This window comes from Boleophthalmus pectinirostris, unplaced genomic scaffold (genome assembly GCF_026225935.1).
Source record: "Boleophthalmus pectinirostris isolate CB_2022bp ecotype Guang Dong unplaced genomic scaffold, ASM2622593v1 HiC_scaffold_20, whole genome shotgun sequence".
In the NCBI taxonomy this organism is placed as follows: Eukaryota; Metazoa; Chordata; class Actinopteri; order Gobiiformes; family Gobiidae; genus Boleophthalmus; species Boleophthalmus pectinirostris.
The window spans coordinates 20038458-20182636 of record NW_026571153.1 but is presented as its reverse complement, the minus strand read 5'-3'; the positions used below and the strand labels follow the sequence as shown (position 1 = coordinate 20182636).

The window sequence follows — 144179 nt, the reverse complement described above, 5'->3', positions numbered from 1 at the left end:
CCACTATGTGTTGGAAATACATGAAGTGCCCCACTGTGTTTTTAAACTCCATATTAGTTTAGTTATCCAAATGATTGTAGTGAAGGTCACTACAATCATTTGCATAATTTCAGCCAATCTCTACTGAATTAAAGATAGCTGTTAATTTGAAAACTACTACCACATGAGGTCACAAAGAAGGGAACAGGGCATTTTGAGCTTTAGAGATGTAGACAGGCTAATAATACATAAAGTCAATAATACTCAAACTTAGACGTGTGAATGAAACAAAACACAATACAAGGTACGTTTCTGAGGAGATAACATTATAACGTTCATTTTGTGAAGGCCTAATGAGTGATTTGATTGCAGAGAAGAGGCGCAATGAATTAAACTACGACCACATCTACAGACATCTACTCTAGAAAGAGGTTATTCTAATCAGTGGAGGTATTCTTGTGATTCACGTTTCAAAACAAAGAATGAATTTTTTGATGCTCAAAATAAATGTAGCTGTGGAGGGATCACTGATTTAATACGCACCACTAAGCTGATTTGTAAGTTAGTGTTGTTTTTATGAGGGCATGGTGCTTTAAAAATTCAACAAAGTTTAAAGTTGTGAAAGAAATCAGCTATTTATTTTACGTGGTTTGGCTCCATCTAGTGGTTGATAAACAGATTACGTGCGTTTCTTTCTATCAACACTGATTTCTTGGAATTGTCTGATTAATTACATGAAAATAACCAACAAATGTGTCTATGATTAGGAGTCAACATAATGACACATAACACAGATCATACTGCATGAATTTTTAATTTGCATCAGTAGTATGTGGCACAGGTGTGCTAACAGTAAAATTACACAATGCAAAACACATTATCCCCTTTTTATTCTCCTAATACAAATAATGTGTTTAATTGTTGTTTAATTTTACAATGTGCAGCTCAAAACACTATTATTTTGTTAAATTATGACAGTAAATACTGTTTCAGTGGAGTAAGACAGACTTCATTTTTAATTTACTGACTGTTTGTTGTTTGTATAAAGCATGAATGATTGAGAATTTAAGAGAACAGGAATGCAAGAGAGCTCAAAAAATTAAACAATAACTAAATTGCTTTTTAAAGTAGTACTATGCAACTTTCCTGGTGGGTGGTCCATCACCTGCTTGTCTATATGGAAATGTTACTGCTCTACCTGGAATCTTCCAGTGCATTGCATAAAACATATCTACCACCATGGACACAAGCATGGTGATGCCACCAGGCCAAATTTAGGTTAGATCTGTGGAGAGGCAATTCTGCTTACGGTAAGAATGCATGGTTTCCAAGGTAATGAAGGTATGATTGAGCACCTGAAATACATAAATAAATGTTTAATGCCATACTGCAGAACATTTCAGGGAACACAACATATCAGTGGGGACAAGCAGGTTGTGGACCCTCAACCAAAAAGTATAGTGCATCTTAAAAAATGATGGCAGTAAATACTGTTTCAGCTGTAAGACAATTAGAATTTTTAACTGGCCCTTTTTTGAGTTTGTATAAAGCATGAATTATTGAAAAGTGAGAAACACCAGGAATGCAAGAGCAGCCAAAACATTGACTGATGCTAGTCTTTGCCCCTGAATTCTCCAAGTCTAAAGGCAACTTACCTTTAAATATTACAACAAGGAGTGAAAATTAAAGGGAATGTGTGCCTGTGTCAATGAACCTCAACAGTTACGTCCACGTCAAAGTCTGCTTTGGTTCCAGAAGTAAATTTTAGACAAAAAAGTCTAAGAGAGTTCAAGAGTTTAACTAATATCCATAACACAGTTGTTTCCAAAAAGAAAGTTTAAAACACAAGGTTATGCAAAATGTTTTAATAACTTTATAAAGTTTCAGAAACAGATTTTAAATGAAATTACAGGTCTTGTGGTCAGTAGTTACCACATAGGTGAAGAACCCTGAGCAAGCCTTGAAACTTCAAGCTTTATTTTATTAAATTTTTTTGGAATGTCAATGGGAAAAATGGGAATATTACTTTTGGAACCAGGGGATGGGCAGTCACTGTTGAGCTCCACAAGACGTGTTTCAAGCCATTCAGCTGCTGCCAAAAACAGTGTTAAGCTGCTGCGTGACTCTGATAAAGGTGGTCCTCCGACTCAGCTCTTTCAGTTTCCCCGCTCCCACATATGTGCAGGTGGAACGGACACCTCCCAGGATGTCCTTAATCGTCTCATCCACAGGCCCCTTGAATGGAACCTCCACTGTTTTCCCCTCTGAAGCTCTGTAGGCAATAGGGACGTCAAGATTACTTAGGTAACACGATAATCATAAGGACTGAACAATAATAATCACGAGAATGCAAAAATAAGTCATTTCAGTTCAGTATAGTACACTCCAAAACAGTAAACCTTCGTGTAAAGTACTTTTGTTTCACTTTTACTTGATTTTATAATTCAGAAAATTTTATTTCAAAAGTCAGATCACATATGAGAAGAATGCTGATCTGTTTAGACAATGTGAATGAAAGTGAATGAATGATGATGATTTCACTTATTATTTGGTCATGGGGTCAATAATGGTCAATAAATCATGAAGTGTGAATAATCATTAAAGCCCCATATTGCCCTGTTCTCTCATATCAGTTATAATTATGTTTCCTCATCAAAAACATACCTGGAGTTATGTTTTGTTTCATGCTTAACACACAAACCCTCAATACTTAGTTCTTCTCTCAAATGGAAACACTCTGTTTCACCTTGTAATATCATGAGGTAACACAGGACATGCTTCAATCTGTTTTTAAACTCCATACACCTTCACTAGAATCATTTGGATGATCCCTGGAACTGCCAGTCTTGATTCAACAAAATGTAAAAGGTCGCTGTTAAAAACTACCACTTCATGACATCACAAGGCAGAACAGAGCATTTTGATCTTTGGAAATGTACATGGACTAATAATCCAGGATTACTCAAATATGTGAGAATGAACAATATAACATGGTTTAAAGCTCACAAAGTCAAGTTTGTGTAAGACAAGACCTTTTAATCTCAATAGTTCTTCTCACAATAATGACAATAAAAACACTGAAATTGTATATTGTGACATTCCTAGTAGGCAAAGAAGAATACACTAGTTCAAAAACAGCTATTTTAGTACATGACAAATCTGACCTGTAGTCGGCCACACCTCCTGCATGTTTCTTCATAGCAGTATCAGAGCTCATCCCATAAAACAGTTTGTATTTCTTCCCATTCTTTTCAATAGTCTCCCCACCACTCTCTGTATGACCAGCAAGCATACCACCAAGCATCACAAAGTCTGCGCCAGCACCTTGATAAAAAAGAAAATGTTATGACCCCTTTACAACAGACAACAAAGTTATAAGTTAAATAATCATACCAAAAGCTTTTGAAACATCTCCGGGACAAGTGCATCCTCCATCCTGTGTGTAAGAAGAAAATCATTATTATTAACTATTGTTTAGTGTTTCGACAAAAATGATTGAAGTATGCATGTCTATTACATACAGAAATAATATGTCCACCCAGACCATGGGCTGCGTCTGCACACTCAATTACAGCACTTAGTTGAGGATATCCAACTCCTGTCTTTTTGCGGGTTGTACAAACAGATCCTATAAAAACATATATTATTTATTATACGACAGCACAATGTAGATTAGGGTTAAAAAAGTATCGAACATCAGATACCAATCAATACTAAAACTAGTATCAAATAAGAAATGTAGATAGAAATGAATTTGAATAGCTTTAGAATAATCTTAAAGTGTATCCAAACTATTACCGGTATAAGAGCATATAGACTAGTATACGGCCATGGACCACTACTACCACGACTGAGGGATTACACAGACATTGTAATATTATATATATAAAGAAAGTATGATTTAATGTTGAAAATTACATTCTATTGTCTAACTAGTGTTTTTATTATTATTGTGCTATTGGAATTGGCACTGAGTATCGAGTCTATTCCTTAGTGTCAAAATGAAGTTTGATTTTGAATTTTAGAATCATGACAAGACTAATATAGTTATGATGGTAGTTACCTGGTCCAATGCCCACTTTGATTATGTCAGCACCAGCCAGGATCAGCTCCTCCACCATCTCTCCTGTTACCACATTTCCTGCCTACAAATGAAAACACATATTTTAGTACCTGGCATTCACTTTTTAAATTGATGTTTCCTGAAAGACATACATACCATAATCGTGTGTGAAGGGAATTTTTCTCTTACATCTTTAACAAAGTGGACAAAATGCTCAGAGTATCCATTGGCCACATCTACACATATATACTTCAGCTGGGGTACTGCCTCTACAATGGCTGAAATCTTCTCAAAATCTCCTTCACCAGTGCCTGTGCTGACAGCTACACTCTGCCACACATAAAAAAGAAACAATTAAAGTACATTTTATCATATTTAAACACCACTAGGCTTGTCATGATTAAAAATTTTGAGGCACAATATATTGCTACAGAGATAATGCAATAAAAGTACAATATTGAAACAGTGGTGGAAGGTAACAAAGTAAAAGTAATAAAAGTAAAAAGAGTACAGTACTTTACTTAAGCACATTTTAAAGTGGATACCTTTTACTTTTACTTACATTTGAGAGCAGGTATCTGTATTTCTCCTCCACTACATTTTTGAACTGGACTGAAAAGTAAAAGTATTTTTTATAATAGTTTGAGACTATAACCTATCTTTAACAGGTTCATAATTTGAGCAAAAAAAATGTACAAATGAAAACAGCTAGGAAAAAACTACTGATTTAATTGTTTCTACTGAACAAAGTTCAGCACAAATCTGTTTCAAAATCACTACATTTGAAGCTTTATTAGATGTGAAAATATGCGCAAATTACTTTACTCTGGTTTCTGTAACAACATTGAATACTTCTTCCACCACTGTATTGAAACTACTTTATGCCACCAACATAACACAAAGCAGGATAATCTCAGTGAAACCATTTTTAAATATACAGTATCATTAAAAGCATGAGCTGCACCAATAATTAGCCATAGAGGTTATTTAGTCTACCCTCTACAGCTCAAACCTAATCAGAGTACAGAAAAGCTGATAAAAGCACCCCACTATTGCAAAGAAATTGTATCCATGACAAATATTGAGGCCCAAAAATTACAGTTGCAGTCTTCATATATTGAACACTAAGTCGATATTGTAATGTAATTGTGACAGGATTAACCACTGCAGAGCTAATTTGACACTAGCTGTTACCTCAAGACATTCTGGGTGGGTCTTTGCAAACTCCTTCCAGTCATCAACAGAGTAGTGTTTGTGGATTGCAGTGAAAAGGCTGAACTGATAGAAAACAAACAATGAACAATGTTAATAAAGACAACACCAGGAATAATATAAAAGTACGAATAAGTATAAATACAAAATCTGTGCTTAATGTCATAATTAAAGGTCCTATATTATGAGAAATAGATTCATGTGAGAAATACAGCAACTAACCCTTTGTAAAGCAGTGGCCATCTCAAACGTGCCGACTGTGTCCATGTTGGCAGCGATGATGGGGATCCCTGTGTAGCTGCCCTTTGAATTTCGGAAGGTAAAGCTTCTCATTAAGTCCACCTGTCAATAATTAGTGTAAACAGATGAATCATAGTAATAAACATTTTATTTGAGGCACCTTTCAATACACTCAAGATCACAGTACAGCAATTTACAAATACACTATAATAAAACCATTATAAATATAAATTTACACTAGAAGTTTACATTTTTGAATGTTTATTTTGCTCACGACAATGCGTGCTGCTGCATGCTGTAATCACGCAGGATTGTAGTCGTGGTTAATTTTCAGTCATTGTCACCCATTGACTGATTTTATGATTAATTATCTGTATCAACAAATCCACTACAGTTCTTTCTAGAGCCTACAGCTACAAACTGGAGTATATGTTCTACTTTTCAAGTTTTACAAGTCTTAGAGAAAAGAAGCAGATTAAGCAAGTACTGTATCGTAATGTTGTTGGAACCATCCATTTAAATGTCAAAAGAACAATGATTCACTTTAGATATTTTACATATAAGAAATAATATAATCACAAATCCTGCAAGTATGTACTTTCTCTTTCTCCACATTCTCGTTCCTCAACTAAATTATTGTAAAATTGGACCTTGACAAATCGAAATACATTTAAATTGGCAAAAAAAAAAATCATAATAGCACTTGATGTAAAACCCCACAAATTATCATTATTGCAATAATTTATATATATTTTTTGTTGGCATTGCTGATTTATCTTCAAGGGAAATCTTATGTAGGCCTGTGTTATGCATGCTGGTGTGTAACTTGCTGACTACAATTTCACGCAGGCTACTTACAACCTAAATGTCAGTTAATAAATGCAATGAATTAACACTGGCGTTTGTTTTAATCAACCTATAGTCTGTATCGTCTTAACTGTACTGACCTCACTCCTGGACTTGAGTGTGCTCCTCTTTGGGCGAAGCAGAACATCTTTGAAGTCGAGCTTGATGTCATTTTCAATACGAGGCATTTTGAGAGGGAGCGGTCTTGCAGCTCTGTTCTGTTAAAAGAAGCGTCAGTCAGATGTCTGAATGTAACAACATTTGTAATAACATGTTAATAACCCATGTCAGCAATAGCAAGTGATAAATGAAAAAAAAAGGCAGAACCACGCACTCTGCACGAGTCAAAAAAAGTGTAGGTAAAAAATTCAAGGTTGGTCGGTTTAAAGCAGTAGTGGGCTTCCATGATGAATTTTAAAGACATCATTTAAAAAAGCAGAAAAATAACCTTAAACACTTCAGCCATCGTAAATAATATACATATAAGTATGACTATATTACCTTGACGTTATTACCGATGCTTGCAAAGAGGATACCGTTTTGACTATGTGTCCGCTCCGCTTCCTTTCCACATTTGAGGAGGAGTACGCTGCTGTCACCCGCGTTGTAGTTCTTCAGCGCGTCATAACATAGGCAGAAACCTAACAAAAAACTACAAGCGGAAACGCTGATCCGGTCCACTTCATATACTGTCGCAAAGACTTTTTCAATAATATATTCCCCGTAAAATGTTGTTTTGGTTCTTTCACGCCTACGCCTATGAGTTATGAATGTATTGTGTGCTTTTCGGGATTATAGTAAATAAACAACCCTGAAATTCAAGTAAAATTATAGCGGAACTGTACCACCAATCTATTATGGACCATCGGCTGCTTTACTGAGAAACACAGGAAGTACTCATTCATAAAAAAATAAAATAAAATAAATGAATACAATTTTCACTGCCCTGATTTAACAGATTAGGCTATACGATACACTTGTATTTATATTGTTTGAAGAAGACAAAACAACAAGATGCTAATTAAAGTAAAGGTAAGGTTTAGAATGAAGTTTAGCGTACAATACTACCATAGACTATATTGTTATTGCTCTGTTCTTTCCTAAGTTAAATTGGCCCACTTATTGACTATATTGAACGTTTTTTTTTTTTTTTTTATTCACAGACGCTTACTGGAAAGGAGATAGAAATTGATATTGAGCCTACAGATAAGGTAAGATAGGTAAGAAGATAACAATTCATGTGATGAAGCCTCCAGATCCATAAAGATAATTAAGTAATATCGTGTGCTTTGTGATCTAAAGGTGGAGAGAATTAAAGAAAGAGTGGAGGAGAAGGAAGGGATCCCTCCTCAACAGCAACGGTTAATCTACAGTGGCAAACAAATGTAGGATTGTATGGTTTTCTTATATTTTTTTCCTGTAAATTGGGTATTTATGCCTGTAAATTACTGACATTACTGGTTATTTTTTAGGAATGATGAGAAAACTGCAGCAGATTATAAAATCCAGGGTGGCTCTGTTCTTCACCTTGTGCTTGCATTGCGAGGAGGACACCAGTGCTACTCTACCACACGCCTATATGCTAAGCCTTTATAAACATCAACTGAACTGAATGCAACATGTTCTGGAAATGATCCTCTTTTAATATCAGAGTCAAACCTATATGGCAAAACAAAGCCAATGAAAAGACATGATGCAAGCACTTTACTTTCTGTAATTAAGCAGGATTCTGCTCTTATTAAAGGTGTGCTGGCAATGCCGCTTTACTGACTCAAAATTAGTTTCTATTGATTTTAGGCATCTTTTCTTACAATGAAAACTTTTAGAATTTCAGTGTTTGATCTAAAGTTCTGTGCATGTAGGTCCACAAAAGAAGTAACATAAACAGACATCAGAATAAAACTTGATCATTCATTTGAGGATTTCAGCCATTTATGACTGTAAACTATTTTTGGCCTTTTTTACTTTTTGTGCCAAGTAAACAAAACAAAGCTCCTCTCACTTTGTTGCGTACAGAAGTTTTAAATGAATTATGCAAATAAAAGACCAAATAAAAAACAGCTTCAGCCCATTTCATGTAGTTTAATTGTTTTTGTAAATGTATTCCATGTGGCCATACCGGCTTGTCAAAGCCTGATCCTGTCAGATCTCAGGAGCTACGCAAGGCTGGGCCTGGTTAGTACTTGGATGGAAGACCACTGGGAATTTCAGGTGCCACAGTGGGGCGCCAGTGGCATAAACTCGTGTAGTTAGGCAAGACACTTCACCCACATTGCAAGTATGAAAGTGGTGTGTGCGTGAGTGTTGGTGGTGGTCAGAGGGGCCAATGGCGCAGATTCGTGTCTGTCAGTCTGCCCCAGGGCAGTTGTGGCTACAGTAGTAGCTTACCACCACTGGGTGTTGAGTGAATGAATAATGAACTGTAAAGCACTTTGGATATTTCGAAAGGTGCTATATAAATACAATTATTATTTATAGTATTATTTATATTCTCACCGTTCACTATGCATTTTGCAGACTACTTTTGCAAAGCAGCAACTGATGGCAGCTTGTTGGCAATCTATACCTTACTAGTATAGTTTAAAATAGCCATTACTTTCTTCACACTGCTTATTATTATTTGTTATACTGTATCTTAATGAAGAAATGCTTGAAACATTTATACAGTAGCTTTATTATATTCCACACAGTGAAAAAATATGGTTTACAATGCTTTAAAAACAAGACCTGGTGACTCAAATTAAAATACATTTTTCAGTGGTTTTTGTCTTAAGCCAACATACAACGTGTGTTTTCTGTTAAACGCTTCACACCAAAACACACATTGGACTCCAGACCCAGACACTCTGTTCCCCAATACATTCTGACCTTCATTCATTCATGCGGGAATGGGGACAGCTTAAACTGAGGAGTTCCTGAGGAATACAAATCTAAAAGCACCTATAAGGATATTAAGTTAAAGAAGATCACAGCATGGCCAATGAGCCACATCTACATTCTGTATATGGGTAGAACAGGGGTGCCCAAACTTTTCACTCAGCAGGCCACAATACAACAACATGTATTAAAAGGCCAGGGGTTAAATCTACTAATATTTTTCATGTAAAACATGTGGGTAAATGTCTATTGTGCATTTTAGTGAATAAACTGGTATCGCCTCTTTTATCTAAATTTTATCCAAATTCAAAACTCAACACCTCCTCACTGGATAAAAATTAGACCCTGTAGAGGGCCACTTTGGGCACCCCTGGGGCAGAATAAAGCTAGTCTGGCTGCTCAGGCTTTTTAAAACTTACACTGTGTAGTTTATGGCAGTGTGATCCGGGAAATAGTGGTAATGCCCTGAGACACCAACATTATACTGGGACATACTACATACTGGAGTAAAGTTTTCATCTACACAGACATAAGTACTGGCAGACAATTCAAATCATTTCATTTCTTGCTTGTGTCTTTACCCATATTGCACTAAAATATAACATGACACACAAGAAAATTACAAAATCATTCAAGGAGAGCAAGATGTTAAGCTAAAAATATGAAAGATAAAGAATGCAGTTGCCCATTAGTTGTACATATGTTAATGTTGGAGTTCAAAAGAGGCACAGAAATTAAATTAAAAGCTAAGTGTAGTGTCCTTAGATAATCTAATTAAGGCAAAACATGCACACTTTGCAAAAGTTTGCAGCAGACCCAGAGATATTTGCTACTGTATAGAAAAAATATAGTAACAAAACTACAATTAACTTATCAAAACTAACTAACACAACAAAAGGTATACAAAATTATTACAATTTTAAAAAAAAAAAAAGTGGAATCACAGTAGCCTTTACAACACTGTACTCGGATTACAATATGAAATTATTTGATTTGAGAAATGATTGCTGAAAAAATAAACGGTTTTTGTGTGAGACAAAAAGTATCAAAATTACAGTTTAAAAACTAAAAAAAAATGCTGTTGGAGTGTACAGAGAGTGTGTGGCTTTAGAAGGGACAAAGCGACTGATATTTAGCAAATGTAAGACACATGTATCAAGGTATTTATTGCACCTCTGAAGTATCCCTGAAAAACGGGATTGTTTATTTCTTTGTCATATTCAGCATAGAAATGATTGCTGTAAAATCCACACCAAATCTTCCTTACAGAAACCTGTGCTGTGTTCTCTGTGTGTGCCCAGAATTTGAGCAGTTTGACTTGATAAAATAATGACACTTTTTAGGAGTCTGCTTTAAGATTGTCTCCATCCTCTTTTGACAGAGGAGATTTGGCCTCTGTCATCTCCTGTCCTTCATCTGCACCACTGTCACTGCTTTCCGCTGGGTAGACCACCACACACAGCTTTTGGCCCAGGTATGTCATTTTGTCTGGATAAAAGTGATGAGACAGCATGTTAATGACATGGATTTATGTAACAGTAATTAATTTATGCTCCACTTTTACATAAACACATTCATGCATTTAAAGTGCAGTAATCTTCAGTGCCACCAGGGTAGCAATTATTTGTTTTGCAGCTGGTTTTAGTCACTTTTTTTTTTAAAGTTTGGTCTCTACTACAGAGCTGTGTTCACTACTGTCCCCAATGGTTAGCTTATGTACTTCGTTGCAAAGATTCCATATGTTCCGAGGAGACAGGCCAAATAACTGACAGAACCATAGACTGTATGGACAGAACAACGGAGAATGGACAAAAGTCTCTTTGCATATCCATATGCATCTAGAAAGTAGAGCATAAATGAGCCTTAAAACTAAATGCATTCTCTAATATGACATACCAACTAAGGTGTCAAAACACTGAGGCTTGTTTTTCCAGTAGACTCCCAGGAAGTAGACGGGGACTCCGGTGAGCATGATGGCCAGTCCGATGCCACACACCACAGGCTCAGAGTACAAGGAGAAGATGAGCAGGAACGCCCAGAAGATGAGGTAAATGACAGGCCAAATAAGGCTGATCTGAAAGTCAAATAAAAATTCTATTTAGAGACATTTGCTTAAAGGCCTGTGTTACACTTTTTTTTTTATCCTTTATAATGTTTCTACATCAAAAACATACCTTGAGTTGCATTTTGTTTCATTCGCACATATTGAACACACACAAACACACAAACATGCATGTTTAATCCACAAACCCTGAGTTGGGGCTGAGTTCCCCTCTCAAACAGAAAACACTCTGTTCCACCTTGAGCTATCATGTGGTAATTGTTAGGTTTCAGATGACACCACAACATTCTATAGGCCAATACTGATTAATATAGATGGGGGTCAGCTAAAATTATTACTGCTAAAATACAGATTTGTTTTGTAATGAGTGAGTGAGTTTTTGGTCTAGTCAGTCGTAGAAATTATCACATTCAACATTTGTGCATTTATTTTTTAGCTATTTGATGGAAAAGTACTATATAAACAACAGAAGTGACCCTTGCCCCATCTGAGAGTTTGACATCATTATATTCTAGAATCTGAAAATTACCAATACAGGAAGTGCTCCACTGTGTTTTTAAACTTCATTCACTTCACTAGAATAATTTCAATAATTCCAGCCCTGGAAAGTCCAATCTCTACTAAACAAATGGAAAAAGGTCGCTGTAACTACCATTTTATGACATCACAAGGTAGAACTGAGCATTTTGAGCTTTGGAAATGTAGGCAGACTAACAAACCAGGTTTACTCAAACATGTGTGAATGAAACAAAACACAGTTCTGGGTATGTGTTAAAGCTCACTATTCTAGCATGGTTTAAAGCTCACAAGAGACAATTTTGTGTTAATATAGGATCAGAAGCTCAAATTTTCACGTTAGTTTACCTTGATTGGTCGGTGCATATCTGGTTGTTTAAATCGCAACACAATCTGCCCGGCAACAGTGACACCATAAAAGAGGTAGTTGATGAAGCCCACATAGTTGATAAGAGTGTACATGTCACTGGTGCACAGCATCAACAGAGTAGAAAGACACTAATAAAAAAGAAAAAAAGGGTCAGAACAGTCTCAAAAATTGGAACCAACTTTTAGGATTTCTATAATGTACTTGTTTTTTACTCACAGTAAAAAGCAGAGCAGGGATGGGAGTGCAGCGTTTTACATGAATCATGGCTAAAAGGCTGGGGAGGTGGCCTTCTCTGGCTCCAGCAAAGAACAAACTGTAAATGAGAAGGTGATATTTTAAAATGCCAGAAAACTCTTGTTCTTGTTCTGAAGCTCAAAGCTCAAACCAATTATCAGGTACTGGGGGATAAGTGGATCTCTCCACAATATTGTATCAATAATACTGTAAAATAAATAATAAAATAACAAATAAGCAAACTGACCGTGAAGAGGTAAAGAGGGATCCATTGACTCCTCCAAAGGTAGACAAAGCCACAGAAATGGGCATAATCCAAGCCATGACACCAAGGAGTTTCTCTCCAAATGTCTGTGTAAACATATAGGCATATTAATACTATAACTGAGTGAAGTCTGGTATGCCTGTATGTACTCCTCAGTCATTTGTGTCAAATATCGGTACAATCCATTGCAAGGTAATGCAACATTGATACCAATAGAGGGCGACAGAACCCTTTTCCTCAAAAGGAGTCTCCAAAGAAGCCACAAATTAAAGCACTCACCACTGCCACAGCGTTTGAGGCGAGGAGCTCTTGTGGACTCATGGCTGTGACATAGGCGATGTTCGCAAAAACGTAAACGAAGGTCACCAGGGGGATGGAGATGAAGATGGCACGAGGAAGATTCCTACAGACCATAAAAGGGTATTAGGAGATGTTTATAGACTGGATTGTGGATACAAAATCTGAGGCATTGTTAGGGATGTCGTCTCAGATAATCATGTCACAAAATTATTAAATTATTAAAATGCCATTATCTATTATCTATTTTCTGATCTATGTTATAATGTTGTTTCCTCATCACAACCATATCTGGAGTTCTGTTTTTTTTTTTTCATTCACATGTTTATCACACAAATCCTGTATATTCAGTCCTTCTCTCGAACAGAAAACACTCTGTTCCACCTTGTGATGTCATGTGGTAATACAAGGAGTGCTTCCCTGTGTTTTTAAGCTCCATACACCTTCACTGAAATCATTTGGATAATTTCAGCCTTGGAATTGCTTTGAACTAAAGGTAAAAGTTTGCTGTTAACTTGAAAACTTGAAATCGCTTCATGACATCGCAAAGTGCATTTTGAGCTTTGATGTAAACAGACCAGTAATAAAGAATTACTCAAGCATGTGTGAATGAAATAAAACACAACTCAGATATGGTTTTGAGGAGCTAACAACATTATGACATGGCTTTAAGCTCAGAAGAGTCCATTTTGTGTAATAAAGGGCCTATTAATAAAAACTCCAGATTTTCTTTTGCCAATTTCTTTTCTTGAGTCATTTATAACATTGGACTTTTTACTGACAAATTATAAGGTAATGTGTGTAATTAATGTGTTCCAATGTAAGATTTGGTTAGGTAAGGTTCAGTGCTTACACATATGGATCCACCAGCTCCTCTGTTACATAGTTGAGGAAGTTCCACCCTCCATAGGCGAACGAGCCTTGTAAAAACGATAACGCTATCAAACCAACATCATAGTCCTGGAAGGGCTCAAAAGCATTGACAGGCTCCAGCCAATAGTATTCCCCTGTAAATAAAGAAGAGGCGACATAAGATTAGATACAAGCTTGAATCAATCTACTGTATCAGTAATCAATAAGCTTTTGGTATCTTTTATTTAGAGGCCTTTGTGGCTTTTCTCAGAAACACGCTCACAGAATCCTTTCATAATGTTGTTTGTTTAGGGACGACTGTGCTTTGGCCCTAATAGTAACTGGCCCTCTGCTCTGTTGTGATTGCAGATCCACAGAGGCCAGCTGCTGATTTTAGCTTTGTGAGTTTTAACCATGAGGCCCCCAAACTTACTGAACCCAATGGCGTCCCCAGAGAGGTTAAAGGGCCCGTATTACGCTATTTTTCTGATTTATGTTATGATGTTGTTTCATCATCAAAAATAGTTCTCTGAAATGGATAACACCCTGTTCCACCTTGTAATATCATGTGGAAATACAGGAAGTGCTCCCCTGTATTTTTAAACTCCACACACCTTCACTGGGATCGTTTGGTTGATTGCAGCCCTGGAAATGCCAATCTCTATTGAACATGATTAGCGTACCATTACTATTCACTGACAAAACCTTTACAGTGGTGTTTTTGTCATTATTCCACCTGTTAATTACACATTTGTGGTTCTGTAGCTTTTTACTGGACAAAAATACAGAAGACTCACCTTTGCAGATCTGCACAATGCCCATGATGATGATGAGGATCAGGGCTAAAAGTTTCCCTGCAGTGAAGATATCCTGGACCCTGGTCGCCCATCGCACACTGGCGCAGTTCACCCATGTCAAAAGCACTGAAAAGAGGAGGAAATACTGTTATTTAACTCACATATAATTATTTGTAAAACTAAAGTTAAGACTTTCTAACTGAATGTCATTCCAGTTACTGCAAATGTGTTGAAAGTGAATACACAGGCTTCTTCAATAACACATAACTCTGTATGAGAAGTGTAATATGTTGCACTAATAGCAAACGATGATACTTTTGTACCATAAAGAGATCAAATGAGTTTGTGTCAGTGATAAAACTAGAGAGAAATTGGGTCAATGGCCTTGGTAACAGAAGATCATACTAGGTGCAAAGACTAAAAACATATCTTAAAAAATCTGCAGCAACCTTTGGCCATGCCAGTGTCACAGCTTATCTCTGAAAGCCTTCCTTACAATGGCAAATTGTAGTGTAGAGTTAAGTATAGTTCATGGGTTGCAGCTCATTTAATTTTCAATGGTTAAATCAAATGACAACAATCAAATTTTTTCTTAATTCTGAAACCATGGACATTAGACCATTATTTTTCTATAGGAACAATTTAAACATATCAATTTGAAACTTCGAGACCAAACTGACCAAAAAAACAAACAAACTAAATGTTTTGCCTTTATTGTCTCCCTTTAACAATGAAATGACACAATATCAGTTCCATTAATACTACATTGAAAAACATAGTGGCTTTTACCCCTGAACAGTACGGGCAGAGAATACAGATGTGCTCAAGCCAATGGGTTCAGAACAATGGGGTTCTATTAAGTAATAGCCCACCACAGGTTTGGGTTTATAAGCAATGGCCACACTGTGAGGAACAACATATGGACAAGAATGTTCCTTTTGTTTTATTAAATCTACTTCATGTACTGATAATTTGCATATGCACTGTAGAGGAGTATAGTAGTGTTATAGATATTAAAATTTCAAACTCGATTTCGATACTAAAATACAACAGACTCAGTAACTATTGTGATACCCAAATTATACTTTTAAAGGCTGTTGAGACAATATTGTCATTTTCAACACAGTATAGTAGTAGGTGTATTTATTATACAATGTTATCTTACATTTGTTCTGAAGAACACTCAAGAAGAAATTGTTCAGGGAAGGTCCTGCTGTATTCAGTTATATAATTTTTTATTTCATTTTTTCTCAATATCGACACTTGCTTAAATGATTATCCAGTTTCAATACTAGTTTTTGTATCGATTAGTATCTGATTTTCGATACTTTTGCCAACCCCATTGTATAGTAGTTAATTATACACAAACATACTATACTATTTCACGCTTTCTCTGACGTTTTGGGGCCCCAAAGCTGAGTACACACATCTGCACACTCTGCACCCATGTGAGCTCCAAACTTGCTGAGTTAACCACAACCTCGCAGAGAAAACATGACAGAATTATGACCTATTGCTGTGCCATCTGTAGGAAGAGACAGGACTCCAGGGACAGACCCCCTCCCTGCCACTGTTTTTGAAATGGTATACCTTGGGGAAAAAAAAACAAAAAACTCCCAGTGCTACTATAGAGCAACCACGATGTCTGGTTCAGTTGCCATTCAAATCCAGTCAAAACCAGATCAGTAGGTAAGGCAATCCACAAAAACAGTTATAGTAAATGTCAGAAGGTTCAAATATATCTACAGCCCAGGACAACAAGGATTACATCATGGTCAGTAGGGAGCAGGCAACCTATCACCTATTTCCTCTTTCAGTAACAACATCAAAACAAGCCTAAAATATATTGCGCCTTGCCTTTCCCAATAGTCATGAAGTCATTTATAATAATTTTGCTTTAGGGCTTGTAACTGAAGACAGATAAGTGGGCCAGCGAGGCAACGCAAAACATGATTAAACTTGCAACTGAGGTGTTAATCTTTTCAGTAATTTCAAAGTCAAGACATCTGGTAAACTGATGCTAAACGATGTTCTTCCTAGTGATTTGTGTCTCAACTTTAAGCAAACTGCAAAAACTAGTTTGCAAAGAATCTGTCCAGGTTTATAACTTTTCCACGAGTACTTGTACAACTGAGAGTTTAATGGATGGAACAAGGCAAGAGAACAGTTGTGTTTCCCACAGTGCGTCTGTCTGTAGAACGTGTGTGGTATTTAGCATTTGAGTGTGATTTACTCAGGCAGTAAAATGTCTCACTGTTACATGTATCTGTCCATGTTAACACACATCACCGGTCACTGTGACTTTGGCCCTTTCAGCACGAGTCTCCTGCCTGACTGACCTTTGACCTCATGGTTAACAGTCAGAAAAGTCTGAGATAGCATCCAGCTCTATAGGTTAAAGAGGGCCACAAAGGACCTCCTCTCACTTGTTTCCATGGAAATGTTGTTCCTTTGGATAAAATATTCCGTGGTGTGACTTATAATGTACTATTATCTCCATGGAGAAAAATAGAGAAGTGAGCATGGGCGCTCTTTCATCTCCTTCAGCTCTGACTCCAATTCACTTCACTGTGTTGAGAAATACTGTATTGCCCCTCTTTCTGTTGCTGTCAGGCTCCTCATTTTGGTCTTAAATGTTCCTACTATCCCACTCTACATGGTTCTGGTGTTTTTATTTCACTATTTTATCCACAACTCAATTTCAAACTGGAACTGGCTCCAAATTTGCCCCTATAATTGCTAGCCTCCTGAGCTTCATTTGACTGGAGCCGAACGTTACAGGTGACGACACACTCTCTTAGTCCACTTTATACAGTTTATGGGAATCGTGTAGTTGAGTTTCCACCACCAGAAAGTTACATACTGGAGCTTTAATCAAGCCCAATTTGGGAACAGGAAAACAAAAAGTATGCTAGCCACAGACCAAAAGTAATTTGTCTAAGGTCTTTAAAGACCAACGTCAAGACCTTAATATTGTGGTTTCAAACAGATGAGTGCACACAGCAGTTTTTTATCACTCCTATAAATAGCGCTTAACAACGAAAATGCTTACACTACAAACGATGCGCACGTTTTGAAGTATGAGTGACGCTTACAGAGACAAACCGCAGCCAGGAGACGAAGGCCGTTCTCTGGGGGGAAGCACGTGGGAAACAGGGGCTGAAGAACATAATTGGAGAACGTCAACGCGATCACGGCCTGGTTGGTTGGGTAAATGACCAGCACAGCAATCCACAAACGTAAAAATCTGAAATAAAAAAGAAACAATAATGATTAACTCAAATAATGTTACACTTCAGTGTGACCCTTGTTCAGTGTTGTCATAATACTGAAATTTAAAATTCAAATTCAACACTAAGGAATAGACACAATTCTCTATACAGATTCGAATATACATATACACATAATTACACACAACAGAATGTAATTTTCAACATTAAATACTCTCTTTTATATTACCATGTGGTCATATATCTCTGTAATCCTACAGTCATCCAGGTAGGCTCTACAGTGGTCCATGGACGTATATTAGTCTGTGTGCTCTTATTCTTGTTCTGATACAACTCAGGATCATTCTAAACCTATTCAGAAAAGGTTTATTTCTGTCCTGTGAATGCAACGTTTTTAGTATTGATACCTACTCTAGTATCTAGTTTCAATACTAGTTTTCGTATCAGTTAGTATTTGAATTTTGATACTTGACCAATTTTAGTGGCGTAGTCTCTAAGGTGACCCCAGCATGTGCCCTTAAGTCATAACTACTACAAGAATGCTATGCTCCATATCCATAAGCCAGAATGAGGTTTTTAGGTTAGCCTGACTTTTACTTTGACTTTACTGAACCCTGGTACATTGTATTGCAGTGGAATAAGCCTGGTCACAAGTGGCACACAAACCCACTGGAGCTCCACTAATAGAAAAAAGCATGAGGCTTTTCCATAAAATTCTCCGAAAGCTTTCGTTGGGATCATTACACCTGACTGAGTTGAATGGATTATATCTGGCTGGTATGCATTTGTGAGTTTAATCTAAATGTTGTTTTAGAGGAGAGCATTGGGATCCCTCTGTCCTCACTAACCCCCTTTTCACAAATGTTAAAGGTCCCTTATTACACTTTTTTCTGATCTATGTTATAATGTTGTTTCCTCTTCAAAAACATACCTGGAGTTGTCTTTTGATTTACTCATACATGTTTAACACACAAACCCTGCATATTTAGGCCAGGTTTTTCTCTCACACGGAGAATCCTCCACCTTTGTGATGTCATGTGGAGTTTTTTGAACCCCATACACCTTCACTAGAATAATTTTTATCATTTCAACCATGGAATTACTTAACTCTACTGAACAAAAGGACAAAGGTAGCTGTTAACTTGAAAACTACTGATTCACGACATCACAAGGTGGAGCAGAGCATTTTGAACTATGTTGATGCAGACGGTCCAGCATTAATCAAACATGTGTGAATAAAACAAAATACAACTCTAGGTATACTTTCGATGATGTAACAACATTCTAACATGGCTTAAAGCTCACAAGTCAATTTTGCATAATATAGAACCTTTAAATAGAGCATTAGCAATTTGTTTAATATATATTTACGGTTAGTTTCAGTGCCACTTAGTTTAAATTTCGAAATGGATGTAAATGGGTGTAACGTGTCCACCAGCATTGGCCTGACTCAACAAAGAGCCTTTGTACTGTAACCATTGTGGAGCAGTTTACGATCGCTTCCCCTTTTCTGAGACCTTGCCCAGCTGCAATGAGAGCATTTCGAGTAATATAGTAGCACAAAAGCCCCCGGACCCACAAAAACAAATGATCTATGAATTACGTTTATTTATCTAAAAACGGCACCTGGATGTTCATTGAAGTTTAAAATAGGTAACTACTGTGCAAAAACAACTTCTGGCTGTTTTGTCTATCTCAGATCCGCTGCCGAGAATATCTTCATACAATGTATCTGAGCTTTTGACCGGAACAATGGTCTAAGATGTTCAGTCTGGCACAGTATGTGAAGCTAACAAACTATATTGTTTTGCACAGTGTATTTTATGTTCCCATGCATTTACTGAAAGCACCGTGAGATGGAAGTCAAACTCATACTGTCTCGAAGAATGAGGCCTGGATTTAAATATATTGGTTTCTTTTGATCCTATAGCCTTAACATATAGTATTGCAGGTTTATTATGGTGCACCAGAATCCTCCTTGTATTGTTTGTGAAGCCCCCCACAGATATGGGAACTGGGTCAGAGTTTTATTAAAAAGCTTTTGTTAGCTTCATTCATAAACTGCTATCACCAATTGCAATGATATTACACTGGGGGTGTTCTATAAGTATCTCTATGGTGGAATGTTCAGCAGGTGCCATAGAGACACAATACACACATCAGCAAAAAAGATTTAAGACCGTAAGGACCATGAACACTCCTATTAATCACAAGCTCCTGAAAATGTGCTGTTTAAATCAACTATTTCAACTGCTTTTTACTGAGTTTTCAAACTTTTGTCAGATCTTAAAACTTTTTTGGCTGTGTTTGCTAATGTGAGCATTGTCTACATGGTAAATATTAATAATTCCACCAGAGAGATACATATATTACATCCCCAGCATGTCACTGCAAATTATCAATAGGTGCATGCTTGTGGAAATGAGCTCGCCTTAGGTGTATTGTAATGTAATAATATAATACATAATATAATGTAATATATATTTACCCAGCCAGACCACCAAAGATGTCCTTTACATAAGAGTAGTCTCCTCCAGATTTGGGGATGGTGACACCCAGTTCAGCGTAGCACAGCGCTCCAATGGCCGTGATGACTCCAGTGATGATCCATACGATAAGAGCCACACCTACAGAACTGGCATTCTCCAAGACGCCTTTTGGACTGACGAAAATACCTGAGCCAATGATGTTACCTGAAAGACAAGAAAGTGCATATGGCAGGTTAGACTCCACATTTCACTAAAATATTGTTAACACCATTATATTTATATTTTTCTGATTGGATCTGTGCAGCAGTTATGATAGACATAGAGGTAATTCCATAACGGCTACTCATAGACTGTATAAATGGACATAGTTAACCGACTAACTGATGCTTTTCTTTTAAACTTTTACCACAAAAACTGCCACGTAACTGATGTAAAAAATAGTTACCACAGGTATGATCCCACCAAATCAAGTAATAATTAGAAAAACATGAAAATCTGTCATCTGCACTTTAACCTCAGTCTTTGATTCAAACAGGCTGTACTAACTACAAGGCAGAGTTGGGCTGTATAATGAACTCAATGCACTAACAGTTTGTTATCTGTGTGACATAGACCTAATTAATGTAATATTTGGAACAGACTAGCTGAGCCTTGATAAGACCAGAGTGGGAACTTAAAAAGTGCTGAATCTGACTTTGTTGAGACTTCTGGGGCAGGACAACTGAACAGGGTGAGAGGGTTCAAACCAGGGGTAGGGAGAGGTGAAAGCAGACAGAAAGAACGCAACCATGACTGAATCAACTAGGTTTAATGAACTACAGTTACACAATTAACCAAATAAAAATAAAAATAAAAATCGTAATGTGAATGGACACAATTAACAAATCATAAAGTCTGCAATTTATAAGTACCGTCATTTCCTTCATAAACCACTAAATATCCTGTCTTATTCTGCATAAAACTGCTAACCCTGTAGTTTAGGTCTATAGAAAAGTATTTCTTGTATTAGTTTGTCCGTTCATATATCATTTTTTTTCTCACTTCTTCTCAAGGTGTTTACAATATGAACTTTGAAAATAATTTATTAAAGCATCTACTCACAACCACAGAGCTTGTCATAAATGTGACCCAATCCATGGTCACATACAATTTTTTTGTAATAAATCATAACTTCGTCCCAACTTTTTTTAAGTTTTAAGTTTAGTTTAAGTATGTTTTACTTACTTAATTAATATCATGTCTAAGTCTCATGAGTCTTGGTGGTACAGCAAGACAACCAAGTAAAAAGAAAAAGTCAGAAGGGTTACCAACATTTTTGACAACAATCAAGAACAACCCCAACTGTAGGGTAAAAATATATTCATTGTTTTATCCAATAGATGTTCAGTGAACTGAGGACAATGGTTCTATATTTTTTCCTCGAATCCAGAGGTCATTAAATTAGCATGGTGGGGCAAAGGTTAGTTTTTGAATCATTACAGTTTGCACATGTTGCTGAGAGGCCTTTTACAGTTCAAAAGTCAAATGTGAATTGTTAATACATTTACGGCTATAGTTGAAGAGATGTTCTGGGGAGTTCATGCAAAAACAACTATTTATGCAGAAAAAAATACCAGGAAACAATGTATTTATATGTAAAAGGCTGATTGAACTCATATTTTTCAGATCTTCAGCTTACTCCTTCAATATCTAATGTCATATTGTGGAACATTCCAGGTGCAAAAATGAAAAAAATGTTTGACTATGACACCATCAATCAATTAATCAATAAATATAGACCTAAACACAGACCTACAGCCCTAAACTTGCATCCATCCTGCAAACCCATACTGCATTTTAGCCTATTTTTCGACCCACTATGTGAAATATCAGAGAAATTTATTTAATACGATGTCAGTTTTGTCTTAAATGTAAACATATGGCAGATCACATGCAAGACTCTGAACTGTGCACGTGCATGGTCCCCCTATACAACCCCTCATTCACTCATCCTATAGGAATTTTGTGTTCTTATGTAACCAGCAGGTAAAAAGTCAAACATGTGATTGCATCGTCCCCCACCTGCTGTTAAGATGACATGTTTATTACATTGGTGGTCTTTGTAACCTGACCTCTTGGTGTATGGGAAAATGAACAGTGACACAGCATTTTTCTAGCATGCACACAGTTACATCCTAGTTCTCCCTTAACCACTGACTCAATCTTTAAAGGGTCTATAATATGCAATTTTCTGAGCTATGTTATAATGTTTCCTCATCAAAAATATACCTAGAGTTGTGTTGTGCTTCACTATTTTTTTAAACTCCATACACCTTCACTATAATCATTTGGATCATTTCAGAGCTGGAATAGCTGAAGAAAAGGTAAAAGGTAGCTAACTTGAAAACTACCACTACATGACATCACAAGGTGGAAAAAAGCATTTTGAGTTTTTGAGATGTAGGCAGACTAATGATAAAAGATTATTCAAACATGTGTGAATGAAACAAAACACAACTCTGGGTATGTTTTGGAGGACATAACAACATTATAACAAAGGTGATAAGAGTCAGTTTTGTCTAATTTAGGACCTTTAACTTTCACATTATATGCCGGGAGTCTCACTCACTTAGACCTGCTGACTAATGTGGAATCTGTAAGTTTCCTGTTTCTTTCTGCAGCTTGGACATCCTTTTGTCTTAAGTCAGGGAAGCTCTTTGACGCACTGTTGCCAGACTTCATTATCTCAGCAATTTGTTGTTATTGATCTTTTTATGCTCAATTTAAAGTTAACCTTTACTCACCCTTAATCACCTTGGTATGCAAAAAACAAACAGACAAACAAAAAAAAAACAAAAAAACATGTATTATATTATATATTATTAACATATTTGAAAGATCTAAATTGAAACATGGGCTTATTTGTATTGCCATATAACTGACGTTCCCAGAAAGAAAGTACACAACACACAAATCTTCTAAAATGAATAATCATGTAGTATTTTCAATCTTTTTTTTTAATCCTGCTATTTATTTATTTCTTCATTTATTTAAGAGATTTTTTTTTTCTTTCCACAGAAACTTGTGTTATAGAGTGTTCTATTCAGGAAATCGTTTACAGTGACTTGGGCGCAGGCATTTCTTCACTAAGCAACAGACAATGAATACTAATAGGCCTGCAGATGCATTGTAAAAAATCAAATAGGCCTGATAATCAGCCTATATAAACCCAGTACAAAGAGTCCCATTTGCTCTCAGTGTGAAATCCTTGTTCAAACAGCTACCAACCTGCAGCAACCCTCAACCTGGGCCTGAGCCACTATCACACATCAGTTACTACGCTAAACCTCCATAAGTAATGCAAAGACTCCATTCAAACCTTGCTGATTATTTACTGTACAACGGAGAAGTTTTTCCATTCTGTGAGGGGGAAACGGCAAGCAGATGGACACCTTATTTAATATTTTGACAAGATTAGATTTGAGTGGCAATTGATGTTTGTTTTCCCAGTGTTTTGGGAGGGTTTTGATTTTTTTGTTACGTAAAATGTTTTTTTTTTTTTTTTTTAAAAACAACAACTGTTGACTGTTTTCTTTTTCTTTTCTTTTTTTCAGTGTGATTTGCTTGATCCAATCCGGCAAATCACTATCAGGGCGTGGCTGTCTTTACAGTGACCAAAAGTTCAATTTGATAATCCTGATTCTTCGCACGTTTCTGGACTTTTGTCTGAGTGGGCGATTGATAGAGCCTTTGTTCAGCGGTCATAAAAGCATTTGATGTTGATGCGCTCTGTTTCATGGAAATCTCAAAGCTCACGTTCACACACTACACACATGACCACAAGCTGTCCCACCCGTGACTGGACCAAGTATGAGCGGACTCTGAACTGCCATAAAGCCTCAGCGTGCGCACAAACCGCTGCTATGTAAATCTTCAGATAATTAAAGATATCTTGAATTGGAACACTGCTGTAACCCGATTTAGCATTTCTCAGTATTGATTTTAGCTTAGCGTGGCCTATCTTTCTATTCTCATCCACCTCTTGTAGGCCTTCTCCTGAGACCCCCCACCCCAGTCCTCACCCCTCCCATGTTCACTCTCCCTCTCCTCCTCTCCCTCTCTTCTATCTTGTCTCCTGTTACCGTGGAAACGTGTGAATGAATAAGTCCGAGCGTCATTCCTCCTGAATCACCCCAAGGTCACTACACAGACTGACCACACGCCGTGCAGACAAACTAGGGTCATATTTCACACAAACATCAGTATCGATTGGGTTTTACAAGTCTATTTTAGGACATGGAGTAGTTCCTGTCTATACTGTGTCCTATGGGTAAAAAATAATGCAGGTGATACAGGCCTATAAAGTCAAGTTTTTAGATTGGCCGATTGCTATCAAGTGTTCAGTATCAAGGTCCAAGTCTTCTTTGAAACAACTCAACATGAATGAACCCTTTGCACCTTTATCCAATCAGGGGTTACTCTAGAATTCCTTATGTGTGCCTAGTTGCAAGTTACTAGGCTAAAAACTGTTGACTCTACAAATCTGTGACCTCTAAATTATGAAAAAACTAGAGGGTTACAAAATAGCAATAACTGGTACTAATTGGTCCAATTAAAGGGCCCATATTATGCTATTTTCTGATCTATATTATAAAGTTGTTTCCCCATCAAAAACTGGAGTTATATTTTGTTTCATTCTCTCATGTTTTAACACACAAATTCTGCATATTTAGTTCTTCTCACAAACTACAAACTCTCTGTTGCACCTTGTGATGTCATGTGGTAATAGTACAATGTGTTTTTTAACTCCATACATCTTCACTGGAATCATTTGGATAATTTTGCGATCAATAAAGCAAATAACCCACCTCAAAATGGGAGTTTTTTTTTTTTTTTCATGAGAATCAAGTGAGCCAGTGAATTATTCTTATTGAGTTTTTGAGATTCAGTGCAAATGTGGAAAGGATTAACAGATTATAGCATCTGTGATTATCTTTTGATTAACCTGTCTCTCCTCCTCAAGTGAAAGCTATACCTAAAGTCTGACTCAGTGTTAGTTGATGTTATCAAATTACTACTCAGTTATCTGCTCAAATAAAGGGCCCGTATTGTACTGTTTTCTGGTCTTTGTCAGTGCTCCATTGTGTTTTTAGACTCCATAGACTCACTTGGATGATTTCAGCCCTGGAATTGCCAATCTCCACTGAACTAAAGAGGCAGCTGTTAACATGAAAACTGCCTTCATGACCTCACAAGGTGGAACATTTGAGCTTTGGAGATGTAGACAGACAAATAAAAAGGATTACTCAAACATGTGTGAATGAAACAAAATACAACTCCAGGTATATGTTTTTGAGGTGGAAACAACATTCTATCTTAAAGCTCACAGTCTTGTGTAATATAGGACCTTTAATTAAGCATGTGAAACCATTGTGACCACGCATGCTTTACAAAATAAGGAATTTAATTAAGTCAGTAAACATGTTTGTCCTAGTTAAGTCCTATATCAAACCTGCAAGATCGTTATCTTAAACATGCATCATAAGCGTAGTGGTTCACATTTGCACATAAAACTCAAAACGATTCACCATCCAACACTTTTACTAGGCCGTAACATTTAACTGCGTTTTTATGATTCAGTGTTTCTCATCAGAAACACGCCTGGTGTTGTGCTTTGTTTCATTCACACATGTGTAACACACAAACCCTGCATATGTAGGATGTGTTCTTCTCTAAAACAGAACATGCTCTGTTCCACCTTGTGATGTCATGAGGTAATACAGGAAGTGCTCCACTGTGTTTTAAACTCCATACACCTTCACTAGAATCCTGGAATTCCTGGAATTGCCCATTTCTACTAAATAAAAGGTAAAGGTTATTCAAACGTGTATGAATGAAACAAAACACAACTCCAGGTATGTTTTTTGTGGAGGTAATAACATTATAAAATAGCTCGTTTTAAACCTCGCAAAAATTTGTTTAAAGCTCGCAAAAATCAATTTTGCAAATATAGGAGCTTACCAACAATGATGCCACATGCGCTCACGAGACCAATCTCCTTCTTGAGCGCAACCCCTCCTCCTCCGGACTCCTTCGCACCGGCAGCATCCTTAGCGGACCCCGATGTGCTGCTCCGTTGTCTCGGACCGTCTGACATGATTTTAAGTCGCCTTTTGCCTCACGCCTTGTTTAGAGAAGCAGCACCTGTGTTGCTGTTGTTTTCCGTGCGCCTGTGCAAGTCCGTGTGCGTTCGGCTACTACGCGCAGCACTTTATCTGATTAGTTATGCTGTCAGCAATTTTTACCACTGTGAAGGCTTTCTGGTTGTCAAAAAGCAACAAAATAGTGCAGATATTAACACAAAAAGGACAAAAATGCGCGCCTAATGTTGAAATGCTGCTGTGCCAAACGTTATTTTGGGGTAATACTGTTGCGAGAAATCGTTATGCTTATTAAAAAATGCTTATTTAAAAAAATCCCATCTCAAGTCCTGACACAACTGATAACCCACATATTCCAACAGAAATGCAAAGTCCCTTTGTCAAATTGTGGGTAAATCGTAAGAATACAAACAAAAAGACGGTGTGACCTGGTCAAAAATGCATGCTTTCTCAAGATGCAATACTCCTGCGTAACGTTACTTCAGCTCATTAAAGTGCGTTTCTTAACACAATCAACTAGCTTGTCGCGGAGAGCTTATATTTCAGTAAATATACACGTTCTCGTTCATATGTTATAGAGATAGCCACGCCCTTTTTGTCAGTCCACCAATCCTACGACTTGTTTTCCTCATGGTTTTGTCCCTGGCCCCTCCTCGTCCAGTCTGCCCCATCAGCTGCCTGGGTCCAAATTGTCTCCTGGTGGAGTGGTAAAGGAGTACTGTACTTTTCCTACTAAAAGGAAAACAAAGTATGCCTATTCACTGGGGAAAACAGACTCTGTGTACTGTACGTGTTTTGACCAAGAACTGACTCCCACTGTTCTTTATTGTTTTGTTTTTTACTTCCTGGAACCTTACCTCTCCTGTACTATCAAACCTGCACAACAAAATGCCACAGCACTTTCCTTTGACTCTGTCTTCACATGTAAGAGCACTGCCTTTAGAGCAGTCTTCTTACTCATTCATAGTTTATTATTCAGGATGCAGGGGCAGCAGATGCTAAATATAGACTTTCACTATGAAGCCATTCACGTGGGAAGTTGGATCCTTTGACATGTAGCAATGTTGTCACGATAAACAATACCTCTTCCAACACCATTATGATGATTAAAGACACTTTCTTTAGACAATAGAATGTGATTTTTAACATTAAATCATAGTACTACATAGTCTATGTGGTCTCAAGATCACCATTCAGGAAAGGTTCATTTCTGTCCTGTGGCTCAATCAATAAATAAATGTACTTCCCAAAACACAGTTCCCCACTACATGGTTGGACACTTTATGAACTGTACAACACACAGATACAGATACAGATATAAGAGATAAAAAGCACATATTTTTCTTATTCAGGTGGAGTTTTAATTTGGACTCTTAACAAGATGCCACTGACTCTGCACTGTGTCACAGAGCATTAATTTCTTGTCAGTTCTGCATTCATGATGAAAGTGTTAGAGAGTGTGACTGCTCAGAATATGGGTCAAGAGCTCCATAGAATAGTTTGTATAATCAAAATTGTAAACTGACTTTTGTTTGCCAAATAGGAGCACATGCCAGTATGTCTGTGTCAGTTCAATACACAGAAAAAGTGAAGGAGCTGGGTTGGAATGAAATGAAAAAATAAATAAGATTAAACAACAAATATGTGCTTCTCAAACCGTGGTACGCAAGCTCTTTCAGGTGTTAGTTGGGCAGCTCTTCAGGATGTGGGTTTGCATAATTTAGAGTGAATTTTATCCACTCTTTCAATCATTGCTTGTTTAGATCTACAGTGGAAATGATGGAGACCTGGTTTAGATTAGACCTGTAATTGACACTTTGCAGCTGATGGCATCAACATCCCCTGGGGGTGTAATGCTAACTGTGGGCACTGTTCTGTCTGAGGCCTGTTAGACTTTAATCTGATCTTTAATTTAACACAATCTGACTGGAAAGAGCTGGTTCAGTTGGAACTACAACAGGTGAAATGATTTGCGCTGTTAGACAAGTATCACACATTAAATTGCAGTCAGAAGCTAGCTAGTATTAGCCTGCAGTTTTTAGTTAGTCACTCTCACCTTTTATGTTGAAAATCAAAGACCTAACAAGACAAAAAAATTATGTATTGATCACATCACTCCTTTTTATTGAGTATTCAGATTATCTTAAAGATTTAAATCTGTAAAATTTGACAGTGTGTGCTAATTGTGTTTCCATGGTGTTGCCATGGTGACTGCTGACTATTTCACCATAGAGATACATGTAGAGCACCCCAGCGTGATGTCAGTCCTGTTATATACTTGATTTAGATCTGATGGTACTCTGAAAGCCACATTTTTTCTTTGGTAGTACTAGGTTCTGAAAAGTTTGAGAGCCAAACCCTTCTTTATGTAACTTTCTTTACTTTTTCTTTCTTTATTTTGTTTCTTTGTATGTTAAGATGCTTTTGAAGCTGTCATGACTTATGTAACTTTGAACTATGCTGTCAGCACACTGTCTCATTGTAATCCTCACCTTTGTACAGTAGGCTAGTTCCAACGGGTCAAGGCAAATATGCAGCTGGATCCATTCCTATAGATTGCACCATGCTGTATAATCACTCAAATTTGTCTTATTTTTTCACTAATAACATAATAATATTGCACGCCCTGTGTGGTGTTGACTTGTAATTTGTTATAGAAAAGCACAAATTCACCTGAGAGACCTTGGCGTTTCCTGCTCAACTGTTGACCTATGAAGTGTTGCAGAACAAAAGGCTGTTACATAACTCAAACACTAATCTATATGTTAAAAGCTCTCTATGCTCATATACTAAACAGAACCACAGCACCTTTTCTGCACACATGAACATATTTTAACTCTCTCCTAAAAGTGCATTTGACAGATTCATGCAGGCCTATTTTTTAATTATTACTTCTTTTGGTGGGTATGTTCATGTTCATTATAATTTTACATCAGTTAACTTGCAGTTTGAGAAGAAAAGTAGAAAAAATTGTTTGAAAATACAGGAAGTAGCAGTGAGTTTTAAAACAGAATATATTTACATACTGTATGTCATCAACTGTCATTAACTCCATCCAAAATGCAGAAACAGTTTACACACAAAGAAGGCATTTTTCACACAGTTTAAACATAAATGTGTTGTCATTTATTTTTTTCTGAAATCATAACTTTTATGCAATTTCTACACGTTTTGTCCCTAATAATATATGGTTGCTATATAACTAGGCTCTGTGCACAATAGCACCTGACAATCTCACTGTCTGAGTCACTAATTCCTGTCAAATTTGATCTATAAGGTTTATGCTGAGTTGTGATAAAATATGATGGCCAGAAGTCCCTATTTACCCAGGACAGTCCCCGTTTTGAGCCCTGTGTCCCCAGTCCCAGCAGATCTATACAAAACCACTGGTTTGTCCCAGCTTTTTACATGACAGGTGTCCCTATTTTTGATCCCTGTCAACAGTAAAGAGAGGTATAAATTGTAATTTGTAATTGTAAAATGACCAAAACACAAAGAAAATGTGACTGTACTGACTATAATGATGAATGGGCTGAGTGCAGAACAATTTTCTTTAATTACACATTTGTTTCACAATTTTATTATTACTAACCACCCCAAACCAGGGTTGTCCCAGTTTATTTGAAAATCTGGTTACCCTATAATAAAATTAATAAATATTTAAAGATAAGGCAGTAAAGTTGCGGGTTGATGTCAATGACAGAGTGTTTAAAAAAGTACAGAAATTAATTTTTTTCTTCAGTGGTGAACACTACTGTGTTTAGAAAGACAGATGTTTATGTCTCAATGCTAACACTAAATTTGAAGCACTATAAATGTTAAAACTACACCACCAATTGAAGTAGTCTGTATATAAAATAATTGAGTAGTTAAATACACTTTCATTAATTTGAATTGTAATAGGTTGTTTATTTTATGTTTTGAGGTTTTAATAAAAGTGACTACTAGTTCTGAGACACAGTGAGCTAGCTAACATTCTGCTGTACACAGAACCTTTACATATGTCTGTGTCCAACTACATAAAATTATAACCTTCACAAAACTAGGCAAGATTTTTTGGTAAAAAATCTTTTTTTTTTCTTTTTTTTTTAAGAGAAAGTAGTAGTCTGTAACCTGTCATACTAGTATGCACTTAAAATTATTCTGGTTACCTTAAAATACAGTGACCTAAATTCTGAACATGTGGGGGCAAACTTGGACATGTGTGTGCTGTGCAGTGATTGAGGAACACACTGTACTAATGAGGCTACTCACTTACATCACACATGCACCACTGGAGTGAAACAGGTCAATGCGGCAGTTTGTTGACACCTTTACCTTCCGTAAATTTTGTGAGAATGACTAGCTAATATTGTTGTATGTAAATTGTCCACTTTATTTTATATTTTATTTTAACTGGATTTATTTTCTTGTTATCATCTGTCACTCCTTTATGATGAGATCAAACTTTTAATCTCCAAACGCCCCATACAAACACTGATTAACTCAAGACTCCACTGTTTGTTCGATTGGGTTAATTATTCTAGCCCCTTCTATGATTAGCCCTGTCCTGTCAAATCACAATTTCAACTTTACACTGTTTCTTCTTACCCCACCTATTTTATACAGCCTATATATTTTGTATCTGCAGTATTTTTACTTGTTCATATACACCTGTGTAATTGTGCCTTATTTGAAGCCAGTTTCTTGTTATTATTATTATTATTTTTTTTTTTTGCTATTTTGAATGTATCATTACCATTTATATTTTTGGCACAAGCATAATTATTGGTAATAATTAATAATAATAATAATAATAATAACAATAATAATTATTGGTATGGCATTGTAAAAGGGGGTGGGGCAGAAACATATTTACTTCTCACCACTCCCCCACTTTTTGGAAATATTGATCTAGAGAAGACTATAATAATGATTGGACATTTAAAATATTTGCCTTTATGTACCTGTTGATTACTGTATGAACATCATGTCATATCATTTATCCAGTATTTGAATAAACGTACTATCATAATGTGTGAGTTTAGACAAACTTTACTAATCAGCAAGGGAAATTACAGGGACCCAGTATCTTACACATCACAATATATTATAATAACAAAGAGCAAAAATATAAATGGTAATAATAAATTAAAAATAAGTAGCAAAAATAGCAAGAGACTGGTGTGATATAAGGCATAATTATATAGATAGATGTAGACAGATAGATAAATACTTGATCCGCAAGGAAATTCTAATTTTGTATAATGTCTATGTACAAGCAAAATAAAATACAATACAGTGCAATACAAGTAAAAAGAAATATGTCCAAATAATTTCCCTTGCAGATCAATAAAGTTAGTCTAAGTCTAAGAAACAACACACCAAAAAATTACAAGGTGACATAAGCCAAATATTTGATCTGGTTATTTTAAGGGGCACATTTGGCTGTGACGTAAAAGCTTAGTAATATTCCACTGGCATGAATTGTCATGTGGCCAGGAGCTGTTAGTGGGCCAGAAGCAGGTGAAGTTGAGGACATGTGAGGATTGGAACAGGTCACAGTGGCTTTCATCCGGTAATGTGCTTTGTCTGTTTGTGTGCACTTGATGAGAAAGCATTTGTGGTTCCAGGGGATGTGCTGAAAGTGTGGAGGCTAAAGTAGAGCTTGAAGGAGGCGTAAATCAGTCAAAAGGGTTATGTTCTTAAAGGTCCTATATTACGTAAAATTGACACTTGTGAACTTTAAGCCATGTTAGAATGCTGTTATCTCATCAGAAGCATACATACAGTCATGTTTTGTTTCATTCACACAGTTTGAGTAATCCTTTATTATTAGTCTGTCTACATCTCAAAATATCAAAATGCTCTGTTCCACCTTGTGATGTCATGGAGTGGCAGTTTTCAAGTTAACAACTATACCTTTTATACATTTTGTTTGATAGAAATTTAAATTCCAGGGCTAAAATTATACATATGATTTTAGTGAAAGTGTTAGGGGTTTGACACAACAACACAACACATTGGAGCACTTCCTATATTACCACATGACATCACAAGGTGGAACAGAGAGCTTTCAGTTTGAGAAAAGAACTCATCCCAATATGCAGGGTTTGTGTGTTAAACATGTGTGAATGACACAAAACACAACTCCAGGTATGCTTTTGATGAGGAAACAAAATTATAACAGATCAGAAAATAGTGTAAAATGGTACCTTTAAGTTTATCATCACAGGAAATCTGATTAAAGGTGCATTATGTAACTTTTCCAGGGTAGGGTCCACCACTTGCTTGTTTCCATGGAGATATTACTGCTTTGCCTGTAGTGTTTCCACTGTATATCTATCTTGCATTATTCATTTACAAGGGTTTGTATTCCTCACAACAATCAAAAAATAGTTTCAAAAACATGCATTCTTACAATGAGCATACAGAGTTGCCTTTCCACAGATCTGACCTGTCACCTGTTTGGTGATTCTAGCCACACAAAAAGTTACATAGCACAGCTTTAAGGTAGCAAAGTAAGTGTTTTCTAAAATCTCAAATAGAATTTAAATAGGTTTGCTTTTTAAAATAGTATTAGGAAATACAATAAATGGTTAACAAAATGTGTACTTACATCCACCCAAATTACACAATAATAAAAAGACCAAATGATTTGCTCAAATAAAATTGCACTGGAATTCACAACTGGAAAACTGAAAAATCTAAAAACAAATTTTGACACCTAGTATGTAAGAATTGTGTCCAAAGACACAATGAACTATGCAGATAAACAACATTAAATCTGATTTGCCACTTGAAATTGGGTTAGTGCAAGATTATCGGGTCTGGAGGGACAAAAGTGATCACGTAGTTCTGATTTCTGATTGCCACAACAAAATTTGAGCTTTGTCGCTATGAACTGTTTTATGTGATATTTCATAGTGTAAGTTGAGATAAGGCTCAAAAGTGACACATTTGTTTTGTTTAACGTTGCTGCTGCTAACACTTTAACCCAACAAATTTTTCTAACCTTAGCCATTTTCCCCACCAAAATAGGCTCATCTTGTTCTTATACTTAACCAGACCCTAACCACAATCTGTTTACTAACTTAAAAACCTGCTCCTCAACATTTATTTATTTATTTATTTTATCATTGCTTTAATTGCAGCATATACCATCCCTCTTCTAGTAACCTCAGTTATACAGGGTTCTCATTTCAGGCTTCTAAAATAATGACACTTAATGGACGCCTATTATATTTGCACCCTTTTAAAACTCTAATGTACCATCAGTTGGTCAGTTTGGTCTGCACCCGGGCTTGCATTATAGCAATAGCACTGAAATTACTGTGGTGGTGCTGCATGGCTATTTTGGCGATTCCAACCTGAGAAGTTTGCTGACCCCTCCTTTATCAAAACAGGCATGTGCTCTGATTGACAAGCCGGCTTTGTGAGAACTGTCTGAAAGTAGGTGTGGTGATGGGAGTTGAACTCTCCAGGCAGGTTCTGAATCAGCAGATACTTTATCAGTGTAGTAAAAGTGCTTCTAGGGCTCTTCAGCAGATAAGTCTATAGCATGTCCTGACTCATTTGGTTAAACTATATACTTGAGTTGCCAAAAGTATCGAAAATCAGATACTAATCGATATTAAAACTAGAATCGAAACTAGATACTCACTAGAACAACAGCATTTGAGCAGGTATTGATACTAAAAAGTCATATTCACAAGAGAGAAATTAACCTTTCCTGAATAGCTTTAGAATGATATTGAGCTGTATCAGAACACCTACTTGGATGACTGGAAGATTACACAAATAAAGGACTGCATGTTATAAAAGAAAGTACTATGATTTAATGTTCTAAAATGAAATGTTGTCTAAATAAAGAGTGTTTTTAGTAGGGGTAAGTGAATCTGACACCCCGGGCCCCAGGGTCTCCAAAATTGCAACCATGGCCTATTAATTAATCTCAGAGAAGAACCCCATGTGAGTCTTCTTGCCCTGGGCAAATTTCTGTCTACAGATCTGCTCATTGCATTTATGAGTGAGTTGCAGTCCATTCTCTCAGTGACCCTTCCTTCATTTACCATACAAACTGACGTAATCATCATAGCCATGAGCACATACGTAACATAACGTAACATAACAGGCCCCCCATGCATCCACGCTCCAGAGCAGGTGACAGATTGCTGGTTGAAAAAGCTTTGAGATTCTCCAGATAAGGGCGTTTAATGAGTAACCTGCTGTTTCAGGCTGTTTGCTGCTCAGTGACTGGAAAATTGGCAGCAATAACAAGCAAACATGGAGCTAATGGCTGTGGGGCCTGGCAGATACCACACAGATCAATACTAGAGATGCCCTGATATAATAGGCCGATACTTGCACTTGTAAAGGCAATAGCTATCAGGCTCCAATCTTCAGCAGAGGCCTATATTTTGTTTTTGGTTGTGATGGTAGAATAAAGCTTTATATGAAAACAAACAGCTGTAGATAAGTTTGTAGATTTAAATAATGTTGTTTCTTCATTAAAAACATAACTGTAGATATGTTTTAATATTTAGATTGAGTTTTTCTCTCAAACAGAAAACACTCCACTTTGTTATGTCATGTGGTGGATACAGGAAGTGCTCCACTGTGTTTTTAAATTCCATTCACCTTCACTCGAATCATTTGGATAATTTCAGACCTGGAATTGTCAATCTCTACAAAACTAAAGGCAAAAGGTAGCTGTTAACATGAAAACTACCACTACATGATAATCATCTCATCACATCATCACAAGATGACACAGAGCATTAGGAGATTTAGAGATGTAGACAGACATAAGCCATATATAAATGGCTACTCAAACATGTGTGAATGAAACAAAACACAACTCTAGGTATGTTTTTGATGAGTTAACAGCATTAAAACACAGCTTAAAGCTCACAAGAGTCAATTTTGTGTAATATAGGAACGTCAAATCAGAGAGATGAAAGAAGGATTATAGAAGCAGGTTTAAACTAGAAGTGACACTAATAACAGAGGGAAGTTAGAGCGTAATCATGCTGAGTGCACTGAAAATCTGGGCCACTGCTTGGACATCTAAGGATTAACTCTCTTCTGTTTTTTGACATAGATTGTGCATGTCACTGCAGAAATATGAGGAGTTGATTTGTAACAGATAAATGCTGTTAAAAAAATAAATAAATAAAATATGTAGCTTGTGTTTTCATCTTTTAATCTTTTTGAAGGCATTAAAATATTCTACTCTCATTTCATCAAATAAGTCCAACTATATTTTCAATATATTTTTCAATAATAACTCAACTTTTCATCTTTACTCAATAAAGCATGCTAAAAGATATATTCAAGTAATAGGAGCATTAGGTATTTACAGCCCGCTAGTTTCCCATGCATGGTAGGATGGGACAAATCAAGGTTGTTTTCTTATCTTATCTGGACTCTGCTACTATTATTAAAGTCTACTGCCGCTTAGAGACCTACTGCTATACTGATGCTAATGATAATGTCACTGTAATACCTAATATACAAATATTGCTGAATACAAGTTGAGCTGAATTATCACTGAAACCATACTTTTAAAGGTCATATAGTACATGAATGTTGTTACCTCCTCAAAATATATCTGGAGTTGTGTTTTGTTTGATTCACACATGTTTGAGTGATCCTGCTTTATTTGTCTACATCTCCAACTATCAAAATGCTCCGCTCCACCTTGGGATGTGAAAAAAATGTAGTTTTGGTAGCTGCTTTTTACCTTTTGTTCAGTAGAGATTAGCAATTCCAGGGCTGAAATTATTCAAATGATTGTAGTCAGGGTGTATGGAGTTTATTAACACAGTGGAGCACTTCCTGTATATTACAAGGTGGAATAGGGTATTTTCTATCTTTCTGAGAGAAGAACTCAGCCTAAATATGCAGTGTTTGTGTGTTAAAATTGTGTGAATAAAACAATACACAACTCCAGATATGTTAATGATTAGGAAACAACATTATAACACAAATCAGAAAGCAGTGTAACCCGGGCTCTTTCATTTCAGTAGACCGTGTTTCATCAAACGTTATTCAAACGTTATTCAATATTCAAACATTCCCTGATTGCCTGATGGGTTTGTATATCTCATTTAGACCATTTAGGTTAGAGTAAACTTATTCTGTGCTGAAAGGGGATCTCATGGCCATTTTGATAGCTCGTGATTGTTTTGCAGTCTCCAGCTTGTTAAATGAAACAATAGTTGCAAGGAGCTTTGATTGGTCCAGACGAAGGAGGAGTAGGCCTTGTGTTATGTCATCTTACAAAACAGTAGAACATGGTGTATCAATTTAAGTACTGGTGCCGACTTATGTGTTTTCATAGTATCCAAATGCCCAAAATAAAGCTAAAGAATTCACAATATTTCAAAAGGCTGTCAAAAAATGTCAGTTGATTTAATCCTACATTAGGCAAAACTGACTCTTGTGAGCTTTTAGAGATGTTATAATGCTGGTACCTCATCACAAATAGCAAGCATAGAGTTGTGTTTTGTTTCATTCACACATGTTTGAGTATTTGTAATAACTAACTGAAGTTGATACTTTTATTATTATTTTAGAAGAACTCAAGAAATATGCAGTGTTTGTGTGTTAAACATGTGTGAATGAAACAACTCCAGGTATGTTTGCAATAAGGAAACAACATTATAATATTACTAATAGATCGTAAAATACTGCAATATAGGCCCTTTAATTTGTATACAGAGACCATATTAGGACATGTAGGGTCAAATCTCCACCCAGGTTTCTAGGAAGCAACCCCGTCTTCTAGAGTGTCTTCTGTGTTCCTTGAAAGTCATGCAGGCTAGTAATGCAGTGAGTTGTTTATGCATAACCAGGTAATTATAAACTCCTATTTAAAGTAAGAGTTGCTAAAGGTGGGTTACACAAGACAGGGACTAGAGACTGAATCAAAACAAGACTCAAGGGAGCGCAAATGTAGAGGAGAAATACTATGTAAAGAGATGAGGGTGAGGGGCGTGTGAGTGGGTGTGTTCTGTTCCAGCGAGACAGTAATACGAGACACGTGTTTACTATACGGCCCCCCCCCAAAAATATAGGTCCATGAACAACTTCCAGGGACAATTTGTACGGGTATATGTTATGTACATATATGAGCTCAGGAAAAGCTGGACCAAGAATAGACTAAACCTGGCTAAATGTTTCTTATGAATATATTTCTTATATATGCATTAAAACTAGATACTCATTTGAGCAGGTATCAACACCAAAAAAGTAATATTCACAGGACAGAACTGGACCTTTCCTGTATAGCTGTAATGATCTTGAGCCGTATTGAGCACATTTAATACCAGACTTAATATTTGGTTGTTTGTGGGAAAATTTAATTTAAAAAATTGCAGCCTTTGTGATTTGCTGATTATTACATTCAAGTTGTGATTGTGATTCTAGTGAAGGTGTATGGAGTTTAAAAACACAGTGGAGCACTTCCTGTATTACCACAGGACATCACAAGGTGGAAAAGATAAATAATTTTGAAGTTACATTACTCTTGAATAGAATTTTTGGCTGCTCTACCCACGGCTGAGAATTCACTCTAAAATTAGATTAACAAAAGTTTGAATGAACTTGTTGAGAAAAGTGTGTCAGCTTTTGAGGAACCAGCTCTGCCAATAAGAATTATGTCCGGACTTGAAATGTATCTGACAAGGCTGAGAGATCTGGTACGTGTTTTAACATGTTAAAACACAATGGTTTTTTTTGTTTTTGTTTTTGTTTTTTTATAAAGATCACTGTGGAACTTTTTTGGTGATTAGCGTATCATATACTTATGTGGAAATTGATTTACCTAGAATGTGCCCCAATATGGCATTAAACATATTTATTTGTATGTATTTATTTTGCACATATATAACATATAAATAAAATAACATATAATAAAAATGGCACACTACACAAATAGCAGGTGCAAGAGGAGGCAAAAAAACAAAACAAAAAAAAAACAAAAGGTGCACTGTGTAACTTTTCTGGTAGTCTGGTCCGTCACCTTGACTCCATGTAGCAGTTTGGTCCTGTTATGTTCCACAATATGCCATTTAATATATCTTCATGGAGACAAGCAGGCCACACCAGATTTGTGGAGAAGTGGGCCCGTTCATAGTAAGAATGCATGAGGCATGGGATAGTTTTGAGAAATAAAAACACTTATAATGGTAGATAGAAGACATATTTGTTTAATGCCATACTGTGGAACATCCCGGGCAAAGCAGTAATATCCATATCCATGAAGACATGCAGATGGCTGATCCTCCACCAAAAAAGTTACACAGTGTTCCTTTAAAGTCTCCACTTTATGAATACATAAAATTTAACATTATAGCTGTACATTAATTTAAAAAAATACACTTAAAATGCACCTTAAAAAATTTCATTACATTTAAACTTCGATGAAACATACAATAATTGAATGATTATCAAACAATAGCATGACATCTCAAACATTTCCTTAAACTGTTTTTAAATCTATCTTGCATTTATTCAAGGTAGGTGTTTTTATAGTATTTTTAAGTGAGCAGGCTTGTCCAAACATCTGACCTGTAGCTTGACCTGAAGTTGTCACCTGCCTCCACAGAGATAGATACGTTTAATGCAATACTGTAATAATAATATTTCCATGGAGGCAAACAGAATACACTTTCAAGAAGCATTTACAAATCATGCCAACAGTATAAAAGCTGTGTTCCTAGATTTGTTTTGCCCACTTAATACATGTACACTAACTATGCCCTGAAGGTGTGACAGTCACACTCCGTCATAATCCCCAGTTCTTTCTCTGTAATACTAAAGGAAGAATGCAGGTCACACAATTGAAACAGGTTTTTGTGCAAAGGTGTAAACAGGTATGCACAGATCGTAGATAGAGAGCATGTGTAGTTATTATTTTGGTGCAAAGACGTAAACAAGTTTGCACATATAGTAGAGAGAGAGAACATGTGTACTTATAATTTTTGTGCAAAGATGTAAACAAGTTTGCACACATAGTAGATAGAGAGCATGCGTAGTTATCATTTTGGTGCAAAGATGTCAACAAGTTAGCGCACACAGTAGATAGAGAGAGCATGCGTAAACATTTTTGTGCAATGATGTCAGCAAGTTAGCGCACATAGTAGGGAGAGAAAGCATGTGTATTTATAATTTTTGTGCAAAGATGTAAACAAGTTGGCACATGTAGTAGATAGAGAGAGAGCATGTGTAGTTATAATTTTTGTGCAAAGATGTAAACAAGTTAGCGCACATTGTAGACAGAGAGAGAGCATGCGTAGTTATCGTTTTTGTGTGAAGATATACACATTTGCGCACATAGTAGATAGAGAGAGCATGCGTAGTTATCATTTTTGTGCAAATATGTAAACAAGTTGCGCACATAGTAGATAGAGAGAGCATGCGTAGTTTCTATTTTGTGCAAAGATGTAAACAAGTTGCACACATGGTAGATAGAGCATGCGTAGTTATCATTCTTGTGCAAGACGTAAACAGGTTTGCACACACGGCAGATAGAGCCTGCGTAGATGCCAGTGGTGCTTTATCAGTAAAAACAACTAAGCAACCTCTGTCTGCGTAAGGAGTGATAAAAATAGGGCCACAGTAATAAGACAGCTCCATATCACTAGCACAAGCAGCTGTCTGTAACTTTGGTTGGGGGTCCGTCACCTGCGTGTTTCTGTGGATATGTCATTGCTCTGTCTGGAAAGTTCCACAGTATGACATTAAACAGCTCTGTCTTACTGTTATTAAATTACAGGTGGTTCTAGCTCAAAAAATTACTTAAAATGGGCATTGCGACCCTGAGAGGGGTTACCTCTCCACACATCTGACCTATAACTTGGTCTGATTCAGTCTCCATGAAGATAGAAAAGTTTAATACCATACTGTGAAACATTTTAGACAAAGCAATAACATTTCCATGGAGAAAAGTATTTAATGGGCCCTCTACTGGAAAAGTTACACAGTGCACCTTTAAACCATGTAGAAACAAACCAAGACAAACATATTCAGTGTTGAGATTATTTAGAAATACAAGTTTTACCATCAGCACCATGAAGAGATAATTAAATTACATAATTTGAAAACATACCTGGAGTTGTGTTTTGTTTCATTCTCAGATGTTTAACACAGAAACTCTTCATATTTAGGCTGAGTTTTTTTTTTTTCAAACAGAAAGCACTCTGTTCAACTTTGTGATAATTCTGGAAGTACTCCCCTGTGTTTTTAAACTCCATACACCTTCACTAGAATCATTTGAATAATTTCAGCCCTGAAATGTCCAATATCTACAAAATAATAGGTAAGAGGGAGCTTTAAAACTGCTGTTTCATGACATCACAAGGTGGAACAGAGCATTTTGAGCTTTGGAGATATAGACAAACAAAAAATAAAGAATTATTCAAACGTGTGTGAATGAAACAAACCACAGCTCTGGGTGTGTTTTTGGTAAAGTAACAGCATTATAACATGTCTTAAATCTCATAAGAGTCGATTTTGTGAAATATAGGACCTTTAAGTAAACTAACTTCAACACATCTTATTAATCTAGGTGAGCATTGAGAAATCTAGGTAATGTTTTGACCAAAGTAACTCTCCAAGTTCCCTAAGCGTGCATATTTCCAGTATTTCCCCTCTCTGGCCCCGCCCCTCACAACCCTTGACGAAGCTGTTTTGAAAGTCTGGCTCAATCCAGTTCTTACTGCCTCAAGACAGGACCTCCTCATCTTACTTCAGCTCCTACCTCCCACTCTCCGCGCAGTATCTCTCCCTTGTTTTTGCACCACTTACTGTGCATTTTCTACATAGTCATACCTTTGTTTTGCACTTCTCCTGTTTCAAGTCAGCAGTTTGATGTTACATGAGAAATGTTTGGGTAACTCAAATATATGAATTAACCATAATATATTTTCCATTCTTGTGGGGTATGTGACCTTTTGTGGTAAAATAATAAACAACTGAAGTACAGTGTATATACAGGATATGCGTTCTTCACTGGCTTCAAGTTGTTCCTTTGTTAACTTTTCTGGAGGGGGGCCTGCAATCTGCTTGTCTCTGAAATGTTATTGCTCCATTATGGAATTGAATATATCTATCTTGCATTTAATTGTACATGTGTTTTTATCACAAAACAAATGCAGGGTCACCTCTCTATAGATCTGACTTGTAGCTGTCTTGATGGTGTTGCCTGCTTGTCTTCATTGATATGAACATTTCAAGCTATGACATTTACCAGACATCCACCAGAGAGGTTACATAGTGCACCTTTAATATGTCCAGTTAATTACATAAAGTTGAAATTAAAAACCATGTATTTGGTCTCAATTTCGGTTAATTCCCCATATTCTGTTAACTCTATGTATGTCCACAGCTATGGGCCTTAGACTGTACCCCCTCAAAGACCCATAGCTGTGGGCATACAAACACAAAAATAAGGTTAAAGAAAAGGCAAATAAAAGTATTATTAAAAATAAAATAAATACCTGATATTTGTAATATATGGATGTTTTCCATATTCTCTGTATGTGAGTATTATTATGATAACTACTTGTAATTGTAATTGTTACATGTTGTAATTATTTTGTGAAATTACTGTGCATTTAGTCGGGAGGAGCTCGGAGTGGAGCCGCTGCTCCTCTACATCGACAGGAGCTAGCTGAAGGGAGGGCATCTGTTCAAGAGGAGGCCACAGAGAAGGGGAGGGACTATGTCTATGGCTGGCCTCGGAACACCTTTGGATACCACCGGAGGAGCTGCAGGAAGTGTCTGGAGTGAGGGAAGTCTGGGGGTCCCTTCTTAAACTGCTGCCTCTGAAACCTGAGCCTCGATAAGCAGAAGAAAATAGATGGATGGACTGTATTGTAAATAAATAAATAAAGAAAAAAAATATAAATAATAACTAAATTACACAAAAGACATACATTGAACCAATCAGCGTGTGACTTGCCAGATGTCATGGGTGTGTGAAAAGTGCGAGCTAGTATAGTTTTGTTGAGCACACCTGTTTGCTGTGCTCATTCAGTCTTTTAGTGGAACAAATGTCAGCAAACATCTAACACCAGAGATGGACATGACTGTTATTTACACAGTCATTGCATACACACAGTTACACCATCCATGATTCTCTCAAAGTGTGTCCAACAGTCAGAATAACTAAAGAATTTCTCATAGTTGAATGAAAATTGCAAGGTAAACTGCATCTCATATATGTTTGTAGTAGTGACACAATACTAAAATTTCAAATTTGATTCGATATTAAAAAATAGACTTGATTCTCAATACAGATTCCAATACCACATTGGTAATCAAAAACATTATTTATTTCTCAACATTAAATAATAATACCTTCTTTATGACCATGCAGTCTTACATCTGTGTAATCCCTCAGTTGTCCAGGTAGGTTCTATAGTGGTCTTATGTTAGTCTTTGTGCTCTTACACTTGTTCTGATACAGCTCAAAATCATTTCAAAGCTATTCAGGAAATGTTAATTTTTGTTCTGTGAATACAACTTTTTTTATTATTGATACTCAAATACTGAAATCAGCATCTAGTTTTAATACCATCTTCAGTATTGATTAGGATCTGATTTTCAATAGGCTACTTTTGACAACCCAGTAGTAACTGATGGAATTTTAACCAACTAAGAAGTGCAGCAGGTGCAGTTCAAAGGACACAATTAAGGGACTTTTGGAAATTGTGAAAGGAACAATCCCCCCCCATATCCATGGAGACAAGAGGCCAGCTATGAACATTTGAGATGCTAGGCTTTTTACACCATATGTGACAGCAAATATGACAAAAGACCTTCCAGAGGAAAGACTACAAGACCTTCCAGAGGAAATACAAAGGAAATAAACCATTTCATCACCATCCGAAACACCAGAGCTGAGTGAAAGTGAGGCCTTTCCTGTTGTGTTCACTTGCCTCCCCCTAGACACTGCAGAGATGCTGCAGGACACAGAGAAGGGACATTTTTAGCTCTTCCTCTCCTTAATCTGGCCTAACACAGATTTGCTGACCCTACCTGACCAGTCCTCCTTTTAAACTGCAATGAGACTTTTGACTGAAACACAAAGGTGAGTGAAAAGCACAGTGGAAATGTTGCTGCAGCAAAACTTAAAATTTCTCTTGTGATTAATAGTAATATCTCTCTCTCTCCTTTGTGGTCATATTGTAGCAGTCTGTTCTGGATGCATTCATCAGACATCTTGATTACACACAGCCTTTGTAGAATGATGCTGTAAACTCATAATAAGAACATTTAATGCACAAGCGCTTGTTACCATGGGGGGATTGTTGGCTATTTGCATGCCTTGACTGGTTTCCAGGTTTTGCCATTGTTTGATGAATGATTGATTACTTGCCTAAGGGCACTTAATCATCTGACATGGTACACTCGCAACATAAATCCACTATGTATTTTAAAAGCATTTAATTTGAACCTAACAAAATCTATAAAAAATAATTTATTTCTACCTCCAAAAAATAATAATAATAAAATAAAATAAAATGAATAAATGGTCACAATAAAAAAGTAAAATAATATGTTGTAGTTTCACATTATACCCTAAAAGCATTTGGCCATCTTTAAGAAAGCACTTACGCCTATATTTAAATAGTAATCAATGTATTTGTGGCCTCATTGTGCATTTTTACCCTTGCACAATATTGATCAGCAGTTGGTTAAAACAAGACATCCATCAGTAATATAGCAGTACATAGCAGCTTGATAGATAGTAATGTGTGAGTTTTGTCCATGAGGGAGGTTAGATCTTGTCTTTTTCAAGGGCGTCACTTTTCTTAGACCAGTGGGGCTTATAAAATATTTACACTGCATGTGATCGCAGCCAGAACTATAAATAGCGTTAGCAAACATAAAACCATTCGTCTCTGTGCCGTCATAAGAACACGAGTTATGTTACGCCCCCAAACACACGTAGACATAGATCTATAGACAGGTGCTGATATGAGACACATACTGCATTCTGATCGTGTGTATTAGTATTCTGCTGAAATAGACCAACCAACACCCTGTACCACATGATACTGACCACCCCCTCAGCAAATTATAATGAAATAAAAGCCTTAACGTGAGACTATATGTGTCCAACTGGCAATACACCACATTTATGGTAAAGTCCAAATTATTTTATTGTCTCCATGGAGATATTATTTCTTTGCGTGGAGTATCCAATACATATGGCATTAAATGTATCTCTCTCCATCCTGGTCAAGTACAGGTCAGAAAAGCAAACCTCATAGTAAGAATTAATTTTATTCAAGGTATTTTTTGAAAAACATCCTCTGTAAAAGAATCAGTATAAGACAGTTAAGCTTAATACCATATTGTGGTACATTCCAATCACATATCCATGGACAAAAGCAGATGGTGGACCCTAGACCAGTAAAGATACATAGTGAACATCTAAATTTGATAAACATGTGTAGGCTGTTGATATATAGTATTGTAGGATAAAGCTGTTTTATTCATTCATTTATTTAGCTGATGGACCCCATTCTCAAAAAATAGAATGAAACATTTTAATGAAGCTAGTCTTTAGACCATGTGCTTGGACAGCTGCAGACTGTAGTAAGAGTCCACAGGTTGAAGATGTCTGCAGAGAAGCAGATGTGATTCTGTGAACTAAGGGACACCACGTCTCCCTTTGATGAGCACTCAGAGTTACTTCAAGGGCAAAGGCCATAAACTGTATATATACATAGACTGTATATGAAAAACAAGACAAGTATGTAACATTTAGCAAGTTATAGAACTGTTGCTTATTTTTCATGTCTCATTTTCATTAAGTTTTATTTTCGTTGGGTTAAAAAGGTTACCGTAAATTAACAGGATTGTGATTATGGTTATTATTTTATCTCTTATCATCATTTTTATTATATTATTATTCGGCGTATTGTTTTTCTTTGCCAACAATATGATGTTTTATTTTAAGCACCGCCGCCACCTCGTGGTCAAATATACGCAGCGCACCCATGCCGTGTCCGCGCGCACTGGCACGTGGCTTCCTGAAGGGAGCAGTGCCCCACAGGGAAAGTGTGCACTTCAGTCTGAGAGCATTACTTAGAGATATAATGGTAAGGGTTTTACACATTGTGTTGTAGAAAATGTGAAGTTTATTCGTGCTTTAAAGTACTGACTCGTCCGCATTTCATTAGGTTAAAACCAGAGCTTTTGAGTTTTATTGCAGTGACGTAGATAAGTGACTAGCTAGCTAATTAACTCGCGAACAAAATTAGAGCATTAACGACTTAAAACACTGTCATTCTTGGTCTGCGGTGGACTATCTGGTTAGTTTATTGCTCTGCACCATTTCCAAATGATGACACGATTGTCACGGAGAGGCTTTCCTTTTGTAAACTTCAAAGGCAGACATAAAACGTAAAAAAGTATTAAAAGCAAGTTAACGATTTCTGTATCCAAACAAGCTCCAAACAAACAAACTCCTCTACCACAAATTCAGATTTGAACATACATTACAGTGTTTTATAGCGGTTTGCAACAGCACACACCCAAATAGTCAACATTTTAATGGCAATGACAACTTTTCATTGAGAAAAATATAGACTGTAGGTTGTAGGCCTATATAATATGTCGGTTTTTATGCGTATTCTCGTTTTTTAGAAATATTTAATTAACCAAAACAGGCTAAATTAAAGGGCCCATTTTATGATATTTTCTGATCTCACAAAGATACCTGGAGTGTTTTGTTTCATTCACACATGTTTATCACACACACCCCTATGCAAATGAAACAAAACACAAATCCAGGTATGTTTTTGAGGGGGTAACAATATTCTAACAGCGCTTAAAACTCACAAGAGTCATGTGTCTCTGTTCATAGTCATACTTAGGCTTTTCTTATGCTAACTTTTAGGCCGAGCTACAAAAAGGTAAGTCACAAAACCACATTAAAACATAACAGTTACACTAGTTCAGAAAAGTATTTGGCCAGACCACATAAAGTTCTAAATCCTGGTGCATTCACAGTCAGTCTGAATGCCATTTCCAGATCGAGGAAAGTGATTGAATACGTCTAGGCTCGACCTTGGATTTGATTCTTTCTTCTTAGCTGTTTTTGGGCGTCTGACAGCCTTTAGACAACTTAAAGGAGTCTTTCATGAACTTGCAATTATTAAGATACCTTCATCCAGTTGACTCAGACCATTTCCGTTCAGCATGGACGAATGACACCCTTCACAGAGGATCTATTTTAAAGACCTAAAAACTGGCCCCTAAGTGCAGGTCTATGCTGTGGTCTGTAATCTTTGACTTGTCCTGGTCTCAACTATTCCCTCCAGTGGGGCATGTCTGGCTGTTTTCGTAACACATCCTTCTCTCTGTGTCCAAATTGTTGTTTTTGCAAAGGGACTTCTAAGAAAAGGACTTTAATTGTTGGATGGCAGACTGAAATTTGAGCAGAACTGTGTAAGTACACTGTTCTCTTCATGCTTGTTTAGTCTCTTTTGTTATATAGCATAACACAACATTTTCAGCTCTTTTTTTGGACTTGAAATATAACACAAAGGTTTTACATGTGGTTTGTCATTTAAAGGTGCACTATGTCATTTTTTTGTTTGACAGTCCGTCACCTGCTTGTTTCTATGGAGATGTCATTGCTCTGCCTCGAATTTTCCACAGGTTGAGTAAATAGCGCTGACTTAAATTTATTCAAATACAGGTGATTGTATTGCTTAAAAATACCTAAAAAAATTGCATTCATACTGTGAGCAGGATCGCCTCTTCACAGATCTGACCTGTAACTTGGTCTGGTTCAGTCTCCATGAAGATAGAAAGGTTTAATACCATACTGTGAAACATTCCAGACAAAGCAACACATCTCCATAGAGAAAAGCATTTGACAGACCCTCTACCAGAAAACACATGCACAATGCACTTTAAAATGACACCTTCTTCTGAATTTGAAAGCACAACCCCCATTGAAAATTAGCATCACCAGCCCCCTCTTTCCCTCAGGACCCCCACGAAAGTCTGGAGGCCAAAAGCAGGAAGTCACAGCTGTGCTCATCCCCCTTTCACTTTGTCTGTTTTCATATCGGCATGTGAGCCTGGTCCTGCCCCACATTTTCACTGACCCGTTAGAGGGGGGGCAGTATGATGCTAACTGACCATTTCTGTTTTCAGACATCTACAGTTGAAGTTGTCCCCAGTGGAGGAGAGCTTCTAAACGAGTAAGCCATACATTATGTGCTAAACACATTTACAGAAATTCAAAGCAAAACAAAAACCTGAAACCTGACTATTTTCTGATCTACTTTGTAATGTTGGTTCCTCATCGCAAACATCCTCAGAGTTGTGTTTGTTTTATTCACACATGTTTAACATAAAAATCCTATGGAAGAGTTAGTCAGAGTTCTTCTCTCAAAACACTCCACTACTACCTTCTGATGTAATTTGGTAATATATGAAGTGCTCTGCTGTGTTTTTAAACTCCATACACCTTCACTACAATCATTTGGACAATTTCAGCCCTGGAATTTCCATTCTCTACTGAACAAAATGTAAAAAGTCACTGTTAACTTGAAAAATACCTCTTCACGACATCACATGTTGGAAAGGAGCATTGTGGGGCTTGGAGATGTAAAAGACTAATAATAAAGGTGAGTGAAATAAAAATGTGAATGAACCAAAACTCAACTCCAGATATGTTTTTGAGGAGGTAACAACATTCTAACATGGCTTAAAGCTCACAATAATCAATTTTGTGTAAAATAGGACCTTTGAAATAAGATTCTGTCAAAGACTTCCCTGCAAAAAGACTGAATCTCTGGGCTTTTCATGGTTAAACAAAGGTCAAATCTCTGACTAAATATGAGCTCTTATTGTTTATTAGGTGCAGTGTCTCTTTGCAGCGCCTGCCTGTGCTTCAGTTACAGATAGTATCAAGAAGAAAAACATCTCGGTGGAGGGAAGGAGAAAGAGGAGAGCCCATAATAATTGGAGAACACAGCAAATCTAACTGTGTGTAATCCCTGTGGTGCTGCAGGGAATAGACACATCCAGATAGCATTTATCCGAGCTGTATTTCATTTCTTAAACAGGACATACGGAGGAGAAAGGAGCGGAAAGCGGAAAATAATATTGAGCTGATCTGATAAAGCTCTTTTCCACAACATACTAGTGTTGTCACGGTATTAAAATTTCAAACTTATTAGTTTTATCGATTAGTATCTGATTTTTGATGCTTTTGACAGCTCCACTCCTCAGGTCTAATATCTTAAACTATTTATTCATTATAAAATTAAGTCTTCGTTCCAGGTTTATTATATATAGTGTTGGCATAAAAGCAAATCAGTCATTAATGTAACATATATTCAAACATGGATTTGTTCTATTCATAAATACTAACAGAGACTATCTCTTCTAAGTTGCAAATGTTTAATACAGATGGGGGCAGGTTAAATTGATATTGTTAAAATGCAAATTTCTGTTGTAATATAGTGAACTCTTGGGTCTAGTCAGTAATAGAAATTATCAAATCCAAAATGTATGTGTTAATCTTTTGGATATTTCATGGCAAAGTACAATGTAATCAATGGGAAAAATCTGACTCCTTCTCCTCCATTTGGGATTATGACATCATCCCATTCTACAATCTGAAAACTACCAATAGGGGTAAGGAATATTGATAATTGCTGCAGAGACTGGAGGTGCAGGGTGAGCCACAGAGATAGGGCAGAGGGGGAGGAGGGAGTATGACTTCACTGCGACGGGACAGCCCCTTTTCCTCTTAACTTTCCCCCTCTCTCCTCCTCCTCCGCTGTTTTTAATGATTTGGGGAGCAGAGGGGAGCTGGAGTTTAGAGCTTGGCTGGACAGGCAGGCAGAAGCAGAGGGGGGACCAGTAGCTGTGCAGATCTGAACAGGACTGAATGGGCACAAGCTTTTTGATCAAATGCACTGAATGTGAGACTGAGTGACAGCCACAGAGGTGCACAGTTGGAGACAGAGAACATAACACCCAGACTTGCAGCAGTCCAGTCTTAAACCCTAAAGGAACCAGGAAAGAAGCAGTTTACACAGATTTTCTTTGGAGGGACCTGCAGATGCATTGGAAGACTATTTATTTCAGCTGACTGGTGCAACTGAAGCTAAACGAATGGACTTTGAAGCATTTTAAAGAAGAGGAAATCTGCACTTTCATTACAGCAATGCTTTTGAGGAGCTGCACCAGGACCCCTTTCTGTCTGATATGTTCCTGGACACTCTGAGTGATAGGACACTTTGGGCTTTCGTCATTGCACTGTCCTCAGCGTAGATTGTCTCGCTGCATAAATTGTCTTGTTATTAATTAAATCATTATGTATTTTCAAAGGTACTCTTTGACACTGTCATGGACTTGTTTGTTTCTTTTTCTTTGCATCTTGGATGTATGGAGCACCGTAGCTGGTCAGCAGTCCCAGGTCCAGACCAGGTCAAGGCAAATGTCATTGTTAACCTCTGCACCACCTGCAGGAAACCTATCAGAAAGTGCAGAGCGCAAGGTGGAGAGACTTGGACAGACATTTAAGAAAAACCTCCGTGAGCTTCGTGAGAAGAGCCTGTGTCTGGACCTGGTGTTTTTGGTGGATGAGTCTTCAAGTGTTGGAGCCACTAACTTCCTCAGTGAGCTGAAATTTGTGCGTAAGATGTTATCAGACTTCCCCGTGTCTCCTGAGAACACACGAGTGGCACTGGTCACCTTCTCATCCAAAACACACGTCGTGGCTCGAGTCGACCACATCTCAGCGCCCAAATCCAACCAGCACAAGTGCTCCCTGTTCAACCAGGAGATCCCAGCCATCAACTACAGAGGAGGAGGCACCTTCACTAAGGGGGCCTTCCAGCGAGCAGCGGTGAGTCAAGCCCCTGTCCGTCCCATAATCTCTTTTATGCTTTATCCACTTACACTGACACAGACAGTTTACACTGCACCTGAACTCGTCTCTGGACGACTGAGGGTGGAGGTTAAAGTGCGCAGCAAGAGGTCAATGTGTTTTTTATTGCTTGTTGATTGAACTGACACCAAACACATCAATGAATCCTGGACATATGGCACTGTTGATCTCTCCAGACCAGGTCCAGCTGTAAAAGCTCTGTACAGAAACACTCACACCTCAGCCCTGCATTTGATGATGACAGGAGTACCTTTATTTTACACAGAATCATTTGAACAGAAGCATCACCACTGATTTGTGTTTAGAACAGTGTTTCTCAAACTATGGTACGTACTGTCACTGAATTCACATCCATGTGTTAGTATAGCAAAGGTGTAGTCCAATATTAGCCTTGGTTTAGTTTAGCTTTAAGTCGGACCTTGATTAGTCCTGACTTGATTAGGATCTGGTGCTCGAAAGGCCAAATATTAGGTGGTGACTAAAGTTTGAGAACCAATTGTTTAGAGAATACTGATGTTCACTAAACTCCAGTGTAACATAATGTGTGAAACTCAATACTACTAAATGATTAAATGCCGAGACAACATTTGAGAATTACTTTTGTTTAGCTGTGGCATATTTACTGGTCTGGTTTTAGGGTTAATGGTTTTGGAAAGCGGCCCCGGACTTAGTCTTAAAAATTTGGCCCTCAGGACAGGTTCTAAGCGCACCCTGTTTAGTTAAGTGCTGATAAGAAGGCTGCTGGCGGTGCCCCAACTGCTAAAGACCACAACAATACCAAGAAAAGGGTTTCTAAGGAGCCCAATGCCTTATCTGCAACTAAAAACACTCAAAATGTCTGAGCTGATTCATCCAGTGATATAGTCAGAGACATCAACTGACCCAAACAGAACTTTCCTTTGACCAACCAAAATCATGACTGATTCTTTTTAATTAGAGGGGAAGAGACACAAGGCGAGATTGAGTCCATAAGACTGAGGCAAGATGAGATTGAGAATTTCTTAATAAATAAATTAGTGGTGATTCACTTTACAAATTTGGCTACACAATTTGTGATTCATTTTATTTAAAGGTGCATAACTTTTCTGGTGGAGGAGCTGTCAAATGCTTTACTCCATGGAGATGTTATTGCTGTGTCTGGAATGTTTCACAGTATGGTATTAAACCTTTCTATCATCATGGAGACCAAACCAGACCAAGTTACAGGTCAGATCTGTGGAGAGGCGGCCCCACTCACAGTCAGATATATAAATCTATAAAACCACCTGTAATTTAATAAATGTAATGTAAAGTAGAGCTGTTTAATGTCATATTGTGGAACATTCCAGGTGGAGCAAAGACATATTCGTAGAAACAAGCAGGTGACAAACCCCCAACCAAAAAGTTACCTAGTGCACCTTTAAAATTTTTTCTGTAATTGTAGCATTGGTTTTTTGATCTCTTCTCAAAAGGATTTAATCAAGCAATCCTTTTTTGTCTAATTCAAAAGTAAATACATGAGCTAATTTTCCATGTGTGTACAAAATCTTGTGGTAATTTTATCTTGCAGTACCTCTTACTGGCAAGAGATATGGTCCCAACCCATTTTTAATTATGAAAAAGAAACTGAAATTTTCATATTCTGGTATTTTTCCCATGTGGAGTCTTTGGGCTCATCCAGGCAGCGCATGAGTAATAGCAGAGCCTCATGCAGTCTCTCTGGAAAGACAAATGAGCCTAACAGATACCAAACTAAAGACCACATCCCCCAAAAGTAGCCCTCACCTGACAGATTCGGTCTGACATTTACTGTGTGTTTTTGTGTGATTGAGGAAGCAGTGTTAAAAAAAAGGGCCATCTGTGATTTATCAGCATGATCTCTGGTAGTTTTATCTTCTGTCTGAATCTAACTGGAAAAAGAAAAAAGAGCATTTATCGTCTGTTTCCATTAGCTACATAAAAGTGTGGTCTGTTAACAGTGATCGAAAGCCCCACATCCGCTTGTCATCGTGCACCGACTGAACTATGATGCAACTGTCTCATGGTCCAAGATGGTTGAGTTTGGAGCGTTTTAGTTGTTAATATATTAGTCTCAGACCATGGCAAAGCGAGTAGTTGATCTAGGTAAGTCGAGTCTATATGAAACTGAGTGTTTGTTGTCCCGATACTAAAATTTCAAACTCGATTTTGATATTAAGACAGTAGAATGTACTTTTCAGCACAAAATATTGGTGCTTTTTCTAAAGGTGCGTTGCATAACATTTCTAGTGGAAGGTTCGCCACCTGGTTATGTCCATGGAAATCTTATTGGTTTGTCTAGAACCACAGTATATCCACAGTATAAACCAAGGGAGACAAGCAGGTTACATGATAACGATACTCCATGTTGAAAATGTACTGAGAATACATATTCTGACAACAAATTTTGAGTATCTGTATTCTGATTCAGTTACTTTTTCATTTGTTGTTATTCAGAATACAGTTACTTTTCTAAAATCAAAGAAATACATGGTAGTACTTTATCACACTATTTAGAGTGCCCATAATTAGAAAAAATAAAACACTGCTCTTGTGGTGATGTGTGATTTTTACTTCTCTGATCAGTGGGAAATAAATGCAGAACAAATGGTGGAACAGATATAAAGTATATTGTCTCTTGGCACTATAGTTTAATGCAACCCTGCGTATTCAGAATACAGTTCTCCATACCATGTATCATAATATATTACAAAATACATTTTAATGCTGGGATTCAAAAGTCTGTAACTAAACTACTAACTAAACATTTTCAAAGCATTCTTCCCATCACTGACGATACTGTATCACCAAATTTGGTATCACAATATATATTGATATTTTGATATTTTTACACACTTATACTGCCAAGAGGAGAATAGCTAATTGTTGTAATTATAATATGGCGTTTGCAATTCTTTTGGCTGAGTCTGATACGCCAAAAGTTCTGCAGAAAGCTGGGATCCATTAGGAGAAACATTTTTCCACCAGCCGTGCATGTAGGGACAGGGCTCTCCTCCAGCAGACGGCGTCTCTGTCTGTGTCTGTCTCATTCAGCTCAAATGTAAACTACGAAGGTTTTTAGTTTAGTCTTGAAAATGAAGTCAACAGCTGATGCACTTTAAAGACTGGGATAGTTGTAGTAGCCAAAATCACAGGTTAGAAGTGTTATGGAGCAGCTATTGAATGATTGTAGTTTAGATTATATTGTGTTCACCAGAAGATACCTTTTTTCTGCTTTTATATTTAGTTTCCATTGATTTCCTTCATACTTGGCTAAATGTCTCAAGGCTTCTGAGACTGCATGTTTTAATGATTCCAGTTGCTTGCTATCCGGTTGATCCAAGAGTTATTGCCTTTTCCACAGGCTCTTAATAGTTGCTTTTAAGTCTCTCAAAATACAGTTCAACACTAAGCAGTATTCATTGTGGAGTCGGCCTAAGAAGATTAATTTATCCATGTGACAATTCACCTAAGTTTGCCATTACCCTGCCCTCAGTTAGACCCTGAAGAGATGGTGTCTTGGCAGCCTTCTTGAGCCAGGCTGTCTGCAGAGTGGAACCAGGCATTTGCATCCAACCACTGTGTAAAAGACACAAGAAAGTAGAATGTCAGGAAAACTGTTGGAAAGAGAGTTCACATTTAACTACTGGTAAATGTCAAATGTTGTCCAGCGTCAGGTGCTTAGATTCAAATGACTCCACGGTCACACTAGAGCGTGTCCTTTTCACATGTATTCAGGGCTCATTCATTATAGCTGTGGATGTGGCTGTGCGTTTGTGGGGATTATACAGTTATTATGCACATGGAAAAAAGTTGTTACTTCATATTTAGTCCAAGTTCAGGGAATTCCTGAAGTGAAGATGTGTGACTTTATTAGTTATTGTGGCCCACGTGCAAAACCACTGGGCGCATAATGTTAAAGTAATGTGAAAGTAAAGTTAAACGCTGTACCAGAGCACTTGTCTGAGCTGCTCGTCTTTAAAGGATGACCTTCATTATCGGCCTGTGCCAGACCACAGCGGCTCAGGGCGACTGGACCCAGGGGCGGGTTTGTGTGGTCTCTTCATTCCAGCAGGTCTGCACTTTTTCCTATTGCCTCCATTTACCTCCCATCACTCAGACAGACAGCCCTCTGCCCAGGCAGGGGAACATTTGTGTCAGGCTTTGACGTATCACAGTCAAATATGTGGTATTGTTTTTCAAAACACTGTCTATTAGATTAAATGAGGCTTGTGTAAGCTGCTTATATTAGGCCCATGGAGATGGACTGTAGCAGTTCTTGCCTTGCATAAAACACTCACTTTCAGACGAGATGTTAATGTTGGAGAAGACTCGGGTGGAAATTTAAAACAATCCCCTGAGCTTGTGTCTGAGTTTTGAAAGTCTGTGATTCTGGTTTGGTCAAAATGTTTTGAGGAGCATCAGTTTGACCATTGATTATCTCTGATAAAGTCATAATAAGAAAACAGTTTCAGCAAACATCGCAACTTAACTATTTCCTTCACATCACTGCGTCAGACAGACAGAGTAGAGTAGAGACAGAGTAAAGGCAGAAACAGAAGACACCAGACAAGGGCTTTTCTCTATATAATGCCACATATACATCAGAGGAATGTGTGATGTTTTTGAAAACAATGAACTGGATCCAACTAAGTAGCATAAAATTCATACCAGTACATTAAATAATATATTAACATGTTACAATGTCGGTGCCTTGCTTTGCCTCGTTTATCTGTAGATGAAGAGACATTTCTCTTACACTTCAAATTTTTTCTGTTTCTGTCGAGATTTCCGTGTGTCTGCTGTGGTCATTGTTTTGGAGGAAGAGCTCTTGGCTCTGGAGAAATATTCACAACTGCTTTCCAGTCTTTGTTCAGTAACCCCCAAAAGTGCATTCTCTGGCCTCTTCTTTCTTTTGCAAAACAAAACAACACATGTTAAAATGTTAAATATATTTGAGTGTGTCAGTTGTTTCCTTTGTGCTGACATGTTCACAGCAGACAGCTTTTTCTCTGTTGTCTCATTTGACCGTATCTCAGTCTCTGGGAAACAGATACTGAATATTTTCCAAAAATGGGGGCCTTTACTTTCCGACCTCTGTGCGTCTTGGTGAACCCCAAGGATTTCTCATTATTTCATCATTTGTCTGTGTAATCCCTCAGTCGTCCAGGTAAGATCCATAGCAATCCAAAGACAGGTCCAGTTTGTTAAAGATGCGCTTTGTAACTCTTCTGGTGGAGGGTCTTTCACCTGCTTCTCTCCATGTAGATATTGTCTGGAATCTTTCACAGTTTGGCATTACACTTATTGAAAAAAGTTGACAATATGAGCTGTTTTCCCAATATTAAAATGTCATACTCGACACTGATACTAAGAAATAAGCTTGATACTCAATACTAATTCCAATACCACAAAAACACTCTTTATTTATTCTTTATTATGTGTAATCCCTCAGTCATAGGTTCCATAGTGGTCCATGTGTGTACGCTACGTAGTCTGTGTCATCTTATACTTGTTCTGATACAGCTCAAGATCTTTCAAAAGCTATTCAGGTTCCTTTTGTTCCCTGAGTGTGAATGTTTCAGAATCCATACTTGCTGAAATGAGTGAATCTAATTTCAGTATTAGTTTTTGATCTGATTTTCTGTACTTTGACAACCCTAATAGGAGCAGTGTGTTTGAGTGCTCTACATGTGTTGAGTGACCCTTTGACCTTGTACCAAATCTGTTGAGGAATTGTTGACAGAAGATCAGGTGGAGATTTTCAAAGTTAGTGTTGTCCTGTGCTCCTACAAAGCATGGACTGTAATTACACTATTTTGAGGCTTTTAACTGTGTCACATGGTGTTGTTGCGAGACTAGGGACTTTTTGGTTATTTTTTGTCTTTTATAAAAAAAAATAAATAAAAAAAAAAGATCAACCAATATGTATTTTATGGCCAGTGTCAATACAGAATACAGAAAAAAATAGCAGTTGACCTCTGCCAATATTTTAGGACCAATATGTAGGTACTATATCTATACCCACCGGAAAGTCTTACTTTTATATTTAAAGGAGATATAAGTGAGTCTGGGGATGGGATACATTGGAGATTCTCATGCACTAAAAAAGGATTTATAAATGAAAAAAGTAACTGTAAACTACTGAGACTAGTTTTTTGGGGGTAATAATTTGGGGATAGTCAGATATGGCAGAAATTTGGCAACATTTGTTAAGAAATAAGAAAAGACAGAAAGGAAAAATGGTTAGGTTTACATGATAAAAGGATTTTTTAAAAAATTTGTATAGAGAATAGAAATGGATCATACTACTCTTTGACGCTCACTTGTAAAGATCTGGGGACTGGAGCTTCCTTGTCATTGAGTAGTGTCTCTGAGTTTACTATTTGTGGTATGTGACAGTGTCCCACTTGGCTCAGACAGTGCTCCCATGGTCAGGCTGAGCTGCTGCCAAACCCAGACTGTCCTGTTTGAGAGAATTAGTCAATGAAAATGAAGTGACTGAGGCCGATCTCACAGCCACAATGTCTGCGCTTTTTTATATCTCCTGACCCAGACTACAATAAGAAACCACATTTGCCTGTTAACAATCTCTTCTTATATTCTGAATTTCCCATCCATTAGCTTTCTGTTATACTGTCTATTTGACTATATGGCTACGGCTCACAAACGCACATCTTTAACACACAAATCCTGCATATTTAGGCTGAGTTCTTCTCTCAAAAAACTCTATTCCACTTTGTGATGTCATGTGGTAATATAGGAAGAGGTCCATGTCGTTTTTAAGTGTGGGAAAAGGCATGACTTGACTATTATAGACCGTGACACTTAAAGGTCACAAAATTGACTCTTGTAAGCCTTAAACCACCTCTAAAACATACCTGAAGTTGCGCTGTGTGTTTAATTCACAAGTTGAGCAACCCTTTACTATTAGTGTGTCTACATCTCCAAAGCTCAAAATGCTCTGTTCCACCTTGTGAAATGATTACAGTGTATAGAATTTAAAAACACAGTGGAGCACTTCCTTTACCACATGACATCACAAGGTAGAAGAGAGAGAAGAACTTTGACAAGGAAACAACATTATAACATAAATCAGAAAACAGTGTAATATGGGTGCTTTAAACAAACCCGGTTATGTGCTTAGGCCACTGCAGTGAATGGCAGGTGGTGCTGACTCAGGCTTTATGAATTTTAAACAGTAATTTATGTGTTCTACTTTATCCAAGAGCGACTTTTACACTCTGTAGTCAGCATCTTCACAGTTCTTTTTAACTGCTGTTTTAAGTCCCAAAGAATCATTATCATAAAACAGTTGCTCTGAACTCACTGGAAAATCATATTTCCGCAAGACCACCATGATGCTGTAACCTAGTCATTTTGTTAATAGGGTGGTAATTATCTCAACTATGAAATTCCCTCTCTGAAAACCCCACAGTTCGGATTAAACAACAAATTATAGAAATTACTGTAGCCCAATTATTTATTTTGGCTTCCTGACAGAGCCAAGTAGCAGAAGTGACATGATCTGGCACCTAAAGAAACCAAAATTATTCTTACGTTCCAGGAGTGGCAAACTAAATGACATGTTTTCACTGTCTGTAGGTCTATTAGTAAGCCACTTGCAATGTTGAGGTTAGATTTGAAAGTGCCAAAGTCCCTAGTTGTGTTTTCTTTTGTGGGCAGTGGACTTATTTGTACCGGAGTCTGTATATGTACTTGTTTAAAGGCACTGTAAATAGTTGTTATAGACAATGTAAAGTAACCCACAAGCTATGTCAGCTTTAGTGTTGTCACAATATAAAAATAGTACTTTCTTTTATATTACCATGTGGTCTTATATCTGTGTAATCCCTCAGTCGTCCAGGCTGGTTCCATAGTGGTCCATATGCATATAGCAGCCTATGTGATCTTATACTTGTTCTGATACAGCTCAAGATCATTTTAAAGCTTCAAGAAAGGTTCATTTCTGTCCTGTGAATGTGACTTTTTTGTATCAATACCTGCTCAAATGAGAATCCAGTTTTGATAGTTTTAGTATTGATTAGTATCTGGTTTTCAATACTTTTGACAACCCTAGTAGTCAGCATTTCTGTTTTACGTTACCTCAAAGCAGTTCATTTTCTTACTTTTCCTGAACAGACATAAATAATACCACTGAACTAAAAAACTAAACATGAGCATTTGTTTCCGCGCAACCGCATATTTCCAAAGTTACTAGGTTTTCAGAGATAGTGCAGGAATGCGTTGCCAAATGTGTCTTGATTTATTAAAACTTTCACGTTTTACTAAAAATCCATGGGAACAGAGTCAGTACAAATCTCATAGCAATAACTCCTTTATGCCTGACATCCTTTTGCAATAATAGACTCCCATGTTTCGCAAAACTCCCTTGGTGATCTAAAGTCATTTATCTTACCGGGAGAATCAATAAGTTGAAGCTTTTCTATTGAGGTTTGGAGTTCCCAGTTATACTCGGGGAAATCTCCACCTAAACTGAGCGCCAGGATAAATTAACTCCTGCGGCGAAGGAAAGAATGGAGCAGTTGGAGCCATTAACAATCAACAAAGGAAGCTTGTCTCCGTGGTCTAGTCTAAGCTTGGAAGATATGGGATAGACTTTCAACAGTGTATTAAGTCAATGACAGTCCCCAGTGTGTTCCCATGTATAAGCACTTTTACAACGGCAGTCTGGAGTCAGCAGTCGCCAGTGGTGGGAAGTAACAAAGTAAAAGTAATAAAGTATGTAACGATAATTTTTATATGGACTTATTGTTCAATATATGAAATCTAGAACAATATATTTTGAGTTCAGTATTTATTGTATGCATATTTTTGTTGCAATAATGGGAAAATTTCTGCTATTTTTATGTAATATGCTAAGGTTTGAGCTAGAGGGATGTAAAAGTAATTTCCAGGACTAATTATAATTCATTCTGCTATTCATTTGTACAGCTCAGGTCTTTTAATGCTAAAAAAAAGATTTACTGGGATTATCCTTCTTTATTTTTTTTCAATGATACAAAGTCTTTTCAATGTTATCGTATATCATGATATTCCTCTGTGGCAATATACCGTGCTACAAAATTTGATATTGTGAGAGGCCAAATAAAGTACTGCATTTATGTTAAAAAATACTTTACTTTAGTGCATTTTAACTTAGCTTTTTTACTTTTACTTCATTACATACATTGAGAGAATGTATTTGCACTTTCTACTCCAATACATTTTTTAACAGGACTGAAAAGTAAAATTCACAAATCTTGATCAAAATCACTACATTTGAAGCTTTTCTCATGTGATACTTTACTTTTAATTTTACTTGAGTATCTTTTCTGCCCTGACATTTGTACTTTTATTTAAGTGACAAAATCAAAAACTTCTTCCACCACTGGTAGTCTCCACACAGTTGCCCTTTGTTTGTTTTCGTTCAAATCTTAGTCCGTGAAGCTCTGATGTCATGATTCAACACAGTCTCAGAGATTACATAACCCAGGAATACGTGGAAGAAACAGAATAATTAAATTTATATTGCAACACTTTTTCATGAAGTGAGACGTGACCTGCCTGGTATTTTGGGTGAACAAGACTGACATTATACATTTAGCTCAAGCTCAAATTGCACAATGGGCTATTACTTGAGGCATTTTGGGTTGGTGGAATATAGTAGCGGTTTGTTTGTTCAATACATTCTTTATCCGATAGTTAGTTCTCAAATAAATTGGGTTTCTCTTTCTATTGTTCACAAAGCTTTAGCCTCTTAAAGGGCCCATATTATGCTATTTTCTGATCTATGTTATAATGTTGTTTCCTCATCAAAAACATACCTGAAGTTGTGTTTTGTTTCATTCAAACATGTTTAACACACAAACCTTGCTATGTAGGCTGTGTTCTTCTTTTACACAGAAAACAGTCTGTTCCACTTTGTGATGTCATGAAGTGATACGTGTTTTTAAATATGAGTTTTTTAACTCCATGCACCTTCACTAGAATTATTTGAATGATTTTAGCCCTGGAATTGACAATCTCTACTGATCTAATTGTAAAAGGTAGCTGGTCACTTAAACTAGCAAATGTCATCACAATACCAGCTTGTCAAAGCCGGATCCCATCAGATCTCAGAAGCTAAGCAAGGCCGGGCCTGGTTAGTACTTGGATGGGAGACCTCTGGGGCGCCAGTGGCAAAAACTGTCATTGTGTCAAGGCAAGACACTTTACCCAAATTGCCCAGTATGAAGGTGGTGTGTGCATGAGTGATGGTGGTGGCTGGAGGAGCCGATGGTGCAGATTGGCAGTCTTGCTTCTGTCAGTCTGCCCCACCACTTACCACAGCTTACCACCACTGAGTGTTGAGTGAATGAATAATGAACTGTAAAGCGCTTTGTTTATCTTGAAAGGCGCTATATAAATGCAGTGATTAATTAATTCATTAAATAACAAGGTCGAGCAGGGCATTTTGTGCTTTGGAGATGTAGACAGACTAATAATAATAAAGCATTACTCAAAATGTGTGAATTAAACAAAACACAACTCCAGGTAAGTTTTGGATGAGGTAACAACATTATAACATGGCTTAAAGCTCACAAGAGTCAATTTTGTGTAATATAGGCCCTTTAACTATAATAAATACAAGCATGTAGTAACTCACTAGTAAAATGTAAAGTTATGGAGGTTTTTCAAAACACCCAGAGGTTATTGGCCGATGAATCACAATAAGTTGTAAATCTTAAATCAAAATCTTGTTCTGATGAAAATGTTTCTGTGAAAAGTTAATCCACCAACTGGAAAATGTCCCTTAGGTGTAATGTATCCACTGCACACTCACCAAGTCTTTAAAACAACATTATGTGATTGAAACAGTGAGTTTATGTGCATATTTTACCCAAAGTAGTTTAAAAGCCAACAAAGTTCTACAGGATGGCATTTAATTTAACTCTCTCCATGGAGACAAGCAGGCCACATCAAAAGGTCAAGTTACAGGTCAGATTGGACCTGTTCACAGTAATAATGCATATTTTTTACTGTAGTTTTTTAGAAATAAGAACCACTGTACTTGAATAGATACAAGATAAATTTCTTTAATGCCATAATGTGAAACATCTCAGGCAAAGCAATAACATCTCAGTGGAGACAAACAGATGTCAGGCCCTCTATCAGACAAGTAGCATGTTGCATATTGTTTTTATGTGGAAGTACTTTTTACTTTTACTTCACTATATTTGAGAGCAGGTATCTATGCTTTCTACTAGATCCCGACTGATATATTGGCTGGCCGATATTATCAGCCAATATGGGCACCCGGAAACATATCGGCTGATATGTTTGCTGATATGGGCCGATATTTCATGTGGGCATGTTATACCTTGTTATAAATCTTAGACTCTCTACATTATGTTCATTTAATCCAATTTACAGACAGATAAATGTCTGAATATGTGGCTCCGCATCAGTATTTATCTGCGGAGTCATTTGTCTGTGTGTGTGTCTGTACCGTCCCTGAACACACCCCCAGAGTCACATCACTCACGTGTGTTTGTTTAAACCCGCAGACATAGATCCAAACACTGAGATTATATTCTTTTTACGGACAATCGTTTTGAGTCTGGATTAAAGGATATTTATTAGTGCAGAGCCTGTGTGAGCGCCGAGTGTTGGAAATGTGTCAACTTTGAAGCTAGTTTTGGTTATTTGTTATTGGTTAGCGATTAGCTGCTGTAGCTCCCGCACATAAACAGATTTTTTTCAGATTGTTTTCTATTGGCCTATTGTAAAGTGACTATATTGAGCATATATTTGTTAGTGGACCTGCATTGATATGTAAATGAGCTGTGAATAGCGGTGGGAATGATGAAATTTTCACATATATTTAATTACCTCGGCGCACACGCATTTACGGCTGAAGGCTAATAGCGGTACTTTCCTTACTAGTTAGTAGTGATGGGTCAATCACGGACAAAAACGGGCCGGCTCTTTGAAGCGAACGACGGGAGCCTGCTCCTCATTGGGAGCCGTGTTTTCTCTTTCTCTCACTTTTTTTCTCTTCACGTCGCATGCAGACTCGTGATAGTTTGACAGCGGCAGCGGCTCAAAACGAAACTTTCAGAAATCTGTGTGTGCGTAGGATAGAAAAAATGTGCATATTTGGCTGTAGTTCAGCATAAAATGAATAAACCAGGACTAATCTTGGGCTCGAGAGAGGGAGAGAGATAGAGACCGAGTCCAGACACTCAGTCCGGATTCAGTTCTGGTTTAGACCTGTTTTACACATGGTTTAGATCTGTTTTAGTTCTGGTTTAGTCCTTTTTCAGTCCTGGTTCAGTTCTGGTTTAGTCCTGCTTTAGACCTGCTTGCAACAAAACAATCTGAAGAGCCGCTTGTGCCGAAAAAGCCAGCTGGTTTTAGTGAGCCGAACCAAAAGAGCTGGTTCTCTAAAAAGACCTGAAATACCCATCACTAGTAGCTGCAAAAATGCCATTAGGCTGTAAATATGATGTAAAGAGTCAGAATAACAATAAATGTTGCCCAGATAAACCCAATTTAAAATCCACTAGAGCCAAACCAAATTTTTTTAAACAATTCAAGATTTACAGTGAGGTTTTACATCACTAAATATATCGGCGATTATATCGGCTATCGGCAGCTCCAACTTCCATTTTATCGGTATCATATCGGCCGCAGCAATATCCATATCGGTCGGGCCCTACTTTCTACTCCACCACATAGTGGAACTGGACTGAAAAGTAACAGTATTTTGTATTACTGTTTGAGACCTACTGAAAAGGCTGGTTTATTTTTTAAGTAATATAAGTTTTAAGTTTAATTTCATCATATTTTCTGAAATCTCACCAAAGTGGTTTATAAAGCCACCTAAGCAAGTGAGTGGTCCTTTTATCTGATTTAAAGCCTCTATAAATATGAGAGAAAATCTGTGATAAATGAAGTCTGCCTTATTCTATTTCTCTACTGTAATTTGTGATTTATTATGTAAACCTCAAGAATGGAGTTGCGTGTTGCATTTGGATGGATTTCAAAATTTCAGCACCCACAAAATGAAACAAATGAGTTCAGGTAGACATTGGCAATCTCTGCTAGGAAAATAGTGTTGAGTAACTGAGTAAATCTAAATAGGGAAAAAAATATTAGGAGTAAGTTTTTCCAAGTCTACATCAGCGTAATAATAACAATAACAAGTATCTTTTCAGCGTTTCTTCTTTGAACACTGCATTTCCACTGTGTTCTTTTCAAATTTCAGTTCCTCCAAACAGACTTTTATCTGGCTCCCATTGTTTGGATTCATCTGAAATTATATTATTCCTCAAAAGTCCTATATTACACTGTTTTCTGATCTCTGTGATAATGTTGGTTCCTCATCTGAAACATACCTGGAGTTGTGTTTTATTTTGTCCATACATGTTTAACACACAAACCCTGCGTATTTAGGCTTTAGTTCTCCTTGTGATCTCATGTGATAATACAGGACGTGTCAAATTGTGTTTTTAAACTCCATACACCTTCACTAGAATCATTTGAATGATTTCAGCTCTGGAAGTGCTAACTACTGAACAGAAAAGTAAATAGTAGCTGTTAATTACAGCTTCATCATGACATCACAAGGTGTTCCACCAGGAGCATTTTAAACTTTGGCGATGTAGACAAATAAAGGATTACTCAAAGCTCACAAGAGTCAGTTTTGTGTAATACCTTTAAGTATTTATGAAGTAATAGTAGACATAACTTTAAAATGCATGTATATTTGTGTTGGGTTAATCCTTTAGTTTATTTTCGTGTCTGTATCTTGATCTGTTCACCTCCCAGAGAGCTGTTTGTATTATTTTTACCGGTCAAGCCAAACGCAGATAGTGTCTCCAAACACGCACTTACACTTCAGAGAAAAGAGGCCTGAGGTTTACAAACTACGTCCAGAAAATAATGAGGTCGTATTTCCAGTTTGTGATAAGAGTAAACCAGTGGTGGAAGAGAGTACTCAATATTGTTACTTAAAATAATACTCAAGTAAAAAAGTATCACATGAAAATATTTTATTTAAGTAAAAGCATTAAACTATTTAAAAGTAAATTCAGATTTTGAGATCTAATAAAGCTTTAAATGTAGTAAATGTAATAAAGATTTGTGCAAAATTTTGTTCAAACTATGTGTTAAAATAAACCCTTCAGCCTTTCAGCAGGTCTCAAACTATAATAAAAATATTTTTACTTTTCATTCCTGTTCAAAAATATAATGTAGAAAGTACAAAAAATAAACCTTAAAGTAATGTACTTAAAGGTGCATTGTGTAATTTTTCTGTTGAAGGGTAAATCAAATGCTATTGTTATGTTATTGCTTTGTCTGGAATGTTTCACAGTATGGCATTAAACCTTTCAATCTTCATGGAGATCAAACCAGACCAAGTTACAGGTCAGATCTGTGGAGAGGCAACCCTGTAGACTGTCAGAATGCTAAGTAGCTATAGCATCCATGGAAACAAGCAAATGACAGACTCCCAACCAAAAAGTTACACAATGTACCTTTAAGTAAAGTACAGATACCTAACATTTTTACTTAAGTAGTAAGTTCTTTACCACTTTTACTTTGTTATGGTCCACCACTGGAGACAACTACAAAAAAGTGCAAAAATAAAAGATCACCTTTGCCTTCATGCCTGTCATACACTGGTGAGAGGGCGATGGGAGGCTTCATTAGTATTCCACGTAGCTGCTATGCATTTATAAATAACCCTTTGATTAACAGCTGGCCTGCTTTGGCAACATCTTTATTCCCCGAAGGTGTGGAAAGGTTTCTCCATCTCCCCTGCCAAATGCAATGAGGTGTGAGCTTTTGAAGTCTAATCAGACACGCCTCTATTTAGAGAATGCCAAATAACTTAGAAACAAAAACCAACCTAACTTTGGAGCTAAGCAATTATCGAACATTACTTTATGCAATGTCACCACACTAGGAAAACTTTAAAGGTGCACTGTGTAACTTCAGTTGGGGATCCGTCACCTTCTTGTTTCTATTCATATGTCATTGCTTTGCCTGTAATATTCCACAGTATGGCTTTGAACAACGCTATCTTACATTTATTCCATTACAGGTGGTTTTATAGCTCAAAAATACCTTTAAAAACTGTCATTCGGACTGTGAGTGAGGTTGTCTCTCCACAAACCTGACATGTAACTTGGTCTGGTTTGGTCTCCATGAAAATAGAAAGGTTTAATATCATACTGAGAAACATTTCAGACAAAGCAATAACATTATCACCATGGAGAAAAGCATTTGACGTACCCTCCACCAGAAAAGTTACACAGTACACCTTTAAAGGGCCCATGTTACATTATATTTAATCTCTGTTGTAATGCTGTTTCCTCATCACAACATACCCGGAGTTGTATTTTGTTTTACCAGACAAGACAGTTCTTCTCTCAAACAGAAAACACTCTGTTCACAATGTGACATCATCAAGCAGTAATACAGGAAGTGCTCCACTGTGTTTCAAACTCCATACACCTTCACTAGAATCATTTGGGTAATTTCAGACCTGGAAATTCCAATCTCATCAAAAGGTAAAAAGTCGACTTGTTAGCTTGAACACTACCACTAAATGAAATCACAAGGTGGAACAGAGCGTTTTGAGCTTTGGAGATGTAGACACACTAGTAATAAAGGATTACTCAAACATATGTGAATGAAACAACACACAACTCCAGATATGCTTCTGAACACCTTGTAGCTACTTTCAGCTTTGGGCTTGACTTTGTTACATGACACCAAGCAGTTAAACTTACTTACTGCAAAGATAATATTTTGCTTGTGAACTTCTGTTAATGTGGCTTATTTCCTCCTCTGGAAATTACAGCAACTACTTTTGTCTGAAATGATACGGTCTTTCTGGAGTTACTGTAAAGAGCAGCCTCTCCCTGCACTGTGACCCATGTGGTTTCTCTTATGTCATCCGAAATACAAAGATTATTTAGGAAAGTATCATTTAGTGGCTGTGTTTGGATGCTCTGTCTGGTGACATCTTCACTGTCACCTGGACCACCCAATGACTCATGGGAAACTACTGTGCCACTGAACTACTTTGGGCTTGAACTTTTACTGAAAGTGTGGTTGGAAGTCAATGTGAGATTTTTCTACTGCTTTACAGACCATTGACATAAAAACTGGCACAACAAGCACAAACTCTGAATAAATCAACACGACCCAAACATAGGGGGTATAAAGAAGTGGACTAAGGAAGTGTAACGTCACCCATAGCCTTTGGCGCCAATCAAATTAAGCTCACCGATGTTATATACAGTTATAGGAGCGAATTTGGAGCCAGTTCCGTATTAGGATTAGAAATTTATTTACGGACAAAGTAGCAAAATAAAGACACCAGGATGTGTAGCGGGTTAATATGAACATTGTAAGACCAAAATGAGTAGCCTGACAACAGCAGTTACAGAGAGATGGGCAACATTTTTTCAGTACAAAATGAACTGGAGCCAGAGTTGATGGAGCCAGATGCGTGCCCATGCTCACTTCCTATTTGGAGCACAGTGGTTAGCTATGTCCATTTATATATAAGTCTACAGTCTATAGCTGGAAGATGGTTTGAGATTTTTGCACAACAACAAACACAAACTTTAAATAAATCAGCATGACCCAAATGTAATAGCTTGGAGAATTGCCCAGAAGCTCTTTCCATATACTGTAGTTTGTTCACCCTCTTGTGCCTGTTAACTGGTACTGGTCCATAGAGATATATCAGTGTTGACAGGTGGTGGGCTTTACAGACAGAGGGAGGGTCTCTGTGCTAGACTCTGACAGCTGGGAGCGAAGCATTGACCCTTCCCAGACACAATCTTCTCCCACTTTGCTTCTCGCTCCACAGCCTCTGCAATTACCCAGTGCTGCCAGAAATGCTTTAAGTTTGAACCATTGGACAGTTTTCTCCCTTCAACTGAATCCTCTGTTCTCTGGTCACGCCCTGGTCTAGCCTAGCGTGTCTAGTTAGGGTTGTCAAAAGCAGGATAGTCGACAGGGGGGGACAAAGTGGTCTGTTTTCCCTGGGCCTTAAGGGGCCCAGAATTGGAACCTCTGCCTATTAATTAATATTAGAGTGGGGCCCATGTGAGTCTTCTTACCCTAGGACCCCAAATTTGTGTCAGTGGGCCTGGTCAAAAGTGTCGAAAATCAGATACTGCCAAAATTATTATAGAAACTAGATACTAATTTTAGCAGATATCAGTACTGGCATTTTGAATAATAAGAGTATTGAACTATTTCAAAAAATCTACCAAATCAAAGTTCCTGACAAGAATTGCAAGATTTGTGATTTATTTTTCAATTTTGATTCAGTTCACAGGGCATTTTAGGGTTGTCAAAGGTAGTGAAAGTCAGATACTTATCAATACTAAAACTAGTATTGACACTAGACACCAATTTTAGCAGGTATTGATACTAAAACATCACATTCATAGGACAGTAATGAACCTTTCCTGAATAACTTCTGAATACCACTCTGGAACCTTCCTAGACGACTGAGGGATACACAGATATAACACCACATGGTAATATAAAATAAAGTACTGTAATTTAATGTTGAAAATGACATTGTCTAAAGAAGAGTGTTTTTCATTCTTGTGGTTTCGAAATCAGTATTGAGTATGAAGTCAGTTCCTTAGTATCAAAATCAAGTCTGAATATCATCAAAGTATCATATCAACACTATGTTTAGTCTACTTTCACCTTTCATTTGTAAACCCTCGGTCAAGTTTAAGCATTTTATAGTTGGATATGTAAGTAAGTTATGTTGAAAAATTTGCGACATCCGGTATTTTCATCCCATCAGTTCATTCAGAGCATGTATGACCTTTGACCTGTCCTCCCTAGCCAAGGAAATAGATATTCACACTAAGGACTTTATCTTGGCTCTCCTTTTGCTTCTAATATTTATGATTTTTGGTCCTCTTTTATTTGCTGGGATCAGTTCATATTTCCAAAAATTGTTACATTTTTATTCCAAGTTCAAAGTACAAGCAGATGTCTAGGATTTTGTGCTCTTAAGAAAATACAAAATTGTGTTTTAGACTTTAATGTTTTGTCTAATTGGATGTGGTGGATTGTAAACAAGGCTATAGTTAGTTTGGGAACTGAAGCTGGTCTCAGGGGTGGACTTGGTCGCTTGGGTTTGTTGCCAGTGTTCTGCAGTGGTTTCAGCTGCACAGTCTGAAGGAGAAATAATTACAATCATAGAGCCTTCTCCTCACCAGCTCGCCACTTGTGCTCTTGTGCTGATGCATGGTTTTGAGGAACCCTAGAATTGAGGGCTGTTTTTAGTGGTCTTCTGTGACGTTGTTCAGTGTCACTAAACCTGGAAATAACTTGGCATTCGCAGAAACATCTATGAGTAAAATATTTGTGTTTAGAGGCATTACTTGTGGCACTAAAACTGTAAATCACACTGATGCAGTTCTGTAAAAAACAAAATAACATGTAACATATACTTAACTTTTTAAGTGTTCATGTTATATCTCAAACATTTAGTCTAGCTCGTTTATCTAGTTTGTAATTAATCTTTCTACCCCATACAGCAAATTCTACGTCACTCCAGAGCCAATGCCAGTAAGGCCATCTTCTTGATCACTGATGGTTACTCTAACGGTGGGGACCCTCGTCCTGTGGCGGCGGCTCTGAGAGAACGTGGCGTCGAGATCTTCACTTTGGGCATTTGGCAAGGAAACATCAGGGAGCTCCATGACATGGCGTCAAACCCCAAAGACCAGCACTGTTACTTCGTCCACAACTTTGAGGAGTTTGAGGCCCTGGCTCGTCACGCGTTACATGAAGGTACTGTAAGAAGGATGGTACAGATAAGCTCTAAAAATATTCAGTATTGTTTCAGACACATGTGGTGCCAACTCTATATCCCTATTCCAAGAGAAAGTTCAGTTTTGATAAACTTTAAACTTTCAAGAAAATTCAAGGCAACTCTTTGAAGTTTTTGTGCTCCTGTGATCATATTTTGCCCCACAGTAATATTTTTCGATGGAGGTTTTGACCTTGTTCAACACTAAATTCATAAGACAACAGTTATTTTACATGGGCTCTTCTGTTATGTGTTGCCAACTGCCTCACACTGATTAAGAAACCTCTTTCCCACATTCAACAGGGGAGTTTTCATACTGCTTCTGTGGTTTTAATATAGAGAAGATTCTCTAATGTATCACATCATCTAAATACATTTAAAGTAACACCTGATCATCTTCATTTGAATATGAATATTTTCCCCTTCAGACCTGGTGGACCTCTCCATGGGCAGTTACATCCAGGAAGACCAGTCTCAGTGCTCGTCTCTTTGTGAAGCAGGAGCAGACTGCTGTGATGTGATGGCCAGCTGCAAATGTGGCTCCCACACTGGACAGTACGCCTGCGTCTGTGAGAGGGGCTATTACGGCAAGGGCCTGCAACATGAGTGCACAGGTATGAGACTGTACAATAGACTGTAAAAAGGAGTAAAGGAGTGTGACATCACCCTTAGCGTTCGGCTCCAGTCAACTGAAGCTCACTGAGGCTTGCAGCCCTTGATACCATACTCCCAGATGGGGGCAAGAGACAGTTTCCCCATTGATAACATTGTGTTTTGCCAGGAAATATCCAAAAGGTAAATTCATAAATGTTGAACCTGATCTTTTCTATAAGTAACTAGACTCCAGAATTCACCGTATTAAAACTTGAATATGCATTTAACAATATTCATTTTAACTGACCCCATCTGGATAGAATATTATTTGCCCACAGAATGTTGTGATCCAACAACAAAGGCTTAGAGTTCCAAGAAGAATCTGTGTTTGATTGAAGAGAAAATTTAATTGTCAATCACAACATGACGATTTTACTAAAATAGAAGATGAGCACAGGAATCACATTTTATCGCCATATTACCCAGCCCTAGTACATGGCAGCTCTGGACGCGTGCTCCACAAATATTCAGTTTATTATCAGTTTGACAGAACCTGATCATTTGTTAGCGCAGGTGTTTTCGGCTCTGGTTGTGATTAGGGATACACAGATGCAGCTTTTTCAGTTCCAATACGGATTCTGATACTATGGCTTAAAGCAGGGGTCTCCAACCAGTAGCTCAGGAGCTACCAGTAGCTCTCCACCCCCTTCCAAGTAGCTCACCAAGGGATTTCTGAATTCTATGTATTGTGGAAAATAAGTAAAAAAATATATATATTAATCACCATTGTAAATGAGACCCCTGGCTTAAAGTATCTACTAAAACCTGATATCAACCAATACCAGTGCAGAGATTGAACACTGCATTTCCTAAAAGGTGTATTGTATAACTTTGTTGGAGGAAGGTCCATCAAATGCTTTTCTCTGTGAGAGAGTCAGTACATTTTTTCCTCTGTATTTTTGCGCTAAAAACTACCTGTAATTGAATAAATATAAGGTAGAGTCTTTTAATGTCATACTGTGGAACACTCTCCACCAGAAAGGTTACACAATGCACCTTTAAAACAAAAATAAAATAAGACAAAACTATTTGTTATGTAGCTGTTATTTATCTCCCAAGTAACCACCGAACAGTGTTTAATAAATAAAAATTCAAACATTATGAGATTTTCTGGGCAGACTATATGACCAGTAAACAGTAAATCCTGTATTGGATTGGTGCATCCTTAGCTCCCCTTACCAACTGGCCCATGATTTTGTGTAACTTTTGGAGACATGTGTTTGTACAGGGGCTGTGTCTGGGCTCTTCTTGACTATTTGCAGTGGCTTCAGGTTTATGGTGGTACAGGGGCAATAACGGAAACAGTCCCAGTAAAAGTCTTGATAATGATCTGCTCTTAATGATGAACAATGAGTGCTAACGCTGTCTGCACTTGCCTTTTGGCTTTCCTTTTTGGCCCATGTGTTTTTAATCTCTTAAGATTCATTAAGATAAGACTAAGGAGAGTGAAGTACTTTCAAGGCTCGGATTAAATAAAATAATTTAAATAAACACAAACGTGACAGAAAAGGGGAGATTTTAAAAGGAGCAAAGAGAAAGGGTGATAATAAGGTCATTCATTATATTGTTGAGTCTGAGCCCCAAGATACTCATTCGTTTGTTTAATGGTTTAATTGATGGCACAGACACAGACACAGGCTCTGGCAGTTTGTACAATGCTCAAACCACAACTGAAACTGCTCCCTGTGTCTGCCTCCTTCTCCCATAACATAAATCTCATGAAGACGTAGGGTCTATTTAAATGTATGTCTTTTCTAAAACTGTATTTTAGCAGCCTGTAGGGTACGACTCAACACCTTGTATGGTTTTTATAACATAGTGTGAAGTACCTTATATGTGATTTTAACTGTACTTTTAATAAGAGCTTTATTTTCTCATAACTTAACTCATATTTGATGTAGCGCTGGCTCCAAACCCAATTAGAACTGTGGTACGTTAGCAAAATGCAAGAACAGCTTGCTTGAATATTGGCTATTGCTTTAACCCTAATGCTCTTAGCTTAACTGAAGCTGCTCTATGAATTATGGGTAAGATGGCCCTGGAGTGCCCCTGGTCGGTATGTTTGTGGTCTAGACTAATTGTGACACTGTTTCTTCTTAATTTTCACTTTTAACAGGTTCTGACACTTGCGAATATATTAAGAGCAAGCCTGAGTCGTGTTTGTGGATTATTATTTTGATTGGTCCGTGCTTTTCCCTGTAACGTGTCCAAAAGCCCTCGGTGTACTGCAGTGTTAGTTATGAATCTGTCAACAGCCAAGTCAAACACCCTCTTCCGCAAAACATGTCAGGAATTCCAGCAGATAAAGCCAGTTGGTAAACCCCTTTGAAAAGCAGGCATTGCATTGTTTTACTTTAAATTAGTTTGACAGTGCATTTGACAGAAATATTTTTTTCTAATTATTATTTGATTTGTTAGGATGACACCTGTGGGAAATACTCATCATAATTTTTCATCAATTAAATAGCAGTTAGTGAAGAAAAGTAGAAAACAAAAAGTTGTAAAATACAGGAAGTAGCCGGAGCTTCTAACTGACTCCCTCTGTCAACTATAATCTGTTCCAGTCTGTCAGAGACAGTTTATGCACAAGGAAAGCATTGTTGTCATATTGTAAACACTGATTTAACAAATATGTTGTCATTTATTTTTTATTTGTCAAATAATAACTATTGTATAATTTAGAGAGGTTTAGCCTGTATTAACATTATGGTTGCTTGGTAACACAACCAGGAAGTAAAATTATAAAATTATAAAAAATGCAAAATTATAACTTTCACCAAAATTACAAAGAAAAAGTCGAGGCTTTTAATTTTAAAAACAATGATGATGACTATGTTTTAGATAAATTAGTAGTCTAACCCATCATGTGCGGTTAGAACACCCATATTAAGCTATTTTCTGATCTATGTTATAATGTGGTTTCCTTGTCTAAAACATACCTGAATTAGTTTTTGTTTCATTCACACACGTTTAACTCCTTGACTAAAATCCTACATATTTAGGCTGACTTCTCCTCTCAAACAGAAAACACACTGTTCCACCTTGTGATGTCATGTGGTAATACAGGACATGTTTCAGTGTGTTTTTAAAACCCATACACCTTCACTAGAATCATTTGGAAGATAAAAGGTAACTGTTAATTTGAAAACTACCACTTCATGACATCAACAGGTGGAACAGAGCATTTTGATTTTTTGAGATGTGGACAGACTAATAAACCAGGATTACTCAAACATGTATGAATGAAACAAATGGTATGTTTTTAAGGAGCTAACAACATTATAACATGTCTTAAAGCTCACAAGAGTAATTTTTGTGTAATATAGGACCTTTAAGATCTGTTGCTGTACTGTAACGTACCTGTATAGTAACTAAGCTTGACCGTAAAACACGCTTTTATCTGTGACCCATGGGACTTATCAGGCTCTTCTGTGCTCTGTGAGAGTGACAGCAGCTCTGGTCTGTGTTAATGTGGTGTCAGCACAAACTCTGCTCCTCTCGCCTCTGCTGTGCCTGGACAGTGGAGACAGGCGCAAGAGGCTGTCCATGAAAACACAGTCCAGAGTGTAAAGATGGGTTTAAAGGACCCATAGTACGCTGTTTTCTGACCTCTGTTTTAATGTTGTTTCCTGAGATAAACCCTCAGATTGGTGTTGTCACGATACTAAAATTTTAAACTTGATTTCGATACTAAGGGATAGACATTGACATATCTAGTTTCAGATAATTTCAGTATTGACTCATTTCTGAGTAACTTTTTTTTTTAAACAATTGTAGATTATATACATTGCTGTACTGGTAAATGTTTTTTTCTTTAACAATATGTCCAGCTCTCCCTTCTTATTAAATGACACATATATGTGTTTGAAAGAGCTAATTGATGACTGCTCTTGCTCTGGGATGTTGTAAAACAGACTTGTGGTTTAAACTGAAGCCGCTGAAGTGTGTAACTTGTAACTGTAAAAAAACAGACATAGATCAAGGAAAGATGGTCCACCCAAACATTAGAGGACCCACATCTGAATGCTTGTCATCTATATAACTGTACTTTCTCTAGTCAATTTTTTGTTTAAATTTTTTCTTAAACTGACTAAATTTAAGATGACAGACAATCGCAGGTACAGAAATGAAACTTTTCTGAATAGATTTTTTCTTGAATTCCCCTTTTGATCACTAAAGTCTCTCTCTTTAGAATGATCTTGAGCTGTATTAGAACAAGTATTCACATAGACTAGTATACACCCATGGATCACTATGGAACCTACCTTGAGGGATTACACAGATATAAGACCACATGGTAATATTTAAAAAAAAGTACTACAATTTAATGTTGAAAATTGCATTCTATTGTCTAAAGAAGAGTGTTTTTAATTATTGTGGTATCAGAAATGGTATTGAGAATCAAATTTATTCTTTAGTGTTGAAATCAAGTTTGAAATTTTAGTATTGTGCCCACACTAAAATAAACATTATGGTACTTTTAAGCCAATGTAAAATATAGTGTGACAGATAGCATTTTCTTTAATGGTGCACTATGTAACTTTTCATTAGAGGTCCGTCACTTTCTTGTTTCTATGGAAATGCCATTATTCTGACTTGAATGTTCCATAGTATGACATTAAACAACTCTACCTTACATTTATTAAATTACAGTTTAAAAATACCTAGAGACACAGGCATTCTGGGTTGCCTTGCACAGATCTAACTTGTAACTTGGTCTGGTTTGGTCACCATGAAGACAGAAAGGTTTAATACCATTAATAACATTCCAGACAAAGCAATGACATCTCCACGGAGACATGCATTTGATGGAACCTCCACCAGAAAAGTTACACAATGCACCTTTAAGCTAATATCCCTTCAGCACACAATTACAGATTTGTATTATTTTTTTTATTTTAACCCTTTCTCTATTAATTTTCCCATGACTGACTGTGTGTGACAGTCCTCCTTTGCACTTGGTTTCCTCTTCAGTCTGTCTTTGTGGGTTCATGAGGAGCTGTTGACTGAAATCTCTTCCGTTGAATGAAGAGATTGAAGTGGGACACACGCCAGGTCAAAGGTCACCGTTTTGAGAGGAAGTGAAGCGAGTCAGGCAGTCAGACGCTTGCTTTATGCTTTGTTTTTCTTTCACAAGATTTATATGCTGAAGATAATGTGTTTTACTGTGCGTTAGAGCTGTAACTAATCAAATTTGAATAGATTTGGTCATCTCTAATTGAAAAGTCCACAGCCAGTGCTCAGTCAGTGGATCATGTGGTTTGGAGCAGAATTTGGGCCAGAAATCTTACTTTTGAAACTTTAAAATATAAATTGAATAAAAAATAATTGTGATTGATCAATATGAATCAATATTAAAATAATTGTAATACTTTTTGTCATATTGCCTGCTCTAGTGTGCATTTTAGGAATGTTAAAGTTTCAAATATCAGATAGTAGTCGATACTACTAGTATCGAAACTAGACACTCATTTCAATATGTATAAAAATTGTTTCCTTATCAAAAACATATTTGGAGTTGTGTTTAGTTTCCTTTACACATGTTTAACACACAAACCCTGCATATGTGGGCAGACTTCTTCTCTCAAACAGAAAACACTCTGTACGACCTTGTGATGTCATGTGGCAATAGAAAAAGTGCTCCACTGTGTTTTTAAACTCCATACAAATTCACTAGAATCACTTGGATAATTTCAGACCTGGAATTGTCAATCTCTACAGAACTAAAACTAGAATGTTGCTGTTAACTTCCTCTTCATGACATCAAAAGGTGGAACAGAGCATTTTGAGCTTTGGAAGTATTAACAAACCAATAATAAAGGAGTGAATAAAACAAAAAACAACTCCAGGTATGTAATGTGGTACTGAAATCTGTATCGAGCATCAAGTCTATTCCTTAGTATATGAAACTGAGCTTGAAATTTTAGTATTGTGACAATACTAGTGCCTTTATTTCAATCCCGTCAGCTTTGGGACTGCACACAAAAGCAATTAAGTATTCCATCTCTATAGACTCCCTTGCATCACATGGAGGCTTGACAGATCCGGGGTCTACAGAAGCCAACCCCTCCCCATTTGGAGCCTGCGTAGGTGGACATCCTCTCCCCTTTTCCCCCATGGCTGTCCAGATGGGAGAGACTGGTCTGGTGATTTAGAGCCTCCTGACATTCCTCAAAGATGGGATTCCCAAACAGTTTCTGGTTCAGATGACCTGTGTTTTCACTATGGAAAATCACTCTGACCCCGATCTGTGCAGACGCTTACACCCCAAACATCTCCGTTTCCGTCGTCTATTTTTATATCCGAGGAGGGGCAGGCGGACAGACAAAACCAGATGTCCACTCAGGCCTGTCACGATAACACATTTTGAAGCACGATATAATTCTGAATGAAATAGAGATGATAAACAATAATATTGAAACCAAACAATAAAGTATAACTAGCCCCCAAAAAGTATTCTAAATGTACAATATCGTTACAAAAATATGAGCTGCAAAAGTACATAACAGAATGCAACTCTTAAAGGTGCATTGTGTAACTTTTTTATCTGAAATCTCCATGGAGATTTTACTTCTTTTATTATTATTATATTATTTTTATTGCTTTGCTATAAAATGTCTATTATACATTCAGGTGGTGGAAGTAAAAGTAGTAAAGTATTGTAGTTAAGTATAAATTTTGTGTGTCTGAACTTTATTGCAGTATATTTTAAAGTGGATACTTTTTACTTTTACTTCACTACATCTGAGAGCAGGTGTCTGTACTTTCTACTCCACTATATTTATGAGCTGGACAATAAGCTGAAAAATAAATATATTTTTAAATATTATTTTAGACCTGCTGAAAAGGCTGAGGGTAATTTAGTGCTTTTACTTAAGTAGATTTTTCACATGATACTTCAATACTTAAGTATTATTTTGCTCCTGTATCTGTACTTTTACTAATGTAACAAAATTGACTACTTCTTCCACCAGTGTTTATAAACAAATCTTTTATTGTATTTTCTGCACCTCGAGTTTGCATGAGACGTCTTGGTTATGAGTGGAAAGCTTGCTTGCATGTCAACATTGTTTTTGCCTCGGTGTATCCTATAATTGAAGGCGTTTAACAACTTAATTAAGATTTCAGGCGCGAGCCGCAACCGCAAGTGACCAGGCTATTGTCCAGATTTAGCAGGAGGACTTTGATATTGACAACCTGTGTTTACAATTAAGACTGGAGAGTTACTTTTCTGAGATATATTATAGTGGAAATCAAACCCATTGTTAGCCATGAAGAACTATACAGGGCAAACTAGTTGACTTTTGAATACATATTAAACAGTTTTTATATGTAGGTTTTATAGGTTTTGGAGTTGGACTTTAAAATAAATATAGCTTATGTGTATGAAAGGCGACTATATTGATGTTTTGCAGATGATGTCATCAAAATTCCCTCGGGGTCTGTCTGAAGCTCTGATACTCAAATTAGACATAAATCTGAGTTTTGTTAAAACACAATCTGACCAGAAAGCGCTGACATAGCTGGAACTACAACAGATGAGCTGATTTATATTGTAATGCAAGTTTCACATACATATATGATTACAGTCACAAGCTAGTCAGCATTAGCCAACTGTTTTTCAGTTAACCACTGTCACTTTTTTGTTGAAAATCAAATATCTAAAGAGGATCATAAATACCCGTATTGATCACAGGCTCCTGAAAAAGTGTTTAAATCTGTTTTATATTTTTCTTTGAGTTATCAGATTATGATCTTTAAACTTTTTTGACAGCGTTTCCTAATGTGTGCATTGTGTCTCCATGGCAACTGCTGAACAGTCCACCATAGAGATACATGTAGACCACCTCCTGCTTGACGTCACTGCAAAGTATCAATAGCACGTGTGACATACTTACTATCCAGCTGCCAAGCAAACCTGATGTCTTCTAATGGGTTTGTCAAATGTTCCTGTTGCTGGCAAATCATTTATCGCTCCTGTCCTGGAATCTTAAAGATTTTGGAAAATAAAACATTCGTAATTCTCTCCACCCAAGATAAAGCGTAACACCATATTTAGGACCACCCACTCCTGGATATTGAAGTTAAAGGGCCCATATTACCCTATTTTCTGATCTATGTTATAATGTTGTTTCTTTATCATAAACATAACATTAGTTGCGTTTTGAAACCCTGCATATTTAGGTGAGCTCTTTTCCCAAACAGAAAACACTCTGTTCAGGAAGTGCTCCACTGTGTTTTTTAAACATCATCCATATTAACTAGAATCATTTGGATCATTTCAACCCTGGAATTTCCCATCTCTACATCTCTAAAGGGTCACAAGTTTGCGTAATATAGGCATTTACAGTTTTCATTATCCACAATGTTGTACCTTTTTAACAGATTAATATCTGGAGAAGTTACTCTATGTTTTTTAGTATTATATTAGTATATTGACTACTCTAAAATAATTAGCAGTGATTAGCATTAGCCAAACATTGCTTTAGTTTTAAGAAATTAATATATGTTTGTATTTAGTATTAGCATCGTTTCTACTTTCTTACAGGTAAGACAGTTGATGGATTTTTTTATTTTCTGCAACTTTATCAGAGCTACATTAAAATAATTAGCAGTGATTAGCGTTAGCCAAACACTGCTAGCTTTGAATAAATAGTTCCATATCACAGGAGTGGGGTGTAGACTTTCCCCACATCATTAGTGTACAGTAGCTCCCTTTGAGCCTTTGCTGTCACAGTCATACAGTCATTTCCAGTCCAGACACAGCAGGCTCTTTCTGTTTTATGGTCCTCTGGTTCGCTGGCCACACTTCCTTCCCCAAATGAAAGCAGAGTAAACTCCATAGCCCACAGCACTAACCCAATGCACCCAAATCTTCTCTTTTGGCTGCTGCGTCACACAGATCGTTAGCTTCAGCATGGGGTCCGTGATATGTTTTGGAGGGGTTTCAGTTTTTTCATCGTCAGGCCAACTTGGCATTTAAGTTTGTTCATGGGAGTGTGTGCTCAAGTAATATTTGTTTTTGCTAGTATTTACTCCTTCACCTGCCAGATATTAAAATGTTATAGTCTAGGTAATTTTTCACATGGCTATGGGCTGTATTTTGAAATTACCAGTGATGGAATGTAACAAAGTAAAAGTAGTAAAGTACTGTGCTTAAGTAAACATTTCAGGTATCTTTATTTTATAAGTAGATTTTAAAGAGCATAATTTAAACTTTTACTACATTTGAGAGCAGGTATCTGTATCAGGTATATGTACTTTCTACTCCACTACATTTTTGAACTGTACTGAAAAGTAAAAGGATTTTTAAATATTGTCTGAGACCTGCTGAAAAGGTTGGAGCTTTATTTTTAGTATGTTCATAGTCCGAGCATACAAAAATATACAAAGAAAAACAGCTAGGAGAAAAAAAAATCTGCTGATTTTTCTGCTGAACAAAATTCAGCACAAATCTGTATCAAAATCACTACATTTGAAGTTTTGTTAGATCTCAAAATCTATGTGAAATTCATTCACTTTTTACTCTTTAAGGACATTTTTATTAAAACATTATTTTACTTAAATATATTTTTTATGTGATATTTTTACTTTTACTTGAGTATTTCTTTGCTCTGATATCTGTACTTTTGCTTAAGAAATAAAAAATCTAATACTACTTCCACCTCTGGAAATTATAATATGTTTAAGTCAAATGCACATGGAATACATTAATTAACACTGCCACAAAAATGGAAAATATCTTTCCATCTAAGTTAAAGGTGTACTGCATAACATTTCTAGTGAAGGGTCCGGTCTGCTTGTCTCCTTGAAAATGTTATTGCTTTGTCTAAAATGTTCCATTATATTGATTAAAATTACGAGAGAGGCAGTTGTAGCACTGTGCTACTAGACAGTGGCTCTGTGGAGTGGCTCCCCTATTCACAGGAGGAATTATTCTATTTTTGAACAATGGAAACACCTGTAATGAATAAATGCTGATGGAAATATTTAATGTGATACTGCATAACATTCAGGGGAAAGCAACAACATCTCCAAAAGAAGATTGAAAAGAAAAGTTGTATAGTGCACTTTTAATATAAATAGTCTAAATTACTAAGAATTAGATTTAAAGCCCGTATGAGAAAATGGATCTCATGGGAGTATTACAAACTGCTTAAGCCAATTGGGAAATCTTTTTAACACAAAACATATGCAAAAGAAGACCTCAGATTCCTAAAAGACTTAATATTGAAAACATTTGGTTTAGATTTTTTTTGTTTGAGATTTCATCAGACTAAGAAGTACGAAACAGGCAAGTCATGACTTGAATTGTAGTTTAAAACTGTGTTTAAAGAAATGTTGCTTTTTGTTTAAGAGTCCATATTACGCTATTTCTGATCTACTATAATGTTGTTTCCTCATCAAAAACATACCTGGAGTTGTGCTTTGTTTCTTTCACACATGTTTATCACACATGTTTGCTCCACTATTTTTCTAAACTCCATACACCTTCATAGAATCATTTGGATAATTTCAGCCCTAGAATGATCGATCTCTACTGAACTAAAGGTAAAAGGTAGCTGTTAACTTGAGAATCTATATGACATCACAAGGTGGAGCGGAGTATTTTGAGTTTTGAAGATGTAGACAGACTAATAATTAAAGGTTACTTTAACATGTGTGAATAAAACAAAACACAATTTCAGGTATATTTTTGATGTGGAAGCAACATGGCTTAAAGCTCACAAGAGTAAATTTTGTGTAATACAGGACTTTAAATTCTGTAACAATAGTAAAACTGTTTTGTTAATTGAATGTGGGCTCATATTTAAACAAAATGCCATTCTAGATACATCTTAAACATCTATTTGTCATTGTGCACTCATTTAAATGCATGTCTATGGGCTGTTGTGATTTCATAGCTTTTTCCACTTCACTCCAGGCACACGCACAAAAAGAAAGCACAGTTTTATGTTGGAGGTGCAAGTGATCAAAGGGAAATGCTAATACAGACCATCTGTGTTTAAAAAACACATTTTAAAATATCATTGATAAGTTTGTTTTATATCATTTGTTTAGTTACGTAATGTATTAAGTTTTGGTTTAAAAGGTCCATATTTTCCAGTCTATTATAAGGTTGTTTCCTCATCAAAAACATAAACAGAGTTGTGTTTTTTTTTCATTCACAAAAGTTTTAACACACAAATCCTCCATATTTGAGTTCTTCTTTCAAATTGAAAACAGTAGAGATTGGAATTGCCAATCTCTACTGAACAAAAGGTAAAATGTACTTTGCAAACTAACACTCATGACATCACAAGGTGGAACAGAGCATTTAGAGCTTTGAAGATGTAGAGAAGCTAATAATGAAGGTTTACTTAAACATATGTGAATGAAACAAAACGGAACTCCAGGTATGTTTTATTGAGGTAACAACAATATAACATGATTTAAAGTTCACATGAACCAATTTTTCGTAAAATAGGACCATTGTGGGGGCTGTTTGGACTTTCTGTGAACCATTTTTGTATTTGCTAACTGCCTTTTTCACTTCTCTTTATCAGCATGTCCTTCTGGCACATATAAACCTGAGGGAACCCCAGGTGGGCCCAGCTCCTGCCTACAGTGCCCTGACCCCCAGCACACATCCCAGCCGGGCAGCACCTCTCTCAGTGACTGTGTCTGTAAACCAGGATACCAGCCACTGGGCATGACTTGCCAACGTAAGACATATACTGACTTTCATAGTAATCAGATGTTAAGGTGCACTATGTAACTTTTGGTTGGAGTTCCGTCACTGCTTGTTTCGATGGATATATAACTGTTCTGCCTGGAATTTTCCACAGTGTGACATTAAGCCCTCTCACACCCCACCCCCTCTCTCTACACACAATATTTTTCAAACATCATATAAAAAAACAAACAACAAACAAACAAAGAAAAAAACACAAAAATTACTAGATAATGAGATATCAAGTATTTAAAAAGGTTGTGCATATTTGTTTAATTTTTGTTAATTTTTTTCAGACTTATCTAATGTCTGTTTTTGTTTGCAGCGGTGCACTGTCCTCCTCTGTATCCCCCTGAACACGGTTTCTTCGTCCAGAATGTTTGTAACAATAACTACGATGCAGCCTGCGGGGTGCGCTGTCAGCAGGGCTACGATCTCCAGGGCACCAGCATCAGACTGTGCCAGGCTGACGGCACCTGGTCCGGGACACCTGCCTCCTGCCATGGTAACTAGAGGCAGATTTTTGCACTTTTAGAGTGGGTAGTCACATTTTGAGCTGTTATTGCTTTGTATTACGGTGTTAAAATTTGCTCTTTGTGGGTTTTTAGGTAACATATTGACCACTAACTATTGGCCCCCGTGCTGGATAAAGGGGCACTGTGTAACTTTTCTGGTGAAGGGTCTGCCACCTGCTGGTCTCCATGGAGATAATACTGTTTTGCCTTTATTATACCACAGTATGGAAACGTATCACAATGGACAGGCAAATGGTCAGCTCTATGGAGAAACAAGCCTACATATGTAAAAAATTTATATTTTTTAAGATATTTTTGAGCTATACAACACCTGTAATTAAACAGATGCAAGGGCGATATGTTTAATACCATACTGTGGGACATTCCAGGCAAAGAAATAACATCTCTATGAAGACAAGTAATTAGCAGACGCTCCACCTTAGAAGTTGCACAGTGCACCTTTAAATATCCAGCACAGACAACTTTATTTTAATATTTAAATATGAAGAGATAACTGCACAAAGTGTGATAACAAGTGACTATGGGTGAGTCTGTAATAGATTTAACTTGCAGAACTCTGGGGGAATAATCATAATAGGCCCTGCATATCAGCCTAAAAATAACGGTAAAGCCTTTTGGCATCAGCTGCTCTGGATTCTGATTCAGTCAGTATCAGTCATGATATGATGTCATGATCATCAGCCATGAATAAAACCATATTAGTCCAACCCTTAACAGTAATAGCTGATAAAATCCCTTTAAAAGTCATTATAATGATATTTGAACTTTATCATTACAAATACATTTCTGTTAAGCATCTGTTTTTGTTGCTATGTGTAAAAAACAAAATGATCAGGGAGTATTGTTGCGTAAAAGTTTCTTACACAATCATTTGTGTTTAGACTGAATGTGAGAAGTCTTAAGTTAAGTGTCAGACCAGATGTGAACGAGACGAACTCCTTTGAAATAAATGGGTGGAAGTGAAGCCGATGAGAAGGTCAGAGTGGAAAAACCAATAGAAAAGTGAGAGACAGTGAGAAGCAGTGAGAGGTGTGGAGATAGATGAGAAAAAAGCATGTTTAAATGTCAGATTGTGACTCATTGCAGGACCAGACTTTAAACATGCACGAGTAGCTCCAGATTTATAGAATGTGGGTTTGGTATATATTTTCAAATGTGTCTGCTGGTATGTGTTCACTGAGTCTGGGCTTGGCCTGGGTGGACCTCCCAGCTTGAACAGCCCTGAGGGAGGGGGTCTCCCTTAACTGCCTGTCTGTCTATGAGCTCTGATGAGAAATAACACTACACAGTTTCTCCAAGACCTCAGCAGAATCAGACAAGACACACACACTCACACAGACACATACACGCAAATACACACACACACAGATATTTTCTTTTATTTGATGTACACTGTTATGTTTTAGGATAAATGACAGCCCAAGAAGTGTTTGTGGGTGATCACCTTTTGTATTCTTTTGTAGATTTTTCCTTCTGCTTTTAGATTTAGACTCCTGTATTTATTTATGTCAGTCAAAGCATTTAAAGGTGCACTGTGTAACTTTTCTGGTTGTGGGTCCACCATCTGCTTGTCTCTATGGAGATGTGATTGTTTTACCAGGAATATTCCACAGTACGGTATTAAACTGTCTGTCTTGCATTTATTCCATTACAGATGTTTTATTGATTAAAAATATTGTTGATATATATTATTGTTAATATTGAAAAGTTGTTCCGATACACTGAGACACCTCGCCATAGATCTGGCCAGGTTTAGTTTTTGCTTATCGTCATGGAGAGAAATTAGTTTAATACTTTACTGTCGAACATTCCAGGCGAAGCAATAACAGCACCATGATGACAAGCAGTTGGTTGACCCTCCATGAGAAAAGATACACTGCACGCCTTTAAGTAATTTACGAATCATGTTGTAGTGACACTAAAATAACATATAATCTTGATCCCACAGCTATCATTTATTTTGTGCATGGCCCTTGTATTTTTCTTCCTTTCTGTAGTGCGTTCCTGTCCGTCCTTGTCTCCACCTTTGCACGGTTTCCTGAAGTGCTCTGAAGGTGGCGCCTCCTACAGGGCAGAGTGTCAGGTGGGCTGTGATCGTGGCTACAGGCTGGAGGGGGAGTCTAGGCTCACATGCCAGGCCAGCTCTCAGTGGAGTGGGCCTCTGCCTCGCTGTATGGGTAAGCCTGAGTTTCATGCTACTAGTTTTGAGTTTAGAGCGTAATGTATATTATCACCCTCATGGAAAACATTACTGGAATTATGTTTTTTAACGGTTCAATATTGCACAAAATGTACTCTTGTGAGCTTTAAGCCATGTTATAATGTTGTTATCTCATCAAAAACATGCCCAGAGTCATGTTTTGTTTCATTCACACATGTTTGAGTAATGGGTTATTAGTCTTTCTGTTATTATTAACACTTTCCAAAGCTCAAAATGCTCTGTTCCACCTTCTGATATCATGAAGCTGTAGTTTTCAAGATAACAGCTACTTTTTAGCATTTGTTTAGTAGAGATAGGAAATTACAGGGCTAGAATTATCCAAATGATTCTAATGAAGGTTTATGGAGTTAATAAACACAGTGTCACACTTCCTACATGACATCACAAGGTGGAACAAAGTGTCTTCTGTTAGAGAGAAGAACTAAGCCTAAATATGCAGGATTTGTGTATTAAACATGTGAAACTACAGGTATGCTTGTGATGAGGAAACAACATTATAACACAGATCAGAAAATAGTGCAATATTTAAAGTGATAGTATACAACTCTCTGGGGGTGGAAAGTCATCAGCACGATTCCATGGAAATGGAAAGTTAAAACCGTACTCTCTATGGAGTTAGATGTGTTTCATGCCATACCGTGGAATATTACAGCCAAAGGAACAACATTTCCATGGAAACAAGCAAGGAGTCCAAATAAAAGTCAGGTTTGTGGAGATGCATGCCCACTCACAGTGAGGATTCATGTTTTTCTATGTTTTTCAATTAAATAAACTCATCCATTAAAAAAATATATATATTTGTCTGTTTTGCCAAAAAAGTTACAGACTGGGACTTTAAGTAATTTTTGTAGTTTTTAGTTTTTTCAGTTCTCCCTCCAGGTCTTTTCCAGAGTGAGTCATGAAGCATCTATGCATGTTTAAAGTCCTTACACCTTGTTCTCCTCAAATTATGTAATTTAATGTTGTTTACAAAGTTTCATACAAACTGCTTCCTCTCTGAATCCATCAGCAGGTGCTTGTCTAGTGTCCTCTCTTGGTGTTTTAAAACATCACACTTCATGCCTTCTTGGACTGAGGTACTTCCTTGACACACAGAATGCTTGAGTTATACAGCATGGAATACTAAAGCTAAGAAAACCACCTTAGTTGATTAGATTAGATAATACTTGTCAGCTACAGCAATACAAGGACTTTACACCTAAACATACAGAGGACAATTTTATAAAGATCATCTTCTGAAGCTTCTCATTTGGCTTTGTATAGACTCGTACAGACTAGGCCAAACATGGACCAGGATCTTAAAGAGGGGGTAGTACACTTATGGGGTATTAATTGCAAACACCTGTCATATTTAAATCACCATAAGTCCCTCCTCCCTTTGCTCTCCGTGCTCACTCCCCCTTCAGAGCACTATCACTTTACAAATGGCATGCATCTAGCACATTAGGTTTGAATTAGGTTTGTGAAGTTGTAGTGCATTGTTTTGCATCCTGCTTTTGTATATTTATGGGAAATTGCTGTGTGGGCGTAGGGGTGACGTAGGCTTGTGGGTTGAACTTTGGATAGGACCGTACTGCTAACCGTAAAGAGGGTTCGAATAACATGGTAGAAAGCTCCACAAAGTTGATTTGACATAATACCCCCTCTTTAAAAATAGCTTCAGTTGACCTTGTTTTCAACATACAAGAGCTTATGTTCACTCTACACTGAAAAAATGAAAATTTTGTTAAAATGACTAGAATTAAGAAAATGCTATCATGATTTGAGTAAATTTCACATGACAAGTGAAATGATCTACCAATGGAACAAGACCTTTCATAGGAAAATTAATCTTGTTACATAGAAACTTGTTGCACTTAAAATAAGAAACAAAATTTTAATTTGCTTAAATAGAGAAAAAAAATAACGTATTCCATTTTTAGATAATTTTACTTCTCAGATGTATTGAAATCAAGTTAAATGCTCTTAACCTGAGTAATTTTATCTTACCTACATATTACTTTTTGCAGTGTATCTCTTTAAAGGTGCTTAAATTTTCTGGTGGAAGACCCGTCAAACACTTTTTCCATTGTTGTTGTTATTGCTTTGTCTGGAATGTTTCACAGTATGCCCTTAAACCTTTTTATCTTCATAGAGCCCAGACCAGACCAAGTTACTGGCCAGATCTCTGTAGAAAAAGCACTCAGAGTCAGAATGTAAATTTTTCTAGGCATTTTTGCTCTGTTAAACCATCTGCAAATGAATAAATGTAAGGTACTGCTGTTTAATGTCATACTGTGGAACATGGCAGGCAAAGCAATGGCAAATCAACAAAGTTACACAGTGCACCTTTAAGGCTGTGTTAGGTCAGACATGGATTCATCTTCTTTCCCATGGCAAAGCGGCACACAAAAGTCAGAACTGATAGTTAAGTTCAAACACTGGTGCTGGCCACAGAGAGCAGCCAGGTCATGCTTAAAACACACAAAAGGGGCAGTGTTCACCCACAAACCTCAGCTCTCTTCCAGCCAACCAGCTTCCTGCTCTGTTTATAAAGTAAAAATCTGTGTTTATCGATCACTCCCATCTTTTCGCTCTCACATTTGGTTGTGTTTGACCACCTCCCTGCAGCCTGTCAGCACAGCTACACTTCTCTATGGGCTACTACTTTGTTTGCTTACCCTGCGGTGAAATGGGATCCAGTTGGCTTTCCGAAGAGGATGTAGGGACGTATCTTTATCGGAAACAAATTTCCCCATATTAAAGGTGCATTGTTAACTTAATGTTATTGCTTTGTCTGGAATGTTTCACATTATGGTTTTAAACCTTTCTATCTTCATAGAGACCAATCAGACCAAGTTACGGGTCAGATCTGTGGAGACGCAACTCCTCTCACAGTCAGAATGCTTGTTTTTCTAGGTATTTTTGAACTATAAAACCTGTAATTGAATAAATGTAAGGCAGAGCTGTTAATTTTAGTTTATTTTAATGTCATACTGTGGAACATTTCAAGCAATGCAATGACATATCCATAGAAACAAGCAGGTGACAGATCCCCAACCAAAACGTTACATAGTGCACCTTTAAATAGCCCTATAGATTGTGCAGCCAGAGAGAATGATGCAGATTTGTAACTGAAATACATGTTTGTTATATTTTGTTTAGCCCTGTGGTCTCATTTTGGTTTCTACAGGCCAAATTTTTCTTGTACGTGCTTCTGGAAATAGGTTTAATTTCAGTGTTTTTCAAAAGTGTGCTAAAAGTAAGATTTATCACACAGGAGTCAGAGATCTACAAAGAACTGAAATATGAAACCCGTCATTCTGAGTATTTCCTGTAAAAATTCTTTGTTCTCTATTTTTATCAATAAGCCCACATTTTGAAATGTGTTATATTGCTGAAGTAAATATAGATGATAAATGATAATATTGAAACTAACTTATGCCACTGACACAATACCCCAAGGGCAGATTCAGACCACAGAAATTATTCTAAATATACAATACTGTAAAAAAAAAAAAAAAAAAAAAACCTGAACTACAATAAATAAACAGCAGAATGAAACACATTTGTACTTAGTTTGGTTCTGTAACATGTAGTGGTGAGATACAAACACGAGACACGAGATTGGATCAACGAGAATGAGACAAAATGTGATTTTGACATTATTTGTTATAAATAAATTGAACAATCCAGATCCCAATTTTGGGCTCCCAATTTTTGATTTACTTAATTTAATATTTCTGCTGCCATTGTAAGACTGCTTTTTAGGACTACAGTTTCTCAAAAAATGTAACTTGCCAGTACTTAACTCTATGTTTTATCGAATAAATATGTAAAAACAGGAGGTGAAAAAATCTCATGAGAAAATTTTCAGTGTGTGCACAATCTTGTGACAATTTTGTGTTGCGAGATCTTGTCCTGTTCCTAGTACTGTGTCATAGAACTGATTAATTCATCCTTTTACAGCTTACATTTTAAAGCTAAAAAATAACCAAAAATTTTCCAGTAGCGGAAAGAAAATTTACACACTATACTGACCACCAAAATATATAGTTCCGGCTTTCATTTACTGAATGATAAATCCATACAGTAATTATCGTGACAGGCCTATGTAAAACTGTAAAATTACTCTTTAAAACTCTATTTTTGTTTGTTTTTGTTTTTTTTGTCCTAGAGGTGCGCTGTCCTCCCATTGTGAACCTGAAGAACATCTTGATGTCGCCCCCTGCCTGTGGGAAGAGGGCAGTGTCTCCAGGTGCCGTCTGTCTCCTCACCTGTCGTCAAGGATTCAGTCTCAAAGGAAATAGGAGAGCAGTGTGTCTGAGCTCTGGAAACTGGAGCGCCAATGTTCACAAAGCTGTTTGCATAGGTACTTACGGGCCCACATGGCATTATTTTCTAATTTATGTTATTTATAATTTTGTTTCTTCGTCAAAAACATACCTGTTTCGAGTTAGTTGAAGTTAGTGGACTTGTTTGTTTTATTAAGTTGTTTTAGATCAATATTGCGATTTAAAATGTCCAAATGATAACATAATGATCTAGAGGTGTCATAGATTTTTAACTATATCGCAGACACAGGCTCAATAGGTCTTCTTTGAATTTGTATTGTGTAACTTTTATGATGGAAGGTCTGTCACCTGCTTGTTCCTATGGTGCTCTGCTTGAAATGTTCCTCAGTAGGGTATCAAACAGCTCTAGCTTACATTTATTCAATTGGAGGTGGTTTTATGGCTCACAAATACCTAGAAAAACAGGAATTCTGACTGTAAGTGGTCTGCTTCGGAGATAGAAAGTATTATGCACGTTTAACATACTTCTTAATAAATAAATTGGCTTCTTACAAAAAAAAAAACCTTAGTTGGTGAGTTAGTTTTTCATTTATTATTTGTGGATTCGACTGTAACTGAAAGCACACACTGTTGGATTTCTCTGTGCTGTGGTCCCAGGAGTGTTGTATAATGACATACAGGCCTCCAGATGCCTCAGTCCTTAAGCAGGTGGCGGAGAATATCTCTGCCTGTCATCAATGTCCTCTTTTCACTAAACTTATGCTCATTAAGCCCCTGAAGCCACTCAAGAGAATAAATCCCACCACAAACTTAAACTCATAAAAAGATGGTGTCAGTGTAATAGCTTAGGAAAAGTTTCACGTTGCGTAAGAGTGAAAATAGTTCTTCTTTCAAGTGAATGCCCCTTCAGTACCAGATTGAACTTGTGTCAATGAAAACCATACTGCCGTACTAAACTGTGTCTCTTAACTGCCTTTAAACAATGTAGATTTCCCATTTCCATAATTAATTCAAAGGAGGGATGTATTTTTTTATTTATTTAACAGGATCGTAGACTGTATAAAGAAGTGGACTCAGGGAGTGTAACGTCACCCTTAGCATTCAGCTCCAGTCAAATGAAGCTCACAGAGTTTACCAATTATAGGAGCAAATTTGAAACATTGAATTTATTTACAGGCAAAAGACAAAAATTAAAACACCAAGATCATGTGAAGCAGATTAATACAAACATTTTAAGACCAAAATAAGGAGGCTCACTGCAGCAATTACAGAGAGAGGGCTGATAATGTTTTTGTTTTTTTTTTCAATTGGAGTTTGAGTTAATGGAGCTGGAAATGCACCCATATTCACTTCCTTTTTAAAACACTGCGGCTACCAGGTTAGCTTTGTTCATTTATATACACAATCTATGAACAGGACATATGATTGTCACTGTTTGCCTCCACAGCAGATAAAGCTGATTTGTTTCTATCCTAGTTGGCCCTGTTACGGTGCAGAATTCCTTGCGGGTTCAAACAAAATCCATGTTTGTCCATTATATAAATAGACAAAATTGTCAATATTTGTCATCATTTAATATTAGTAATAAATTTATTTTACAAGTGTATCTTTTTCTTGGAATGTAAACGCGTCACTCCCTCTGTATTTAATAGAAGTAGATGTATGTGAATGTAATAATAAGTCATTTCTCTCCTCAGACTCTGAGCCTCCTTGGGTCCAGTGCCCAGATGACATTGTTGCAGAGACAGATGAGCGCCGTAACACTGCTGTCGTCAGCTGGAACATACCAACTGCTCTAGACAACTCCAAGGAAGAGGTGGGCTTTTATGTGATGCAATCTTAAAAGGGCCCATATTACCTTATTTTCTGATCCATGCTATAATGTTTCCTCATCAAAGACATACCTGAGTTCTTCTCTCAAACAGAAAACACTGTTCCACATTCTTTTGGTAACACAGGAAGTGCTCCACTGTGTTTTAAATTCCATGCACCTTTACTCCAATCATCTGGATAATTTCAGCCCTGGAATTGCCTATCTCTACTGAACTAAAGGTAAAATGTAGCCGTTAACTTGAAAACTACCACTGCATAACATCACAAGGTGAAAGAAAGCATTTTGAGTTTTGGAGATGTAAGTAGACTAAAAAGCCAGGTTTACGCAAACATGTGATTAAAACAAAACACAGCTCCAGGTATGGCTTTGATGAGATAACAACATTATAACATGGCTTAAAGCTCTAAAGAGTCAATGTTTTGTAATATCGGACCTTTAAGTAAATTTCTAACTTTCAACATTTCGATATTTCCTTATTTGTAGGTATCTGTACAAGTGAAGCCTGTATACACTCCACCACAACTGCTTCCAATTGGAAAAGAAGTCATTACCTACATCGCTACTGATCGCTCTGGAAATCAAGCTAACTGCTCCTTTACTGTCACTGTTATTGGTAAGTCCACCCTAATGAAAACTCCGGGCCTGTCTCGATAACAAATTTTAAAGCACAATATATTACTATATATATATATATATTACGATAAATGGTAATATTGAAACAATTTTATGCCACTCATACATTTAAAATAAAGCAACATAATCCCAATGAACCATTTTTAAATGTACAATATAATAAAAAAATGTTTTCTCAGATTCTGTGCAGTTTGAAGCCTAAATTGTGTGATCAAGTACTACAGTGTATTCCTCAGATTTTAGAAAAATAACTGTATTCTGAGTCACACCAAATAAGGGAGTAACTGTACCAGAATACAGTAACACCAAATTAGTATTCAGAATATGTATTCTCGGTACAAGTATTCAATTAATTCCCAACAGTGCATATATTGAACTATAAATTGATATTGTAGTAATTGTAACAGACCTACAAAACACAGATCCAGAAAACACTAAAATCAGGATTCATACTTGTTACTTTTTGCTACTTATTTAGAATTCATTATCAGTATTATTATTATTATTTATATTTTCTCTTTGTTGTTATAATATATTGTGATGTGTGAGCTGTTATGCCCAAGTAATTTCAAGTCTGCAGTAGGAAGAATTGCTTTGCTGTACGCACACTGTACCAAGTCTGCGCTGCCCCACCCTTTTTTAAGACATTTTTGCCATTCTGAACTCCAATTGACACATAAGCAGCCAGCCCCTTCAGCCCCTTCAGCCCCTTCCCCCTGAGCAGGTGCCAAATGGGGTTACAGTAAAGAGCGAAAAACAGGGGTGTCCCATGTCAGCCACTCAATAATCATAGCAGTCGGGGGGGAAAACCTCAAGCCTGGTAGCTGTGAACATTTCCATATGTTATTATGGTGGAACGTTGAGGTATTTTATTGGAGACATGTGTTTAACTAATGCCCCTGACACACTGCACTTTATTCTGTGCAGTACTGTAGTCACGATACTAAAACTTCAAACTAGATTTCAATACCTAGGAATAGACTCGATACTCAATACCGATTCCGATACCACTATGATAATAAAAAACCCTCTTTATTTAGACAATCAAACGGCATTTTCAACATTAATTGTAGTATTTTCTGTTATATTACCATGCAGTCTTATATATGTGTAAACTGTCAGTCATTCAGGTCTGTTCCATAGTAGTCCATGGGCTTAGATTAGACTTAGACAAACTTAATTGATCCACAAGGAAAATTATTTGGACACAGTAGCTCACACATCACAATATAATGTATCAACAAAGAGCAAAAATATAAATGGCAATAATGAATTCAAAATAAGTAGCAAAAATAAGAAGAGACTGGTGTCAGATAGGACATAATTATATAAATGTGTAAGTACAGACAAAAATAAAATATAATATACTAGTCTAAGTGAGCTTGCACATGTTCTGATACAGCTCAGGATCATTCTAAAGCTATTCAGGAAAGGTTAAATTCTGTCTTGTGAATGTGATTTTTTTAGTATCGATACTTGCTCAAATGAGTAGTTCCAATACTAGTTTTAATATCGATTAGTATCTGACTTTCGAAACTTTTGACAACTTTACTCTGCAGTCAAAAAAGTACTGGTATAAAATGTCTCTAGTTATTTTCCACATATTTTCTTTAATGCTTTATCCAACTTTGAAACCCCTAGATACGGAGCCCCCGGTGATTGACAGGTGCCGGTCCCCACCCCCTGTCCTGGCCACAGACTCAGAGACAGCAGTGGTCTGGGAAGTGCCACGGTTTTCTGACAACTCAGGTATGTGCTGTGTCAGGTGACAGCTCGTTATTGTATTAGAATATATGTATTTTTTTCTGCTTCTGTTTAAACTTTTTGCAAGCCCTGCATCTTTAGACTGAGTTCTTCTCTCAAACAGAAAACACTCTGCTTTACCTTGTGATGTCATGTGGAAGCTGATTTGTGTGTTTTTAAAGTCCATACACCGTCAACAGAATCATTTGGATGATTTCAGACCTGGAATGGCCAATCTCTACTGAACAAAATGCAAAAGATAGATGTTAACCTGAGAACTGCTGCTTCATGACATCACAAGGTGGAAAAGATAAATTTTCAGCCCCAGAGATGTAAATGGACTAATAGACTAATAGGTACAGGGTTACTCAAACATCTGTAAATGAAACGAAACGCATTTCCAGGTATGTTTTTGATGAGGTAACACTCTTTCATGACTTAAGCTCACATGAGACAATTCCACATAATATAGGGTCTTTAATGTATCTTTCTTATTCTTATAGGTCTTACTCAAAGGAAAATATAAAATAGGGAAAACAAAGCATTGAGCTGATTCAGAGCTTTTTGTTGAAGTGTGTTAATTCAGTGTCATCAATCAGTCTTAATAAGACATTTCATGAGGTGAAAAACATTTCATATTTCACATTTTTGGGCTCACTGTTTATTTATAAAAGTACAATCCTCTCTTCTATTTTAGCTCCTGCTTGTGTTACCACTGAGAGAATAGGGTGTAACAGACAAATCTCGGCTGTTAGGATTTTATATACAACTGATTAGTCTCTCCTCATCTGCGGCCACCCTGCAATGCCTCTGTGTTGATGCAGACCAGCCCTGTATAAAGAAGCACACCAAGGCAATTCACCCAAATAGACTAAATATCAAGGCCTGCTTTCTCCTGGCATTCCCCGCTCTGCCCAAACAGCAGTAGTGGTGACAGACTACAAACCAGACTACTCCGGGCTCCAGCCCATAACCAGACCCATGTAATTCTCTGGCTCTGGCGCCCACTTGCACACAAATAACACTACCCATATATTTTTAAGCTTTTTGACACATGTTCAAGGCATTGTTATAGAAACCAGGTTAAATGCATTCTCAAATTTTCACAAATCAATCTCAGGTCCTGACATGTAGCCTCCCCACCTGTCTGGAGATGTGCAGCTCCTGTTAAACACACACATGCACACACTTGCCTCACGCACACACTGTAATAACAGGCTCCTGTGGCAGCCCTGGGCCACACTCAGCCCAGCGCACTTCGACGTCAGTGTTTTGTTTTTCCAGGCCCACACCCTGATGCCAGGGCTATATATAGGGCAGCCCCGATGCACATAAACAGTGTACAAGTGTAGACACCAGGCTCCAGAAGACCAGACGTGTGTCAGCCCCACTGGAATGATGCTGCTACTGTTACTATGTGACACATTTGGGAACCGAGCAAAATGAAAGATTGATTTGTCAATTTTCCCACTTGCACCTTCTCTGTTATAACTTCCCACCATCTGTTCCAGCCCTCATGAGTCACACTTGTACAATACACAATTGTATACTGTAGTAGTAATTGTACAGACCAGCAGGCGTGTGCCATTGCTCTTCAGTATCTCTTTATATGATTTTTTCCCTTATCCAGACATACCTGGGTTTGACTTCTATGATTTATGGTTTAAGATGACTCAGAGTAAAGAAAAATCTGCAACAATACTGCCCTCTTTTGGCCTGTTGGATCTTTAAGATCCTATTTGTGACTAGACTACAGTGGTCTTTGTTTATGTTAAATGCATAGCAATAAATTAACATTGTGAGTAAATGTTACCAGTTGGATACATACTTTGTTGTTGTATTGTTTAAAGTGGATTATTTTGAATGTGTCTCTACAGCTTGTCGCTTAACAGTGAACAGTACCCACACTCCTGGGTCCTTGTTTCCTGTTGGAGATACTCTGGTTCAGTATACGGCCATTGATGCCGCTGGTAACAGCCGCACCTGTAACATAACTGTAACTGTACAAGGTAAGGTTTAACCCACTCAGGGTGAATGTGTGGCTGGACCTTATTGGTTAAAAGGCCTATATTATGTTTTTTTCTGATCTTTGTATTGTATTCTCATATTTGGAGTTTTGCCTTGTTTCATTAACACATGTTTAACACACAAACCCTGCATATTTAGACTGTGTTCTTTTCTTAAACAAAAAACACTCAGTTCCACCTTGTGATGTCATGTGGTTATAGTTTCAGCCCGGGAAGTTCCAATCTCTACTGAACAAAAGGTAAAGGCTGTTAAGTTGAAAACTCACACTTCCTGACATCGCAAGGTGGAACAGATCATTTTGCAGATGTAGACAGATTAATAAACCAGGGTTACTAAAACATGTGTGAATGAAACAAAACACAACAAGTACGTTTTTGATGAGTTAACAGCACTCTAACCTCACAAAAGTCAAATTTGCATTATATACTTTATAATCTTAAAGGCTGTTAAAAATGTTATCCAGGGACCACGTGTGACCAGCCGTATGTGCCAGTGAATGGAGAGTTTGTATGTTCTGAAGAGGAGACTGGGGTGAGCTGTACTCTTCACTGCAAAGAAGGCTACAGCCTCACTCAGGCTGCAGTACACAGTTACTTCTGTGCCTACAATGGAGTATGGGAGCCCCCCTCCTCCTCAGACCGACCCGACTGTTCAGGTAAAAAAGTTGTTTTGATTCAAACATACAATGCCCGCTCACTCTTGAGATCTCATATCTTCTGTAACTGCAGTGAACCGTGTGGCAAACAACGGATTTAAGCCATTTGAAATGTTGTTCAAAGCCACTCGCTGTGATGATCTGGACCTGGTTAAGTCTTTTGCTGGGGAGTTCAACATTAAACTGGAAAGCTTGGTAAGGGCCTTGTGCACTAGGGCTGGGAATCACAGGCTCTCTCACGATTCAAAACATACAACTACTTTTTAGCAACAATATTTTTCTGTTAAACCACCACCTGTGCAAAGTTAATATGAAATACATCAATTTTAATAATCAAAACAGTGAATATATCAAGTGTATTGCATAAACAGGTTTCCTTACACTAAATAAGCAACAAAATTGTAATGGGGTCACAAAAAAATTGCTAAAAAAAATTATATATCAATACAGCAGTTTTTGCACTCCCCTATTTTTCACATGTTCATGAGTCCAATACTCTGTTCCATTGGACACCCCCTCTGCTGTCCTTTTTTATTTATTTAATTTAATTTCATTTATTTTTACATTTTATTTTATTATGTTGTAATTCCTCTGCTGTTCTTTAGCTCCCACACCTTTGCAGCAGTGATGATGTCACCTGCAAGCTGGAGGTGATGTCACAGGGAAACTGTCTGGAGTACAATTACGACTATGAGAATGGCTTTTCAATTGGTAAGTCTACAAATGTAATTCAACCAGGAAAGACTCAGACAGACACAAAGAGAAAATATGAGTAGTTTTATTGAATGAGTTAACTTTGGCCTTGGCGAGAATGAAGAGAGTGAAGGGGACAATCAGATGATGAGGAGAATGAAGGGGATGATGAGAGAATAAGGAGAGTGAAGGGGACGATGAGAGGATGAGGAGATGACGGCTTAGGAGCAGGTAAACTCTGGAGAGGGGGTGAGGTAGTCGTGAACGAAGTTAGGTCTTCCAGGCTGAGTTTATGTTGGGTTAATTTGTCCTCCACACAATTTAAGGTCTGACTTTCCCCCTAAATGTTCTTGAATCTTGAAGCTCCAGGAGGCTGGGGTCCACAAGGAAATCAAGATTATTCGTACTTTGAGTCAGGCTTTGCTACAGGTACCAGACAGCTGCCCAGTCGGAGCCATGGCAGCAGTGTACCAACACACCATCGGACCAAGAGACACAGGAGGATTAGAGGGCCCACGAGAGACCAAAAGATACAGATCTTCTTTAATATCACAGGTAGAGTATACAGCTATTTTGATAAAAGCACACAACTTAGCCAGATAACAGTGGTGGAGCATAACGAAGTAAAAGTCGTAAAGGACAATTCTTTTACGACTTTATGTAAAAATTTTAGGTATCCATACTTTACTCTGTACTTTTTACTTCATTATATTTCTTAACAGGACTGAAAAGTAAAAGCATTTTATATTATTGTATATTATATTGTATTGTATATATTATATTATTATTATATATTATATTATATTATTATTATATATTATAGACCTGTTGTAAAAGGCTGAGGAGTTAGTTATTTTTATTTGTAATATGAGCAAGCAAAAAATATAACAACAAATATATAAAACAGCTATGAAAATAGGATTTATTCCATTGTTTCAGCTGAACAAAATTCAGCACAATTCTTTATCAATTCGAAGCTTTATTAGATCTCAAACATACATTTTTAAACAGTTACTTAGATACTTAAGTAAATTTGTCATGTGATACTTTTACTTAAGTATTATTTGCTCCAGTATCTGTACCTATGCTAAGTAACAAAACTGAGTACTTCTTCTACCACTGCCAGATACTGTTCATTATATTTATACTTCTACTACGTCTTCTAATCTAAACCCATTTTCCCAGCAAGCATTCCTCTGCCTCTGTCAAGGAATGATTCCACAGAAGTAGCCAATCAGAAAAGGCTCCTGCGCACTCTGGAGCAGCTGACCAACAGACTGAGGCGTACTCTGGCCAAGCAGCCGCTGTCCAGTTTTCATCTGTCATCTCAGATGATTGTGGCCGACCCCAAATCCATTGAGAGCAGAAAAGCCTCTCTGTTTTGTCGGCCGGGTTCAGTTCTCAGGGGCAGGATGTGTGGTCAGTATTCAGTGTTTGTTTTTCATGTATGATTTTAGTGTTTGTTTTTCATGTATGATTTCATTGCCATATCACTTAAAGGTGTACTGCATAACATTTCTAGTGAAGAATTTTCCAGGCAAAGCATTAACATCTCCGTGGAGACCAGCTGGTAATAGAATCTTCACCAGAAAAGTTGTGCAGTGCACTTTTAATTATGACCTAATCTGGTGGGATTATACCTGTTTTAAATCAAAATTTTAGTTTTACACCAATCAAGAAGCAATTTGTGAAGAAAAGTAAAAAAAAAAGGTTGAAAAATACAGGAAGTAGAGAGTTATAGCTTTGAGAGTTCCATATTGATGAGGAGGGAGAATTAAATCCCAAAGTTCTTTACAATTTACTTTACTACTTTAAACGTGTTTTCAACTAAATTAAGCTGTTTTTTTTATCATTGTATTTGTCAGATAATAATTTCTATATGAATTAGTGAAGATTTGACCTAATGTTCACCATTGTTGCTAGGTAACAGTTAAGGATTTCCCTGTGTGATGTCATAATTTCCAACCAAAAAAAACATTTTGTAAAATCTTAAATATTTTAACTGTGTGTGAGTCATGGGCACTTTAAACAGTGCTCTTCATTGTCCTGTTACAGTCCAGTGTCCAGTGGGGACCTACTTTTCTCTTGAATATAATGAATGTGAAAGCTGCTGGCTGGGGTCCTACCAAGACGAGGAGGGCCAGTTGGAGTGTAAGTCCTGCCCTGAAGGATCGTCTACAGCGTACCTCCATTCACGCAGCAAGGCCGAGTGCAAAGGTACCACCACTACATAAATATATGACAACATTTGCACATTTCATATCAAAAGTTCACATACAGATACTCTACCAGTCAAAAGTTTGAACACACATTTAATTTTCTTTATTTACATGACTGTTTACATTGTAGATTCTCATTGAAGACATCAGAACAATAAATGGACACATGCGAAATGTAGTAGACAAAAATGCTAAAAAAAAAAAAAATACCCTTTGTCTGTAACTCTGTAATTCAAATTAGACTTAACCTGAGCTATCTAGCAAACTTTCAGTTAATAATTCTCACCTTTTTAGTTAAACATAAAATACTTAATTAAATAGGACCATGGATGCTTGAATTAATCACAGGCTCCTGAAAATTTTTTGTTGAAATCAATTTAGTATTTTTTCTTAAAAACATTTTTGTCAGGTTTTGCTAATGTGTGCATTGTGTCACCATAGCAACTGTTGAACATTCCAGCAATAGAGATACATGTAACCCCCCCCCCCACACACACACACACACAGATGTCTTCTGTGTATAATATATACATCGTAAACAAAGAAAAAAAAACACAGAATAAAAGGGTGTGTCAAAACTTTTGACTAATACTGTCCATGGTCTTGGTTAGATATCTGTGTAACCTGTTGCTATGGTGATGGTTATTTCAGGGCAGTGTAAACCTGGTAGTCACTCTTTAAATGGGCTGGAGATATGTGAATCATGCCCACTGGGACATTTCCAACCTGCGTATGGGGCAAGGGATTGCCTCATCTGCCCTGATAGGACCTCAACTGTGACCAGGGGAGCAGTGGATGAAGCTGAATGTGGAGGTAATTTAAGGACAGTCGTTGTTTCCATTTATTTGGTACTGAGAGTTAGTATACCTCTGTAACATATCACTAACCACCTCAACTGGAAAAAATAACAACTGACCCAATCAAACTGTCAGCTCATATATAATATTTTCCAACCGGCAAAGATATACAATATTCCTTAGTGATTACCTGTCATTCAAGTAACAATCCTGTATTTCCTTTTAAACTATTTTGGCCTCTTTTCCCCACTGTAGTTCCTTGTTCACCGGGGCATTTCTCACGGACTGGGTTGGTTCCATGTTATCCTTGCCCCCGAGATTACTATCAACCTGATCATGGGCGTTCATATTGCCTCTCCTGCCCCTTTTACGGGACCACCACTAACACTGGAACCACAACTATACAGCTTTGCTCTAGTAAGTGGCTACACATATGACATTATTAAGATTGTGTGATCTAACTCTGTTCTCATTACATAAAATTACTCTTATTGCTGGTAGAGGTCCTGTATTACGTAGAATTGACTCTTGTGAGCTTTAAGCCATGTTAGAATGTCGTTACCTCATCCAAAACATACCTGGTGTTGTGTTTTGTTTCAGTCACACATATTTCAGTAATCCTTTGTTTTTTGTGTGTCTACATCTCCAAATCTCAAAATGCTTTGTTCCATCTTATGATTAGAGCCCGACCGATATATCGGTTGGCCGATATTATCGGCTGATATGGGCAACTTTAGGCATATCGGCTATCGGCCGATATGCTTGCTGATAGGGGCCGATATTTCACGTGGGCATGTTATACCTCGTTATAAAGCTTAGACTCTCTACATTCTGTTCATTTAATCCAATTTACAGACAGATAAATGTCCTAATATGTGGCTCCACATCAGTATTTATCTACGGAGTCATTTGTCTGTGTGTGTCCGTACTGTCCCTGAACTCACCACAGAGTCGCGTCACTTACGTGTGTTTGTTTACACCTGCAGACACAGATCCAAACACTGAGATTATATTCTTTTTACGGACAATCGGTTTGAGTCTGGATTAAAAGGACATTTATTAGTGCAGATTTGTGATGTGAGGAGGAGCCTGTATGAGCGGTGAGTGTTGGAAATATGTCGACTCTGAAGCTAGTTTTTGTCATTTGTTATGGGTTAGCTGCTGTAGCTCCCGCACATAAACAGACTGTTTTCTATTGGTCTGTTCTAAAGTGACTATATTGGCCGTATATTTGCTACTGGACCTGCACTGATATGTAAATGAGCTGTGAATAGACGTGTGAATTATGACATTTGCGCATATAATTAATTACCGCGGCGCGCACGTATTTACGGCTAAAGGCTAATAGCGCTACTTTCTTTACTAGTTATGGGTCCGTCGCGAACGAAATGACTCTTAGAACCGGCTCTTTCAAGGGAACGACGGGAGCCAGATCCTTATTGGGAGCCGTGTTTTCTCTTTCTCTCACTTTTTTTCTCTCCACGCCGCGTGCAGACTCGTGGTAGTTTGACAGCGGCTGAAAATGAAACTTTGAGAAATTTGCGTGTACGTAGGATTAAAAAAAAAAAAAAAAAAAAAAAAAAAAAAAAAAAAAAAAAAAAAAAACGAGCATATTTGACTGTAGTTTAGCATAAAATAAATAAGTCCTGGTTTAGTCCTTTTTCAGTCCTGGTTTGGACCTGGTTCAGTCCTGATTCAGTCCTGCTTTAGACGTGCTTTAGTCCTGCTTGCAACAAAACAATCTGAAGAGCCACTTGGGAGCCAAAAGAACCAGCAGCTTTTAGTAAGCCGAGCCAAAAGACCCGGTTCTCTAAAAAGAACTGGAATACCCATCACTAGTGTCTAGAATGTGATGCAAAAATGCCATTAAGTCAACCTACTGTATGTAAATATGATGTAAAGAGGCAGAATAACAATAAATGTTGCCTAAATAAACCCAATTTAAAATCCACCAGAGCCAAACCTAAGTTTTTTAAACAATTCAACATTTACAGTAAATTTTTACATCACTAAATATATCGGCGATTATATCGGCTATCGGCAGCTCCAACTTCCATTATATCGGTTTCATATCGGCCACAGCAAAATCCATATCGTCGGGCTCTACTTATGATGTCATGTAGCGCTAGTTTTCAAGTTAACAGCTACCTTTTACCTTTAGTTCAGAAGAGACTGGCAATTCCAGATCTGAAATTATCCCAATAATTCTAGTGAAGATCGGTAGAGTTTAAAAACACAGTGGAGTGTTTTCTTTTTGAGAGAAGAACTTAGCCTAATCATGCAGGGTTTGTTTGTTAAACATGTGTGAATGAAACAAAACACATTTACAGGTATGTTTGTGATGAGGAAACAACATCATAACATAGATCAGAAAATAGCCTTTAATGGACCTTTTCTAAATCTAATCATACTTTTAGTTGAGTTGGATCATAGTTTAAGCCAAGATAGATTTCAATGCTATTTTTTTTTACAGCTTTCCCTTTTTTGTATTGTATGTATTTTATTTGGGTGTCATTGTCAGGCTTTAGCTCAAGTTTTCTTCCAAAGGAGGAGAGTGTGACGGCTGCTCCTGCAGTGGAGGTGGTTGAGGACTACCAAGCCAGCAGTCAGGTTAGTTTCATTTATTTTAACACAAGGTGAATTATCAGACCTGTTTCCAGACTTGATCGTGACTTTATTTGATTCACATTTGGTTGAAATGAACGGTATTCTCATATTTTTGTAGGTTTTTCACGAATGCTTCCTGAATCCCTGCCAAAATAAAGGCACATGTGAAGAAATTGGAGCTGGATATGTTTGCACCTGTATGCCAGGATTCACAGGTGTGTTTCTGTGTTTTTGAGATCTATAAATCTGTGAGTGAAATCACTGATTACTTGACTGAGAACTTTTTAATCATATAAATGTTTTAAAATACATGTTTTAAAATATATAATCATGCAAACAGCACAGACAGTAATTAGAAGGCCCATATTACACTATTGTCTATGTCTATGTTATAATGTCTTTTCCTCGTCAAAAACATACCTGGAGTTTTGTTTCATTCACATTTTTAACACACATCTACTGCTTTATGACTTCACAAGGTAGAACAGAGCATTCTGAGCTTTGGAGGTGTAGACAGACCCATCATAAAATATTACTCAGACATGTTTGAATGAAACACAACGCAACTCACAACATTTTAACATGACTTAAACTATTTTGTGTACTGTAGGATATTTTAGTCATAGCAAAAGTATAGTATGATAATACTACAGAGCTTTGTTATTTCTTAAGTTACCAAAGCCATGGAACAAAAGCAGTAACTCCTACTGATGACAGATTGAGCTGTTGTGTTATAAGTAACATTCAAATGAAAAGCTTTTTGATTATGTTTGTGATTTTTGTCTTGCAGGCGCTAAGTGTGAGGTGGACATAGATGAATGTGACTCTGCGCCTTGTCAAAATGGCGGTCTGTGTAAAGACGGGCTGGGAGACTTCCAGTGTCAGTGCCAGGCTGGATTTCTTGGTAAGCCCATAACCAATGCCAGGCCAGCCAGTTGGCTTGTCAAAAGTATTGAAAATCAAATCTAATCAATACTAAAACTAGTATCAGAACTAGATATTCATTTGATGAGGAATTAATACTAAAAAACTCACATTCACAGGACAGAAACCTGAACCTTTCCTGAATAGCTTTAGAATGATCTTGAGCTGTATCAGAACAAGTATAAGAGCACATAGATTAGTATATATATATATATAAAATGTATTTACTTTACTTAGTACTTCTACAGTATGTAATCCCTCAGGTTTCCATTTTACAGGAGTGTACTATTTTTCAAAAGTTTATTTTTTTATTTTATCATTTCTTTTTATTTAGCTTAACTTATTTTGCCAAAATATTACAAAACAAAGCATAGTTATTGAATACTGCATCTTATTATCTCATATCTTATCTCTTATATCATGTATTCCTAATTATATGACTATTATGCAATTTATAAAAGAATTTTCACAAAAAATTCTGGTTACCCTTTTTGCCCCCTGTGTTTTAGGGTCTTTATGTGAAGCTGAAGTGAATGAGTGTTCATCGTCTCCATGTTTAAATGATGGGATCTGTGTGGATGAAGTGAACAGATTCACCTGTAGCTGTGTTGGAGGCTTCACAGGTTTGTACATTTTATTATTGAGTAATCACATGTGTGAAAAGATACTAGCAGAGGTTGTAGCACAATTACATTTACTTTTTAAAGAAATTGTAATATTTTTTCTAGTGGAATAATTTATTGAATTAACAGTACTCTTACTTTTGTCATTCTGTGACTGTGATTTTAGTTTTTCTCATTTTTTGTCTACCCTTTGTCCATCCTTTGAATACCAGATTTTGTGCATTGTCCATTGATTTTGTATTTTCCTCCCATTTACATTAACTTTAAAATTTTAATCAGATGTTACATCCTGACAGTTCCTCTTTACTCTTACTTTTCCCAAATACGTTTTGATTCTTACTTGTACCACTACTTTGTATTATTTTGAAGTAAAGATACTACATTACAACAACAATATCTTTGATAATTTTTACAGGGTCTCGTTGTGAGCTGGAATAGATGAATGTCTTTCAGACCCTTGTCTGAATGGGGGCCTTTGTGAGGACCTGACTGGTGGCTACACCTGCACCTGCGCTGTCGGCTTCTCAGGAGATCACTGTGAGATCAACATTGATGAATGCAACAGCACCCCCTGTCTGAACGGAGGCTCATGTCTGGATGCAGTTAACAACTTTAGGTAACTGATAGATTATTATTTTATGGGTCTTAAGTTTCCAAAAGTTCAAGTGTTAATTATTAGTTAATTATTATGCATATTTAACATTAAAGGGCTCATATTACACTTTTTTATGATTTATGTTGTTTTCTCATCAAAAACATACATGAAGTTGTGTTTTGTTTCATTCACACACACAATCCTGCATATTTAGACTCACTTCTTCTCTCAAAGAGAAAACACTGTGTTCCACCTCAGGATGTCATGTTGTAATACAGGAAGTGCTCCAGTGTAGCTGTTAACTTGAAAAAGTCCACTTGATCACATCACAAGGTGGAACAGAGCATTTTAGCTTTGGAGATGTAGATAATAATGCAAGATTACTGAACATGTGAATGAACATTCAAACATGATTTAAAGCTCACAGTTTTGAGTAATGTGTTTCTCCTTGTCTTGTTTTCAGATGCCAGTGTATTGAGGGGTACATGGGCAGACTCTGTGAAGTGGATGTGAATGAGTGTGATCCTAACCCCTGTTTAAATGGAGCAAATTGCTTCGATGGTCTTGGCTCCTACACCTGCCGCTGTCTCCCTGGGTTCAATGGAACCAGGTGTGAGACAGGTACTATATGTATGACAAACAGATGAAGTTGAAGATGAAGTTGGGGTAGATAGAAAGTGTGCTCAATTTTTGCTAAATATATCTGTAATCCGTACAGTTTAAAACGTATGCTATATTTTTTAAGAATATGACTTTTTTGAAATTTTATTTGTATTATTTCTTAAAAGTGCAAAATGTAACTTCTAAGGTGTAGGGTTCGCTACCTGCTTGTCTCCATGGATGGTATTTCTTTGCATTGAATGTTCCAAACTAGGGCATTAAATATATCTGTCTTGCATTTTGTTCAGTTATAGGTGTTTCATAGCTCAAAAAATGTTACTATGTGCAGGCTTGCTTCTCCATAGATCTGACCATTGTGATTACCAAATGTATTTCCACTGTGGAATAATAAAGGCAAAACAGTAAAATCTCTGTAGAGACAAGCAGGTGGCAGGCCCTCCACCAGAAAAGGTATACAGTGCACCTTTAAAGTGACCAAGTATGTACAAAATGACAAGTATAATGAAGTATGAGCACTGTACATGTCTTCATAATTCTACTCCACATGTCCATTATATAATTTTCTTTCTCAAAATATTTTATTTTACCTATAATTTCTTGGTCCCTTTTAATTCTTTTGATCACACATTTATGTCTTTCCTTGTTTTTTATTATCATATTAATTTAGCAATTATTGATTTAATTATCATAATTTAAAATTACTTTGTAGTATAGGATTTGATTTCAAGTCCTGTGCATAAGTTTGAGGGGTGGAGTATATAGACAAGATAAAATATAACAAAAACATAAGTTATAGTTCCATCTTATCTATTCTAGAAAAGCAAATAGAGAGACAATAAATAAATAAATAAATAAAATAATAACAATAAATTATGTCACTTTTGTCTTTCAGAGATGTCATCTGCTTTCAACCTGGACTTTGAGGTTTCTGGTATACATGGTTACGTGATGATGGATGGAGTCATGCCAGCGCTGACAGAGATCACATGTACTTTTTGGATGAAATCCTCAGACACGACCAACTATGGCACACCCGTCTCTTATGCTGTGGAAGGCAGTGACAATGCTTTTCTGCTCATAGACTATAATGGGTCAGTATTTCATGAATCACTCCACTTTAATTATACCCAATGGTGCCACAGTTTAAAGGTGCACTGTGTAACTTTCTGAGTGAAGATGTTGTTGCTTTGCCCAGAATTTCACAGAACTTATGTATTTCCATGGAAACAAGCTACATGCTAATTTACAGGTCCGATTTGTGGAGAGGTGGGTCAGCTTACAGTATACAGTGCATATTTTTCAAAGGATTGTTTTATTGTAAAAACATCTATAATTAAATAATAAGCAAGTTTAATGTCATACTGAGGTACATTCCAGAAAAAGGAATTTCCCTACTATATCTCCATGGACACAACCAGGTACTGGACTTGTACAAGAAAAGTTACAAAGTGCACCATTAATACACCTGTTATTTTCCTGTGATTCAGATGGGTTCTGTATGTAAATGGAAAAGAGCGGATCACAGATTGCCCTGCTGTGAACACCGGTCAGTGGTACCACATCGGCGTTTCATGGAGGAGCTGGGACGGAGACTGGAGAATCTACATTAACGGAAAACCATCAGATGGGGGCAAAGACCTGTCCGTAGGCACCACTATCCCAGGTGTAGTGCTATTTTCAACTATTTGTTTGCTTTCATTGGATTGTAATTGATTGTTTTTCAGATTTTTACATTTTATTAAGGGTTATAAAATGGTTATGAAATCATATCCTGATTGACTAAACATGTTTAATCTAAATCTGGGTCTTGTAGGTGGCGGGGCCCTGGTATTAGGTCAGGACCAAGACCAAAGAGGCGATGGCTTTAATCCAGTGGAGTCCTTTGTTGGATCCATCAGTCAGCTCCACATCTGGGACAGGGTTCTCACGCCACAGCAGGTTCTTCCTTTTCTTTATCTTTGACTTGTATTTACACCATATTGTACTTGTATTCTGCAAGTGTCCTGGTTTAATGAATCCCCTTTTACTTATTTCTGTTAAGATTAAAGTCCTGTCCAGCAGCTGTCCAGCCTCCCATGTTACTCACAGAGGAAATGTCCTTGCTTGGCCAGATTTCCTTAACGGAGTTGTGGGGCGTGTTAAAGTCAACCAGAACAGCATTTTCTGTGCTGGTAAATAAAGGGCGCATTTGAGCTGAATATAGGTTACTTCTTATGTCTGTGGCTAAAAAGTACTCCTCTTTTCAGACTGTCCACAGTTGGAGAATTCTGTGCCTCACCTTCATGTTTCCACTGTGGAGGTGAGTCCTGGGGCTCAGGTGCAGCTGTCTTGTGATCCCGGCTTCTACCTGGTAGGGGAGCCAGTGCTGCAGTGCCAAAACAAAGGCGAGTGGAGCCACCCTGTGGCCACTTGTGAACGTAAGTGTTAAAAAGTAAATATCTAGAGCAGCTTGTAAAAGAAGAACATTTATCATAGTTTTCTATGTTTATTTAGGAGTTTCTTGTGGGTCTCCTCATCCATTGGAGAATGGGTTATTCCAGGGCACAGAGTTCCACGCTGGCAGCTCTGTCATGTATCAGTGTAACTCTGGGTTTTATCTTCTGGGAGATGCAAAGATGCACTGCACAAACAGTGGAAAGTGGGGAGGAAATCCTCCTGCATGTCTTGGTACTTACTGCTGATAAAAACATTGAGAGTAATTACTAAGAATGGTGAGAGATGTGTAAAAATATACTGAAATGTTTTTTATTTTGTTTAAGATGTGGACGAGTGTGCTCTTGGGTCTGACTGCGATGAGAATGCCAGATGTCAAAATACAGAGGGTTCCTACACCTGCACCTGTATTCATCCATACAGCGGAGATGGCAAGAACTGTACTGGCAAGTACATGAACATGAAATATAATATGTGTAAAAATACAAGTAAAGAGTGATACATATTCACATATTATTTTATATCAGAACCAGTTAAGTGTGAAGACCCGGGTGCTCCAGACAATGGCCACAGAGATGGGAGCAGCTTTCTGATGGGCAGCGAAAGCACTTTTGGCTGTGATAATGGATATGAGCTGATAGGGCCTGCTCACATTAAGTGCCTAGAGACAGGAGACTGGGACAGCATACGCCCATACTGCAGAGGTAGGACTTTCACTGTTAGAATGTTAGTTTTAATCTGTCCTGTAGAGGGAACTGTTGCCATTTCTGAAAAATCTAATCATCAACATATTTTAATTACCTTTACTTATATTAGTTAAGTTATGCTTCATTCATATTGAATAGAATATGCTATTAAGAATTATTTTATCTATAATTACCAATTCCACCATTATTCCACCAGCTGCATATATTATACAAGAGAACTTGCGAGCAATTTTTAACTTAATAACTTTGTTCATTATACATTTTGAGCATTTTTGCACATGTCCAAACCTTCATGTGCAAAGACTTGTGCATGTCAAACCTGTTTCTATGAACCTCATTTTTAACTGTACAATCCTTCTGCAATATTCTACTTATACATCATCGCTGTAAATCTGTATATAGAGATGTAAATATGTTTTAAGGTACTATGTTTTTATAATATAAGCTAAATGTAAGTTTATTTTATTTTCACTGGGGGTTTAGTTGACAGACTGTACTTATTCTATGCGTCTTTCTAACATTATTTTACAGCTCAGTCAGCTGTATGTCAGTAACAAAAGAATTTCCGCTTGTGAAAGAATAAAAGTAATTCTGATTCTGATCATTGTTAAGCCTTGACTTGTTTTTGTGGTTTTAGCTCTTTCCTGCCCAACACCAACTGTTCCAGAAAACTCCATAATGACGGGAAGTAACTTTAACTTTGGAAGCAAAGTGACATTTAGGTAAAGCATCTCTGACATTATGAGAATATATAAAGTGTATGATATGAGCTGAGAATTGGAAATTTCTGAAATGTGTATAATAATAATTATTATTATTATTTTGTATTTTCAGTTGTAAAGAGGGCTATTTACCTCAGGTCCCGTATGAATTCCAATGTCTTGCCACTCAAACCTGGAGTGGGTCTCCCCCTGTTTGTCACCCAGTCGTGTGTGGAGGACCTCCAATTGTTACAAATGCAGACTACACTCTGACCTCAAACACTTACATGTCAACTGTGACCTACACCTGTTTGGATGGATACAGGTATGAAAGCATCACCAGGATGTGCTCCTTACTATGTTGTGGTGCTCTGATCTTAAGTGTAATGTTCCTGCAAAGACCACAGGGCTCCATGGAGGTGGTTTGTGAGGCATCAGGAGACTGGAGCAGACCCTTCCCTCGCTGTGTTACTGTAGAATGTGGAGAACCACCAGCTTTAAGAGACGCAGAGACTGTTGGAGAGAACTATGAACTAGGAAACAAGGTGTTCTACCGCTGCAAAGAAGGGTAAAGTTTCAACTGTTTGTTTTCCATTCTGTGCATGTTACTTGTCAAACCAATTCAATAGCCTGATAACCCCAGGTTTTTTAAATATTGAATGTAATCAATTTGGAATTAAAAAGTACAATATTTTGGTGATGCATTTAGGTCTTAATTAGGTCTTAATTTATTAAAACTTTATCCTGAATTTTTTAAACCAGGTGCATAGGAAAGGGATATATGGATATTTATAGGCATATTTGCAAAAAGTGAGGTTTATTTACAGTCAAGCAGAAATATTTCGGCAACTAGACCTTCATCAGACAATCATAAAATACCAAAAGTATGATAATGGTGTAGACTAAATGGCACCTGATTTATTCTTTCCAGGTACACACTGATTGGTCCGGAGTCCAGAGAGTGTCTCTCAGCGGGTCAGTGGAGTGACAGTTCTGCTCAGTGTGTCCCTCGCTCCTGTGGTCCCCCTCCAGAAATTGAGCACGCAGAGCCGTACGAGAGTCATCAGCTGTTTGGAGATACAGCCAACTACTATTGCATGGACGGATACACTGCCAGCAATAACTCCAAAATGATCTGTAATGCTCAAGGTCTGTGGGCGCCCCCTGATGGCATGGAGGCCCCACAGTGCATTGCAAACTTCTGCCTTCGACCTCCTGATCTACCACATGCAATTTTAGATTCAACCAGCAAACCCAAGTATGCCAGCAACACAGAAGTAAGCTACAAATGTGAGGAGGGCTTCATGCTGAATAACACTGCCACTCTGAGATGCTTGATGGGGGGAGAGTGGGAGCCTTCACCTTTTGATATCAGCTGTGTGCCAGTCAGATGCTCCAAGCCTGTGAGCATTGATAGAGGATATGTGAGTGGAACAAATTACAGTTTTGGAGCTGTGGTAGCCTATAGCTGTGAAAAAGGATTTATGATTCGAGGAGAGAAGAGGAGAACCTGTAAAGCAGATGGAGAGTGGGGAGGGGTTTTGCCCACCTGTGTGCCTGTGTCCTGCTCCACACCACCGTTATTGAAGAACGGGTACATACAGGTATTTGCAGTGTAGCATCTGCCACCTGCTTGTCTCCATGGAAATGTTATTGCTATGTCTAGAATGTTCCACAGTATAGATTAATCCTATTTATCATGGGGGAGACAAGAAGGTCACAGCACTACGCTACATTATAATTCAGATCTGTGGAGAGTTGCCCCTATTCACAGAGGGAATATTGTATTTTTGAGCAATAGAAACAACAGTAAATTGACATGTTTAATGGCATACCATGGAATACTCCAGGAAAAGCAATAACATCTTCATAGAGACAAGCAGGTGGTGGACTCTCCACCAGAAAAGTTGATAATTCTTTAACACTTTATTTGACTTTTTTAAATTTTTATTATGTGTATGTTTAATGTCTTTCAGGCCAGAGGGAGATTTACCTTCAACAGTAAAGTGACATACGCCTGCAATGCAGGCTATAAATTGGTGGGTCGCCCTGACCGGGTTTGCCAGGCCAACCATCAGTGGTCTAACACTGACCCTCCCTCTTGTGTCCTTTTGACCTGCGACCGTCCTCCTGAAATCCTCCATGGCCGTTTCCGAGGATCTGAGTTCCAGGTTGGACGCAAAGTGGAGTATGTCTGTGATGAGGGCTATGAGCTGATCGGGGACCCCATCTGGACCTGTTTAAAGTATGGCAGGTGGGATAAAACAAAGAAACCACTCTGCTCACCAGTGCAGTGTTCTGAGCCCCCCCTCGAGGAAAACCACCTGGTTTTGACGGGACTTGACACAGAGACAGGAACAGTGGAGCTGTCCTGTGAGGAGGGCTACAGACTGGAGGGAGCACGCATCCTGCGCTGCACCCCATCTCAGGAATGGAACGACTCATTCCCACTGTGTAAAAAGGTCTTCTGTAGTTCTCCCCCTTCAGTGTCATTTGGTGGTCCTTCTTCAGCATTGGGTCCCTTCCCTTTTGGTTCAGAGGTGAACTACTTGTGCATGGATGGTTTCACATTGAAGAAGGAGATGTCTGTGTCGTGTCAGGCCAGTGGGAAGTGGAGCAGCCCTCTCCCTGAGTGTGTTCCTGTAGAATGCCCGCAGCCCACAGAGATCACTAATGGCATAGTGGACGTGCATGGCCTGATGTACTTGAGTAAAGCTATGTATAGCTGTAAAACTGGGTATCATTTAGTGGGAAACTCCACTGTGCTTTGTGGCGATAAAGGATTTTGGATTGGAGGGGTCCCTTCCTGTCGACCTATTGAATGTCTAGGCCCTAAACAGATTGCAAATGGAAGATTAGTATTCTCAAAACTACAATTTGGTCACAGTGCCTCCTACTCCTGTCGTCGTGGTTACCGCCTGCAAGGCCCAGACACTCTGACATGCTTAACTTCTGGAGAGTGGGATGCAGTGCCACCTACCTGTGAGCAAATATCCTGCACTCCTCCCCAACCCATTGAAAATGGATTTGTGGAAGGGCAAGAACATAGTTTTGGTGTGACTATTTTCTACAGCTGCTTTCCTGGGTTTCAGTTGGTTGGGCAGGACCATCTGACCTGTGAAGAGACAGGGTGGTCCAGTTCTGTTCCTGTCTGTGTCCCATCCGATTGTGGCCTCCCTCCTCATATTGACTTTGGGGAATATGTACGAGTGTCTGAACTGGGAGCTGGCACAGACGCATTATCCACTCCAATGGACTTAAGCTTCCTCCATGGGACTGTGATAGAGTACCGCTGCCTGGAGGGCTATGAGCTCACGACCCCCACTAGACTGGTGTGTGAGGAGAGCGGGAGCTGGAATGGCACTGCTCCTCTATGTGTGCCAGCTGAGTGTGCCAGTCCCTCAGCTCCAGAGCATGGCCGGATCAATGTGACTGACACGTCTGTGGGCAGCATGGCCACATACGTCTGTGAGGAGGGCTATGAGCTGCAGGGAGACTCCATAAGACACTGTGTTTCTGGAGCTGTTTGGACCGGTGATGCTCCGGTGTGTCAGCCTGTGTCCTGCGGAAACCCAGGGCCTCTTGAAAACGGCACAGTTCGTGGAGCTGTGTTTGAGTTTCTTCAGACTCTGCATTTCCAGTGTAATCCTGGTTTTCTTCTTAAAGGTCCTGCCACAATTATCTGTCAGGCGGATAGAAAATGGAACAAACCGAAACCCCAATGTGAACCAGTCTCTTGTGGTCCTCCCCAAATCCCCAAGGATGTTTTTTGTCAAGGAGATGACTTCACATACAGTCATGAAATAGAGCTGAGCTGTTCTTCAGGCTTCATGTTACAAGGGGAATCTGTGAGTGTTTGCCAGGCAGATGGCACCTGGAGCCATGGGATCCTCAGATGTGTACCTGCTCAATGTGAGCCCCCTGCAGCTATTGCCCATGGGCGTGTGCTGGGCTCGGACTTCACCTTCAGGAGTAAAATTCAATATGAATGTGATGAGGGATACACACTAAAAGGAGCAGCTTCACGCGTGTGTCAGTCCAATGGACTTTGGGACAAACTTGTTCCACAATGTGACATTGTCAGTTGTGACCCTCCTGAAGACATCAGCCATGGCTTTGTCAATGGTTCTAGCTTCAACTACGACGATGTGGTGGAGTATGTCTGCTTTGACGGCTATGAGGTGATAGGAGATCCGTCCCTACACTGCTCTGCTCAGGGCGTGTGGTTGGGGAGTGTGCCTCAATGCCAGCCATGTCTCTGCCCTGCTCCTGTCTTAAAGTATGGAGTAGTTCTGGGTCGTGATCGTGCCTGTGGAGGTCGTGTGCACTTTCAGTGTGATGAAGGCTATAAGCTGCTGGGCCCCTCCCAGGCCCTGTGTGAGACTGGAGCAGTGTGGAGCCCAGGGGTGCCTCTGTGTAGCCGTGGCAGGTGTAGTGTTGCCCCACCAACAATTCCTAATGCTGTCCTTCAGGGCAGAAGTGGCTCCTATCCAGATACCGTCATGTACAAGTGTCGCCCAGGTTACCATCTAAAGGGCAGCTCACAGATATCGTGTGGAAGAGATGGCAGATGGGGCGAGCCCAGAATCAGCTGTGAGCCAATAAGCTGTGGCAAACCTCCAGACGTGGACCATGCATATATCATGGGAGACAATTACACATTTTTAAGCCAGGTCACCTACAGGTATGTAATTCCACCATTCAGAGCTTTTGCTGTGTCTTTGCCTTCTGCTCATTTCAATGTGTCACTACCATTTTTCTCATAGCTGCAAAGAAGGTTATGAGCTGACAACAGGGGCAGCCTCTATGACCTGCTTGAGTGATGGAACCTGGTCAAAACACAGCATTCGGTGTAGCCCGTCTCCTTGTCCTCTCCCTACCAATGTTTCTCACCCTAATTTGATTATTACTGGGAAACAACTAACTCCTGTTGGAGCCACAGCTTCTCTGACCTGCTCCACTGGTTTCTACCTACAGGGATCAGCACGAACCGAGTGTCAGGTTGCAAAACATACATTGTTTTTATATGCACATATAACTGTACATCTTATGCCTGTGTTTGTTCTGTTGTGTGTAGCTGGGTGGACAGTGGTCTCCAAGCATCAGCTCTGTTTCATGTGAACCTGTGGTGTGTCCCAAACCTCCTGAATTTCTCCATGGTATCACACAGGGGGACAGTTTCAACTATGGAGACTATGTCATGTACTCTTGTCTTCCTGGATTCCACATTAAGGTAGTTGTTAGTGGTTTTGTTGATTATTTTCTACTAGACACACTCACATTGTTGTTTTAATGGATTATGTGTTACTTTACTAAGGTAATGTCGCTCAATATTAAATCGTTAGGCATTGATAACAACACAGTGTCACAACTATGAACAGATAAGGTATTGCACAAAGGAGTATGGAGTATTAGGTGCTTCTGTTATTCATGATGACTGTGCAGACTTTACATGAAACACTAAGCTATAGTGTTTCATGTAAAGTAAAGCTAAGCTATTATATATATATATATATATATATATATATATATATATATATATATTCCATAGATACATGTTATTGCAACAGAAACCCCCCTGTCTCTCTGATTACTGTAAAACTGAAGCAGCAGACTTTGATACTGACCCAAATGTCTGTGGGGATCAAATTACAGAGTCATGTGACTTCTCTTCAGGACTGCATCAAATTGAATGAGCTGAGTCACTGTGAGCTGATAGCCAGGTCCTGCCTCTTCCTGTCAGCCTTTACAGCCCTGCCCCACACACACAACAGCCAAAGACATTCCAGCAGATTTACTCTTTACCATCATGTTGTATTCTGTAATATATATGTGTATATATATGTATATATATATGTGTATGTATGTATATATATATAGATAGATAGATAGATAGATATAGATATAGATATATAGATATTACAATATATATGTGTTTTAACAGGGTGATGCTATTCAGACCTGCAGAGGAGACAGAACATGGAGTGGCTCCCAGCCTGTGTGTGTTGGTAGGTTTGTATAAGTGACATTTAAATATTTTGCAGCTCAGTATCTTTGTTAGATGTTTGCCAAAATATCTTGCAATGTTACAATACATTGTTGCGCCACCAGAAAATCAAGTATGTCACTTGAAGTATGTGTTTTTGTGTTCCAGCACACGCCTGTGGACCTCCTCCCACAGTGGCAAATGCCATTGTCCACACAACCGGTGAGACCTATTTACACAATGCTAGTTATCACTGCAATGAAGGCCTGCAGCTCGTAGGCTCAAAAATGCTCACCTGTCTTCCTAATGGTACTTGGAGCCTTCCTGTTCCCTCATGTGAAGGTATTCCGTATTAATCACAAACATGTTTTAACTCAACGATGCATACAATGTTTTACTCATTAAAACGTCCTATTGTTTCAGCCATCAAGGGCTGCAACAGCCCCAAACGGATTCCTCATGGCAAAGTGCAGGAGCACAGCTTGAACACAGGCCGCGCTGTGGAGTTTCAGTGCGATAAAGGCTACGCTCTGTTGGGGGAGACACTGGTGGTGTGCATGGGGGGCAACACATGGAGCTCCAGTTTTCCCACCTGCCAACGTGAGGAAGAGTTCTACTTTTCACATCTCTGTTCATATGAGCCACTCTGTTGTATTATATTTTGTTATGCTGCAATAGTTGGTTCAACTACAGAATATGAGTTAATCCACTTCCAAGTGTTCCATTAATACACACGATTATGATACTTGGTGCAATCCGCATTTAAACAGTGATATCATAACAGCACTGTATCTTGTTTGTTTGTTTTTGGTATTAAAATGTTGTACTTTTGTTTACTACAGCAAAGCCCTGTCAGGCTCCTCCAGGATGGAGAGAGTCCATATCCAACAATGGTTCCAGGCAGGAGTTTTACGTGGGGCAGTCGGTGCGGGTCACATGTCCTAAAGGTCAACAGGTCAAAGGCAGTGGCACTATCACCTGTAGACCGGACCAGACCTGGAGCCCCATCAGCTCTGTATGTGAGAGTAAGTACAGGCTTCTTTGAATAACATAGGCCTATATTTACTCATATAAATGGGCATATATTCTAGCATCTTTGTAGCTCAGTCAGGCCTGCATGAAGCTGATGCCTGGTGTAGCTTCTGCCCAGTCTGCCTGCAAGCACAAGAGCTCATTTCAATTCCGTTCCTTTGTCTTCGTCTTTTTATCCTAACAAACCAGGTGCCTTCAAACATGGCGTCGTGTGTTTGGGCCTAATTATGGGTACCTCTTGGGCTGCTATGGCAACCTTTGTCACATAATCCTCTGATGTTTCCTTCACCCATGTAACCTAGTGTATGTTGCTATGAGTCATTGTTTACATCTCTTTGCTGTTTGATTATCTTAGCATGTTGAACATAAATGTATTTTTACAGAAGGTTTTAACTATTTTTGAAAATTGAAAATACTGTTTAAAAGTGGACATGCCTCCATAGAGAGTACTATTACCATAGTAATACTAAAATTTTAAATTCAGCACCTATTCTGATACCACAGTGATAATAAAAACATTGTTTATTTAGACAATAGAAGGTGATTTTCAACATTAAATAATAGTTCTTTCTTTTATATTCCCATGCGGCTTTATATCTGTGTAATCCCTTAATTGCCCAGGTAGGTTCCTTAGTGGCCCATGAGCGAATACTAGTCTATGTGCTCTTATACTTGTTCTGATAGAGCTCAAGATCATTCTTAAACTATTCCACAAAGGTTCATTTCTGTCTTGTGAATGTGACTATTTTAGCATTGATACTTGTTTGGATACTTTTGACAGGGAGTGTCTAGATTTATTTCTGTCCTGTGAATATAACTTTTTTAGTATTGAGTATCTAGTTTCGATACTAGTTTTAGTATAGGATTTCGATTACACTAGGGAGATCTCCTGCTGTATCAACCGTGCATTTAATCATGCAAACACAAAAGTGACTACAGCGATGTTGTGCAGGGGTTTCGTGTGGCCCCCCTCTCCATGTGGCCAATGGGGTGGTGCGGGGGGCAGTCTTCCAGTTCGGGGATGTGGCGGTGTATTCGTGCTTTGGGGGCTACAACATGGAGGGCCTAGGACGGAGCAGGTGTCTGGAGAACGGCACCTGGACCCCTCCTCCCACATGCAGAGGTAGAGAGAGTGCCCCCCTCTGTGTACTTCACTCACTGGAATCTGCATCTTCATGAGCACGAGTAGTTTTTCCAGAGGGTTTGAATTCTCTGCTTCTGTCCACTCTGTTTGCTTGATCCTTTGCAGCTGTTTTCACTGAAGACCAACTAACCACTTTGCCTTGTCTTGCTGCAATATATATTTTTGCAACAGATTTAAAAAAAAGTTACTGGCTGTGGCTAGACTCAAAATGTGATTATTATTTATATATTAAACTTTGGAGTTATAGGGACATTTGATTTCTTTCTCAGCATGATCCCTCTAATCATTCATAACTGATTTTGAGGTTTGATAACATTTAAATAATGTTAAAGGTCCAGAAATCAGAAAATAATCAGATTTTGGTGTACACGTAAACCAGGGGTCTCCAACCTTTTTCCTCCAGTTATATGCCTTTAAAAAGCAAAAATGCCAGAGAGCTGCTCATTTTAGCAGTCAGAAGAAATTATCTATACAGTATACAAGAGCCATGGCAAGCCTTCGATGGAGTAGTTAGATACTATTAAAACATTACCATTATCATAGCAGAGAGGTTGGCATGATACCGGTACAGTGGTAAGAGGCTTTTAATTCATCACATTGTAGTTATTCAGCACAATGCCTTGACCAGCTACTTAGAAGAGGGTAGAGAGCAACTGGTAGCTCCCGAGCCACAGGTTGGAGACCCCTAATGTAAACTAAGCCACTGACTTCAAGTTTATTATGATGTAAAACATGTAAAATATTTTGCTTATATAGTGCACTTTTCTCAGTAACCACCCCCTGATGCTGATGTGTGCTGTTCTTCGCATTGTGCTCTGAAAATTTTTATTATGCATACTTTTTTCGGCTCTGTGGTGAAGTTATGACTGTCTGTTGTGTCAGAAAAACAAACTTAATGGAAAGCTTAACAGTGTTCATGTTTGCTCCTCAGCAATGTGTTGGTTAAAGTGTCAGAATGGAGGCTTCTGTCAGAGACCAAACATCTGCTCTTGTCCTGAGGGGTGGATGGGCCGACTTTGTGAGGAGCGTAAGTGTTTTAAAATAACTCCAACACTTTTCCTTTTCCTCCAGAGTGAAGTAATGAGTCACCTAATCTTCTCTTTTACTTTTCTCTTTCCATCGTACGTGCGCTGCTCACGTAGCCATCTGCATCCTGCCATGTCTAAATGGAGGCCGCTGTGTGGCACCCTACCAGTGCGAGTGTCCCTCGGGATGGACGGGCACACGGTGTCACACTGGTAAGAGCCCAAATGAACAGGAAACACATTACTAGGGTTCCCTCCACATTATCACTCTCATCATCATCACCCTTCATGACATCACTAATGTTACATAGAGCTCAACAGTCCTACCCACTTCTGAGTCTGTTCTGGTTTCCCATAAATTTTTCTCTCCTTTTCTCTTCTTTAAAAAAAAATTTTCAAATATTAAGTAGAGAGTAGCACCAATCAAGCTTTTCTGGTTCCGATACTGATTTCGATATTTGTCGATACCAGTTCAGAATAAAGAGTGCGCTTATTTCCTTTAAACAAAAATAAGGCAAAACTGATCTATTATGTTATGAAATTAAATGTATTTGTCTCAAACATTGTGAACAAAAATAATGATGTAATGTAACATTCAACAAGTAACAATGTGTTTGGGAATGAGTAGAATGAAGCTGAAGGCTTATTCTGGCTCCACTCCATATGACATTATGTTATTTATCTCTCAAGTAATTACAGCTTTGTAGAAACCAAACTTCAAACTTTCAGACTTTCTGACCAACTATGACCTGTAAAAAAACTCAGAAAACTGAGTTTTACCTTTATCAACCTATATAATTATAGGTTGTGGCCAATAGTTACCACATGGCTGATTAGCCCTGAGCAAGCTTTCAAACTTAATTTATTACAGAAAGACTATGGGAAAAATTAATGGAATTTTAAGTTGTGGAACCAGGGTGTGACCTCCAAACACTGTAATATTCCATGACTCACTACTAAAGTGTGTGGCTCTCTGTTATTTCCCCTCAGCGGTGTGCTCATCCCAATGTTTGAATGGAGGCAGGTGCATCAGGCCAAACAGGTGTCACTGCAGCCCGGGCTGGAGTGGACACGACTGTTCCAGGTAAGTACTTTAACATATGTGTCTCTACAAAGGTGTGTCAGACTAAAATAACTCTGTCTATCTCTGTTTCAACAAGTGGTAAATGTTATGTTTAAACAGGGATTCATATCAAAGTTGATATTTTGCAGCTGCTGTCACTGACATTTCCTGGAGGTGTGAAGCTGACTGAAAACACTACTTCGTTAGAAGCTCTGTTAATCTGATTACATTTTTATCTGAGCTTTGTTTTAACACAATCTGACTAGATAGAGCTGACTTAGTTTGAACTACAAGAGGTGAGCTGATTTGCGTGTGTGCACAAGCCTCTCACACATACATAAATTACAGTTAACAGACTAGCTAGCATAAGTCAATAGTTTTTCAGTTAGTCACTAACACACACACCCATCTTGAAGTCACTGCCAAGTGTCAATATGAGAGACTAACACAGCTCTAAGAACAGAGTTACACCAGTAAAGAAGTGTTAACATAGACCTGTTTGTCAACAACACTCTTACTTAATTTCCTTGATTCATGACAGCAATTGAGAACAGGTTAGACTGCTCCTTTTACTTCAACACAGTTAAGATCATTATATTTAAGATTTTACAAAAAAAGTAAAAAGAAAATAATTTTTGAGATTATATTTTATATTTTTATAAAATATATATATATACTTCATCATTCAATCATAAGTCATTCAAATCAAAGTAATGGTAAAAAACAGCTCTTAAAGTCTGAAAAGATTTAACCAAGAATTTATGCAAAGCCTCCTTTCAAGATACTTTATATACTCTATTTTTCTTATATTTCTTTTTTTGTTTTGCAGGAAAAGAAAATCAGGATACTATCACATCAAATGAATCCTCTGCTCTCTGTGAAGTCTTTCTATAGGACAATTTGTGTAATATAAGATATGTTCATTCACCTCACTGCAAAAGTAAAACAAGAACTGTTGTAAAATAAAGCTGTATTTTTTCATACAAACCTAACAGTATTAAACATATGCTGCTATATACTGTACAAGTACGATGTGTAAAGTTATGATGTGCAAGTGTTCATTGTACATGTGTAAACTATTTTCACATTTTTAATAAAGCATAATATACACTTTCATTGTTTTCGTCATTTGGTTTTTGCAGTCCTGCACATTTCAAATATCTGTCTGAATATGCCTTTTTTTTTTATTGACATTTGTCAGGCTTGAGAAGTTCAACCAGAGGAGAAGGCTACTTGAATGTATATTACACTGTACATTATATTAGTCTGGTTGGAACATAACAATTTAAGATAATTTGCAATATAGAGTTAACTTTATAGCCCTAAACTTCAATTAACCAGTCATATTTGCCAATGTAAGTCTTCAAAGTTTACACTCTCTTCAAAATTGTTTGCTTCTGCTTGTAACTTTCACATTTTCTGCTCAATAAATGAGTTGTAACTAGCACATATAAATCAAAAGGGGCCAAATACAATATTTAAAGAAGCTAATTAACTCTTTAAATTCTGTTTTGCCCTGAGGATAAAGCAGATAAATCTTTTGCTGAGGTGAATACATCTTAAAGCAAAACACTGCAGGAGAATAGGAAAATAATTTAAAACAATTTGAAAAATTCTATAGTTAACTTACATAAAAGGAAGAAAATCATGTTTTCATATAGAAACAAAATCTTTTATGTGTAAAAATAGTCCAACTTTAGAACATTTTGGACATTTAAAGAAGCATGAATAGAGCCAGGTTTGAATGTCTTGCTTCATTTTGTTGTCATATTAGGGATATTTTATTTAGTATTTGAGAAAACTCAAAAATCTTAAATCAGGCTTGAAATTAAACAAACGTAGGTGCTACTGCAAGATGATTAAATTAAATAATAAAACATGTCTATGTTGTGAGCCCAAACTGAATAAAACAAAATAATTTGACAATTAGTTTTGCCTGTAGTGTCTCTTCACCCCTTAAATGTTAAAAATATCCATCGTAATAATCTAGAAGAAAGCAGACATTTAGTTCTTGAAGACCTTATTCTCTGAAACAAAGCTAGTTACATTTTGCACAGTTTGATCTACTTTATTTATTAAAATCAACTTAATGAACATGACAGGACCAACACATTTAAGACTTACTGAGCAAATGACATTCACACAGTAATGATGCAGCTTCTGTTTACACTATATTAGTGTCACAATATTAGTGTTATAATATCAGTGTACACTATTTCAGAACTTCACTTGTGTTGGGCCACTTTTGCCCTTAAAGTATCTTCATTAGCCCCAGAAAACTCGTCCACCTGATGGCCAAGAGAACATAAATTACAAAACAATAATATATAACTATATAATAGAAATATATAATAGAAGTTTATAACCCTCTTTTACCTTCTGTTCATTTTTATAGAAATGAAACGTTGGCATACATTTAATGCCACAAAATTCACTCACGTCCTGAAAGGAAATGTTTGACAAAATAAGATTCCAAACAATGGATAACCAAGATTAAAGAGGTCTAACTGTACTGAGAGGGCTTACTCCTGCATCATCAACATCCACCTTCAAAAAAATAACATCTTTGTTTTCTTCTGCCATTCTCTGAAAAATAAGAAATATATATATCTGAATAAAGGAAACTTAAAAATAGGTTTCAAACAAAACAAGACATACAAAAATACTTACTTCAAATTTGGGAGCCATGGCTTTGCAGGGACCACACCACTGAGCTGTAAAGTCTACCACCACCAACTTGTTCCCAGCAGCAGCCAGTTCTGCTTTAAACTCTTCCTACATTAAATGACCAAAAATGACAAATTGTGACCCATACATGCATTGTTAGAGAACACATGCATAAAAACAGACCAACACCAGACCAGACCAAGTAGACTTAGCAAAACAGATTATTATTTAACTGTTTATTTATGTGGCAGTGGCAGCATAGATTCATACTATGAAGGCACATAAGAACTTACGTACATGATTTTGTTACTTAAGTAAAAGTACAGATACCAGGGTTAAAAAAAAAAAAAAGGCAAGTATAAGTATCACATGAAAATACCAACTTAAGTATAAAGTACTTAAAGAATATAAACATTTTGCAGCATTTGAGGTCTAATGAAGCTTCAAATGTAATGATTTTGATAAACATTTGTGCTGAATTTTGTTGAATAGAAACAACTGAATCGATTCTGTTCTTACCCATTTTTATTTGCATATTTTTGTATACTCAAATTCTGAACATGTTAAAAATAAACCTGTCCTGTTCAAAAAATTTAATGTAGTGAATAGAAATACAGGCGTCTTCTCTCAAATGTAGTGAAGTAAAAGTAAAACGTATCCACTTTAAAATGTGCTTAATCTGCATCTATACTTTACTTTAGTACAGTAACATTACTTTACTGCTTTTACTTTATGTTCCACCACTAAAGTAGTAACATACTTAGGGCGAAACAACTGCAGATTAGATAATGTTCCTTTAAAAATGTGTAAACAAAAAACATGAAGCTGAAGCATAATGTGATTTCAATGGGAAAACCAGGATTAACCTCAGAATCTCAGAAAATCTCTGGGAAATTTGGCTTGGTTATACCCATAGACTATATGAATGAAGACCATATTTTATATTATATTATATTATATTATATTATATTATATAGATAGATAGAGAGTTATTAATTTAAGAAAAGATTACAATAGAAACTAAGCATTTTTGACAAAGGAAATATTCAGATTTTGGTTTTTACTTAACAAATCCTTACAGAAAAGTTGAGCACACTTGTTTTTCCACTTAATCTACAGATGTAACTATAATTTATGATAAAATGTGATATATTTTTGTGAAGCTCAAATGCGATTTTGAGGTTAGAAAAGTTTTATTTTTCCATTCTTAACAGAGAAGCAAATGAACAAATATATGTACCTTGTGAATTCAAAATTGTATTTAAATTTTTGTTATCAATGTATATAAAACCATTAGCATTAGCATCTGTTATTCCGTTAATTACTGAAATCACTTTGCCTCCATTCCAGATTGTTGAAAATTCAGAAGACACAGGATTTTAAACAGTCTCTAGCGCACTTCATAATGCTTCATCAGTGCTTTTGTGTCATCTGCTTTTGGTATCAAGGAGCAGGATCCTGACTCCTCGTGCTTGGCGAATAGGCCAGGCAGCTATTCAACCACATCCTCCCATGTATCTACCGTACTTTAGACTTCTGAAGCAAACACTGTAATAATTTGTAAATATGACCTGACTCATATTTGTGCTTATGAGCAAATACCGCGTCCAGAAGAAGAATCTGCTTTACTCACGAGGTGGATTACGCGCGCTGTTAAGGTGCACGCATCACTCCTCCATTCAGTCCAAAAACAGACTATTTTAAATGGAATTTTTTGCAATGTGAAAACAGAAAAGTGACTTACCAAACTTGATATCTCTTTGACCATTGTGGCTGCAGACGGAGGCGATGGTGACGATGTAAAGATGCGGTTGAGATTTGCTGAATGCCCCAAAGCAACGGTTTTATATCTATATTTACGTGACGTGATCTCTTCCGGCGTGTATCAAAATAAAAGTCCAAAATGTAAACTACCCTTAACCCTCTCAGGCTCAAATTAATTTTTAGTAACAGGAAAATTATAATATGGGGTAGTAATATACAATTCTGACTTTTTTATCCTTTGTAAACAAAAAAAGTATTTTGCACTTCTGGCAGGCCGTTTGCGTGTAGCCATTCTTGCACAGTCTGCATCGCCCACGTTTATCAGCATGGATGGGAGAAATGGCTCCTGAGTAAAAAAAAGCTCATATAATATGGATGTGGAGTCAGTAGGTACTTGGAATTTAGCTGTTGTAAATCTGCAGCACCTGCCTGGAGAGGGTTAAATCAAACACATGCCACAAGGAATACTTTTTTAGATCAAGTATAGTCATTTGTCCGTATGAAGAATAAAAAGACGCCTTCCACCACCAGTGTTGCTCCAATATAGACTGAAAGTTTTAACATTCAATACCCTTTAAAAAGTATTTTTAAATATTGCAGTGCCCAGAGCCCCTAGTCATATCTGGTTGAATACTAAAGGTACATTCCTAATATTGCTGTTGTGGTTTGACCCTCAGGCTTCCCTTAGAAAAGTCACACTTTAGACCCTAAACACAGGCTAGTTAAGGAGCTTTAAGATGCCAAAGGCTTTTTACACCAGATGTGGCAGCAAATGTGGCAAAAGACCTTCAGAGGAAATACTTGGGGGGAATTAACCATTTCATTACTAATCAAAACAATACCTAAGTGACATCTGTGAGTGTCCCAGTACAGTAGCAAAACATTTCTTGAGGCCTAAAAACTTTCCACAAAATGTGGTGTCTTTAGCATTAACTGAATTGAAATAGTGAGCCAACTAGGTAAAAAAAAAAAAAGTCAAAATGGACAAAAATAGACAGAGAAGCCTGATGGTTAATACTATTGTAGTGTGGACTCAACGGCCCCGATTTTTTCCACTACAGTAGGCCAGTGCATTGTTGGATTTTGCACAAATTTTTCCATGTTGGCTTTTGATTGTATGGTAATTGTAGTTTTATAGTTGCTCATTTATAACTTGGTCAAGAATTAGTAGTGGAATACAGGGTTAGTGCAATGTGGGATGGATGGTGCACTTTAAATATCTAAATCTTAAGCACTTAAAATTGTATTTTGCTCAGCAATCAACTTTTATTTAGTGTAAATACAAGATTTATATTATTTTTATTAAATGTTTTGTTGTGTTTTACCTTAGTAACATTTACTTAAATTCTACATTTCAGTACCAATTTGTTGTGATATAATTTTTATTTTTGTCTAGCTAATCAATTACTATAAAAGATAGAAAAGTTTTAAGATGATTGTCTAAAACTTTGTACGTTTGTTCGGCCAGACTTGCCTGTGTTATTTGCCTGGTTTCATGTGGGTTGTGTAGAAAAATACAGTATTGTTAGTAACAGATATTGTACAAGGTAGTGTCTGTAATGCTTGATAAATTATTAAAACCATGATTATTTGGAAAAGTGTAGGATGGTATCCCCACAGTTATTTGTAGTTATTGAATGTGGGTGGGAGTAAGAACTAGTTTTACTTCTCACTCCTTTACTGTGTTTTATATGTACATCAAGATGTTTTAATTTGTTGTAACCTATATTTGAATCATATATACATAAAATAATTCTGCTATGGAGAGAGTGAGCAGCACAAAATTCTTAGGGGTGCACATCAGTGAGAACCTCTCGTGGACCACAGACACAGCATCACTGGTGAAGAAAACCTAGCAGCACCTCTACTTCCTGCGAAAACTCAAGCAGGCAAGTGCCTCACCACCTATCATGACCACATTCTACAAAGGAATGAGTGTGGAGCAGTAGCTGCGCTGACTACAACAGAAGAGCCCTGCAGTGCATAGTGAACACAGCCAGGAAAGTCAGTGGTGCACCACTCCCCTCCCTGAAAGGCATATACACCACCCGCCTCAGCCACAAAGCCATTACAATTGTGAGTGATGCAAGTCACCCCGCACACAATAGGTTCAGCCTCCTGCCCTTCGGGAGGAGATACAGGAGACACCAGACCACCAGACTCACTAACAGCTTCATCCACCAGGCTGTTAGGATGCTGAACTCTCTCCCCTCTCTAACCACCAGGCTGAGAGGAAGCTAGGAATCTGCATCTCTCCAAAGAACACTTGGACTTTTCCATTTATTATTTATTTATACGCTTGGGATAGACAAAAACAATTTCAATTCTTCATATATTCTGTATGAAGAATTGACAATAAACCTTTTATTTTTGAACTGAATTAAAATATAATTATAGACCTTGCCAGCCAATACTTTTATTGTGAAAATTCTCTTCTATTTATATCATTTATATTAAAGAAAAAGGTTTTGTGGCTGTTCATTAGTTTGGAACTTAACCCCTTATAACCATGTACAATGGCTCAATAAATTTTATTTATTAATGGTAAAGAACTGAGGTTTCACATCTGTCATCTGCTGATAAAAAACAAACAAAAAAACTTGCAGATGGCAACTTTAAACTAACAAATACATTTTTAAAAAGTCTAGAAAAATAAGAGTGCATGTAGGGCCAACTTGGAGATATCTGTCACTTATAACTTATTTTTTATTGTTCACAATAATAACAATAATAATCTCAATAATAACAATGAAACAATGCAGACAGGCAGTTTCCATCAAATTTATATTGAAGCAAGTTGCATATTGGATAGCTGACAGATTTTAACATATGCCAAATCTTTTACACCGACTATAACCCAATGATCCGGGAATGCATTTAATGTATTCATTTTATTTTTTTGAGTGCTTTTTAACAGTTTCCTTGAGCTTATCAGCATTAGCACCTGAAAACTTCTCAACCTAAAAGAGTAACACAAACTTAGTTTAGCATCAGTGAGCATCAGTGATTCTAAAACACAGAAATGAAAAACTTACCTGTGCGCCATTTTTGAAGAACACGAATGTTGGCATGCTGCTAACTTCACAAAACGCAGTTAGTTCCTGGTGAGGGATGGAGACAAAGGAATTATTACAATCAGGATGATTCGTCACAATACTATAAAAAAAAAATACTATAAAAAATATCTGACTATTTTGTTGTTATGAGAAAGATTTGATACATGTTCCGATACCACAACAATTAAGCTCCAAGACCATTTGAAAATTATTCATGATGTCAATTTTATTTTATTTTTTTAATTGATGCCAGTTCAAATGACTATCTCATTTCAATACTAGTTTTGCTGTTAGAATTTAACACATTTAAAAAAATGTATTTCAAAACAAACAGATGTTGAAGTGAGTATTATAGATTTTGATCACTCTCTCTTTGACTTAATTTGTTGGGATAAAACCTGTTGTAAATATAAAGTATAGTTTTACATGAATCACAAATCAATTTGTGAAAACAACTGTAAAAAATATGTTGGAAATGACAGGAAGTAGAGAGTTCTTATTTATAGAGTTACATATTGACATCGCTCACAATTTACACACTAAACATTTAAACCTTACATTTAACAAAATAAATGTGCTTTCTTATCTTTGTTAAATATTAATCTTTGTGTACATTTTGGTTTTGGCCCAGTGTACAATATGATTGCTAGGTAAGAGTTATGGAGTGTGATGTCATGATTTCCAACCAGGAAGTAAAATCTGAAACCTACAAACATTGTCCATCTGGTAAAAAATGTATATATTTTTTAGTAAAATCATAAACATAATGATAGTATGTTTGAGAAAAATTAGTAGTGTAACCTGTCATAGACACTTAAATGTTAAATGGAACTTACTTCAGCATCATCGACATCCACCTTCAGGAAAACACAATCTTTCATGTCTGCTGCCATTTTCTAAACAAACAAACATTTATTATAGGTATAAAACATACATGTATGTTCATAGGCCTCTCACGATAATTACAACTTATCATTCAAAAGCTGGAAAAATATTTTCATAGGGTCAGTATTTATTGTGTTTATATTTTCTTCGCATTTTTGGCCATATAAAGGTCAAATATTGAGCTTCAGTATTATCATTTATCATCTATATTCACTTCAGCAATATATCACACTTCAAAATTTGTTATTGTGACAGGCCTAAGCATTAACTAATGGAGAAACAGCCAATGGGATAAAAAGAAACCCATTGTCATTGGATATCCACTCCCTGACACTGACTGATTCCCTGTCATGGAGCATGAGAAGAGTGAGGATAAAAGCACAGCATGGGCGGAGACGGACAACTGTGTAGAAACAAACGTATGAGACTCTGCTAAACAGTAGTTTCTGCGTCGTGGTGCAGTTGTGGTGCAATGCCAGAATAACAGAAACTAGGGTTTAGGGCGTCAAGAGTTCAAACTCAAATATTAACAGATATTGAGGACTCAAATACATATTATAGCTTTATAGTCACAGTGCAGGCTTCATTGTCCAGTCTGCATTATACAGTCACACAACAGTGAAGGCAGTACAACTGATTAATCATTATCTGCAGTTGCTTGTATTTCAGAGAGCCATTTTAGGCTTTCAGATACTATTGAGAACTGAAACAAAAAACAAAAGTGAACTACTTTAAATGTTTTATAAGAATACAGCAACACTATAATTGGTATTAGTCATATTGACATTTTATTTAACCATGTTTACTTCATAATCAGGAAGTCGGGACACAGATATAGGCTTATCATTTGTGTAGCCTAACGATCATTAGAAACAGCCAATAGATGCACCTTGGACCATTTTAAAGGAGCTGCTGTCAATATACTGGGTCCAATGGGATTCCACGTTAGAAGGCGAATTCACATTTTTAGACATACATCATATAATTATTCTGACCATAGTCTAGGCTTAAAAATAAAATGCTAAAAACATCTAATTTTGAGTAAAAAAACAAAAAAAAAAAAAAAAAACTCAGTGATATAATTTTGTCTGAAACTCTTCATGAGGAGGTTCAGCAAAATCCCCATTCCTGCTGTTTGTGTCTGTGGCACAAATAACGTTTAGAAGCAAACAAGCTGTTAAACTGTCACTAAATGTTCCATATACGCCTTTGGCCCGGGAACTAGTGAACAGCGCGCGCTTGCATTGGCTTCTTTCATAAATCGCGTGGCGGAATGCGGGTCCACGGGCCCAGCAGCATGTCAGCACGAGCCCAGAGAGTGGGCTACACGCACATTTTACAAGCGGAGATGACTGGACAGAGAGTTTACCCGCCACATGGCCTCTTACCTCAAATACAGGAGCTATCATTTTGCACGGGCCACACCATGCAGCGGTGAAATCGATCACAAGCAGCTTATCCCCGGCTGCCGCCAGTTCGGCATCAAACTCAGCCTGAACAAGAGCAAAACAAGATCGACTGTAAAACAAAACAACCCCAAAAGTGTAATTTTACTTACAACTGTACAGACTACTTACCTTTGACGTAATGTACTTCACCATTTTTCCAAACAACGGGATCCTAAGTAAAAGAAGCGAACTACACAAACTCACAAGTCACGGAAGAAGAAAGCTGTCTGTCTGACCACTCCCCACGTCCCGCCTCGCTGACATGGGCCGTCCAGTGGGCTGTACCGTCCCGTGTGGAACAGACGGGGGTTTTGACTGATGAGTCATTAGTTTATCTTAAATGAATGAAATAGACACAATTAATTAAAATATTATACATTGACCAAGCGTTCCAGTGCTTAAAAAATCTTTTGTGACACGTAGGCCTACACATTCTTTCAGAAGTGGCATACGCTATAACAGTTAGTCTGCGTCCAAATATAGGCCCTACCAGAACACTAAATGATACTACTGCACACGTTAACCTACTAGTTTTATAAAGTTGTATAGTTTCACACGATAACTTGCACGCAAGTGCTTAAGCGATCTAACCAAATTTTTGTCACATGACTCAATGAACTATAAGCAGCAAGTTACTGTGTTAAAGTAGCCTACGCCCTCTAGTGGCTGTTTGGTTTGTCGTACACTTGACTCTTCTTAAGGGGTAAGTAAAAAGTAGCCTTTCATACTCTTGTACTTACTTCATGCCAGATTCATTTGGACTTCAGTGCACAGGCCTAAAAGATACTCAATCATTGTATGGCCCTGTGGCTTCCTCCAGTAGCCTACTAAAATTGTTAACAAAAGGTTAAGTGGGGAACCAGTTGCATTGATTGTAAACTTGTAATACTCTTATAATCTTCTGTCTTGAGGCCCTGATATGACCATTATGACCCCAATGAGTAACAATTCATGTGATGTCCCACCAGGAAATGACATAATCAGCCATGCTTTAAAATTCATATTGGATTTTTCACTCTGTAGAGTTTTTAAATTCTAGCCTTAATATAATAATCTTATGGTATTTAGAATGTGTTGTTAAAAAAAGGGGCCATGACATATCTTCTCTGTGTGAGGAAAGACGGATGTTATTTCCAACTATCTGATGAGCTACATTTTTGTTTTGTCAAAATTGACACGTTAAGATAATCATATTCTGAGACAGTGAGGCAATGTGCGGGAGCATTCACATTTTTAAAAATTCAAATGTTTATTGTTGTTCACAATCTTGGTAAAAGGTGCTCTAAACATAATATACTGACGATCACAATTGTCTTGTCCACAACTGTGTTTGATCAGGTATGGTCAAAGACAGCATAACTGTTGTAGGTACACTAGTTTGTCAATTTGCTGTGTGGAGACTCGTAAGTTTTCCTCTAACTCATCATATTCAGTTAATTTAAAATTGTAGGAACAAGATATGCATTATATATTTTAGTTAATACAATACTGCTGTAAACTGATACTTGAAGTTGATTTGTTGCTTCCTCTCAAACTGCAACTATGGCTTTCCCTATATTGTCACCCTTCAGCAAGCCCATGAAAGCAGCAGGCATGTTTTCAAACCCTCTTGTGATGTGTTCCCGACACTGGAGTTTGCCCTGTGCAACAAACAAATACATATATATATAGTTACATATATATACATAAATGTCAGGGCTTTACTGCATTTATTTGTTTATATGTAAAGTCCTACCTCTTTCACCCATTCCAACAGCCTCTTCAGAGAGTCTGGGTGTTTGTGGGCCCACCTGGCCTGCATGAAGCCCTCCATTTTCAGTTGCTTTAAGTTAATAGTCATGTATGAGCAAGTTCCTGAATAGAAATAAATAGCACTTATGCTCAAGTCTCACATGAATGCTTAGCCACTTTTAGGCTTCAAACACCAAAACTGCACCTTGTTCCAGCCAAGCCAATATGATTCAAGTAATGATTTTAAATGTCCGGAGGGTAAATAAGAGGGGTACCTGTTTGTGGGGCAGCGTCATTATAAGTGGAGATACTTCCACAAACAGCAATCCTTCCAAAGTCCTTCATCTGCTGTATGACAACACTTGAGGATGGGCCACCAACCTGAATTTAAAATGTGTAAAATATTTTTTATTTATTTAAGATATAGATATAGCAATTTCAGTGGATTAGATCAGATGTATTGTATTAGGTGTTTATAGCACAAGTGCTAATTTTCAACACCCTGCTTTTAAAAGGGTTTAGAGTCCAGAGAGAAATGTTAAAATTTTTACACATAAGTAAACAGTTACATAAGACAGACACAAGCGATTGTATTCAAAAGCGGGGCATAACGAAAGTTTGAAATGTTGAAAGGATAGAGGCATCATCCTCATCACTTACATTTTCAAAGAAGCAGTCATATCCTTCTGGAGAAGCCGATCTCAGAGCCTCCTCCAGTGAACCAACCGTTTTGTAGTTGAAAGCCTGGTCAAATCCCAATTCTTTGAGGAAAGCCACTTTGGCATCAGACCCAGCGGAGCCCACCACTTTACAACCCATGATCTTTGCTATCTGTCCGACCACAGAGCCCACTGCGCCTGCAGCTGCATTCACAAACAGAGTCTCACCAGCCTTGAGCCCCAACACCTCCTCAATGCCATACAGAGCTGTTAGCCTGAAAAGACAAAAATATGACTTGATGTTTGACTTCTCTTTTTGAACTTGAGGACTGAAAGACTGTATTTACTTACCCTGGCATACCGATAGTGCCCAAAGCCAGAGATAACGACACGTTTTGAGGCCACTCTGGCATGATGGGGGTGAGGTTTGAGCCGTCACCGAGCGAGTGGCTCCTCCAGCCACTGTGTGCCACAACATGGCTCCCCAAGGGAAAGGCTGGGTTCTTACTTTGAATCACTCTGTAACCAATGCAGTAGAAGTGACTGTGCTACACAGCTGGGTATGATATGGCTTTTGCGACTTAACAATATTGTTAATTTGCATGTTTTTAGTTCAGTTCATGCTAACTGCTGAAAATTTCTAATCAACATGGTAATTTATCTGTGCAAGTGTGGGCTAGTGTTTCTTACTTGGCCACTTGTGTTCCAATCATTACATCCCCTTCCTTCATATAAAACTGGCTGAACGGTCTGATGGGAAAAGAAATAACAAATGTTTGTGTGAAAATCTTTCATAAAGCTTATTGTTCTCAACCTACCTCATATATGGGTCCACACTAAGGAATACTGCCTCCAAAAGCACTTCTGGAAGGACATTTGGCAACCATAAATTAAAGATTTTTATACAATAATTTCCAGCCTCAATGATATTACCTCCATCTTTGAGTTCAGAAAGCTCTTCTACTTTCAGTTTAAAGTTACTGTCCTTTGGAAAACCATCGAAGTGGTTGGTCATGATCCAAGATTTAGATTGAACCATGTTTTTTCTTTCTTTTCAGATATAAAAATCAGAATGTTGGAGAAAAACAAAAGGGTAAATGAACAGGAGCAGCAGAAGAGTGATCTTAATCCAAGAGACTGATTCGGCAGTGCAAATAAGAGAGATGGGCGGGCCACAATGTGCATTTTGGCAATAGTAGATTATCGGTTGGAAATTATTAACCTGCCCTCACTTTTGTCATCAAAGTCACGTCGGGACTTATATGAACTGAGACAAGGACAGATGTGCAATCATTCTACATCATAAATGTTCATAATACCACACACCATGACAACGCAAAATAGAGCCTGTTGTACCTTGGTCTTATCTCTATGGCACTGCCTTCTATTGAACAAATGCAACCACTTATTTCATGATAAGATTTTGACATTGTGGTGCTTTCATACTAACTTATAAATAAGAACTTGAATCACTTAAATTGGACTGCCACCTTGAGGGTACATCAGTGCTGTACACAATCACCATACATATGGATAACTTTTCACTGATAAATTTGGAGTTTGCTCACAAAGCTGTCAAAAGACTTGAAAATATTTACCAATGTGCCTCTTTACCTGCTGTGAATGTAATGAGATGTGTCTTTTATATATATATATATATATATATATATATATATATATATATATATATATATATATATATATATTCTTATATCTTTTATAGATATGCATGTATTAATATTACTATATGTGAATTTATCCATTTTATGTAATTTATATTATATATGTCATCATTGCTTCCATGATGAATAGGGTGTAGCTTTAACCCATATAATGTTATATTAATATGTCCTTAAAAGTCAAACGCTAAAATATGACCTAAAATCGGTGTTCTGCCTTTCTTACTGTGAAGAGATTCGCTCAAGCTAAGGGTCATCTGAATGCCTCAAGCCAGTGCTGAAAGGACCCATATGACATTATTTTGTGATATGTTATAATGTTGTTTCCTCATCAAAAACATACCGGGAGTTGTGTTTTGTCTTCACATGTTTAACACACAGACCCTGCAGATTTAGGCTCTCAAATGGAAAATGCTTTTTTTCCACCTTGTGATGTGGTAACACAGGAAGTGCTCCACTGTGTTTTTAAACTCTATACACCTCAACAAGAATCATTTGGATAATTTCAACCCTAATTTAGCCTATCTCTACTGAACAAAAGGTAAAAGATAGCAGTTTCATGACATCAAAAGGTGGAACAGAGCATTTTGAGCTTTTCAGATGTACACTTATAAAAAACTAATATATTTTTACTCAGGCATGTGTGAATTATACTAAACAATTTCAGGTACTGTACATTTTTGAGGAGGTAACAGCATTATAACATGATTAAAAGCTCACATGAGACAAAACTGCATCTTGTTCCTGTCATGCAAATAAGATTCAACTATTTACTTTCAAGTTAGGATTTCACGCTCTATTGTCCAGTTCCAGGCAAGAAATTCTCCTCATAGGCACACCCTGCCAAGGAATTAAACAGGGTATAGCTGCATGACAAGGTCAGCATATATGATTATGGATGATAAAAAAACTGCTGATCTATATAAAAATACCCTCTAAACGTGTGTTCATAATTATTATTATTACTGCATTAATTATCATGTTAATGCCTTTAGAACAATTACTACTCTCAAAAAAGAGAAGAAGCTTAGCGGTTTTATTTATTTACGAGCGACATTCTTCATTTTACATTTAGACTTGTAAACTGTCTGGGAACAAAAATATTAGAAGGTACAATGTTGCTGTAAACTGATAATTAAAGTTCATTTGATGCTTCCTCTCAAACTGCAACTATGGCTTTCCCTATATTGTCACCCTTCAGCAAGCCCATGAAAGCAGCAGGCATGTTTTCAAACCCTCTTGTGATGTGTTCCCGACACTGGAGTTTGCCCTGTGCAACAAACAGATACATATATATATATATATATAAATATAAATATATATACATATAAATACATAAATGTCAGGGCTTTGCTGCATTTATTTGTTTATATGTAAAGTCCTACCTCTTTCACCCATTTCAACAGCCTCTTCAGAGATTCTGGGTGTTTGTGGGCCCACCTGGCCTGCATGAAGCCCTCCATTTTCAGTTGCTTTATGATCATAGTCAGATGAGGGAAAGGTCCTGATCAGAAATAAATATGTTGGTTATCGCCAAAGTCTCTTAAGAATACATGAATGCTTAACCAAATCCAGGCTTCAAAGACCGAAAATGCACCTTTTTGATTTTAAATGTACGAAGGTTAAATAAGAGGGGTACCTGTTTGTGGGGCTGCATCATTGTAAGTGGAGATACTTCCACAAACAGCAATCCTTCCAAAGTTCTTCATCTGCTGCATTACAACATTTGAGGATAGGCCTCCAACCTGAATTTAAAATGTATAAAAGATTTTCGATTCAAAAGTGGGGGATAATGAAAGTTTGAAATGTTGAAAGGATAGAGGCATCATCCTCATCACTTACATTTTCAAAGAAGCAGTCATATCCTTCTGGAGAAGCCGATCTCAGAGCCTCCTCCAGTGAACCAACCGTTTTGTAGTTGAAAGCCTGGTCAAATCCCAATTCTTTGAGGAAAGCCACTTTGGCATCAGACCCAGCGGAGCCCACCACTTTACAACCCATGATCTTTGCTATCTGTCCGACCACAGAGCCCACTGCGCCTGCAGCTGCATTCACAAACAGAGTCTCACCAGCCTTGAGCCCCAACACCTCCTCAATGCCATACAGAGCTGTTAGCCTGAAAAGACAAAAATATGACTTGATGTTTGACTTCTCTTTTTGAACTTGAGGACTGAAAGACTGTATTTACTTACCCTGGCATACCGATAGTGCCCAAAGCCAGAGATAACGACACGTTTTGAGGCCACTCTGGCATGATGTGGGTGAGGTTTGAGCCGTCACTGAGCGAGTGGCTCCTCCAGCCACTGTGTGCCACAACATGGCTCCCCAAGGGAAAGGCTGGGTTCTTACTTTGAATCACTCTGTAACCAATACAACAGGAATGATTCTGCTACACAGATGATTGTGCTACACAGCTCGTTATGAGACTTTTGCTCTTTAACAATAGTTAATCTGCATGTTTAATTGAAGAATGTTGTTTTTTTATCAACATTACATCTGTGTCAAAACAGAAGACACAAGACAAGTTCATTCTAACTGGTGAAATCAGATGTTCCAGTCAACATGGTCATTTAAGTGTAAATGTGTGGGCTAGTGTTCCTTACTTGGCCACTTGTGTTCCAATCATTACATCCCCTTCCTTCATACGAAACCGGCTGAACGGCCTGAAAAGAAATAACAAATCTTTCATAAAGTCTACTGCTCTCATTTTCCATAAAGTCAACTGCTCTCAACCTACCTCATATATGGGTCCACACTGAGGAATACTGCTTCCAAAAGCACTTCTGAATAGAAAATAAATTGTACTTAAATCAGTGTCTTTTGTTATCATACTATCATGTCCCATGTGGAAAAAAATTATTACCTCCATCTCTGGGTTCAGAAAGCTCTTCTACTTTCAGTTCAAAGTCACTTGCTTTTGGAAAACCATCGAAGTGTTTGGTCAGGATCCAAGTTTTTGCCTGGACCATGATTCTTTCTGCAGATTATAATACCCCAATGTTAATTCATCAAGTTCGTACGTACCAGAACCAAATCAACCAAAAATCTTTGTGGTGCGCCTTGAGCTCCCAAGAAGTCAAGTCTGGTAGCTAGTTACAATATTGTCTCATCCATCCATAGACAGATTGTAACTGCGTAATCACAACATGTGCATAAAATGCAGAGATTAGCGGTAAACACTACAGTGTATAGAAGCAATAAAGAAATATGAATTGTTCATCAGAATAAAACGAAATATTGCCAAAACACAATGACTTACTCACTGTTTTTAAAGAAAGTGGAAGGAGTTGAGGAGAAAAAGACAAGACAGTGCGGCGCCTGTGCAGTGAAAGGAGTCCGAGAGAGGCGGGAGCAATGAGTCGCTTCTTTCACCTGATTGGCTGCCCGAGCCTTCACGCTGCAGTAGTACGTCAGCACGTTTACGTAACTTTCGTTTGTGTTTTGGCGGGCAGTTTGGCTGCTAGCAACTACCAAGAGGTGAACTTTATGTTTTCTGGCACAACACGGTATTTAACCATATAGCGTATCTTTATGTTCTGTAAACTCTAACCCATGACTTTTATGATAGTTGACAACGTGCTTATGCTGTCGGCAGATCGTCATTGAGGCGCCGCAGAGCTGAAGCTAATCTCTCAGTAGAAGAGGCTATTTTTCACGGTTTGTGAGCTCTGCAGGTTATCCATCTAATTTACATTTGTGTTAACCCTCAGTATTTTGTGCATTTGTAATGTATTCTTGTCTGTTTGGATTTTGTTGGCTCCTGAAGTCTTGTTACATTGTTGGGAAAAGTTAAAACAGTTATGGTACTGTATTTTAATGACAATATCTGTCACCAGATTTTTTATTTTATTATGATAAGGACAACATACACAATTTGAAACTCTCCGTTTTATTTACATTCCCCTTTGTTTTATGTTGGACTATTCAACACAGTGTGGAATTTACAGGACAGCTCTACAATGTTAGATGGAGGGCAGTTTGTGGAGGCCCTGGGCCGCCTGGGTTTCCCTGGCGCTCCATCACTGAAGGCATCAGAGTTTGATTGGCTGTTTGACTGTGCACCTGAGAACCTCCATTTTCTGCGGTTTGTTTGTCGAACCCTCAACTCAAGCAATGCTCTCACTGTGGAGGAGGCTCGAGCCTTCCAGGAGCTACAAAAGTCTGGCAAACCTATTTTGGATGAGGCAGCCTTAGGGGAAGTCCTCAAAACCATTGGGCTGTCAGATGGAAGCACCGTGAGCTCTGTTTCACCCTCCTCATTTGCAGCAGTGGGAGAAGTGAGTTCAGAGGATTTGGAAGCAGAGTTGAAGGCATTGCGCAAAGAGAAGGACTTGAAGCAAAAACGCTACAATAGGTTACAGCTCAAGGCAATTTCACAGGCTGATATGGACCTACGGCTCACTGTAGAAATGGAAAAGACCGCAAGTAGATTAAAAGAGACAAACGCATTGATTGGTGCTGAGAATGCACACACTAACACAATTTTGCAAAATATGACAGATGAGGTGAAACATGTTGGTTCATATTTATCTGCATGTGACAAAAATGGACAAAGTGAATCACTTACAATGGTCTCCCAGCATTCCTCTGTCCTCTCCCAGCATTCCTCTGTCCTCCTCTCCCAGCTGTCTTTGGATCCCTATTTGCAACAGGAAGAGCTCAATACCAAAACACTTGCTGCCTTCACACAGAAGCATTTTTTCAAAGGCATCACTGATATTGTGGAGGCTTCCTATTCAGGGCACCTTCAGCTGCTGGACCTCAGCTCATGTGAGGAAGAGGGAGAGAGCATGTACTCTGAACCTAAAGACTGTGAGGAGCAGGAGGTGCAGCACAGAAGGACAGAAATGGCAAGACTCCAGTGGGCTCATATAGTGGCCCATTACCAGCTCATGCACGCCCAGGCAGAGGAGAAGAGCTTTAAAACTGGGCTGAACTGGCTCTCTGAGAAGTTATTTCATGTCAAGGTAGAAACATTGTTTATTAATTGACACATTTTTCAATTATGCTGTTCACCTGTACATTCATTCAACTTTATTTTATTTTTTAAATCAGAGCATTTCGATGTCGTCCTCGCTCCATATTCGTAATGATGTGCTGAAGAAAGAACTGCAGGCTGTGGAAGCAGAACTGGAAGCTCTTCTCCAAGGCCCAGTCCTTGCGGCTCTCAGGGAGTCTGCCAGACATCTCAATGTCCCGGTTGTGAGAGGGGACCTGGCTTTGCAGCTTGCGAGGCAAGATTACTACACACAAAGAGAACCAGGTGAGTTCATGCAATTTTTTTTATATCTTATCATGTGATCCACCCCCTCACACAGATCCCTCAGAATAAGTAAAAAAATATGTTGGCAAAGTTTTTTTTCAGTCCATGGCAGAGGCAGGAACTGATAATAAACTTTTTTCTGACCTTAACTAACTCCACTTTGACTGAACAATATATGGACAAACTACAGCTAATACAGTCCCTGACAAAAGTCTTGTCGCTTATCCATTTTGTATAACCTGACTTTAAATTAATTGATTGCTTTTAGAAATGTCTCATACGAAAGCTAAAACCCTCCCAAATTATGCTCAATATACTAAAATAAATTTGCTTCACTGAAGAAAGATTGATCATTTAATGAACACACAAAGGTCAAAGTTTGGCAAGACAAATGTTTTGTCGCCTACAGAAAATTGAACAAATAATTTACTTCAAATACAAAAATATGTTGCATAACATCAGTGAATTAAGTAGTGGTGCTGTGAGATCCATATTTAATATCTTGTATGACTTCCATGAGCTTGATGGACTGCATCCATGCGGTTCGACAATGATTCATACAATTTGTTGATGTAGTCATCAGGAATAGCAAAGAAAGCAGTCTTACATGCCTCCCAGAGTTCATCAAGATTCTTTGGTTTTGCCTTCCATGCTTCCTCTTTCATTCTACCCCAGACATGCTCAATGATGTTCATGTCTGGTGACTGGGCTGGCCAGTCCTGGAGCACCTTGAGAAACTTTGATGTAGAGATAGAAGTATGCGATGGAGAACCATCCTGCTGCAAAATTTGACCCCTTTTATGGTTGGGAATGTAAGAGGTAGCTAATACTTCTTGATATTTTAGGCTATTGATATTGCCTTCCCCCCTGCAAATGTCTCGCACAGTCCCATACTGGATGTAACCCCAGACCATGATTTTTCCGCCACCAAACTTAACTGTTTTCTGGGTGAATCTTGGATCCATGCGGGCTCCAGTAGGTCTCGTGCAATATTTGCGGCGGCTGTGATGTAATTCAACCGAGGATTCATCTGAGAAATCCACCTTCTGCCACTTTTCCAGTGTCCGTCCTTTTAACAGGCTGTGGGCCTTGGCAAATGCCACATGTTTTTTTAATTGCCTTTTGTTTAGTGCTGGTTTCTGTGCACTGATTCGACCATGGAGGCCATTTCGAGACAGAATTCTACAAACTGTTCTGGTTGACGCAGGGACTTGAGGTGACCAGGCCTGGTGGAGCTCTGCTGCAGTGGAAAAGGGGCTGGCCTTAGATTTTCAAATCAACAAACGGTCCTCCCGAGCAGTTGTCTTGCGGGGTCTGCCGGACCTGGGCTTGTCAAAAACATCTCCAGTCATTTCAGATCTTTTTCTTATTCTTTGTACTTGACGCTGAGACACATTGAAGGTGTCAGCCACCTCAGCAGTGGATCTGGTCTTCAGCCTCTTGATAATTAACGCTTTGGTCTCAGGGTGGATCTTAGGCATGTTGTCAGAGGTCAAGTTGCAGTTGATGTGAAGGTCTGGTGTGCTGGGGTTCTTTTTATACACACCCACTAATTGATTGATCAGTAACTGATCACAGGTGAGGCTGTAATCTAGGATTGGGTGAATCATATGACAAGGCAACAAGACTTTTGTCTTGCCAAAATCTGACCTTTCTGTGTTCATTAAATTATCAATCTTTCTTCAGTGAAGCAAATTTATTTTAGTATATTGAACATAATTTGGGAGGGTTTTAGCTTTCATATGAGACATTTCTAAAACCAATCGAAACATTTAAAGTCATAAGGTTATAAGCTTTTGTTTCTACAAAATGGATAAGTGACAAGACTTTTGTCAGGGACTGTATGTTATAGATTTTTTAAAACACTGTATATTTTTGTAGTTATTAGTTTAATACCTGATTTTACATTTCTGAAATTATGGATAAACCTCTAACAACCCAGTGCATTTAGTCCAGAAACAACACAAACTAATTCAATGCAGATTTGTTTTTACCGTAATTTGTTTATAACAACAGGTACAATTGTTTACATGCTATGCTCTAATAATAAAAAAACTTTTGAAATAAGCCTTTATCATCACCTTATACGCACATAATCTTAAATGAATAAAATAATCAAAAATGGCCTGGGGGGTGTTAGTGAAAGTGCATTCTTATTGAACCTGTGTCGGAGATGATTGTACTGTAGGTAGAGCACTGCAGCCAGACCCTCTTGGCTTACATTTCAACTTATATTTTTTCTGTTTGCTTAAAATTTTCCTGTGCATAATCCTACACCCCCTTTGTTCTGATGCTCTCCAGGTGCGTGACTACCTCCTCCGTCAAAAGGCATCATTTGATCTTCTGCACTTGGCTCAGGAGATGGAGTTGAGAAGATGGAAAACTTGCTTGAAGCTGTTAGAAGATGTCTTCTGCAAACTGGTGAATGACAGTGAAGCAGCGTCACTCAGAATTGATACACTAGCTCACCCCAACCTGACCATCAACCCCAGACCAAATCCTATTATCAGCAGCAAGGATGTAGCATTTAGCAGGTAGGAATCAAATATTATATGCACCACCAGTCAAAAGTTTGGACACACCATCTCATTCAATGATTTTTTTCTTAGTTTTCTCTTTGTTTACTACCTTCTACATTTTATATACATGCGGAAGACAGCAAAAATATGTTGTAAGATATATGCATTGATTTTTTTTCTTTATTTCTTTTTATAGATTTTGTATTCAAATAGTCAAAGTAGCCACTCTTTGCTTTGCCGCTCTTTGGCCTTCTCTCAATTAGCTTCATGATGAAATCTCCTGAAATGCTTTTCACTTCACCTGTGTGCTTTGTCAGGTCCAAGAAATGCCAAAAGTACAAAACGGTGATCAAAACAGATTTGGATTTTACATTTAAAAACCTAGAACAAGTTTTGAGTTTGCGTTTGCTACATTCCACGTGCTCATTCATTCATATATTTGATTCCTGCAGTGACAATCTATAATCTAAACAATCATGTAAGTAAAGAAGAAACATAAATGAAAAAGCCTGTCCAAACATTTGACTGATGTATGCTATTGCTTACATAAATGAATTTATAAATGTATGTATGTGATTGTTTAAGAACATTTAACTTCTCTTACCAGATTACTCCAGATTCTTGACCATAGCTCAAACAGTAGTTGCTCTGAGCCCTTTCGAACATACGAAGCCTTAAACCAGGCCGCCCAGAGCCTGTCCGCAGATCTCCAGATAACTCAAGATGCCTTGGCTGGAGCCGGTCGTGAGCAGTTATACACAGGAGCCCGTCTCCATGGCGACTGTGATGTGCTGCGTAGGGCCATGTACACAGAGCTCCAGCAGCTGGTCTTAGGGCCTCAGGTACGTCCACTGGCCTCAGACCAGCCGCAGCTCTGTCCAAACGCACAGGTGGGTGTTTCTCTCTGCACACACACGCATACACACACAAGGGAAACCCTTCAATGGGTTTAGAAAGCAACCATCAATGGTGAGTCCTTTCGTAGCATGTGCCAGGGGAGAGAGGGGACAGAAGCACATATTATCAAGAAAGTGGTGTACGCAAGGGTGTCAAGCATTAATGCCATTTCACATACTTATGTATTTGAATTAGGGCTGGGCATGTTAAGAAGCTTTTGGCTTGTTACTTAATGTGACATAAATATTTTTTTTTTTTTTAAACTAAATAATATAGTTGTTCTTATTTGATCTTTGAACTTCATTTTAAAATCAGTTGACCCCAAGTCCCTGACATATGATCAAATCAGAATGCCGCAATACAGGGCCAAGAGGGTGGTTAAAGATTTATTTAAGAGCCAATAAAAGACATATTGTTTTAATTATGTGCAGCATGTCATTAATCCATGTTAAAGGAATCCATGGTTGCCCAGCACTAATTTGAATATGTTCACAACTTAAAGGCTTTTCTTTCAATCCTTGTCATAGTTTGATCCACCGGGTTTGTAAAAAGTGTAGAAATCTGTGTTATATAAATTTTGGGGCCATGATGAGAGCATGCTTCTAAAACCAAAATGAAAATGGGAGGTTTGATCAGCTCACACCAGTGCATTGTGCTTTGTTCCCTTGGGCAAGACACTTAACCTGTGCTGCATATTAGTCTCTTTTTATGGTATGAAATTACATCAGAGATTGTAATAATTATTTTTTCCTTTGTGTTACTTTCTGTATTGTTTCCATTTGTCTCAGATCTTTGTTTCCATATATTTCTATTATAGGAACTGAGCACAAAGCTCCTGGAGGCTGAGTCCCAGTTGGAGAGTCTGCAGCAGGTGATGCAGGAAATCATGAGTGAGGTCAAATCCAAACGCTTACAGCTGGACCGCAGCAGACTTCTGAGGCGGGAGAGGGAGCTGTACATCTACTTCCACTTAGATGCTCGAATACTACAGAAAGTAGTGGAGGACCTAGAGACCAAAATGTCCGCAAAAGACTAGCAAATATTTAGTTTTGAATGACTATGTTCAAGTTCATAATGCTCTTTGTTTTGACTTGATTAATCCAGTATATGTAACAATTCTAAAATGCTGTGTTTTGTCCTGTTGATTATAAAGAAATAAATGACTATTGCCATTTCAGATGAAATGTTTGCTGAATCATCCTGTATTTGATGATCCTTGTGTAGTATTTGTAGATACAGAATGGAATAAACTAACTATACTTGTTGTGTTTTGACAGAACACTGAAAACAGGGACAGTTCTCATGTGGCATGTGAAGGAGAGGTCTGACTGTAGGTTGTATTCAGGCCCGCTGTCTTTAGCGGCTCAGAGGATTTTGCAAGCTCTTCAGGCGCAAAGGAGACATGTGACCAGGCAAAACTCCAAACACAATCATCTTTGTGAGTCAGGGTACAAAACGGGCGAAAGAACTAAAAAAGTGCAGTATTTCCCATAGATTTTGTTAAGATCGTGTCACATATTTTTATTTATATTATTTAATCTCCTCAATTTGTGAAGCATGTGTCACTTACTTCCCATTTTTAATCTCAAAATTGATGTTAATACAATGAGCAACAAAGTCAAATTGTGTTATGCCAATATAGGCCAGGTCGTTTTAATCTATGGGGGAGACTGCAAGACTGAAATGAATGAATTGTACCTTGTACTTGTAATTATGTAATAAAGTTTGCAAACAATTTTCATGGACAACCACACAGGAATTTGATCAGTGTTGATAGTAGATTTCGAATTATAGTTTTGGATAGACATTGTCCCTAATGTCCTTAATTTTGTCTTAAATTCTTTGTCAGGGGAAAATGGGCAATATGACAGGAAGTGGGAGTCGTCTCAAAGCTGCACAAGTCAAGAGCAGGAAAGGAATTCCCTGTAAGTGTGAGAGTCTGTTTAGTTTCTAGAATTGTCTCTAGTATATTTACTGGTTTAGAATCAAATTAAAGCTTCAGTGTGTTCTTGTTATGCTATAGGTCCCAGTCACAGAACTCTGTGACCCCATCTTACAGTCAGTCCTCACAAACACTTGATTTGTGCTCGTCCCAGGACACATGTTCCTTTATCTGGGACTCCTCGCTCCAAACAAATCAAAGGCAATGCCATGATTTTCTCTCACACTGGTTTTCTGAGGGGAGATACTTGGAGACACCTCCACTTCAGTCAAGCCAAGCTGTGTCTCAGTGTGATGGGTGGGACCCTAGTTTATTTCTACCTGACAGATACACTCTGTCTCTGCAAACTCCAGAAAATCTCTCCAAACGAGCTTTATCTTGGAAAAAGTATGTATAAAATTGAGACGAAATTTTTAAGCCCCTTTACTATGCAAAGTCTTAAAGCTACATCTGTGAGTTTATTTTATGTTTTTACCAGTAGATCGCAGATATGAAATCTTTTCACGCACCAGGCCTATTCAGGCTCACCTGTGCTCTCCGGTCTTCTGCCAGGGCAAAGCTGGGAACGCAAATAGCATCTAGAGTAGTAGTATGTAAGAATGCAACATGGCCAGGTCAGCCAGGTCAATTACAGATAGTAGATTTAAAGTGAACAGATAGAAAGGACCAACCTAGGGCCAGGATTTCCTGATACACTCATGCACAAAATATATTGCATGATGATTAATGCTTGTTTTATATTTTCTCTTTCTCATAGCTCTGGTGAAATACCTTTTACCATTACATTTCCTCCAGAGAGTCCTAATGAACTGCTCCCATTCCCAAAGACACCACGTCATAAAGACAGGAACGAAGACCTAATATTTACAACAGAAAATATCTCACCACGAGATTTGCCTGTGCCTTGCGCTGAAGCAACTAAACCAATCAGATTAAATCTGGCTCTTGAAAAGGAATCGAAATGTGGAT

The 144179-nt window shown here is 37.6% G+C and overlaps 8 protein-coding genes and 1 pseudogene across 13 annotated transcripts; 4 read left to right on the top strand and 5 right to left on the bottom strand.

The window, feature by feature from the left end:
* Positions 1-774: 774 nt before the first annotated feature.
* On the bottom strand, positions 775-6983 carry gmpr2 (guanosine monophosphate reductase 2). Its single transcript, XM_020937816.2, has 10 exons — positions 6842-6983; positions 6442-6558; positions 5477-5596; positions 5237-5320; positions 4199-4372; positions 4043-4124; positions 3501-3607; positions 3373-3415; positions 3144-3303; positions 775-2251 (listed from the first exon to the last, which is right to left on the bottom strand). Exons 2-10 carry the CDS (start codon positions 6526-6528, stop codon positions 2065-2067), a joined length of 1044 nt encoding a protein of 347 aa, XP_020793475.1. The 5' UTR covers positions 6529-6558; positions 6842-6983; the 3' UTR covers positions 775-2064.
* A 227-nt stretch (positions 6984-7210) lies between these two features.
* On the top strand, positions 7211-8411 carry nedd8 (NEDD8 ubiquitin like modifier). The gene is made up of 4 exons (XM_020937778.2): positions 7211-7372; positions 7504-7551; positions 7643-7725; positions 7813-8411. The coding sequence occupies exons 1-4, from the start codon at positions 7355-7357 to the stop codon at positions 7934-7936; spliced, it is 273 nt and encodes a 90-aa protein (XP_020793437.1). The 5' UTR covers positions 7211-7354; the 3' UTR covers positions 7937-8411.
* Positions 8412-8445: 34 nt separating this feature from the next.
* On the top strand, positions 8446-8563 carry LOC129409936 (5S ribosomal RNA; annotated as a pseudogene).
* Positions 8564-8994: 431 nt separating this feature from the next.
* Positions 8995-26992, bottom strand: slc7a8a (solute carrier family 7 member 8a). 2 transcript variants are annotated; one of them, XM_020937767.2, is made up of 11 exons: positions 26330-26992; positions 20329-20533; positions 17706-17857; positions 14611-14736; positions 13815-13968; positions 12944-13067; positions 12647-12750; positions 12382-12478; positions 12144-12293; positions 11114-11291; positions 8995-10705 (listed from the first exon to the last, which is right to left on the bottom strand). In XM_020937767.2, the coding sequence occupies exons 1-11, from the start codon at positions 26463-26465 to the stop codon at positions 10557-10559; spliced, it is 1575 nt and encodes a 524-aa protein (XP_020793426.1). In that variant the 5' UTR covers positions 26466-26992; the 3' UTR covers positions 8995-10556. The 2 variants fall into 2 exon arrangements, with proteins under 2 accessions (XP_020793426.1, XP_055012364.1); XM_055156389.1 differs by lacking the exons at positions 13815-13968; positions 17706-17857; positions 20329-20533; positions 26330-26992 and having other exon boundaries at positions 14611-14726.
* Positions 26993-49813: 22821 nt separating this feature from the next.
* svep1 (sushi, von Willebrand factor type A, EGF and pentraxin domain containing 1) lies at positions 49814-119814 on the top strand. Its single transcript, XM_020937866.2, is given in 50 exon segments — positions 49814-50347; positions 68965-69220; positions 69668-69853; positions 81440-81598; positions 81932-82111; positions 84140-84319; positions 88520-88714; positions 90335-90453; positions 90955-91084; positions 92746-92853; positions 94725-94856; positions 95339-95530; positions 95604-95725; positions 96136-96241; positions 96587-96778; positions 97409-97642; positions 98279-98440; positions 99094-99255; positions 99495-99656; positions 101761-101849; positions 101965-102061; positions 102637-102750; positions 103280-103393; positions 103809-103826; positions 103829-104009; positions 104452-104609; positions 105502-105700; positions 106097-106272; positions 106423-106547; positions 106651-106780; positions 106856-107026; positions 107103-107276; positions 107369-107488; positions 107570-107746; positions 108387-108471; positions 108584-108775; positions 108851-109018; positions 109382-110054; positions 110427-113134; positions 113217-113451; positions 113528-113683; positions 114395-114458; positions 114605-114778; positions 114860-115036; positions 115279-115461; positions 116421-116591; positions 117544-117639; positions 117755-117850; positions 118628-118721; positions 119530-119814. Coding segments are annotated over 50 exon segments (10860 nt in total). The 3' UTR covers positions 119564-119814.
* A 928-nt stretch (positions 119815-120742) lies between these two features.
* LOC110171961 (thioredoxin-like) lies at positions 120743-125670 on the bottom strand. Its single transcript, XM_020937764.2, has 5 exons — positions 123112-125670; positions 121371-121475; positions 121227-121286; positions 121077-121142; positions 120743-120988 (listed from the first exon to the last, which is right to left on the bottom strand). Exons 1-5 carry the CDS (start codon positions 123133-123135, stop codon positions 120926-120928), a joined length of 318 nt encoding a protein of 105 aa, XP_020793423.1. The 5' UTR covers positions 123136-125670; the 3' UTR covers positions 120743-120925.
* Positions 125671-125896: 226 nt separating this feature from the next.
* Positions 125897-128807, bottom strand: LOC110171959 (thioredoxin-like). Its single transcript, XM_020937763.2, has 5 exons — positions 128650-128807; positions 128461-128565; positions 127024-127083; positions 126167-126232; positions 125897-126091 (listed from the first exon to the last, which is right to left on the bottom strand). Exons 1-5 carry the CDS (start codon positions 128671-128673, stop codon positions 126023-126025), a joined length of 324 nt encoding a protein of 107 aa, XP_020793422.1. The 5' UTR covers positions 128674-128807; the 3' UTR covers positions 125897-126022.
* Positions 128808-129744: 937 nt separating this feature from the next.
* On the bottom strand, positions 129745-135931 carry LOC110171957 (prostaglandin reductase 1-like). 5 transcript variants are annotated; one of them, XM_055156093.1, is made up of 17 exons: positions 135853-135931; positions 135453-135566; positions 135327-135372; positions 135193-135252; positions 134782-134949; positions 134432-134705; positions 134229-134334; positions 133975-134093; positions 133825-133859; positions 131844-131956; positions 131729-131774; positions 131601-131660; positions 131262-131429; positions 130912-131185; positions 130527-130632; positions 130256-130374; positions 129745-130160 (listed from the first exon to the last, which is right to left on the bottom strand). In XM_055156093.1, exons 2-17 carry the CDS (start codon positions 135556-135558, stop codon positions 130050-130052), a joined length of 1911 nt encoding a protein of 636 aa, XP_055012068.1. In that variant the 5' UTR covers positions 135559-135566; positions 135853-135931; the 3' UTR covers positions 129745-130049. The 5 variants fall into 5 exon arrangements, with proteins under 5 accessions (XP_055012068.1, XP_020793419.2, XP_020793420.2 ...); XM_020937760.2 differs by having other exon boundaries at positions 131729-131956; XM_020937761.2 differs by having other exon boundaries at positions 131729-131956; positions 135849-135924.
* A 96-nt stretch (positions 135932-136027) lies between these two features.
* haus3 (HAUS augmin-like complex, subunit 3) lies at positions 136028-142533 on the top strand. The gene is made up of 8 exons (XM_055156095.1): positions 136028-136095; positions 136185-136246; positions 136523-137556; positions 137645-137852; positions 138607-138608; positions 140154-140386; positions 140979-141213; positions 142086-142533. Exons 1-8 carry the CDS (start codon positions 136076-136078, stop codon positions 142302-142304), a joined length of 2013 nt encoding a protein of 670 aa, XP_055012070.1. The 5' UTR covers positions 136028-136075; the 3' UTR covers positions 142305-142533.
* The last annotated feature ends 1646 nt before the right edge of the window (positions 142534-144179 follow it).

What these genes read in the sequence shown, in the direction of transcription:
- gmpr2 (XM_020937816.2), bottom strand. Translation starts at nt 6,528, where the DNA reads ATGCCTCGTATTGAAAATGACATCAAGCTCGACTTCAAAGATGTTCTG. An exon ending in CAAAGTGGGCATTGGACCAG is followed by an intron (nt 3,608 to 4,042) that starts GTAACTACCATC and finishes ATGTTTTTATAG; the next exon opens with GATCTGTTTGTACAACCCGC. An exon ending in GGAGGTGTGGCCGACTACAG is followed by an intron (nt 2,252 to 3,143) that starts GTCAGATTTGTC and finishes TATTGCCTACAG; the next exon opens with AGCTTCAGAGGGGAAAACAG.
- nedd8 (XM_020937778.2), top strand. An exon ending in ATATTGAGCCTACAGATAAG is followed by an intron (nt 7,552 to 7,642) that starts GTAAGATAGGTA and finishes TGTGATCTAAAG; the next exon opens with GTGGAGAGAATTAAAGAAAG. An exon ending in ATCTACAGTGGCAAACAAAT is followed by an intron (nt 7,726 to 7,812) that starts GTAGGATTGTAT and finishes GTTATTTTTTAG; the next exon opens with GAATGATGAGAAAACTGCAG.
- slc7a8a (XM_020937767.2), bottom strand. Translation starts at nt 26,465, where the DNA reads ATGTCAGACGGTCCGAGACAACGGAGCAGCACATCGGGGTCCGCTAAG. An exon ending in TCCCTCTTTACCTCTTCACG is followed by an intron (nt 12,479 to 12,646) that starts GTCAGTTTGCTT and finishes TCTCATTTACAG; the next exon opens with TTTGTTCTTTGCTGGAGCCA. An exon ending in ATATGCACCGACCAATCAAG is followed by an intron (nt 11,292 to 12,143) that starts GTAAACTAACGT and finishes TTTGACTTTCAG; the next exon opens with ATCAGCCTTATTTGGCCTGT.
- LOC110171961 (XM_020937764.2), bottom strand. Translation starts at nt 123,135, where the DNA reads ATGGTCAAAGAGATATCAAGTTTG. An exon ending in TGGATGTTGATGATGCAGGA is followed by an intron (nt 121,143 to 121,226) that starts GTAAGCCCTCTC and finishes ATTTCCTTTCAG; the next exon opens with GACGTGAGTGAATTTTGTGG. An exon ending in TCTATAAAAATGAACAGAAG is followed by an intron (nt 120,989 to 121,076) that starts GTAAAAGAGGGT and finishes CTTGGCCATCAG; the next exon opens with GTGGACGAGTTTTCTGGGGC.
- LOC110171959 (XM_020937763.2), bottom strand. Translation starts at nt 128,673, where the DNA reads ATGGTGAAGTACATTACGTCAAAG. An exon ending in TGATAGCTCCTGTATTTGAG is followed by an intron (nt 127,084 to 128,460) that starts GTAAGAGGCCAT and finishes TTGTTTGTTTAG; the next exon opens with AAAATGGCAGCAGACATGAA. An exon ending in TCTTCAAAAATGGCGCACAG is followed by an intron (nt 126,092 to 126,166) that starts GTAAGTTTTTCA and finishes TTACTCTTTTAG; the next exon opens with GTTGAGAAGTTTTCAGGTGC.
- LOC110171957 (XM_020937760.2), bottom strand. Translation starts at nt 135,558, where the DNA reads ATGGTCCAGGCAAAAACTTGGATCCTGACCAAACACTTCGATGGTTTT. An exon ending in TGATGCAGCCCCACAAACAG is followed by an intron (nt 134,094 to 134,228) that starts GTACCCCTCTTA and finishes ATTTCTGATCAG; the next exon opens with GACCTTTCCCTCATCTGACT. An exon ending in CGGGAACACATCACAAGAGG is followed by an intron (nt 131,957 to 133,824) that starts GTTTGAAAACAT and finishes CTGAAAAGAAAG; the next exon opens with AAAAAACATGGTTCAATCTA.
- haus3 (XM_055156095.1), top strand. Translation starts at nt 136,076, where the DNA reads ATGTTTTCTGGCACAACACG. An exon ending in ATGTTTTCTGGCACAACACG is followed by an intron (nt 136,096 to 136,184) that starts GTATTTAACCAT and finishes TGCTGTCGGCAG; the next exon opens with ATCGTCATTGAGGCGCCGCA. An exon ending in AGAAGTTATTTCATGTCAAG is followed by an intron (nt 137,557 to 137,644) that starts GTAGAAACATTG and finishes TTTTTAAATCAG; the next exon opens with AGCATTTCGATGTCGTCCTC.